The sequence below is a fragment of the Cimex lectularius genome, unplaced genomic scaffold (assembly GCF_000648675.2).
Source record: "Cimex lectularius strain Harlan isolate CLEC.00 unplaced genomic scaffold, Clec_2.1 scaffold2, whole genome shotgun sequence".
NCBI classification, from domain to species: domain Eukaryota; kingdom Metazoa; phylum Arthropoda; class Insecta; order Hemiptera; family Cimicidae; genus Cimex; species Cimex lectularius.
Genome location: NW_019394219.1, coordinates 252,459 through 396,637, shown reverse-complemented (window position 1 = coordinate 396,637; position 144,179 = coordinate 252,459). Strand labels below are relative to the sequence as shown.

The 144,179-nt window shown below is 34.1% G+C and overlaps 1 long non-coding RNA gene across 2 annotated transcripts; it reads left to right on the top strand.

The window, feature by feature from the left end:
- Positions 1-54,056: 54,056 nt before the first annotated feature.
- LOC106666948 lies at positions 54,057-143,261 on the top strand. 2 transcript variants are annotated; one of them, XR_001340496.2, is made up of 3 exons: positions 54,057-54,272; positions 99,166-99,196; positions 143,224-143,261. It is a non-coding gene; the product is annotated as an uncharacterized LOC106666948 (long non-coding RNA). The 2 variants fall into 2 exon arrangements; XR_002910932.1 differs by having other exon boundaries at positions 54,057-54,362.
- The last annotated feature ends 918 nt before the right edge of the window (positions 143,262-144,179 follow it).

Genomic DNA, 144,179 nt, shown 5'->3' with positions numbered 1-144,179 from the left:
AATTTGGAAGGCCAAATGTATGCCCATTTTAAATTATTAATTTTATTCCTGTTCTTTAATTAGAATTTCGAATTTTTTCTCAGTAATTTCCCATTGGCTTGTATGGCCAATAATACTAACTAATACTAACATAACAAAGCAAAACAGAATAACACTTCTTTTTTTTATCCTCTTTTATCTGCTATCTTTCCTTATTTAAAATGTGATTTTGGCCACTGAAGTTTATTACCACGCAATTTGTATTTTAGTTTATTTCGTTTGGTTCGAATCCACCGATGAGTACACCGTTATGAATCGTCATCACCCATACTAGCAGACCGTTTTTGTACATGATGGTTCTACTCACAGATTTTTGGTTTACAACGAATTTTTTTTTCTACCAACCTATTAAAAAAATTTAACTTTAAAAAAGCAACAATTGGACTCAGCGATCCCACCGAAAATAAATCATAAATCTTTAAATGAGAAGGTTTTGGTGTAGTTTTTGGGGTGCGCATACGAAACATACGAATTTCATATGTAGATCATCAGGAAATATTAGATCACTACATCAGTTCCAAGTTTGAAAATGCGTAATTTATTTATTCCTCTGAGCACAATATATTAAAAATAAGGACCCTTGGAAGTCAATGGACTTGATGTATATTGATGCATGCTAAAATGTATCTCCTGGCAAGAAGTACCATTTAAAGTGATTTACTGATCGATCTATGGCTTAATCTGACCGCGTCGTGCACGCACATTTTTTTTCTGTGTGTGATCAAAATTTAATGTTTCGGTGAGCGGTAATTCATTTTATCGCCACCTGGGGTCCAATAAACCGAGGCCGCCGTCGAGGATACATTCTCATGGGTGAATTTCCGAGAGGCCGTACCAAGGATGCGGCACAACGGTATGACTAGGAAATTAGGCCATTCATGGGGCAGGGGGTGTAAGATATTTATAATCAAGCTGGGCTTAGTTTTACGCCTTACTTAAACATTCACGCTGAAATGTATGCATGATGTGGCCGGGACTACCTTACTGTTCCCTCTAAGCCCAATTCGAAATTTCAGTAACTAAACACAAAAAAAGGACCCTGTTTTCACCGCTAAGCCGGCAACTTAAAAACTGGCAGTCTTTCACGCGAGATTTATACTGGCTTCTTTGGGAGACGGACGCGCTTTTAGACTGACGTTGGGTTATTTTGGTTTTTTATTAATGGCGCCGTAATTCCATGAGGTAATATTAGACCTTGCAATTATTTACATCGTTAACTTCCGCTCGTGCAGTTTCTTCACACTCGTAAGTCAACCGAAATCTGGACTCTATCCAAATATTCACTAATAAAAGCAATTTCAATGTCAGCCAAGTCAATGTCTGTATACATTTATTAAAATCAAATTGAAAGCACATTAAATGAGGAGTGTAGTCTACTAATATAGGATTTTCTACCATGGTACTTACTCATTATTTAAAGTATTTCATCAAAATTATAAGAGAATAAACGTTATGTTATTTTTCTCATTTCTCGGCGTGATGATCGAACCGCTGTGAAATATTGTTGCTTTGGCATTCGTTAAAACTTTTTTTAAGTAGTCCTCTAAATAGGTACAGTCTATAAATAAATACCATAAATACAATATACAATTATGGATAATTGATCCTGAGCCAACCGTATTTGTTTATGATACCAGTAAACAGCTATACAGGTTGTATCAACTTCTTTAGTTCATCCATTTAATTCGAAAACCTTACCTTTAGCAAAAAATGGTCTTACCTTAAACATAGTTGGTATTACAAACGGCATTGGCATAATTCATGTAAACCTTGGTTTGGCAAAGTTGGAAATTCCAGAACATATTCATTATTTTAGTTTACATATTAATTAGTTAAAATTCATTATTTTAGTTTAAGAGAGTTGTTTAATCAATTAGATTATTTAGAGGAATTTTATTACCATGTATCTAAAATTATATACTCTAATAATATTTTGTTAAATAGTAAAAATGTAGATTAGACATACTAAACATGTAATTGCAGAAAAGTTAGAAATAGGTTTTGTAAAAAAAAAAAAAAAGAATAATTCTAGAATAAAAAGAGGTTTATTTAATGGTGTAGGATCTATTTTAAAGATGTTAACTGGTAGTCTTGTTGCTTTCGACGGTGAAAGGTTAGAACATTTACGAAAATACCAAGAAAATATTAAGAACCAGATAGAATTACACTACTCATTTAATGTAAAAATTATAGACGAATTTAGTAAAACATTGTCAATTATAAATGAAAACTCTATCGAATTAAAAACTAAAATTTTAGCAATAAACCACAAGTTAAGTGATTTGTCGAGCTAGAAAAACTAAGCGATTCTATTATTCAATTACAACTTACATATCAAATGTTGCTGAATGGTGTACAAGATTTAGAAAACTCCATAATATTTTGTAAGCTACAAAAACTTCACCCCAGCATTATATGTTCTCAAGAATTGTTAACTGAAATTCAAGAAATCGCTAAATTTTATAATAATAGATTACCGTTTGAACCAAAATTAGAAAATATGTTAGAGTTTGAAGATTTATTAAAAGTTAATTGCGAAGTTCATTATGAACAAATAATATTTTTATTACGCCTGCCTTTGGCCACTAACAACGATTATTATCTTTTTCAAATTTCTATCGGTATCTAGGCAACATGAAACTAAATTCATAACTATTATACCAAATGTTAACTATTTTCTTAAACCCAAAATGTATATTCATAATATAGATATCATAAGTTTAAATAATAATTGTAAACAAACTAAATTGAAATATCTATGTTCATACAAATAATCAACCATAAGGACAACCTGTGCGACAAGGCCTTACTTCTTTCTGGTGATCTGATCGAACTGTACATACACAGAACTCGTCGTAACCGAAAATCACCTGACTTGGATACCTGAGCTCAAACAGTATTTGGCGGTATTTCGTACTGAAGAATCTATTAGTATAAGCCGGGAGGATGGGACTGTAGTAAAACGACCGAAAGGAGTATTTCTACTGAACATCAAGGGCAGTAAAGTGGTCTACAAGAACAGACGATTGTACCACTCTTCCAAAACTTCTGGTCATCCGACAATTATTAGTAACGTTAAGCTCGGATTAAGCAGGAATCAACAGCCAATATTCTCAATTAACATTAAAAAATTGGGATTAGAGGAGCTGAAACTCAACGATGTTTCGCCAATCATCAAGACTTCCTACATTTCAACGTCTATGAGCATATGGACCATGCCAGTCTACTGTTTATTGGTCATAGCCTCGGCTTATGGAATCTTCACATGGTATCGCACGCGGAGACAACTCTGGCCATTGCAACCTTACCAATCAGCCGCCCCCGGGAGCTTCATTTGGGGATGGAGGAGTTACGCCTGCACGAAACCACTAATTCAGCAACAAATGATTCTACCCCTATACAAATTCAGAGAATGTATTGTAAGCATAAAATGTAAACTGTATTGTAAGACCCCTCTTCGTAAGATCCACTGGGGACTCCGAACAGTATAGACACTTTAAAATAGAATCCTTGTGTAAAGTTATAGTTTATATTGAATATTTTTTAAACATCGAAACCATAACTTATATATATATATATACATATATGTTAATCTGCAGGATACATCTAAAGAAGTATATACACAGGGTGTATCAACTTCTATTGTCCACCCATTTAATTTGGAAACGATTAACTTTAGCAAAACATAGTCTTATACAAACCCCAAGTTTATTTTGGCTAAAAATCGCGTGGTGATAACAGATTTAACATAATTTTTTTCATCTAGCTGGGTATGACACTAACTTTCTTATTCTGAACGATAGTCACATATTTTTATTGTACAGTTCGATTCTAGAGCTTATTTTATGGCACTTTTACTGAGAGGAATTTTTATACGATCGACTATGCCTGAGTTATGCCCGACGAAAGAGACGCGTGAGGGTGGTATGCTTTTTGTAACAACAAGATGTCTCTCTCCGTTAATTTCGAAAACGATTAGCAAAAATGGTCTTATACAAACCTCAAGTTAATTTTTGCTAGGAATTGCGTGATGGTAACAGATTTAACATAACTTTCCTATCTGGGTGGGAAATGATACTTTGTAATTTTATTTATGTATCGTGATTAGTGACCGTTAATCGATAATTATTCAGAAATCGTGAGATGCGGTCTAGTGTGATGTAAGTTTCAGAAAAACATTTTCTTTATCGTGCCATCGTTTCGATCTTTATTGAGATCATCTTCAGGGCCTGGGATTTACAAACATTTTTTACATTTAACAAATACATGTAGGATGTGGAAAAAAGTGAATTTATACAATGCGAAATATATTTTTTTTATATTCAATCAAAGTGTTTCTACTCACTCAAAGTGTTTGTCTTCTGTCTTGGCACAATTACACAGAAGACAAACACATCGTCAGATTTGACCCCCTTGAATTATTTTCTTTTTGAGGCATTGAAGAATCGAGTGTATGCCGATCCATCTCCTGTATTGAAGACTAAAAAAATCCTTGTTTGTAAAAAAGAGGTTTTTTTTCAAAAATTGATATAAGGCAAGTATAAAAGCAACCATATTATCCGCACCCTATTCTGAGTCGATTCCTATCCTAAATTAATACTAATCGTTTAGCACAGTTGCAAAAAGCATACTCTCCTCATACTTCTTCCGTCAGGCATAACTCAGAAATGGTCAATTCTGTAAAAAAAAATTTTTCAGTAAAAATGGTATAAAATTAGCTCTAGAATCGAACTGTACAATAAAACTACGGGATTCTCATTTATAATAAGAAAGTTAGTGGCATTTCCCAGCTAGATGAGAAAGATATGTTAAATCTGTTACCACCACTCGATTCCTAGCCAAAACTAACTTGGGATTTGTATAAGACCATTTTTTGTTAAAGTTAACCGTTTCCGAATTCAATGGGTGGACGGTAGAAGTTGATTCACCCTGTATGTATAAATTCAACAACTGACCTAGCGCGTAAGTAAGCGCATAGTAATGCAAAATGGGAACTATTTTAAGTCCAATTATTATAATATATTTATATTGATTATTATTTATCAATAATATATCAGAGCCCTGAGGAAGGCATAATAAATGCCGAAAGCTTGGCAGTAGTGCAATAATTTGTTTTTCTTGGACCAGATCCCTGATCCCAAAATATCAATGTTATTGAATAATAAATATTTCAAAAAATCTCTTCTTGCAATGACTGTATGCATTCAGGAGTTAATGCTGCTATTTTTTATTATTTTTTATTAGACAATCTTTTCTAAGACTTCAGGTGATGCCAATTTGATTAGGTAAAGTCAAAATTTATTATAAAATTAAGGCAATTATACGTCTGAGTCGAAACAATTATTAATTTAACATGGTGTTTAGTCCAAATAATCACTTTGTATAAATCTGATTTTTTGTCTTTGAAGACTGTTTGGAGGATTTAGACGAAAAAAAAGACGCGGAGCTGTAACTGAATAAAGACCGTAAGCTTTTTTCAAGACGTATTCAATCCTTTTTATCATCCTTTGTTTTTTGTTTTTTTAACGTGATAACGAGAGCTCTGATGTATGGAATAAAAAAAACTAATAACCCTCACATGTACCAATAATTTTTACTAAAAATATTAAAATGAATGTAGGAGACATCACCCGATTAATTTTTTTTAACCTAGACTTATTTAATTTTTTTAGGAAATAGGTCATAAAACTCATACACAAAAAATCTTATACATAATTCACAATAATATACAAAATGAATAATTACGTTTAATTAAGTTTATGATATTAATTATAATCAACAATGAGATACATTTTAAAGTTATTTTATGTGAAGTTTTTTTAAGTAATCAAAAATATTACAAATATGCAAATTTATGCAATATTCTTCAAATATGCAAAATTATGCAGAATAAAATTTGAACTATTCTACCACGGAGGTATGATTCGGATAAATATCTGACTACCATGATCTTAAGTATTAACAAAAAGATGTGGTAATTGGATAATATTAGATGATCTTACGGGGTCCGAGACCATTGTCAGATTTTAGTGATTATTGATGACCTAGAAAATCCTGTTTGGCGCGGATTTGAGAAATTCTCACACGAACTATCTAGGAATTTAATTTCTAAAAATATTTTCTATGCGACATTTGAACAAATTATTTATTTACCAAGTGATTTATCGTTTTCCAAATTCGTGAAGCTTCCAGGTAAGTTAAAAAAGCCAGCAAGTCCTGGTGGAACAATGATCGTGAAATTTACCTAAATGAGAAAAAGAGTGCGCCTGTTAGGTTTAAAAATTATCCTTCATCGCAGAGCTATATGAAATATAAAAGTCTCGTCGCCAATCGGCAAAAAAAGTCACGTTGCACATTTGTGCTTCTCTAAACAACAATTCAGATTTATCAACAGTATGGTGAAAATTAATCGGTTACAAATATGTCGAACCCCAGTTCAAATATTGTTGTGAGCCCTCGGACTGAACAATTTATTCAAAATTGGTGTCTCCAGGGCCCAGCTGAAAGCTGGGAGCACTCAAATAATAAACAGTGTCCATTATTATCACGTGAATTTTGCATTGCGGAATTTAACAATGCCGTAGAAAATTCAAATAATGCCGCCCCTGGGGTCGATCCTATTCATTATTCGATGTTGTTCAACCTTTCAAAGTTACTGCTGTCCCTATTTAATAGAATTTAAATGGGGTGTAGTCCTATTCCACATGGAAGGCATCGCCAATAAAATTGATGCTAAACCAAATAAAGAGCCGAATATGTCATATCGTCCATCATGCATTCTAAAAACTTACCAAAGAATAATAAAACACCGTTTGGAGAGGTGGGTCGAGAGAAATAAATTACTTCCGGAATCTCAGTCGGGTTTTCGGAAGGGGATGTCGGTTCGGATGCCCAGGTAAATTTAATGTATGATATACACGATACTTTTTCAGACTAAATCCTTGATAGCCGCTATTGTGCGAGTAATGTCTACATAAATAAACATAAAGTGTTTAGAAATAAACGTTTAAGAAGATGTTTGAATTATTTGTCCGACACTCGAATAAAAGTTTTGGAGATAGAAAGTTGCCAACCTCCTCTACATACTCGGATTGAAAAGCATTGAACTTTGTTATAAAATTAATGTCAACAAATAGTACACTATATAACAATGTTTTTTAAAAATATAAAAATCTTGACAGAAGAATCCTTGCCAAAGGAAAAGCTTCCTCTCATAAAATTGATGGTTAATTTTAACTTTTTGTAAATAATGGTTCAACGCATAGATTTTTTAGAACTTTTAAATTTTTCTTAAAATCTGTGAGTAGAACCAACGATGACAACAAGTGAATCTAATACTCACTCCACCTTCATTACTTCGGTTAATTTTAATGTTAACTAAATAATAGTTAGCAATAAATTGTGTGTTATACCACTCCAGGACTATTCCAAATTTCTCTCAGTAGTTGTGAATTCAGTTTTTCTTAGGGACATCAACTCTTCAAGTCCAACTTCCTATTTTATTTTCCCTTACAGCTCAAAATCCAAAGGCTGAGTTGGATGCTCCTGGTTTGACCCTCAAAGAAATAAGAACGGGATGGGTAGACTTCCTTCAGAGTGCAGCATTTATCAGCTGAACTATTTAGCATTCTTAAAGCGGTTGAATATGTGTATGATAACGAAGGCAACAATGAAAACAAGGATAGGTCAAAATAGGTGAAAATCAAGGAAAAAGGTATTAGAGCTCAAAGTAGGGAAGCGTATTCATTGGCATCTTTAGCTCGGGAGATCTGGAAAACGCAAACTTTTCCATAGTTATTTCGATGTTAATGGTTTTTATCTGCAACTCCTTTATGTCCTTCGTAAACGTTTTAGTTAAGTAATATTTTTTATGTGGAAGGTAACCCCTCTTCTCCCCAGTTCATCCGTTGCGGGCTGGGTCTCTGGCTCCTCTATGAAGAAAAACAACTACATTGAAACAAATGCCAGAAAAATCATATTTGCATATAATTTATACTTATTAATATCGAAATATGAGTTCTTGAAACCAAGGTATGATTTTGGCTTTTCTAAATGTTAATTTAATTTTTTTGTATTTCAATTAACTTTCATCTTAAGAAAATGAACGTTGAAGTAGTTTTGTTAAACCCTATACAGTGTCCCTACAGGCCCGGCTGAATTTTTCTTGAACCAATGACACTATAAAAAAAGTGTTTAATATATATATTTTTTTTGCGTTATGATCTATGCATATTAGCCATGGTGACAATTCTTATATGTGTGTTCAAATGGGGGGGGGTTTATCATGAAAAAAGGGCCAGAGGCGACGGTGGGAATCGAACCCACGACCGCGGCGTGAGAGTCTCTCATGCTAACCACTCAGCTACCGCGGTCCTCAAATATTTTTTAGTCTAATTTAAATTTTTTTTTAAACCTTTTTTGTTAAAAAATTATACCTTGTACCTCATTCACGGGATCCAGCTTGTTTCTCGGTTGAATCATTAAATCGTAGTCTTGCTTATTTATTTAAATCAAATAAACAAGTTTTCCCCAAGAACTCTTATTTTCCTGCTTTGCTCCATTTTAAACTATCAAACAGAAGTGATGTAAATTTATTTACTGGAATAACAATTGATGACTTAATGGATATACAGGGTGACCTTTTTACTTGGCCCTGCAGAATGTCTCTTGAACCAATGATTCTGTCAAAAAAAAAAAAAAAAAAAAAAAAAAAAAAAAAAAAAAAAAAAAAAAAAAAAAAAAAAAAAAAAAAAAAAAAAACGAACACGATCCTACACATCCTAGCACATTTAAAAGGATTTTTACACGGTCAGTAATGGTACAATCAGATTTTAAATTGGTCAAAAAATGACACAGTTATAGCAAAAAATTTGAAGAAACGCATTTCGTTTGTTTTGTTGTTAATTCCACTCATTTGCTTCTTTACTAAAGTAAACATTAATTGCTTTTATTGTTTACATTCTGTTATTGTTCGTCAAACTCGCATTATGAGAAAAATCTTAATTCCTGGAAGTAAATACATTTTACAATAGTACCTATTCTTTACATTCAGTATTTCATTCGAAATGAACAGAAGAGCGCATTTTTCTATCAACAGCGAGTTGATATGTACGACTGCATTATTGATATTGGTGGTCGGGCAGTCGAGTTGTACTCCCAAAAATGTTCTGATCACCCCAGAGTAAACCACAAAACTTTTGTGCGGTGATTAGTGACAGTTAGTCGATGATTATTCAGAAATCGTCAAATGCGGTCTGGTGTGATGTAAGTTTCAGAAAAACATATTCTTTGTCGTGCCAACGTTTCGAGCTTTATTGGGATCGTCTTCAGGGCTCAAAGTGTTTGTTTTCTGCGTAATTGCGCCATTCTTGCGTTCACTCTCAACACGACACGCAAGAATGGCAATTACACAGAAGACAAACACTTTGAAACCTGAAGATGATCTCAATAAAGATCGAAACATTGGCACGATAAAGAAAATATTTTTCTGAAACCTACATCACGCCAGACCGCATCTCACGATTTCTGAATAATTATCAATTAACGGTCAGTAATCACCAGACACAAACCACAAAACGTTTATTTGTGTTGCTCGAAATATGAGGAGATACGGATCAGTTGATGTTCCATCACCAAAAACCGGCAGCGTAATTTCGACGAGGGGGTGACAAGTTTACTGTATGTTCGCAAAAATCCGAATTCCTCTCTCCCGAATGTTGAAAGGGTTTTAGGTTTCAAAAAATACAGTTAGTGATGTACTCCGGACTTACAATTTTAAGCTGTATTGCTTTCATCTTGTCCAGGGACTCTGTTTATGACGGCGTCTGACGTTCTTTGCACAAATGTCGATTTGGGAGGTTGACAAAAACTAAATGCGTGTTTGACAAACAATGACACAATATAAACCATAGGGGCAATTAATGGTTACTTTAGTGAAGGATCATATTAATGAAACAAACGAAATGCGTTTTTTTCAAACTTTTTGCCATAACTTTGTCATTTTTTTACCAATTTAAAATCTGATTGCACCATTGTATTCAGCGTAAAAATCCTTTAAAATGCTCTGCTAGGATATATAAGGGTAGGATATATAAATTTGGAAGTTGAACTGGGCCTGAAAAAAAATTGAAACTAGGCTAAAAAATACTAATCACGTATTTTTTTTTTTTTTTTTTTTTGACAGCATCATTGGTTCAAGAGAAATTCAGCGGGGCCCAGTAAAAAGGTCACCCTGTATATCCATTAAGTCATCAATTGTTATTCCTGTAAATAAATTTCCATCACTTCTGTTTGATAGTTTAAAATGGAGCAAAGCAGGAAAATGAGAGTTCTTGGACTTGTTTATTTGATTTAAATAAATAAGCAAGACTACGCTTTAATGATTCAACCGTGAAACAAGCTGGATCCCGTGAATGATTGCTTTTTTCTACACATACGTTATTCTTGAATTAGGATCTCAAATTGAAGAATCCACAATCCACTTCCTTTCCTCTGTGAAAAGCCAAGGAAGCTTAGAAAATTACAACGTGTTTTTACCTCAATTGAGCAAGATTTCAATGTAAATCGAACGAGAAAAAAAATATTTGAAAAGTACGTCTAATATATTCAGCTTCCATTCAGACAAATTACATTAAATGTTCCTAAAGAAGAAAATTTCAAATTTTCAATTGATTTCTGCAGAACTTTTTAAAATTATATCCTTTAGCTATTCCTTGTGGACAAAAATAGCTGAAAGACAATTTTGCTGTACTCAACATCATCTTTACTTAAAAGGTCTTTTAGATGTATTAATAGTCATTTCGTGACCTTTATCGTTGTTCTCATTGAAGCTGAAAATTAAAGTTTTTAAAAATAATTTACAATAATTATGAATGAATAAGATAATATCTTAAAACACCAGTCCTCAGAACAAAAAACGCACTCTGATGATTTTATTAGAATAGCAATTGGATTGTCAATTCATCAGATTTCGTGGTCCGATTGACCGAATAACATCTTTCAATTACTACCAATGTAATGTATTGGTTGAGAAAAAAATGAGATAAATGGTAAAACGGAGGGAAATTCGAAAGGTTGGGTTGAGATGGGAAGTTGGTGTGCGAGTAGATGGAAGTTAAGATAGCTCAAGTAGTAGAGCAGCCGAAGGTCCTGGGTTCGAATCCCGCTCGTGACACTGACTTTTTATCTCAACCAATACCTTACATAAAGATTAATTAACTAAAAATTGTATGAATTATGAAAATTCGATAAGGATGTCTGTAATCAACATTGATAAGAATTGAAACAGCAAGGATATTATAGTAACAAAAGTGCACTTCAACGCAGCAAGGTGAATCAGAAATAGGCATTTAAAGGCAACTAAATTCTATTAGTTTTTGTAGAGTAATCAAGCCAATTATTATTAGTTTTTAATGAAATAATTAGCTCTTGTATTTTGATTTTGGTAAGTTCTTCTTGAAATTGGGGTAATCACAAAGGGTATCTAAAAGTAGGCGTAATCTCCGCAAACACGGAGGCTTAAGTGGGCAGACGTAGCCGAACCTCTGACCAAAAGACCACCATGTCTTTTGCCTCAAGGCCGGACTTATGTTGGCAAGAGGGTCTTAGTCAACTCGAGGGCCATGCAAATCCCTCCTTTGGACGCTAACCGCAGGGTTAACAAAACGAAGTATCTTATCGCGAACAAGCCGCAGACCGCAGGCCAGATTTGCCATGGCGATCTTGAAAACGGCTCGATTACAACAACGGTTGATGGGTTTTGGTAAAGAGCAAATATTAAAGGATAGAGGAATTTCAAGTACTGAGTCGTAGTAAAGGTCACAAGTAAGTGTTTCGAATCAAGCTCACTCCAGCTGGATACATGATGTTCATCACGTCCTCAGATGCACTCCTAGTTTAAAAATGAAAGTAAAGTGATGTATACAAAAGACTGTATATACTTTATTAAATCGACATCATTTCATTCTTTGATTCAATCTGATTAATTATAAGCCCTTTGTTATGAAATACATAAATACAGAGAGTGAGAAGCAAATTTTTCTTTAGTTAGAAATTAATTTATCTTTAAGTAAGGTATTGGTTGAGATAAAAAAACTCAGTGTCAAGAACGGGATTCGAATCCACGACCTTCGGGTAAATACGCCGCTGCTCTACCACTTGAGCTATCGTGACTTCAAGACGTATTGAGCAGAAGGTCGTGGGTTCGAATCCCGTTCGTGACACTGACTTTTATCACAACCAAGACTTTAGAAAGGGAATTTTTTTATTCTTTTAACTTTTTTGTTTATTTCAATGATGACTTCGATCCACTCGGACACCAACTTCCCACCTCAACCCACCTTTTGAATTTTCCCTCCTTTTTGCCATTTTTCAAATGTCGTGTAATCTATTCGATTCTCGGCGAGCTGGCCACGGAGAGCTTTAGTGAAAATATACTTTATTTTGCTTATTAAATCCATTATGCTTCGTAGTCCGATTGACTAAATAAATTCATTTAATTAATTAATCTTCATGAAATTAATTAATCCCGCTCGTGACACTGACTTTTTACTCTCGACCAATACATTCCTTAAAGATTAATTAATTGAAATAATTTATTTGGTCAATCGGACCACGAAACCTAATGGATTTATTTAGAAAGTTTAGAATTATTTTGAAGTATTGAAATAACAAAAATACGATTTGATTCGTAGGTAAATGCTATGCATTTTTTATTAAACATACAAGTTTGTAAGTAGTACGTCCATCCCGGAGATAACACGGATCCAGCCATTTCTCCTAAAACTCATTTAGCTAGAAAAGCGATACCTACATCATTTTTCACTGTTTTAAATTACCCTCCAACTTTGATAATGTGTTATTAAAACAATCAGTCGTTGTCGAGTCAGCGGTTTAATGTTTTATTTTCCCATGTCGTCGACAAGCGCCTCCCCCGTGTTTGCACCCTGAAAACACGGGTGCTGATATTATGAAAATCAGGTCAGCGAAAGTATGATTTAACCGGGTGATTTACATTTGGCAGCCTTAATTGTTTCTTAAAATGTACGATTTATTATCGCCATATTTTTCAAAAAATACCATATAAAATATAAAACACTGATTTTATAGCATAACGTAAAGTTTTATCCATTTATATTTTAATTTTTTTGCCGAAAACAAACTCCAGTAAAGGTAACTTGTGAAGCAGAAGGTGAAAATAATTCACTAATAATTGAGCAACATTCTCCACTAAAGTTATTATGAAAATAATAAGTGCTTATCGGAAGGCCATTTTCTAAACTGGCCCTTAATTTACCAGTTGAGGTTGGTGCCCCGTTGAAAAGGTCAAACAACGTATGGCCGCGTTTGGTGGTGCTTTTAATACTTAATTTTCCCGGTTATGGTGTAATGAATAATAGTTCATTCATAATAGCATTAATTCAATTATTTCAAAATGATAAACCCCACTGTGTTTTATTAATGAGCAATTAAAATTAATTGAACGACTTACCATGCATACTATTAAAAGCAGAGACAAATATAATTTCCTTATTAATAAATTCACTAATTCCGTGGTCCGCTTGACCAATTAATATATTACAATTAATTAAGGTTTTTAATTGAGATAAAAAAGTCAATGGTACGAGCGGGATTCGAACCCACGATCTTCGACTAGATACGCCGCTGCTCTACCACTTGAGCTATCGTGACCTCGATCCACTCGGACACTAACTTCCCATCTCAACCCCACCTTTTCGAATTTTCCCTCATTTTTGCCATTTTTCCATTCCGTATTAATCTTGATATGTTCATAAATACTCCACTAAATTTAAATACAAAAACAAAATAATTTTGTAAACATCTTTGTTTACATAATTATTCAGAAATCGTGAGATGCGGTCTATGTGATGTAGGTTTCAGAAAAACATTTTCTTTATCGTGCGAACGTTTCGATCTTTATTGAGATCATCTTCAGGGCCTGGGATTTACAAACATTGTTTACATTTAACAAATACATTTAGGATGTGGAAAAGTGAATTTATACAATGCAAAATATATTTTTTATATTGAATCAAAGTATTTCTACTCACTCAAAGTGTTTGTCTTCTGTCTTGGAACAATTACACAGACGACTTTTAGTGAGTAGAAATACTTTGATTGAATATAAAAAATATATTTTTCATTGTATAAATTCACTTTTCCACATCTCACGATTTCTGAATAATTATCGATTAACGGTCACTAATCACCACACATATATATGATTGCAAAAAACCGAAACAAAAATATTACAGCAATGGCTACCCACCATTTTCAACACCAACACAATTTCGACTTTACCAATCGAAAAATGTTACACACAGAAGAAAAACGTAACTTTTTAGAAATGGTTTACATCAACAGAGATAAGCACAGCATCAATTACAGAACAGACACATGAAAACTCAATCGTAGCTACGCTAATATCATTAATGAAATTCAGTATCAATATAATCATCAAATCGCACAAAACAAATTAAAAAATCATCACATTCCACAAATCAAACATTTCTACATAGTCTAATTCTTCAACAATCAGGCTTTCCTTTCCTTAATTATCCCCGTCTATATAATCTTGAACGGATAATCAGGTTGAACCATCACCCATTTTTTCGTATTGTAGGCTTCTTTTACTTTAAAGAAGCTGACTCCTCAGATAAAAAATATTTTCTGATCCAACTTCCTTCCCCACCCCTTCAAAATCCAACGTATAAACATAAAACATCAATATTTCACTGGCACTCACACGACACCTATTTTTGATCCCATCCACCTCCCCGCCGTACCCATGGTAGACCCCATACCGGCACACACGACACCTAATAATGACATATCTACACAGAAAACAAAGACTTTGAGTGAATACGAATACTTTGATTCGTCGCTGAGTCTAAAATTTCTAGCATTTATAAATTCATTTTTTTCCACATCTTACATGTATTTTCTAAACGTTATACAGTGTTAATAGGGGACCGCGGTAGCCGAGTGGTTAGCATGAGAGACTCTCACGCCGCGGTCGTGGGTTCGATTCCCACCGTCGCCTCTGGCCCTTTTTTCCCGATAACCCCCAATTTGAAACACAAGAATTCGTACTATGGCTAATATGCAAGATCATAAGGCCAATAATAAAAAAAAAAATAAAAAAAAAAACAAAAAAACAGTGTTTATAAATCCTAGGCTCTGAAGATGATCTCAATAATGATTGAAACGCTGGCACAATAAAGAAAATGTTTTTCTAAAACCTAGTCAAACCAGACCGCATCTCACGATCTCCAAATAATCATTAACTAACATTCACTGATCACCACACACTTATTTCACAAAGTTAAGTGTTTTATTTTCATTCAATTTAAAATTGCGAGAGAGTTGCCATTAGTAGGAAGTTCTTTGCACGCTGGACCAGGACGAGTTGTACGTAAACCTGTAAGGCTGTGTCAACGTGACTGCCTTTTTGTACTCTTGGAAAGCCTTATTTTCCAAATTTATTATTATTTGATTACATTATTACTTTCTTCATTCTTTTAGTTTAATTAATATGTAGCAATCTGGACATTTGTGCAATCAAGGCCCGCAGCAGCGATTAATAACATTTAGTCTTGATATCATACCCCTGAGAACAAATTAACTTAAAAAAAAAATCTTCCAAAAAATCAGACAGAAGCACACATCGTCACAATAGTTGAAAAAGATGGTTCTACATTTTAATTATACACACTCCATCATGATCATTTTATAGTATTATAAGTTATTTAATTACATTTATTTTATTAATTGTATGTAAATGCGGTTGGAGTGAGTGAGAGTGGTTTGTATGAATGAGTGAAAGAGAGGGTTGATGGTCGATATTCCGCTGCATCAATTTAAGAGGGCTGAATTGACCCAGCAGGTGGAAAAATAAAATAAATAAATAACATATATGTCGTACGTATTGTTTGGTGGAATCGTTCTGTTGCTACAGTTGAAATTTCAATTACCTGGGGTTCAGAATTGTATGGAGTTTTCCCGGCAAAGTATTTATGTATTATTTATATATTTTAAATCTAGTATGTTTCAGTTTGATAGTAGCATTTTTTTAGTAATAGTGTGGTGATAATTGTTTTGTATATAAGGTTTATTTTCAACACTACATTAATAGTAAATTCACTAATTTCGTGGTCCGCTTGGCCAATTAATACGTTACAATTAATTAAGGTTTTTAGTTGAGATGAAAAAAAGTTAATGGCACGAGAGGGATTCGAACCCACGACCTTCGGCTAGATACGCCGCTGTTGTGTTGATAGGGGAGTTGATGTCCGAGTGGATCGAGGTCACGATAGCTCAGGTGGTAGAGCAGCGGCGTATCTAGCCGAAGGTCGTGGGTTCGAATCCCGCTCATGACATTAACTTTTTTTCATCTCAACTAAAAACCTTAATTAATTGTAAAGTGTTAATAGTAAATCCATTATATTTAGTAGCCTGTTGACCAAATTACTTATTTCAAATAATTAAAGTTTTTATGTAAGGTTTCGGTTGAAATGAAAAAGTTAGGCACTGGGATTCTTTGAGTCGAATCTTTGAATCTCCGGAGAGTCTCGGCTGCGTCCAGCCTGAGTCGTCCGGGCCGCCCCGACTCATCGTTGCGAAGAATCTGGTGTATTGCGGGCTAGCATTTTCGGACTCTTTTGAATACCATTCGATGTGGGATTCTTTAACTCAATGTTGCGCAACATTTGACAGTGCGGACTTGAATCGGAACAAGCGCTCTTGCTTCATTTGTTTAGTTGACGTTGTAGTAAATGTTTTCTTGAAGATTTTGATACTGTCTTGTATAAAGGTATGATGTGGAGTACCGAGTTGACTTTACAGTTAATTGAAGACATGCATTCCCATCGGTATTTATGGGATGTATCATTCATGGAATACAGAAATCGGGAATTGAAAAGCCGAACATTGAACGGTTTAACCTAAAAATTGAGTGTTTCCGTCGCCGAAATTGAAAAAATGCACACTTTAATTTAAAATGACAGTTTTTAATGCACTTCCGATTGGATGCACTACGTACAATGCAAAATAGAACAAGGGAAATTTCTGAGAGCTAGTTCCCCCGTCATTTTCGCAGGCACTGATGAATGTGAACTGAATCTTGGTCTGGACACGGTTCTTTGTCGCGGAGCAGAGTCGGGGCTGCCCCGCAACATGAATCGACACTAGGCTTTAGTGTCACGAACGGGATTCGAACCCACTCAGCCGAAAGTCGTGTGTTCGAATCCCGCTCGTGACACTAACTTTTTCATTTCAACCAAAACATTACATAAAGAAATTAATAGTAAAATTAGATTTATGTTGTTGGAGTAAGAATTGTTTTATAGACAATTTACTAGTACAACTTTTGAAGATGATTCTCGTGGTACAACGGTGATGAAAAGGCGGCGGGTTTCCAGGAGATCCTTCGGTTGTGTTTTGATCTTCTTTTGTAGTTTTTACTATTATATGGAGTATTTTCAGCCAAAGTACGTATGTATTACGTATTTTTTATATTTTTCAAAATTAATATGCTTAAGTTTGATAGTAGTATTTTCAGTCAGTTTATTTGGTAATAAAGTGGAGATAATTTTTTTGGAAGTGACATTTTTTTAGTATTTTACACCATTTATCATTAGTGAAATTGGATTTATTCTATTTTTTTTTTTTTTTTTTTGCTGGGGCTTCCGACATCTAGGTCATTTCAGCCCCCACTAAGTCTATATTCTATACACGTTCATACAAATCATACAAATAAATACATTCATACAATTAAATACATCCATACAGTACGCTCATTCCGTTTGGTCGGTGGAGTACTTGATATTCCTCCACCGACCTACACTTAACCTAAACTAGATTGGGGTCGATGGGGTACTTTTATAAATATTCCGCCATCGACCCCGAACACACACTCGCTTTTATCGTTCGAGGGGCGATGATGACGTTATATTCACCCTCACCCCTCGCCATTCACGCTAATAAATACATGCACAGAGACAAAACATATAGACACATAACACATAAGACATACTATATACAAGAACAGGGGACTCTGAAACTCGCTACCGTGCTCGAGGACTCTTCTTAAATCCGGCGGCATGCCTACACGCTCTCTGTATGGAGCCAAGGCACGACACACCTCTATCATGTGGGACACATCGAGCAACCTTTCTCTGCATAAAGGGCACCTGCGCGGGCTTTGGATTTATTCTATTGAAGTAGGAATTGTTTTATATAAAAGTTTCTAGTACAGACACAGTTGTGAAGGTGATTCTCGTGATAATAACGGTGATGAAAAGGCGGCGGGATTTTAGGAGATCCTTTGGTTTTTTCTTTTTTTTTCGCACTTTTCCTTCTTTAATCCTCCTCTGAATCGCCCCCTTCGACTTATTGTCGGTAATAGAACGGTGAATCTTCTTTTTCACTTTCGAAGGTATGATTTTTTTTTACGTTTTACAGATTTTCCAGACTCCATGGCCTATTGTTAAAAATAGAATACCGCTTTCCAGTAAGGGTACATCAATTTTATCACTTCCCTCATTTGAAAAATCCCTTCGTTGAAAAGTCTTCCGATAACTCAAAGGTGGTTCCTTTTAACTTTTGGATTATTTTAACAATTGAATTTTACATCGGAAAGTTAGAAACCTTATCAATATCGTTGCTTTTCTCTCTGCTCACTTGATTTAAATACATTTAAATAGTACTTCAATTTCTTTCTCCAAATTCCGTACATTTTAATTTGATTTGCGTACACTTCTTTTGGATTTATAATTTGATTTGAATCAACAATGTAAGGCTATATTTTCATTTTCACCCATTGACTTCATTTCAGTAATTAATTTATCTAAATTCTATTTTTTAGTATCAACAATATCTTTTAAATTTGGTATTTTGTCTGTCATTTTTGCTGATTTTTTTTTTCACGAACAAAAAAGACAAAGGCGGAAACTTTTCTTTGTAGACCAGCTAAGTTTGCAAATCGTCTGCATAAAATTCTCATTCCCTTCTACAGTTTACAGTTCAACGTTCACTGTTTACAGTACTTCATTGCTTTCACTAAGGTTATTATTCTCCTTTTCAATTCCTCTATTTAGGGGTGAAGTCTGGGCTCGGTATGATGGTAGTGGTACGTATGGTACAGGATTGTGGGGGTGTGGACTTTTTCATAAGGTTCAAAATTGTAAATGGTGGCTATCTACATTCTCTTACAACGCTCGAAAAAATAACCGCACTGATCTTCCTGGGTGGCTGTTCGGGTGCTGCACTCCGTCCTATTGTTGTTGTAGAAAGTTTAGGCCAATAAAAAAAACCATATTCTCTGGCTATTCATAAAAAAGGATATAAAGAAATACACTTTTTTCGCGCATAAATCACATCAAACACTGCAAGCGCACAGGTGCGGGTGCCCGGTATGTACTATCACTCCCTTGCAATATTGCAATTCTGTCGACGGATTGGTATCCAAGCAAGAATTGTTTTCTTCGTAATCTTTTGTAAATAGTAATAAGAAACATTATTAATTTTATGATTATTACTAGTAATAGTGAAATGTAAATCTTATTGTACCAATGGGTTTATAAGAATGTAACATTTATTTATTGTATAATATTATTGTAAAATTAATGGTTGGTCTAATAAGACCAGTTTTAATAAATAAATTTAATTAAAAAAAAAAAAAATTACTAGTACGACTAATTGGGAAAAAGTTGACATAGAATGTGTATTCTTTACTAAAAGAATTGAATACACTGACAGCCAAAAAATTCCGCCCACTTGTACTATAATTTCATTTGTATATATTTTTATATATTAATCAAAGTTTCACGTTTTTTAACGTTTAATAATTCAGTCTTGCCTAAAAAAGTTTAAAAAAATATAAATTGCAAAGGAACACGAAAAATAAAATAAAAATTTAAAAAAAGAAGGACACATAAAATTTATTTTAATTTTGTTTTAGATTTTTAATAAACATTTCAATATCGCGTATTGCCTTAATTGCATTTCCAAGACGCCTCGGCATACTTTCCACCAGTCTAGAAATGTTTCTTTGCTGGAGGTTAGCCCAATCTTTACGAAGAGACCTTTCAAGATCGTGGAGGGTATCAGGAAGTGATGGACGTGCTCTTATTCATCTTTTGAGGTTATCCCATAAATGTTGGATGGTGTTCAAGTCTTCAGAACGTGATTGCCACGCTTAGACCCTGATGTTATGCTGTTGAAAGTTTGTACTATGCGAGCGACATGTGGAAGGGCATTATCGTGCATTAGAATAGGATTGTCGCTGATTTCAGCGAGGATAGTCAACATATGATGGTCCAAAATTGCATCCACATAGCGTGTGGCCATCAAAGACCTTTCACGAACATCGACCATCTTTACGACTCTCCATCGAAATTCTCGCCTAGACCAACACGGCACTACTTTGAAAAGGTTGGCTCTGAGAAAAATTACAAGCTTCGTTTCATTTCGCCTGCTCCACACCCTTTCACGGCCATCTGGAGATCTTAGAGCAAATCTACACTCTTCTGTAAAACGTACAGCTGACCAATGGCTGTCCAAACACCAATGGCTGTGTTCTCGAGCAAATAGGAGACGTGTCTGCTTTCTGGTCAATTCTAGTCCTTTTACGGGGCGAAAAGCCATCAGTCCATACTGTCTTAATCTTCTTCGAGCAGTGCGTTCAGAAATTTGGACACCTCGAACTTACAGAAGCTGATGAATCGCATGAACGGTACGCACGTAATGTGCCGGTGTCGCAAAAATCTCAAAGTCAAAAAACGGTCTCCTGTGGTTCTGTTGCCCTAGGCCGACCAGATCGGGCGTTCTAAGGTAGGACCCAGTTTTTCGAAAACACCCAACGGCGTCTCGCTGAGTTTCGTAGAGAACTCCGACGGCAATAGCCTCATACCTGATGGTACATCCATCATCACTAAGTGCCACACCACGCGCAACATCTTCAGCAATAGGGGCATTTTTAAGTTTAAAAATTGAAATTAAGAAAACAAAGATGAAAACTAACAGTTTATTGCTTCATAATTCAAATGAGATTGAATAAACATTTTAAATTCCGTAAAAAGTAAACAATAAAAAATCCTTTATCCTTGTTTTGGATTAAGGATTAAGTGCGTTTACCTCCAATTGATATTCTCATTTTAAAACATAGCGTAAACAAATATTTATTGGTAAAAAGAATGAAACAAAGTAAGGGCAGAATTTTCTTTTATCGAGAAATGAAACAAAAATCAGTTGGGTAGAATGATTTGTCTGTCACTGTAGGATTAGTAGTAACAAGTTGTTTTCCGTCTATAGATGTGTTTGTAAATATGCTTTTTACCACTACCGTTTAAAATTCAATTGAGGGAATTTCATTTGTTGCACGATGTCAAATATTTCTTTTTGATCGAGTTTACGAGTTTTGAGCACGTTCACGGAATGTAGTTTCCTACAGGTCGATGCAACGGGGACAACCGAGTTAGGGCTCAGAGTTTGTATGTAAAACAGGTCTGTTAACAGACACCGGCCGAAACGGATGTGTTTCTTAAATGAGTTTACACTGAGAAACTCTCAACCGGCCCCGACACTGGGCCAGATCCAAAATGACAAACCCATTGAAATGGTTTCTACTCGAAATTAATTCGTAATCTGTATAACCGAATTAGGTCAACTGCTTACAAGAAAAGGGAAATTTAATTATGTTTGCACTGCGTCCGATGTGAGCGGCTCCTTTACCAGCCACGATCGACTGCGTACGCTAAGTGGGCCGACACTTATGTCATCATCAGTTCCTTTCAATCATCAGTTTACACAGCCAACACGATCGTCTCTCACGTCATTAACCGTGTCCAATGAACTAGAGTTATTATTTAATTATAATGACATATTTGCCAGAGTTATAAGTAATAATTGTTCTGATGAACTAGATTATCGACCTGCTGGAAAAATGAAGTTTTTTCGGAGTATCTACGGAAGAGGTCAAACACAGAGAAAACTTCCTTTCGGTTTTCGCCGAGCTTTCGACAGTTTTATACTGTCATCTTCAGGGCCTGTTTTATTATCATATAAAGAAAACAATTAAAACATGAAAAAAACAACAAAATTCACAAAAATTGAATATCTTACTTTAACCTTAATGGGGAATTAAACGACAAGGTGTTTTTGGCACAGAATGTTTTTTGGGGCTCAGCATCTAAACATGAAGAAACAAACAAGAACAAAGAAAGGAAGATTTTACTGGTTTTTTAGACTTATATGAGGTAACCTTTCTCGACCACGTTTTTAATTCTTATTCTAATTTTAGTTGTAATATTTAATTATTAATTTATTCAATTTAAATAATGTTTAGATGCTGAGCCCCAAAAAACATTCTGTGCCAAAAACACCTTGTCGTTTAATTCCCCATTAAGGTTAAAGAAAGATATTCAATTTTTGTATTTTTTTTTTCATGTTTTAATTGTTTTTTTAGATGATAATAAAACAGGCCCTGAAGATGACAGTATAAAACTGTCGAAAGCTCGGCGAAAACCGAAAGGAAGTTTTCTCTGTGTTTGACCTCTTCCGTAGATCCTCCGAAAAGAATTTAATAATTGTTCTATTCTTTCTTAATTATTATTCGAATCGAAATTGTTTTACTTATTGTTTTATTCTACGTTTCATTGTTATCGAATGTAACGTTCATAAACTGTATTTAAAATAAGAAGTCAAACCAGAATATTGTTTTAAAATTTTATACATAATTAAAAATCTTATAATAATAGAAAAACATTAATAATAAAATGGTGCAATTCCTTGGCTCCAAAGAAAGAGCGCGCTGGATGCCCTTTGGTTTGAGAGTTGTACTTGAGCACGGCAGCGAGTATTAGGGTCCCCTATTCCGATTTTTAGAGGAAACGGGATTGTTCTACTGTACATAGTAATAATAGTTGTGTATACCTAGTTTGCGTTGAGAGTGAATGTATTTATGAGTGTGAATTTGTAATGAAAGAGGTCAATGGCGGAATGTCGAGATGTCGTGTGGGCACTCTCAACATGACAGACAATAATGACACATCTATACAGAAAACAAGCACTTTGAGCCATGAAGATGATCTCATTAAAGATCGAAACGTTGGCACGATAAAGAAAATGTTTTTCTGAACCTACATCACACCAGACCGCATCTCACGATCTCTAAATAATAATGTAAAGGTTGTGTTGAAAGTTAATATATTTATGAGCGTGAATTTGATGTAAGAGGGTCGATGGCGGAATATCTAGATCCCCATCGACCCTCACTTAAGCCGGGACTTACCTGATGCAACGCTACCCGATGCTACCCGACGCAAATCCAAAGTCCAAAGTTTTCCATAAGACCCCGTATTATCCCCGTGCACATCTGCCCGATGCTACGCAACGCTACCCTACTCTACGCTCTGCGGTCCCCACTGCCCAGATTTTCGTCGGGTCGCATCGAGTACAGTCGAAGGCAAAAGAACCGAACACTCATACTACTCATTCAAACTACATGTATTATTGTCGTTATATTAATTACAACATACTTATTTTAATATAAACAAAATTAGCCGAGATCAAAAATTCATTAATTTTTATTTTTAAAAAATTAATTTTAATCGTTTGGTATAAAATTGATCAAAACACCGGAATACCGTTTTTTGATATATGAATTTAACTAACAATTTATTACACGGTTTTGCTCATAAAATTTAACTAAAAATTTATTTCATGGTTTTGCTCATACAATTACACCATTTTGGTCGAGTAGCGTCAGAACAGGGCACTCATATTTTTTGTAGTTTTTTTTCAAACTATGTAATTTTGTCGTTATATTAATTACGACATGTAAACCAAATTAAACGAGATCAAAAATTCATACGTTTTTACAAAAATTATTTAATTATGATGGTTAGGAAGAAAATTTATGATACACCGGAATAACTTAAACAATTAAGTTTAAAAAACAATTTATGATATGGTTGTGCTGAAAAAATTTAACTAACAATTTATTACATGGTTTTGCTCAAAATAATGCATTAAAAACAAAAGAGGCGTTGCGATTGTGATAATGATTTGTGATACGCGTGCGCCTGACGTCGCATAGATGTGCACACCCTATTAAAACGTGGCAAGTCGTCGGGTATCATCGGGCATCATCGCATAGCATTGCATCGAGTGTGTTCCCGCTTTAGGTTAGTAGTAACACCCATGTGTAAATGGTGTTGGAGGAATATCGAGTAGTCCATCACCCTAATTGAATGAATGGTAAATCGGAGTGAACGCAGTTAAGAATGTACGTGAGTACGAACGGTTTTCGAACTGCATGCGTTGAATTGACCTAGCTGTTGATAGCACCTGGAGAGCAACATCCGTGGTTGGACGGATAAGACTGACGTCTGCCGCGGACTGCCAACATCGGGTTGGGTGATTCTCGAGTCTGCCGGCAGTTAACCGTAAATAGCAAATGCTGGAATTCCAGTGTCCTACGAGAAGCCAATAGGCTCAACTCGGCACATGTCTGTAAACATGTACGTACATGTCGGATTTGAGCCTATGTACAAAACAAACACAAAAAAATAAGAAAACAAAGATAAAACTAAACAGTTTATTGCTTCAGAATTCAAATGAGACTGAATAAACATTTTAAATTCTGTAAAAAGTAAACAATAAAAAATCCTTTATCCTTGTTTTGGATTATGGATTATATCTGTTAATTTCTAATAGATATTCCCATTTTAAAACATAGCATAAAAAATTATTGGTAAAAAGAGTGGGACAAATTAAGGGCAGAATTTTCTTTGACCGAAAAATAAAAATCAATTGGGTGGGATTTTTTCCCTGTCAGTGTGAATTCAAATCCAAAATCCATTAATAATAAACAAATACTGTACTAAAACCAATTTGCACAAACGCAACATCAACAACAACAACTAAAAATAGTGACAAATCCAACCTTTCGTGAACGTATTTACAAAAATGAATACCCTTTTCTTCCTTATATTTCGACCTCAACAGTTAATCTTATGATTCTTCCTTCTTGAAGGTGGGATAACAGGTCATCTCTAAAAACCAGTTTTTATCCACAACGTTTCGGATTTATTTTAATCCTTCCTCAGGTAAGTTAACGCAATGGTTAAAAAAGTGGTCGTCAGTCATTAATATTTTATAACAGTTTATTTTAAAAAAGAGCCAGTGTGGTACTTATTCAGACTAGAAACAAACGTTTTAATATTTTGAACCTGACGTTGTGGATAAAAACTGGTTGTGGTTTTTAGAGATGACCTATTATCCCACCTTCAAGAAGGAAGAATCATAAGAATACCCTTTTCTTTATATTTATTTTCTACTTAACACATTTACCATGGTGGTGTAAGAAAATAACGTTATTATAAAGTAATAGTAGTATGTTAGCATGCATTTTTATATTATTAAATTAAGATTGTTTTATTTTAGGCTATAAAAAAGCCTGTTGATAAATTGAATATGTCCTTTTATTACTTAATCATTAATTATATATGTATGATTTGATATATAGATATGTATAAGTGCAACTAAAAGTCTTAAAAGTTGTTATTAAAAAAATTCCATAAGTCACTAGGAAAAAAAGGATCTTAAGAAGACTCAGCGCATATTTGCAGAACACATGCGGAATGCCGGGCAAGCTTGTTCCTTTATTATTCAAATTAGAAAGAACAATGCCCGATTCTAGCATTCTAAAGGGAATGTTATTTGCTGCTGCTCAGCATAAGTCAGGGGCCCGCAGAGACAGGGAAGATTCATAAGCTGGAGGAAATATTCTGTCATCCATCAAGTGATATAGGAACAATACGTAAATGCGATGTTTTAAGGGTTTGAGCCAGAGAAAAGAGTTGCTTTATACCCGTTTTCAAACTCGGCACATAAATCAATTGTTCCCTCAGAGAATAAAGAATTTTTATGAAGAAATAGTGGTACTACTACTGATAAACTGACATATTGTAAATATGCACAAAAGACGTTATATATATTCGGCGTGAACTTTTTTTAAAAACAATAATTCAGTTCTATGCTTGACTGTCATTTGATTTTATATTCCTCCTACTACAGAGAAACAGATCAAACAGAGTATAATTTTTCACATATATATTATTCCATATTTAGAACATAATTAACCTGAATTAATTATGATGAACTTGAATTTATCGACCTGAAGCAATTAATGTTACGAGTTGGATCTTCAGGAGGTCAAGTGTCGGTCAAAATAGTAACTGTCAAGTACGACTTGAGGATCAGGTAGTATGTAGGTACTCGGTAAGACACCCTTCAGCTTTCACAGGAGATCCGGGTGCCAAACCAAAGTCTTAAGGTCAAAGGTGTCAAGGAACAAACCCGGTTCGCACTGCCTGTGCTCAAGGGAGGATTAATGACGTCCACAACGCGATGACATTGGTGGATTGTAGAGAATAGAGACCTAAATCCAAACTGTGACTTGGAATAGTTTCTTGGGATTTAATGATAGTGTATAGGCGTTTTAATGGGAGTTTCTCGAGAATTTCGCTCATTACAGGAAGGAGAAAGATAGGGTGGTAGGATGAAGAAAGAATGACAGGTTTGGTTGGTTTATGGAAAAGAATCATAGAGGAAAATTTCCAAATTATAAGAAAAATATGTTGGACGCAGGAGGAAATTAAATATGTAAGGAAAATGAGGGCTTCTCTTGGTGACACGTAATAAAAAAAACTTTTTTAAATAACCAAACAATTACTGAAATCTGCGTGTATTTACAGAAATTTCTGAATATAAAACAGTTGTAGTTACAACAAAAAATAATACAATTAAATCTAAGTTTTCTGATTCACAAATCTTTTAAAACAAGTTATTTTTCCTGAAAAGATTTTCTTCTTAAAAAATTGTCTTCCTCGTTATATATGTATATATATATATATATATATATATATATATACAACGAGGAAGACAATTTTTTAAGAAGAAAATCTTAAAAAGAAAAGAAAAAAAATATATATAAGAAAAAAAATATATACAGGGTGACTGGCGATTGAACCCTTACCATTTTACGAGGGTGCAAAGTTTGGAACGAAATGACCACCAGCAGTTTTTTTTTCAGCAATTTTCCTCATCTACATCAATTACCTTCGTAATTTAAATCACCAACGTGAGGATGTTGCCAGATGATAACCTAAACCAAACTAATACAATCGAACTATAAAGAATTGACATGAAACTCAGAAGCCAGACTGATTTCCTGCAAAAGTGAGCCCGCCCCCATTTATCAACACAAGTTTTAAAAAAAATGCAAAATTTTTGGGCCTTCCAGAAGCGCAATACAAAAAATTGGGAATACCGATGGAAGCGAATGGAATGGGAAACTTTTAAGGGAATTTGCAAAGCTCCAGGAGTTTTTAGTTACTAACAGTTACCAATCCAACATGTTAAAAAAAATCATAATTTCAACATTTTTGTTTTTTCTGAATTTTTCGTGCAGAACTTTTCAATGAATTTTGCAATGTAAATAAGTTTTCCTCCAGAAAATTTTACGTTCTTTCGGGTGCCACAAACGAGATTTAGTGGACCTAACTCGAAAAATAAAAAAAACCCTCAAATTACTTCTTGACCGTTGAAATTTGGTCAGGCAATTATCGCAAGTCAGTCACCCTGTATGTATGTGTATANTAATATGTTTTCTCATTAAGACAAAAGTTGAAATTTCAAGGGTCCCGATACAGTTTTTGATTGTCTAATCTACGTTTCTCGACTTGATCATCAAAGACCTGTTTCCATTGGAAATCTGGTTAAGGCAAAACTGGTTTCCAAAAAAGAGTTGTGATTCCAAGGAAGCTGAAGGCGTCCATCTCAATTTATTTTTACTCTTTCTTTGTTTCCAGTCTTTTCAAAGCTTTGTGACACAATATGAATATTTAAACAATTCCGACGCTTTATATTTCCCTGTACGTAAGCATTGATTTATACGTGCGTTTTTATACGACTAGCGTTCAAAGGATGATGATCGTGCAACTAGAATAGAATGCTCCGGATCTGAACAAAGTAAAGTTGATTTTGTGATTCCGTTTCGCATCAAAAAATAAACGTCTGTAGAGTAGAAATTGGGAAATAAATAATTAAGAACAATATAAAAAAAATAACAAGATTTATGCGATGTTTTAAATTAAAAAATAATTACAAGGGGCGTCGGTGGCTCATCCTCACTATAAGGTAAAAGCTAAAATCTAGCGGCCTTGCATTCGAACCCGACATACTTACAAATGGGTTTAAAACAACGAAACCCCAGAGGTTGATATGACATTTGCTATAGTGAACACCGTCAAAAAAATAACATACATAAATAAACACAAATAAAACAATTATAAAGTGAACCATTAAAATATATTTCTTGATTTTATTTGAAAACGCGACAAATCTTGTAAAATCCTAAAGCCGGGAACACACTTACCCGATGCAACGCTATGCGACGCTACCCGACGCAAATCCAAAGTCCAATTTTCCATAAAATTGTATTACCCCCGTGCACATCTGCTCGATGCTACGCAACGCTACCCTACTCTACGCTCTGCGATCCCCACTGTCCAGATTTTCGTCGGGACGCATCGAGTACAGTCGAAGACAAAAGAACTGGACACTCATTTTTTTATTCAAACTACATGTATTATTGCCGTTATATTAATTACAACATTCCTATTTTAAATAATTTTTAAATTAAAGAGATCAAAAAATCATATGTTTTTACCACAATTATTTAATTATGAAGGTTAGGAAGAAAATTTATGAAACACCGGAATAACTTTATTTAAAATCATTAGATTTCTTCTGTGTAGTTACGCCATTCTTGCGTGTCGTGTTGAGAGTGCCAGTGAAATGTTTTTGATGTTTTTCAAAAATCTCACTGGCACTCTCAACACGGCACGCAAGAATGGCGTAACTACACAGAAGACAAACACTTTGAGCCCTGAAGATGATCTCAATAAAGATCGAAAATAATGCATTAAGAACAAAAGAGGCGTTGTGACTGTGATACTTATTTGTGATACATGCTGTGTGACTGTACGTGCGCTTGACGTCGCATAAATGTGCACACCCTACTAAAACCTGACAAGGCGTCGGGTAGCGTCGCATAGCGTTGCATCGGTTAACTTTGTTCCCCGCTTTAAATTTGTAGGTTGAGAAATTCGAATAAACAATGTTTTAATATCCCACAGGAATTACAGTAACTTTTATGAAACAATGATAGGAATCGCTGTGATAATACAGTTATGCTATTTTACACGAACTGGCATGTTAAAGTAATAATTTTATAAAGGAATTTTGATATTATTAATTTTATATTGGTTTATTATGGAAATTATAACGCATTATAGCTGGAGCTCTGGGTTTTTGGATCTCCCTATCAGATTTTTTTCCAACAGTTCCGCATTGCTCAACGCTCCATTATTTTTTATGAATAAACAAATGTTTCTCCGTCCGGTGATTGTTGCCAAGACGGAAATAACCCGTCGAATACACTGACGGGGCCCGGACATCAGACGTGAGCCGTTCTGCTGAATTTAATGGCTTGTTGGTTTACTTGTTTCAGGGAAGAGCCGGTGATGAAATTGGTCGTTGCAACGATCAAAATGGAAAGGAACGATTTTAAATTGAATTTTCTGAACATGAGTTAAAATTATAAAATAAATAATTCGCTTTCAGTAAATATTTCAAAGAATGGAAGACGCCAGCAATGAGAGATGGGCTGCAAGTACCTCGTTTTTGGTACCTCAGACCATTTCTCAACTTCAGTATCGCGGTGGTACCGGAGCACGCAAAAAATGTCACGGAACATTCCTGAGAGAATTTCCTGTCGAGACATGTCCAACATTGTCACTATATGTATACTCGTCTTTATGCAAGGATCCTTTTGAACTTAGGAATTCATAGGACGGCGCAAATTGGAGCGCGCCTTAGACATGCATAACAGAAGTAAATAAGCGACCAGTGAAAATCAACCTGAAAGTATCGATTCTTCTTAAGTATTAATATTTGTAACATTTAAATTTATAATAGAGGAAGAAGTTTATCGTTAAAACTATAATACTTGAAGTTAAATGTAGAACAAACATCAATTCAGAAGCTTCTAGACTTAAAACTGTCCATAATAAACAACTTAATAGAATTAGAAAAATATAGAAAACCCACAGAAAACACTATGATACCAGCGGATTCTTCTCACCCATGGTCCCAAAAGGCTACTGGTTTCATTTGATTCATAGACCGTTTGTTAAAACTTACATTAACACCGCTAACTATAAAAAAAGTTAGAAACTAATAAAACCTTAGAAAAAACAATGGATATCTAGAAATATTTATCCTTAGGTTGCTACTTAAAAGATTAAAAAAATTAACTTTAAAAGAAGCAACAATAGGACTCACCCACCCTACTGTAAATGAATCATTAGGTTTCCGTTGTTTGCCATACATTGGTGAACTATCAGAAAAAGTTAGGAAACTTCTTAAACAAGAAGTTTTTAAAATAGCTTTTAGAAATACGTGTTCACTTAGAAACATCCCCTCAAAACCTAAAGTCAAGTTGGACAACTTGGCAAAAAGCGGGGTTTACCAACTTAATTGTAATGATTGCGACATTAAATATATAGGACAAAGCGGTAGAGAAATAAAAACGAGAATTAAAGAACACTTACCTAAATCGAACAAATTTTTCGAAATTTAAGGACCATCTAAAAGAAGCAAAATACTATTTCAATTTAAATTTAAATACAAAATTGTTTAACAGCATAGTTTCAACAAAGGGGGAGAACTAGATTGGTTTGAGAAATTTGAAATTTAAAAAAATATACAATTGAACATGGGGATAAATGCATTAAAATATAATAGATTTTGATCTACTTCGTATTTTAAATATGTACATAAATAGTATTAAACGTCCAAATAATCAAAATAATTTATTTAATTAATTAAAAACAAGCTTCTTATTGGGACGTCGCGTTGGCGGGGGATCGGCGGGTTCACTTTTGCAATTCATGTCAAGAGACGTGGTTGTAGAACTCCTTCAACCTGATGATGAGTTAAAAGCTCGAAATCCGGATCGTTGCAAAACAACTTACTGTGAGTAGGAAGTATCTTTTAAGAAGGATTCAGAATTTTTTCTTTTGTAACCAGAACGGTTTGTCTGATTTCCTCGATACGCGAAGATATTCATCTCACTGGTCCCGGTCTGAAGCCGTACACTATTTTTGCTTTGTAGCTCGTTAAGTCAAGTTGGTGGCTGGAGGCGCTGTCGAAATACTAACTACCTGCTGAATTATGCCGAACTTATTACAACTTGCCACAACACTTTGTCCACAACTCCTTGTCGGGGGATTTGAGAGGAATCGATCCGCATCGACAGAGTTATTCAACTAGATTGGCTTATTGCTTGTGCATAACAAACGACTCTGCAAATGGCTGCGCTTTATCTCGCTCCCTGTTCGACGTGTGGGAAATTTTGACAAAAACCTTTTGATTTAAATTATAAAACAAATACATTTGTAACAATACCAATTGGCTATTTGTCTATTGCCAGAAAATTTATATTATTGCTTCCCCGTGTGTTTGTATATCGTTACCAAATTTAAACAAAACATTGTGATAAATGGATAGCTTTTATTAACAAAATTAATTAATTTCAAACGTGTTGTTCATAATCAGCATAGCAGCAAAATAATACGAAGCATAAACGAAATTAAAATATTATAACAACGTTCTTTCCTGGAAATTAAAAAAATATATTTGTTTTCTTTTCAACATGCAATGCATATCTTTGTATTATTGTATTGTGTATTGCAGTAAGGTAAACGAAAGGTCGACATTGTGAAAATGATTGTGTTAATTTATCAGATAAAATTATTTCGTAATCCATCTCCCCTGACTCTATCGCTCTGAGCACCGGCGAAGAGTGGTTAAAAACAGCAAATCGTTGCATCGTTTTGCAAGGCAGGAGGTTTGAATATGAAATGTGATTAGTAAACAAACATCAAACCAAATGACTTTTGAATTTAAAATGAATGACAAATGCATTTTTTCTCACACTTTTTGCCATAACTTTGTCATTTTTCGACCAATTTCAAATCCAATTGCACCATTGCTTGCAGCGTAAACTATTCTTTAAGATGATGTGTCAGGATGTATAGTGTCGTATTTAAAATGTTGAAGTTGAATCGGGCCTGAGGTACCCTGTATAATTTTTCTCCAAAAAGTAAACATTTGAAACCTGACTGGAAAATAATAAACCACTATTTTTTATATTTTTATAGCGTCATTGATTCAAGAGAAATTCAGCTGGGCCATCAAAAAAGGACACTTCAAAGGGGGACGTACAGCTGTTCAGAGGAGATGTAATTTAGAATTTAAGCGATGAAAACCAAAAACTCTTAAAAGGTTAGAGACATATTTTAATATTGAATTTTCGATTATTATTCCTTATTAATTTATTCTGGCTAAATCGTATTATCAGTATTTAAAAAATCAATTGTATTTGTAGAGAATTATTTATAGTTGTTTGTTGAATTGTTTTATTGTAATTAAATTTAATTGTATGAAAAGTTTATTAATTTTAAAAAGAAAATTCTTTATGGGATCCGGGATATNCGGTCTGGTGTGATGTAGGTTTCAGAAAAACATTTTCTTTATCGTGCCAACGTTTCGATCTTTATTGAGATCATCTTCAGGGCCTGGGATTTACAAACATTGATTACATATAACAATTACATTTTGGACGTGGAAAAGTGAATTTATACAATGCAAAATATATTTTTTATGTATATTCAATCAAAGTATTTCAACTCACTCAAAGTGTTTGTCTTGTGTTGAAATATTAAATTTTCTTTTTAAAATTAATAAAATTCCCTTTAATTGAAAAATTTACTCTTTACAATCGGTATATAGTTGATTAGTGGTATGTATATATAGTAAAGCTTTTGTTACAAGTTTTTACAGAAAGTGACAATAGGTACACTTTTATTTTTAAATTAGAGAACTTCGAATTTTTAAGAAGCTGTTCTACAAAATGAATTGCAAAAAAACTGTACAATTTTCTTTATACTTAAACTTAAAATTAAACCCATCAAATTTTTGGTTGTATTATTTTTAAAACAATTTGTTATGTTCAACAATATTGACTGCAATAAACGGCCTTCAGTAAAAACAAGATGGAATAAAATCGTGCGTTATGTTCCTTTTAAATTGTTTTTTTTTCTGTAAATTTATTTAAATGGTGCAGCGCCATGAGTGAAAAAATGAATCAAAACGACATGAAAGACCACACAGTATCTAAGATAATTTTCATGGAATTATCCTTCATAGTATGATTAATGTATAACACCATGATGTGTACAGTTGGAGGAAAGCAAAATTTTCAAAATTCACGGATGACAGCACGTGACTCTCAATATAATTCATTTCAAATTTCAAATTGCAGAGGCTATGTTCACAGGAAACAAGGACAACATTGATTTTCCGGTGGTATTGTTTTATTAGGGAATTTACAACGTACGTAATATCTAAAATATGAAATAATCAGCCAGGTCTATAATAATAATAATAATAATAATAATAATAAAAGCCTGTATTAGAAGAGAAATACACAATTAAAATACATTCTCAATTATAACATAATTTGACCGACATACTCGTCAGAAAGTTTGTCTTGCAGAAAAATTAATAAACGACACAAGTAAAATTAACTCAATATTACAAATTCGTACAAATGTACATAAAACCTGAGTGATTTATGTAAATACTATTTTATGACACAAAAGAAGTATGATCTAGTGTGAATTTAAAAAATCTACAATTATGTAAAAGGATCAACATAAATAATTTCGTTTTAAAAATAGAATTCTCTAATCAGATTACACCTATAATTCCAGGCTTCTTTACAATATTTCCCTAAACCGTCAAAATCTTTTCCGTTCAAAAAGTCACCAAATTTTTGAATCGTTAATATAACCCTTTTAAAATAGAATAAAAGATATTCTAGTAGTCTAAAACGATCATGATACAATGATACATTAATATTGAACAAATTGTTAAACAATCATCGAGTTGATATTTATTAAAAAAATTTAACTTCCCTCTAACTTTTATCAGGCAGCTTAGAAAGCCCTTATTACATTTTAATTTTATTGGCGGATTAATGCTATTTAGCTGTTTATAAGGAGGATGACGGGCACTATTTCTTGCCCTTTTCGACAACTCATTATTTATTACAGTTTTATAGTCGTTTATTAGATTTGCTATCAACGTTTTGTTTCTTAAATTCTCATTTACAATTTACTTTTTCACAGAGACTTTTAATGTTATTATACCAGAATATGTCACGATTGATTATTTGATTGGTTAGAATATTTGGGTATCTGTTGGCGTCCAGGTTTAAACATTTATTTATGTAAGTTAAATTTAGTTTTAATGTGCATAAAAATTCAGGCACAAGGTCAAAATCTACATAGATAATCTGATGTGTTACTCGTAAATTAATGGAAATCTTTACAAAGTGTCTAAATATTATTTCAATGTTTTCAAACTTGCGGTAGCCCTATAACTGTGCAGCATAATAAAGTATTGCCCGCTAACCACTACAGAAAATTCTAAGCTTAGGAGGGAAAGAGATTTTAGAATTTAATTTGAAAAGCATGTAATGCGAATTTAACATTTTGTTTTATCTTCTTGAAATGCAGCTCGAATGATAATTATGATGTTAATGTAATGCCCAAGTATTTGTAACTATTAACTGTCTGGATGGCTACTTTTTTATAATACCACTTTCCTCTCCTAGCAAGCCTTCTTCCATTTCTGAAGATAACAATTTTCGATTTCTCCATTTTAACCTACAGATTTCATGTATCACAGTAGAAGCTTAACGCGGAGATCATTTTTTGTCGTGCCACCTTATCAGATGCAAGAAAGACAATATAATCCGCGTATGCAAGCATTTTTATTGTATTACCCCTACATTGATCCCACCTGCATAATCATACAGGTCATTAATAAAGCAAGGAAAAAGCAGTGGGCTTAATAAGCAGCCTTACATTACCCCCACTCGTATTAAAGGATTCTGACAACCCGTCGTGACAGCAAACATAAGCTGAGGTTCCGGTATACAAACTCCTTATAAAATTGACCATCTTAGATGATATGGCTAACATATATAATTTATACAAAATCGAATAATGGTCAGCAAGTTACATTGTTCACGTTTGCGACGGTTCCCAACAACAGAGGTCATATAAACCCTCAGGGTACCGGTGTTTTTGAAAAAAAAAATCCCATTTGTAAGTATGACGGGTTTGAACGCAGCGGTCCTGCATTCGAACCCGGGACCTTTACCTTACAGTAATGAGCGCCTTGTCAACGACTAAACTGTTTCGGCCACCGACGCCCCCCTAAAATTGTATCGATATTCAAAGTCTATAAAACATGTTTTATAAACTAATTTTTTATTGTTTCTTTTCGAAGCCTGTTTGCTAATTAACCGCTCAAAATTTTGTGTATATATCAATGATGATATTGTGTGGTGTTTAGTGACCGTTAGCCAATGATTATTTGGAGATCGTGAGTTTCGGTCTGGTGTGACGTAGGTTTTAGAAAAACATTTTCTTTATGGTGCTAACGTTTCGATCTTTATTGAGATCATCTTCAGAGCTCAAAGTGTTTGTTTTCCGTGTAGATGTGTCCATCGACGCCCCCTAAAAACTTTATTTCTATATTTCCCTTTCCGTAGTTATCGTCCTTTACAATTTACTCTTTTCCAATATTGAATAACCCCGATTCAAATACAATCCAGAAAGTCATTATTCTCGGCTTCCTTTGAGTTAAATAAAACCGCCTATGTTCAAAAAAAAGTTCCCACCCTGTCACAATTATATAAAAACAGTAGAATACAAAAATTTCACATTTCACACAACACCAATATGACACCACAAGAATAGCACCACACTTTATGTGATTATGAAATACTTCGTTCAAAGTTTACATTTACAACTGTATTGTATTTTTTCCAAACCAATTCATCCCGGATCTGAAGATGACCCGAATAAAAGTCGAAACGCAGCAAATCAACGCCGTGTTTTCTAAACTACCTCATTACTGAACGCTCCTCACGAATACAACCAATTAAAGTATTATTAATACATTAAGTATAACGTAACAGGATTAATTATATCCGCGTTTAATATGACAAATTTTGTCAATTAATCCAGATCAATCAAAGTAATTTTGTATCAAAATATTTACATTTTTGTTAAATGATGATGTTTACGGTTTTTCAATTTTGATTCAAAATACTTGCGTACTAAATATGGTTTTTTTTTTCTGTAATTCTTTCCCATATGGCCTACCAGTACTAACTAACAGCGACTACAAAGTTCAGTTGAAATATTTTTGCAATTTTAAGCCAAGTGTAAACTGTAAAAATATATACTTTCGATTATATTTATGTAAATTATTCATGTAATTTCAGAAGTTTTTAAGTCCCATAGGAAATAATAACATCCGTAATAAACATCGGGGGTTTATCATCGTGAGCTAGCGTGCGTTAATTTTACTTTTCGGGTAAAACAGGGGTAAATATAATTTTTCCGATCCAATGATGACACGGTGGATGAAGAGCCCACACCTTTGACGGCAATTTACATGACAAAGCAAATGGCGTTGCTGTGAGGAGAAGAATCTCTGAGTATTGTCGTCGCCGGGCTTACATCAGTCTAAGTGCACCTTATTTATAACCCGGCCGTTTATGTCACGGTAGCTTGAATGCTAGGAAGCAGGTTATTTATCTTTTCGCCAACGAGAAGAGGGAAATCTTTTTTTATCCTCCTTCAAACAAATGATGGAATTTTGTTGTCAGTGGTTTGAACCGATAATTCTCGGATCTTTTTTTCCTCACCATTAGTCTTCGGGAAGTGGGCTCCCTATTGGATTGATTCTTCGTGTCCATTGACCCACTGTGTTCATAGGTTGCTCCTTCCATCATAGGGTCATATTCTTAGCATTGCTAATGTTCTTCTCATTTGTCTATTAAATAAAAATGGAGTATAAATTTTTTTTTCTTCTCTTGAACAACTGCAACGGAATTATAATAGTGAAACAGGGGGCGTCGGTGGCCGCAAGGTTTAGTCTTTGACACGGCGCTCATCACTGTACGGTAAAGGTCCCGGGTTCGAATCCAGCGGCCCTGCATTCGAACCCGACATACTTACAAATGGGCTTTTTTTCAAAAACACCGGCACCCTGAGGGTTTATATAACCTCTGCTGTTGCGAACCCTCGTAAAAAAAAATATAGTGAAACAATTAAGGGTATGAGCTAAAACAATCTGGGTGTCATGTGGGAGAACTCACACGAATTCCTGATACACTAAACTCTAAAGGTACTAATTTTTTTTTTTAAATTTCATTTATTTGATACTATACTACAAGTGATGTATTAAGGAAATATGTTCGTATATGTTGAATAATCATTTGAGGCTCTTGTAGGAGAAGTTTCCCAGTGGTAACAATCCTTCACACTGATATCTTGTTCAGTCTTCACACAATGAGAAGGTCTCGGGGCCACTTTCGCTTCAATCGTCTTGGAGGAGTTTCAGGTAGGGTTGGAAGTGATAAATTTCGTACGAATAGATTACTGTGTGTGTTCAGTGATTGATGAAATTTTTTATATCGGGTTTTGACAAGTTCATGTACAAACGGGATGTGTAGGTCTTTATGGATAGTGTAATTTGAAACGTAAAAAGGAGCATTTATAATTTGACGGAGAATTTTACATTGGATTGATTGGAGACGCTGGGAATTGGAATCCTTGGTTGAGCCCCAAACATCACAACCGTACGCCCAGAGAGGTCTAATCATTGTCTTGTAAATTAAAAGTTTATTTTCAAGACAATTAATTGTTTTTAGTTGAGATGAAAAAAAGTTAATGGCACGAGTGGGATTCGAACCCACGACCTTCGGCTAGATACGCCGCTGCTCTACCACTTGAGCTATCTTGACCTCGATCCACTCGGACATCAACTCCCCATCTCAATTCCACCTTATGAGTTTTCCCTCCTTTTGCCATTTTTTTCATCTCAACTAAAAACCTTAATTAATTGTCATGTATTAATTGGTCAAGCGGACCACGAAAGAAGTGAAGTGAATTTATTTTCAAGGTCTAATTTTGATCGTGAGTCGAGTAGACTTTTTAACAATTTATAAAGTCGGTTTCTTTGCAGTCTTTTCAGTCTTGTTTGGGGATTCCAAGTCATTCGTTTATCCATGAAAAGTTCAAGATAACGCACAAGGTCAGTGGTAGGCAATGGAATTCCATTTATCCTCACAGCAGGACAGATATTTTTATGTAAGGTAAAATTGATCTGTGTGCTTTATGTTAGGTTTACCTTTATTCTCCACTTTGTGAACCATAGTGTTAATTCATTCAGGTGGTGTTGCAAGTGTTGAGTGTTGAGGGGTCCGAATTGCGTGTAAGAATCGCTGTATCATCAGCGAATGTGTGCGTCGAAATGTTAACATGTTTAGGAATATCTGCAGTGTATATGGAAAATAGAAAAGGGCCAAGTATGCTTCCCTGAGGAACACCCGCCCTTATGCGTATATAAGGTGAGAATTCAGTTCCCTGACGGACTCGACAAAATCGATTCGTCAGATAAGATCTCAGTATAAGATAGTACGTATGAGGATGTTCCTCAGTTTCCAAAACAAGCCCGAGTGCCAGACTCAATCGAAGGCCTGTTCTAAATCAAGAAGACACCCAAGCAATGCTGTTTTTGCTCGAGGGAAGAGGCTATATTGTCAGCAACACGATGTAATTGTTGAGTTGTCGAGTGAAATGTGCGGAACCCAAACTGATGATCTGGAATAATATTAGAATTTTCAATTATTGGCAGTAATCGTCGGAGAAGTAGTTTTTCTAGTATTTTGGCAAGGATAGAAAGGAGACTATGGGTCGATAGGAATTTGGAAGATCAGAAGGTTTATTTGGCTTATGAATCATTTTAATTATAGATAACTTCCATTGCAATGGAAAATATGTGGTCCTGAGTACAGCGTTGTATAGGTATATTAAGTGTAGGAAACCTCTGTGGGGCAAATTTTGTAATATTTGTTTTGTAATTAGGTCATAACCTGGAACCTTTCGTGCAGGTAGTTGTTTAATGGTGTGTCGTATGTCTGATGGAGTAAATGCTTTAGGAGGATAAGAGAGTTGCAAACGGACATTCAAATCGTGTTCAATGTTAAGCCGATGGTCATGATCAAGTATGTCATGGTGTGCAGTAAAAATTGTGGAAAGATGCTCTGAAAACAATTTAGCAATGTCGGAATTGGATTTTTCCCAAGCGTTGTTATTACGTATAGGAGGCGTGTGGTCCTTATATCGCAGGATCTTACGGGTACAGTACCACAAAGACTTGTCTGTTTTGGAAAGCGAAGTAGTATATTGTTTGTACATTTCAGCCCTAAGTTTGGCCAGTTCTTGTTTCAGCTTTCTCGCGAGTTGGTTCATCCGTCGATGATCACTCGGATATCTGTTACGCTGCCAGATTCCCCTGGCCCTTCGCTTTTCAATTAGAAGTAGGCAAATGTGTGGAGGTAATAACAACTGTTGATTATTTCGAGGTGGTGGTAGGTTGACACCCATGGTACTAAAATCAATATAAAAAACTATGGATAATTCGTTTTTGGTTTATGTGTGAAAAGAGAGAATTATAAACTCGCTGTTTCATCTTCCTGAAATAATTATTCGGAAATCATGAGATCAACCAGACATCACATTCCTGAAATACTTTGGATAAAAAATCAAATATTTACTAAAAAGTTTATTTATGAAACAGTATTTACCGCTTTTTATGAAGTTATGAAATTGTATTTGATGAAATTGTTAGATTTCGTTTTGAGGTCATTAGCGTAATAAACCTTTATTTACGTTGTTTTTGATCGACTAGATCCACTGGTGCTTTGGTTTAATGAAAGCTTTCAGCATTTCGTTAGCTCCCCAGGTTAGTTTATTTATTATTTTGTTAATTATAATTTTTATTTGTTAGTGTCACAATTCTTTCCTCTTCCTTCAAATCACCCTGTCTCTAAGATTAACTAGTGTCGTATTTAGTTGTAAACACATATACAAATTATTCTCTACGTGTCCTATTCGTCGCTTTCGATAAGAAGTTAATCACCGGATTGCTGGGAAAGTTTTGAAAACCGGGAAACTTCTCATGGGAGGTTGTACGCTAGAAGTTAGAGATGTTTCCTGCGTTATCTCGTTAGCGTACAAACCGAGAGGCGAAGTTAAACATCGTAATATTGTCTCGGCTTATGTCTAGCTTGACTTATCAGTGGAATTGTTTGAAAAACGAAAAATCTTAAAGCCTTAAATTTCACCGAGATTGGTTAAATGTAATTTGCTATAGAAAACGTAGGAATAGTGACAGTAATGTTTAGCATTTGCATAATTTTCCTAAGCTGGAGATACTAAAGTTATCAAGTAGAAAATTTGTACTTTGTAACTCATATTTAATATGACCCTCTAGAACTAATAAAACTTAATTTTGATCCGATAATCATGTGTCCAATGTATGTCTCAGATATATTAAAGATGGAGAAATGCCGAAACGCGTCTGACATACCAACCTAGTACAAATACACATCGACCGTGATCGGTACGGATAAAATTACAGGTTCATCATCCCGCAGACAACAGGACCCTTTCACACTTTCTTACACTTTCACCAAGTACGTTCTTCTTTAATATATATCCTGAGAGAACTCAAAAGAAAAGACCCAAGTTTCAGACTCCCTCCAACAAAATTACCGTATCAATATAATGATATCTGTGTTGTGGCCAAATACGTTGTTTTTTTGTCGATAACCTGAGAGAACTCAAAAGAAAAGATAAGAGTTCTAGACCCGCTCCAACAAAATTACCGTATCAATATAATGATATCTCTATTGTGGCCAAGTACGTTCTTTTTTTAGTCCATAACCTGAAAGAGCTCAAAAGAAAAGATAAAAGTTCCAGACCCCCTAAAAAAAAAAAAAATTAGCCTACCAATGTAATAATATCTATATTGTGGCCAAGTACGTTCTTTTTTTAGTCCATAACCTGAAAGAGTTCAAAAGAAAAGATAAAAGTTCCAGACCCTCTCCAAAAAAATTAGCCTATCAATGTAATGATATCTATATTGTGGCCACGTACGTTCTTTTTTTAGTCCATAACCTGAAAGAGCTCAAAAGAAAAGATAAAAGTTCCAGGCCCTCTCCAAAAAAATTAGCCCATCAATGTAATGATATCTATATTGTGGCCACGTACGTTCTTTTTTTGGTCCATAACCTGAAAGAGCTCAAAAGAAAAGATAAAAGTTCCAGACTCTCTCCAAAAAAATTAGCCTATCAATATAATGATATCTATATTGTGACCACTACGTTCTTTTTTTAGTCCATAACCTGAAATAACTAAAAAAAAGATAAAAGTCCTCCACCCCCGTGACCAATAAAAGTCAGCCTAACAAATCCCACCTTAAGATGAAGCAGAGATATGAGGATGAAAAAAAACCGGTTGACGTATAAGTAAAGAATATAGCAGCTTGCAGGAACTCGGCCTGGAAAGAAAATCCCCAAAAATAATAGTTGCCTACTTAGTAGCATTCACCTATCGCAGAAGATTAGAAACGACAGCTATAGTCATGGATGCAACTCGGCTTCCTGACTTTAAATGTCGTCAAATCCAACTCGATAAAGGTTTGACTTATTCGAAAATGGGATCTGATTAAACGACTTTCAGGCGAATTTCTTGACAAGAGTTGTTCGCTTTCACTCTTTAAACAAAGGCTGAAATACCTGTTACTTTTCCTGATAAGTGTCAACTACTTGGGGTCTGTTTAATTGACTAACAATTAAAAAACCTTAAAGTCCACCATAAACGAACTGTACGGATTATCACGAATGCGCCTTGGCGGCATATCAGGAACTCTGCAGTTTACCGTCATCTAATCATAACTACGTCGCCCGAGGTGTCGAAAGAAGCGTACGTGAACCATGCATAACTGAGCACCCGAACGAAATATTCACTGATTTTGTCCAGTCGCTGCCATCGACACGTGAACTTAGAAGATACTTTTACAAAATGCTCTATCTTTTTTTTATTGTTTGGAAATTTACTGGAAACGGCTAAACATGCATGTTCGCCATACCGACATGATCTTTAGGAGAGCGTGTCCTTTTTTGGTTAAAAATATCTTGGGTTAAATTTATTTTCCAAGTCCCTAATGGATCTCCACCCTGTCGCGAGATGGTACAGCATTCCGGTTCTTCTTTGGAATATCAGATATTAGAACTGATTAATGGCTGTGGGAGAAATAAATCTCGCCTCTTCCTTTACAACGAACACGAAATAAAATGGATTCAGATATTTGTCCCTTTCCAATGCGGCCCAATCTGTCACCACCTTCTTAATTAACAGTTTAATTCCAAAAGGGGATTTTTTATCTTAGTAATTTTTCTTGGCATCCCAGACCTTACGGTATTCCAATTTATTTTTCTGTCTATCAAACCGAAAGAAACCGAAATTACATAATTGGATGTGCTGGTTTTTTTAAATTTTTTTATTTTGCACTATGAAATATAATGTTATTGTTTTGGCTTTTAGTGAGTTGTTCATTTTGCTACTCAAACAAAATATTGGTTTAATATTATTAATTATTATTATCAATAATATTATAAAGCAACGTGGTAAAATGTATTTTGACAACTTCATTTTGAACAATTTTGTTCTTATATTACTACAAAAATTGTTGTTATCTCCGAAGGGTTGATATCTTTGTTTCAATAAAATCATTTCTGCATCGAGCTAAAATAAAAACACGGAAGGGATAATTGAAACTGCTTTATTACATGTAAAATGTGTAACACAAGGGGAAACCTTGTCCTCCCTTTTATTTACGCCAATATTACCAAAGAGGAATTTTTGAATGAAGAAACAAAGTTTTTTCAATGCAATTGACCGAACATTGAACAAAAGGTACAAACAAACAAGGTTTTTATTTTAGCGTTTTGTTCAGAATTAAAAGTTCTTTCAACCGTGATGAACTAAAACAAAAAATTACTAAAATGCACTATTTTATCATAATTGATTAACTAATAGTTGTAGGTGACAGTATGTGAAATAAAATATAAAATATATGTATTTATTTTTAACAAAGATGCAAGTAAAAAAATGTATATAAAATATTTAGTTATGCATTTATTATAAGAGATTTATAATTTACGCATATTAGTTGAATAATGTGTAAAAAAAGAGGAATATAATAAATTAGTAAAATAGAAAATAAACCATTAATTTTCAAATTTTTACCTTTATTATTTTTATCAAAGATTATTTTTCTAGTACTAAAAAAAATCTATAAAATAAAAAGGAATTATGCAAGTGTAATTACGTTATATATTTAAAACATGTGAAAAGAAATAAAATAAAATTGAAAACTATTCTTCGAAATGATTTGAAATAACGTATATTTTTCATATTTGTGAATAAAAAAGTATTTAAAGTGCTAAAAATTTCTATAAAATAAAAATGTACTATGGAAGCGTAATTACGTTATACATTTAAAAAATGTGAAAAGAAATAAAATAAAATTGAAAACTATTCTTCGAAATGATTTGAAATAACGTATATTTTTAAATATTTGTGAACAAAAAAGTATCTTTGAAGTGCTAAAAAAATTCGATAAAATAAAAAGGTATTTTATACATTTAAAAAATGTGAAAAGAAATAAAATAAAATTGAAAACTATTCTTCGAAATGATTTGAAATAACGTATATTTTTAAATATTTGTGAACAAAAAAGTATCTTTGAAGTGCTAAAAAAATTCCATGAAATAAAATAACCGCATCTCACGATTTCTGAATAATTATCGATTAATCACTGCACATAAAATAAATACACACGTAAAATAAATAACACTAATCACTACACATAAAATAAAAAGGTATTATGCAAGTGTATTTGTTACATATTTTAAAAATGTGAAAAAGGAATGAAATAAAAATTCAAAACTTTAATCTTGGACATTATTTGAAATAACGTATATTTTTAAATTTTTTTAATAAAAAAGTATTAAATTTTTTTAATCAAAAAGTATCTTTGAAGTGCTAAAAAATTCTATAAAATAAAAAGGAATTATGCAAGTGTAATTACGTTATATATTTAAAAAATGTGAAAAGAAATCAAATAAAATTGAAAAGTTTATTCTTCGTAATGATTTGAAATAACGTTTATTTTTCAATATTTGTGAACAAAAAAGTATCTTTGAAGTGCTAAAAAATTCGATAAAATAAAAAGGTGACTTAAATGCAAGTGTATTTAAGTTACGTATTTAAAAAATGTGAAAAAGAAATGAAATAAAAATTCAAAACTTTAATCTTGGAAATTATTTGAATTAACGTATATTTTTAAATGTTTGTGAATAAAAATGTAACTTTCTAGTGCAAGAAATCTATAAAATAAAAAACAATTATGCAAATTTAATTATGTTATATACTTAAAAAATTAAAAAATGTGAAAAGAAATAAAATAAAATTGAAAACTTAAATCTCAAAATGATTTGAAATAAAGTACATTTTTAAATTGTTGAACGTAAAATAACGCCGTCCTTGGGTTTAACTTTTGGCATTTTATGTATAAATATATCTTGTTCGTAACAATCTGACGCGTTATTTCTAGTTTCAAAATGTAAAAAGATTATGGAACAGTCCAGTAGCAGAGGTGTCGAGTTGCGAGCTTCCAGAAAAATTTAACCGAATAGTAGTACATATTCGTTTCAGCCCACGCGGGATGATGGTCGAGGTTTTCTAGAAATTTTTTATTCATCTTCAAATCTTCTGAAACCCCTCTTATGCTCATATTTTGTCCTTTTCCCGTACGGAAACGAATAATTGATGAGTCCGACGAGAGAGTCGTTGTACTCATAATCTTTATAAACCGGTTCTGACAGTCTGGTTGACATGTTTTACGACTGGAGAAACAAATCGCGAACGACTTAATATCGGGAGCCGTGCCAAGTCTTTGTCACCTGTGCCAATCATCATTTCACTAAACATTAAATTACGAACAAGAAAATTGTGTGATTTATCTTATAATTGATGTAATTACGGATGGCTGAACGTTGCTTCATATCGTCACAATACCTATACTTTTCTACGGTGAGAAAAAACAAAGAGCAAGATAAAGAATTAAACATGGAAGATGGAGGACTGAAACAAGAAAAAATCATAGAAAAAGACATATCTTCGTATACAGTTCATAGAGTTGGTGTGTATGTATGTTTTCCCTTCAGAAGTATTCCTACTAAAGAAGTGTGTTAGTTCTCGCTGTTCGTTTTGAGGGCCCCTTCCCGAAGAACTAGGCTTTACCAGTGTCATCTGTTCGAATTCGATTAATCGAAGCCAACCTGCTCACCTGTGGTTTTCAGTTGGTAAAACTGCATGGCCGCCCTGGCTATTGGAACCGTTTTCGCTTGTAATTTTTCTTCTGTTTTCACCATCTTTATTTTTTGGCCTCTTCCACCTTACCCGTTTTACCCTGTGTTGTGCGGACAACCGTGGTATCTCCGAACCCCTTTATCTCACAGCTTATAATTGTCCTCTTTCCTTTTGATTTAATACTTATACAGTCCGCTACATATATTTAATAATCCTCCGAGCAAGGAGTTTTATTTATTGTCGTCATAATTAATATTTGAGCCTCGTCGGTAGGGTTCGAACCTTGCGTACTGTCCGAAAGTCTACGAGCCGTGATTTGCCACATCGTCTCGCCATATTTTTTTTTTCTGTGTGTTCAATTTCAAGTTCGACTAGTTAATAAAATTTTTAAGTCTTATTCAGTTTGGGAACTTCCTATCTTAAAGGTTATTCCATTTATAAATCTTATTATTTCATCATTTAGCGAATTCATTGAATTTAACTGATTTTTTAACATTATTTTCATTAGCTTTTGCACTGACAATGAAATTATTAAAGGTTTTGTTATCATTGCTATCGATATTCCAAGTTATGCCCTTAATTAAGCTGCCAATCCCATTAAAAAGGCCCCTTTTATTTCTATTCGTTGTATAGGCAAGTAAATGATTAATTTTATCTTCTATGATTATTTTAGTCTGGTTGAGAAAAGTAAAATTGGGTATCGTTTAATCTTTGATTGAATTATTTCGTTGATAGGATCGTAGAGACGGCGACGTTGACTGTTTAATATTTCCAATTCTGTGATTAAGTTTTGTAGGTCTAAATAATGAGTTAATGTGTGAGTTATTTCTAGCTTCGCTTTTCATAAGTTAATTGGTAATATTCCTGGGTTGTTGGTTACGTCTCTTATGTTAGTGTCTGAGGCAACTCTGCCGAAGATCGTGACGGTCCTGGAACATTAGGTTAGTTATAATTAATTTTCCGTGGGCGTTTAAATTTTAATGTTTTCATATTTAAAAGATCAACTTAATAAACTCCTTCAATTGACTTAAGATGTATAAACAGCACTGATAGATAGTGAATATGTCATTAGCAAAATTAAATTTTAAATGCCTTGTTCAAAAGATGCCGGAATCGCATCGAGCAACTTACAACATTGCAAATGACAATTTGCCACTTTATTTTTGCTCGTTTGGACAAGATTGAAGAGGATTGCAAATCTTTTGATCGAATCCCGGGTGAAATTTTGAATGTGAATGAGTATGGCGAAGAAAACCAAAGGATTGATACAATTAAGTAACACTAAGTATATTTTTATATATATTTTTCTTGGCCAAAGCTTTCGCAGCTCAACATTCTCAGAAGGGGAAGCATAATCCTGAAGTTCAAACTCTTACATGTCTGATGAACCTAAACTTACCAAAATTAATATGTATTTTCTGGATATTTTCAAGAGTGGTCGAACTTTTTCTCATTCAATTCACCAGTTTTTGTGGTCTGCTTGACAAATTAATATCTTTCAATTAATTAAGGCTTTTAGCTGAGATAAAAAAATCAATGTCACGAGCGAGATTCGAACCCACGACTTTTCTCTAGATACGCCGCTACTCTACCACCTTTGAAAAATGGCAAAAAGGAGGGAAAATTCAAAAGTTGGAGTTGAGATGGGAATTTAGTGTCCGAGTGGATCGAAGTCACGATAGCTCGAGTGGGAGAGCAGGTGCGTATCTAGCCGAAGATCGTGGGTTCGAATCCCGCTCGTGACATTGATTTTTTTATCTCAGCTTAATAAAAGACTTTTTCTCATTGTTTATTTTGTGATAGACGAGAATAAAACCTAGTTGGTTTCGGGAAGCTTCACCATCTTTCTCTGGCGCCTACCTTTGAAATTGATAGAAACAATACATTTGTCGAAAGAAAATGATAAATGTTTGGTGTTTTGTGACCGTTAGTTAATGATTATTTGGAGGTCATGAGATTCGGTCTGGTGTGACGTTCAAAAGCTATAAAGCAATTCACACACTTTTTTTTCCAAAATTAAAGATCCCACACTAGTAACAAATAAGACTGACGTAATTTACAAAATCAATTGTAGAAACTGTCTGGACGCTTACATCGGAATTACATCCCAATATCTGGATTAGAGAGTAAAACAACATATCTATGATTGCAAAAGACCCAAACGAAATCCTACAGAAACAAGCTACCCACGACGTAGGATTCGACTTCAACAATGCAAAAATATTACATACAGAAGAAAACATAAACAACATAAACAAACATAAACGTAACTTTTATAAATGGTTTACATCAACAGAGATAAACACGGCATCAATTATACATTACAGCATGTTACAGAACAGACACATGTAAACTCAGCTACGCTAATATCATTAATCACATTCAATATCGATAACATATATCATCATCACATCACACAAAACATATAAAACAATCATTACATTCCACACATCAAACATTTCAACATAGTCTAATTCTTCAACAATTTGGCTTTCCATTCCCTAATCATCCCCGACTATATAATCCTGAAGGAATAATCAGGCCGAACCATTACCCACGTTTTTACCCATTGTCGGCTCCTTTCACCTCAAAGAATCCGACTCTTCATATAAAAATGTTTTTCTATCCCTACTTCCTTCCCCACTCCTTCAAAATCCAACTTACATAAACATAAAACATCAATATCTCACTGGCACTCCCAACACGACAGACGAGGATGATACATCTACCCAGAATACAAAGACATGAGTGTGTACAAATACTTTGATCGAATCAAAAATGTCTAGCATTGTATAAATTGTTTTTTTATTTTCACATCCTACATGTATTTGTAAAATTTAAACAATGTTTATAAATCCCAGGCCCTGAAGATGATTTCAATAAAGGTCGAAACGTTGGCACGATAAAGAAAACGTCACACCAGACCTCCAAATAATCATGAAAATTATAAAATTACTTAAGGCGTTGGTGGAGCGTTACCAAAACCAGCGAATGCTTGCAAAGTTTTACCTTGATAAACTAACGGCATTCCGTTCGTCACCATCCAAAAGCATAGAAGGTTTGGAAGTTTGACTGATGTTTTGATATTTTTCAAATATCGGTTAGCCCACTAATGTTTCTGCACTTAACGTTTTGAATATTCCTGACTTAGCTGATTTTTTCTTCTTCATACTCGGTTACAGTTCTTAGACCCAGCAAAAAATTGTTTGAACCACAGAACGTTCATCATTTCCAACCATTAAATTATTTTTACAGATTTTGTTCATACGAAGAAAAAGAGAAAATATTTTCAAGCTTACGAAAATATTTTATCTCCCGCCTTGATCCGACACGAGGAGCAGTGGCTGGCTAAAATACACCATACGCTTTGGCGAAAGGAAATATGTAAATTTAACCTGATCTGGCTCTACCTTGACCATCTGAATCCGGCGTGATGAGGATCTTGATGCGCACTCACGTTACCTTTCTCGCAAATATTGCTTGGCTAGATATTCACGGAAGTAAAATGATGCAAATAACGAGGTAGACATTGGGAAGGAAACAAAACAAGTTGTTATGGGATGAAAGCTATTTCAGAATCAATAACGAATAGTGTTTCTTGTAAGAAGAAAAACGGTTATTTATATGTCGAAAGCCTTCGGAAGCAAACACGAACTGTTTCATGTACGAGGTAAACTGAAAAGGATACTCATAAATTGGAAGCATTATGAAACAAAAACAAATAGTGCTTCATGTACAGAGGGGAAACAGTATTTATAGATTGGAAACATTCGGAAGCAAAAACGCAAAATGTTTCATGTACGAGGTGAACGGGTAGCTAGTACTTAAAGGTTGGAAGCAAAAACGAATATTGCTTCATGTAGGATGTAAAACGGGTTCTTGTAGGTTGGAAGCAAAAACAAATAGTGCGTCATAGAAATGATGAATGATGGAGTGAGTGCGGTGTTCAATCCTTTTTTAAAAAAAATAGTTCCTACTCACAGTAAGTTGTTTTCCAAGAATCCGGATTTCGAGCTCTTAGCTCATCATCAGTTTGAAGGATTTTTAAAGTAATTTCTACTTCTTGTAGAAATCCTTCAACCTGATGATGAGCTAAGTGCTCTAAATCCGGATCGTCGGAAAACAACTTACTGAGAGTAGGAACTATCTTTTTTTAATGAATAGTGCTTCATGTAGGATTTAAAACGGGTCCTTATAGGTTGGAAGCAAAAACAAATAGAGCTTCATAGAAATGATGAATGATGGAGTGAGTGCGGTGTTCAATCCTTTTTTAGAAAGTATAGAAGTAGAAACTACTTTAAAAAATCCTTCAATCTGATGATGAGCCAAAGACTCTAAATCCGGATCGTTGGTAAAGAACTTACTGTGAGTAGGATCTATCTTTCTTTAAAAAAAAAGAAAAGAAAAAGAATAGTGCTTCATGTAGAATGTAAAACTGGTCCTTATAGGTTGGAAGCATTGGGAAGCAAAAACAAATATAGCTTCATGTCCGAGGTGAGCAGGTTACTAGTTCTGATAGGTTGAAGCAAAAACGAATATTGTTTCATGTAGGATGTAAAACGGGTCCTTATAGGTTGGAAGCAAAAATCAACAGTGCTTCATGCACAGCGGCAAAACGGTGGTTATACACTGGAAGCATTCGGAAGCAAAAACATATAGTGTTTCATGTCTCAGGTGAACAAGTTACTAGTACTTATAGGTTGGAAGCAAAAACGAAGTGTTACATGTATGGAGGCAAAACGGGTAATGATAGGTTGGAATTATTTCCAGCAAAAACGACTAGTGTTTTATGAGCGAGGTAAACATTAACGGGAAATTATATGTTGGAAGAATTCGGAAGCAAAAACGAATAGTGCTTCACGTACAAGGTAAACGGGTAACCGGTTCTTACAGGTTGGAAGCATTCGGAAGCAAAAACGACTAGTGCTTCATGTACAAGGTAAACGGGTAACCGATACTTACAGGTTGGAAGCATTCGGAAGTAAAAACGCAGTGTTACTTATACGGAGGTAAAACGGGTACTTATACGTTGGAAGCATTCCGAAGCAAAAACGAATAGTGCTTCATGTACAAGGTAAACGGGTAACCGGTACATACAGGTTGGAAGCATTTGGAAGTAAAAACGCAGTGTTACATATACCGAGGTAAAACGGGTACTTATACGTTGGAAGCATTCGGGGGAAAAAACCGAATAGTTTCATGTATGAGGCAAAACGGTTACTTATAGGTTGGAAGCATTCGAAAACAACATGAACCGTGTTTCATGTACGGAGGAAAAACTGGTTCTAAAAACGGCGAGAACGAAAATACAGAGTGAGGCTGAGAAGGGCGCAAATACGATTTTAAGGCACAACGGTCATCAAAAAAGACTTCGCGCGTAAACGGTGCGAACAGCCTCAATTGAATTACATTGTCTATGGCGGGACTTGAACCCAGAATGCGAACACACTAACTACTCGACCACTGTGGTGTCCTAAAAACATAAAAGGTAGTGTTCCAAAATCTTTCTAATCTCATTTAATTAGTTTCACCAAATACGTAAATTTTTAAATTTCCTAATTAAATCTTCATTCGAATGTACTTTAATTTATCTCTCATTATTCTATTTGAACAAGCCAAGAATACTTTCTACCTTTGAAGTATTTGATGATGGGGAATGTGGCCAAATAGTTCTTTTTTGTTTTTGTTTGACATTCCTCGATTTCACGATCAATATATTCATGATCAAAAATAAAAAAGAGCCATTGAGTATATTTATTTATAACCAATATATACAACGTTTTGGTTTTATTAATTTGATACGGATAATCTCTTCACTCATTTATCTAGAAATGTTTTTCTCCTTTTTTAAATGTTTGAAGGCAATTACATGCGTTGTTGCGTGGCCAACGAGGATTGGCGGGTAATGATGAGGATGACAATTCGCGGATTAAGGGGTTTGAGTGAATCGGGTAGGGGATAGGGAAAGGGATGAAAGCGGCGGCCACAGTGCCTTCCGCACCTCGACCTGAGTAGTTCTATTGTGCTCCTCTGGTTTTTACAACTGTGTTGATCAACCTCCAAAGCCCTGCCAGCGGGTCCTTAAAGTAGAATCTTCCTTGCGGCTTTACCTCTCCTATTTGCAAAAATCTGGACCTGCTTAGACTTTCACAAAAGCATAAAATGTGTTCTGCGGTCTCTTCTTTTTCCTGGCAGTATCTGAACATTGTTTCTTCTGTCCGTACTCCTATCCGGTACATGTTCTTCCTTAGGCGGCAGTGCCGGCCACAAGGCTTCTGCACTCAACCTGTGTAGATATATTGTACTCCCCGGTTTTTATAACTCACTAAACAGCATCAGTTTGCAAATCAACTTCCATACCCGTGCCAGCGGTTCCTTAGTGTAGAAGCTTGTGATTTTTCCAGTCCTAGTTGCAAGAACCTGCACCCACATAGACCTTCACAGAAACATAAAATCTGTTCCGCGGTATCTTCCTTTTCCTGGCTGTATCTCCAGAGTGTTTCTTCTGTCTGTACTCCGATCCGGTGCTGTGCTTCCTCAAGTGGCGGTGCCCTGTCAGAAGTCCAACTAGAATACTGGTCCAGTTGCGGTTGCCTTCCAGTTATTCCTTTGTAAGTTTTGTGGATGGTCGTTCCATCAACCTCTTCGTGTGCCTCATGGCGCCCTCTTTAGCAAACATGTCAACTTTTCAATACCTTTATGACCCGACTGCCCAGAGACCCATGCCGGGTCAGGTCATTAGTGTTGCTGACTTCCGCCAGTTTGTTAGTGCTATTGTTTGTTAATGCAAGTTTGGATTGCTTGTGAAGTCTTTTACCAATGTAGATGCAGATGTAGATGTAATAGTCGGGGTGTAATATACTGCGCCCTTTAAGAGCTATTGTATACCCCGTTCTCTGCCTAAATCGGTGAGTCATATTTCATCAAGAAACTTGAATTATAGACCCGGTTTCAATGGTTGAATCTCTTCTATGGTCAAATTGTACATCCCAAAGCACTTCCTCCTTCGGTCATGTGTAGCACCGCAGATTGCTAGTAAATGTGTTGGTGTCTCCTTTGCCTGTTTGCAGAATCTGCATGTGCCTTCTTGGATTATTCCAATATTCTTTGAGTGTTCTCTTAGCTTGCAGTGTCCTGTTAAGAATCCTTTTAGGATTCGCAGTTTATTCCTGCTTCCTTTGACACATTCTGTAATTTTTTTCTTCCGAAATTTGTAGGAGATTCTTACCTTGCAAGGGTGTCCGTTCTCTCTTTGCCTTCTACTCCTGTGTCCTGGTGCCCCAGCAGAGGCTGACCTTGTTCTGCCACCATCTTTGCACTAATGATATTTCAGCTTAGTGCTTTGATGCCTGATTGCCTATCTGACATGTTCTTACAAAGGATGAATGATGGAGTGAGTGCGGTGTTCGATCCTTTTTAAAAAGATAGTTCCTACTCACAGTTGTTTTACAACGATCCGGATTTCCAGCTCTTAGCTCATCATCAGGTTGAAGGATTTCTACAACCACGTTTCTCGACATGAATTGTAAAAGTCAATCCACTGATACCCCCGCCAACCGGGACGTGGTTGTAGAAATCCTTCAATCTGATGATGAGCTAAAGGCTCGAAATCCGGATCGATGCAAAACATCTTAATGTAGGAACTATCTTTTTAAAAAGTATATTCTTGGTTTTGTACCTTTATTCAGGTTGAATTGGGCTTTTACCAATACAGCAGTGGTCTGAATAATTTTTTTTGTTACGAATTAAAACAATATATTTAGATTTTTATTTTCATTAAACATGATTCTCCATTGGCAGAGTTAAGTTTCGAGTGTGTGTAAGTGATTTTGTAAAATACATGAAGTTGTAATCGGATGTATATCGGAGGTAAGTATTGATGTGTCATCGGCAATGGTAAAAATGTTAGGGTGAGTGAATAGATCAGCCGTGTAAATTGTGAGGAAAAGGAGTCACAATAAATATACAAAAATCGTCAATCGAGGATCTTTGCAAGACTACTAAATGCTTAAAATTATGAATGCTCCGTTGTAATAGATTAACACTGGTTATTTCATTAAAAAAATTTATATACCCTACCCTGAACTTTTTGTCTCGTTTATTAATTTTATTGGTCATTGTCTTAATAGAATTAGCTTCTTTTTAAAATGTAAAATTATACAATATACCTGTTATTATCAAAAACGATACAAAAATTATTACTTAGTTTACTTTATTTCTAGAATTATGGGACATTGTATTTACTGTACTGTTACGAACTACGTCGAAACGATCACGAATGAAAAATTTAAAATATTGCCTCTTAGTGTGTCATCTCGACGAGACAGCCGGCAAATTTGTATGCAGGTGTAGGTCGATCCGCTCGTGGGTCCGTCCATCTTCGCTCTTTTCATTGTCCACTCTTGTCAAAATTTGAAACGATGGTCTGCCGAGTGGAGGGGCGCGATTGTGGCGCCTCGCCCCCGCCTCGCCACGCCGCCCCAGTCGCTCTCCGGCCGCCGATACAAACGACGACACTCCGCGCTCTGACAGTACGCTCGTCAATTTGAAGAAATTTTCTTAAAAACGAAAACAATTAAAATAACAAAAAATAAATATTCGCCGCAGTCTGTGTCCTGTGCCGGTGTTACAACACGCACCACTGCTTTCTATTCTTCTAAAAAAAGAAGAATATTCTTAAAAAAGAAGAAGATTCATAACTGTGTGCTGTTGATTGTAAGTTTGTAACAAGTTTTAATATTATGGGTGGCATTTAAAATGAAGAACGCAAGGAGATCGCTTATAAGATCAATGGGCTGTATAAAGGTAACTGTAAAGAATAATTATTAAAAGAAACAAATTATGAAGGAAAACATACACAAAATACCTAAACTGCTACAGCTAATACAGTTTGTAAAACCGAAAACTATCTTAAGATTATTGTTAGGACTTTTTTTAATACCTATCAAAACAAACAAAGAACTATATTTTACAACAAACTCAGATTGAGAAAATGCGCCAATTGAGTTGTACTATTCTTTTTTTAAAGGAAACCAAAAACCAATCATAATCACGAAGCTTACTTCTTTTATTTTTGATTACTGTAATATACAATTAATAACTAAATAATATAGAATTTAGTAATATGAGAAGAATTTATTCTGCCACCAAAAAGTAAGATAATTGAATAAATGTGCGTAAATTAAAACCACGAAAAATCCCTTTCTATAATAAATCGTTTTAAAATGTCTTTTTTTTGTACTATTGCACATTTTATGACACAATTTTAAAACTCACTCGGATTACAGACATTATTTATAAATATTTGTTATTTCATCTCCCCCTCTTTTTGGAAATTATACCATTTGTTACAAGATTAATAATTCCAACCTATATTCGATTTCCTGGAAATTTATCTATATTTTCTTAAATTAAATACTAATGTTTTTCTACGTTATTATTAAACAAAAATCATCGCATGTTTTTTAGTAGATTCTAGAAAAATCTTAAACCCATAATTGTAAGTTGTATGTTTAAATTATCTAAAAAGTGTAATTTATGAAACAAGAGATTTTAGACTTAAACAATATTGATTTAAACCAAGATTATTCAAACATTAGACAATACAACTAATTAATAGCACAAAAAAGTCAGAAAAATTAAAAAAAAATGGGTGTCTTCTTTTTGATATCTGTCAATATTAAAACCTTATTTCAAATTTAGAAAATTATTCACAGAATAAATAACTTAAAAAGTTTGAAAATTTTAGAGACATTTACAACTGAAATTTAAAGAAAATTGCAGTTATGGGAAATATTGTGTATTCGGTTTTCCCTAATGAGTGAGCTTTTTCCGCGTCAGCTTGTTAGCGTTGAATCCTTGATCACACCAGGATGCTGCTGTATCTGTGAATGTCGGTTTTAGTATTTTCAGTTTAGAGGTGAAATAATGGGTTCTCCGTCAGACTCAGTCATTACTGTGTTTTTTCAGATTTTCGATCAAGTAAAGGCTAAAATATCTGGTATTTCCGTTTTTATTCTATCCAATAATGGCAAATGATGTGGGAATATAGTTCTGTTTTCACTAAACGATTTTATGACAAATTAAGTATTCGTTTTGTCTTAAGTTTCGTCGAATTTACTTTTATGCTAAACTTTTATTAAATTTAAATATGTTTTATCGAAGGATCACTAGTTGATTTGTCAAATAAGTAGGTAGTTTGTTAGTTTTTTTTTAACATCGTCCATTCTAAAATTTACAGGAAAACTACCAATGCACATCAATTTATCCATTTATAAAAAATATCATCACAGATTCGTAATATTGTTTTTTTTTTCTAAAATAGGCTGTTTTTATGATTTTTTAACTTACGATAATGAAACTATACAATTTCCTTATAAATTAATAGTTTATTTTATCTAAATAGTATGTTTATAATAATGGATTTTATATTTATATTTTTAAAAAACCGTTCTGCAAGGTTTTAACGTCCGCCTGACCGAACTCTCGGGTCACGAGCGCCCAGAAATTCGGGTGGAGCTCGGTGCGTCCTGAACCAGTCAATTTGACCAATTTGATACAGCTTGCCGTACAATTGATTCCAGATTCGGGTTTTCCACCCTCGCCTGACCATTTTCCTATTTCTGTCAATTTTAAAATATTTACTGCACCCCTCCTACAAATTAGATATGTAGAAATTAAATTAGAGATTGGACTTTTGTTGTTATGCAATTATTACTATTAAAGTTATTAATTTAAATTAAGCGAAAAATAATCATGTTTTCACGTTTTTTGATCAGTTTCATCATAGTGGAGCTAGGAAAGAACATGAACTGAAACCGTATTATGCTGTCTGACGTTCGGTTTGCGATAAACCTAAAAAAGAGATAAGAAAACACATATTCCGGACGTAATTAATAAGTTAATCAGAAATTTGTTTAAAACGGAAAATCCTGTCACCGGAAGGCATCGCCCGTTTGTCCGATTCGGCTTCCCATCCTCCCGTCAAAATACAACTTGCAAAATTAGCTTACGCCCTCTTACCGAAGGGCTAATCCGTCAGTTAGAATAGGTATGCGGGTTCGTTAAATCGAGCATTAAAATCCAGGCAGCCCGGCTTTCATCATCAAAGAATGCTTTGATCAGCTTATTCGCGTTTTCCCCCCACGATTTTGAGCTCGAGATGAAGTCTTACGGCAAAACCGTCTCCACCCGGCATTATCTCTCTCGACTCTTTTACACATCCGACTTTCTCAAAGGAAGTATTTTTACCAAGAGGAAAAAGGAAAAAGACTATTTTGGTATTAAGAGCACTTTGAGCCGCTAATGAGTACAATTAGGCGTTTTCCAGTATCGTTTATACCAAAAGTAATGATATACTATGTTATGATGATTAATTATCTACAGAACTGAATATATACACAAATATATACACTTTTTCTCATTTGTAGATATTTACAATCGTACAATTCTAACACCCGGTAGAAAATAAAAACTGTACAATTTCTGGTTTTATTTTATTTTAAATCCATTAGATTTCGTGGTCCGATTGACGAAATAACTTCTTTCAATTAATTAATCTTTACGTAAAGTATTGGTTGAAAAGAAAAAGTCAGCGTCACGAGGGGGATTCGAACCCACGACCTTCGGCTACATAGGCCGCGGTTCTACCACTTGAGTTATCGCGACTTACCGCTCCCGACACTTACTTTTTCATTTCAACTAGTACCTTACATCAAGATTTATTTTAAATAATCAATAAATTTTACACTTTTCCTTTCTCTATGCATTTATTTCTTTTTATTTAACGGTTTGATGAGATTTTGCCTGTGAACAGTAATCAAGCCTTTTTTCATGTAGTCACGTTTGCCATATGAAATGTATGTCTAGAAAATATAATTTTAGGGTCGTACGACGAAATGGTGTTCATATACACCTTTTCTTTCTTTATATTTTCCATGTCACTTCTTATGCACAAGCATTTTTTTAAAGTTGTGTAAGCATTAACATTAACAACATAAATTTTCAATGTACATACCCTTATTACATAATGAAATAAATTTCAAAAAGTAAAGATTATTTTAGTTCATGAGTTGATGTATTATCCATATTTAAAATATTCTAGAACAAGCACTTTTATCAAATGTCATATTTTTTTCAAAATTTAAGTAAGTTTTTATTGTAAATAAAGGCAGAAATGCAATCAAACGTTCTCATAGGTAAAATTATAATAAATACAGGGTGTCCAAGTTGACGTGATACAACCGGTTTTCTCTTTACATTTTATTATTTCCTAAAAAGTTGTTGGTTGAGATAAAAGTAAGGCTAAATATGCCGCTTCCCATCTCAAAAAATTGCAAAAAAGAGGGAAAATTCGAAAGGTTGTGTTGATATGGGAAGTTGGTGTCCGAGTGGATGGAAGTCACGGTAGCTCAAGTAGTAGAGCAGGGGCGTATTAAGCCGAAGGTCGTGGGTTCGAATCCCGCTCATGACAGTGACTTTTTTATCTTAATCAACACCTTACATAAAGTTTAATTAATTGAAAAATGTTATTTGGTCATCGGACCACGAAATGTAATGAATAAAATGCAAACTTATATTTTATCTACGAATGTATATTTATTTTTCATATTAAAAAATTTATCACCTCTTTACAAATAGACCGATTTTCATGAAACAATACGTTGGAGTTACTTCGTTGAAGAACTCCAGTAGTTTTTCTCTTAATTAAAATTGAAATATTTCTGGTAGTAACATCAATGTCTTTCAATCAAAGAATAGGGCCCTAGAATTAATTATAGTGTTCATGAAGACCTTTGCCAATAAAAATAAAAAGATTGGTATTCTCATTTAAAATTTCGAAGTTGTGTCGCTATAATACATAGCGACTATTCTATTACAATGTAGACTCTTTTATAGTTAATCAACACAGAGGATACGCACTGAAGAGGAAAGAAAAGAGGCCGACGAGGTTTTTTTAAAGTAAATACTTGCAATCGTTATAATTTTTATATTTTGTTAAATATTAGATATTTTTAAAGAAAAATAATATATAGTTAAATAAAAATTAAACTGTGTAAACAAATTTACTAAAAATGCTACTTTAGAAATGAAGAAAATATTCAATTCAATGCGGAGTATGTCCTTCTCTTGAGTTGATCACCGCTTGCATTCGACGTGGTAACAATTTCATGAGGTCTAGAATGTAGGAGTTTTTTTCGTTTTATTTTAAAATTTACAACTGTAGAATTAACTCCAACAAGCAAATATCATTTTGAAAAAAAATAATTGACTAGTATTGGCATGAGCGAAGAGGTCACTCAGTAATGATACTTCGATGCAAAAGGGCAAGGCTTTGGAATATTTTCATACTCATCCAACAAGGCCGTTCTTAATTCCTGTAAATACTCTGGAGTCACTGGGTGACTTTTTATCCTCTTTGACAACTTTTTCCATAGGTGCTCGATAGGGTTCAAGTCCGGACTAGGTGGTGGACACTCCAAGCATTGCATTGAAGCGTTCCAAGTAGTCACGAAGAATCCTAGCTGTGGAGCTTTGCATTGTCATTGATGAAAGAAAAACCTTAGCCAATTTTTGGCATCTAAGGAACAACTTCTTATAACACGTCTTCAATGTATCGCGCTTTTGTCGGAGAACCTTGATAAAGATTGTTTTTATCTGTGGAATATTTTCTTACTCCTCCAACAGCGCCATTCTTAATTCCTGCAAATTCTCTGGAGTGGGGGCGACTTTTACCCCCTTTGATAACTCGTCCCAAAGGTGTTCGATGGGATTTAAGTCGGGACTGCAAGATGCCGCTCCAAACAATGAATTGAAGTTAGTTCCATGTATTCACCAACGATCCTAGCTGTGTCTTGCTTTGTCATGCATAAAAATAAAACCGTCGCCAATAATGACATAAAAGGAAGAACTTCATCAATATATGATGCAGCTGTTAGGGAACCCTCGATAACTTTGTGATTGAGTGACCTTCCATAGAAAGGCCTGCTCAAAGCATAAAACCACCATAGCTTCACCGGAGTGACAATGTTACGGGGATATATCGTTCGCCCATTTTCTCCAAATCATCTCTCGGCCGCCAGAACACCTCAAAAAGTACCTTGACTCATCCGAAAACAAGATTTTTAGCCCAATGATGGTTACTCAGACCAATTGATGTGATTTCTTGCGACCCTTAACCGAGCTGTTCTGTGCCTTGTCAGAGGTTGTAGACCAGACCAAGTGACATTAAAACTTCTAACTTGTTGAAGTCGTTGCTTGATCTCAAAAGCGTTAGAATGTCGATTTCGGAGTACATTCGAAACAATACAACGCTCATCTCTATGAGATGTGACAGGAGGGCGAGCTGATCCATGCTTTTTTGAGTAACTTCGAGTATCTTGGTAACGATACCCCTTTGGATAGCTCTTCTGGGAATTCTAGCCGAATTGCATCCCTTAAAACCATCTCTCAAACAAATTTGAAACTCAAAATTGGTACACTCAAAAAAAAAAAAAAAAAAAATGAAACCACTGGAATGGTAGAAAGAAGCTTTACAGAAAACCACCAGAGAAGAGCTGGACTATTAACATATTTTTTCAATTTATTCACATTATCCAATTGTAAACACTAGCGGGAAATTTTATCTCTGTTTTATTTATATCTTTTAAAACGAACCACATATTGTAGTAATATAATCAATGGAGGATTATCTAAGGGATATTTATTAGTATTATCTAATTTGTATAATTATAAATTCGTTTTAATTTAAAACATCTTTTTGTTTAGTTTTCTGTGACACCACCACCTGGTTTTATTTGCTATTGGAATGAGTTCATTAATTTCGAGTTTCCTCTTGAAATTAAGAGGCATTTAGGAACCGGCTTCGCTTATTTTTTTATAAGCCAAAAACTCGACAGTGGTATAACAGTTTTTAAATTTAACCAAGGAAATGTAATAACTGGAAATAATTGAATTATAATAAGACCGATTCAAGTCAGAAAAACATTTGTGACATCTAAAGCCACAGTCAGAGAGGAGGACGTACAGAACTCAGGAACATAAATCTTTCTGTTCACCTGTCACGGCCTCGGTAATTGCAAGCATCACAACCAGAGACCATTTGATTTAGACATCTCAAAGAAATGCTTTCCTTTTCGTAATAAACCGTGTAAACCCTATAATGTTACAAGGAAAATTAACTGATATAAGACAAGGGAAAGCACAACAGACATTTTCAATTTATACGACGTTGGTAATCATTTGATGATATGATGATGATAAAATCACTTTTAATTGTATAATTATATCAATATATGTGTAATAACTTACATATTTCAAATCGAGGAAACAAAATAAACGCGTTTTTCAATAATCCGATTATATATTGTTGAAACATTTTGGAAATTAATAATTGTAGACCGATTTCTTTCACTTTGCCATTTCCGAAGGTGTTTGAAAAATGTACTAAGACAAGATTACTTGACTTTTTTCGTTAATTATAATATTATAGTAACCAATATGTCTTCTTTCCAGGTAAATCAATGAGTTGGCTTTGTTTGATATCATGAATCATATTATAAATAAGACACTTTGAGCCCTGAAGATGATCTCAATAAAGATCGAAACGTTGGCACGATAAAGAAAATGTTTTTCTGAAAGTACGTCTCACCAGACCGCATCTCACGATCTTCAAGTAATTTTTTGTTTTTTATTTCCCATCCACCTCCCCGCCGTACCTAAGGGAGACCCCATACCGGCGGACCGCGGCCACTAAACTAATTCAAATGGGATGCAAGTTTAGGGTATCTTATTGTGCTTAACGTCTTCCTTCGAACTTGCCCTGAAAGACCCAAGGAAAAAGAGAGCCTTCAAATAATTATAAATAAGCTTGATAGAAATAGTTATATTTTCTGGGTCTTTTTAGAGATTAGTTGCCTCAGTCTTGAGTTGTTATTGCAAAAGATGTCCGATGTGGGTATTTTTGGTTTATGGAATTTTCGTTTGGCAAGGAACAACGGACTTTTATCTTAAACCACTGATGATATCCCAAAATACAGGCAGAAAAATCATTCTAAAGAAAAATCGCAGATATTTATAGTCAGAAGGTTACCAATTTAATTCAGCTGTTTTTTTAAATTTTCTTACATTGTTTTAAACATAAAATCCTACCTTTGAAATCACCTTCAAAATAAATTACCAGACGAAATCCTATTTTTAAAGTTTCTTTACTTAGAGTTAATACCTCGATTTTTTATATTTCATTTAAGTATGCCCAAAGATTTTTGTACAATCAATTATAAATTACCAATGCATTGTAATTTTCCCAATTTGCTGAAATTTAAAAACTTACTTTCTTAAAAGGTTGTTTGGTAATTTTTTGTTTTAGAAATACATCTAAAAACGTACACCAGTTTTTTATTTAATTTTTGTATTATATTGTGTTAGAAGATTTTAATTTTTTTTTATTTCTTGCAATTTATTTTTTGAGACTTTGAAAAACCCCTGATGTCAAGTACAAGTTATTCTTAATTACTTATTACGGCCAACTATGTCGTACATATTTCTAGAAATGATATCGACTGTTCCTTAACGAAATGTATACTTTGAATTCATGCAAGAGCAACGAAATTTTTCCAAAAAACGAGCTTCGACCTATAATTTTGACTATTTTGAACCTATACCACGGGCCCGTCTTCCATTTGCATTTGCGCCCAGGATGATCATTCTATTATCGAAATGCCCTGTATTAATGTAAAAACTGATTCTCTCTGGGAAAATAGTAATCTCTTTTATGGTTGAACCATTATTAAAATACTATTCATGTATCCTTTCATGTCATTAAAACTAAATTCTGCCTGTTGAGCGTTCAAATAATTAGTTATAAAAATCTTTTCAAATATTCATATGCCTGATACAACAATATTCGGTATCTCTCGAATCACGCTTTGATTCTAAATAATTACTTAATTTACCAAATGAAATGGCGTATTTCGATCAAAACAATTATTCCTGTATACAATAACAGTAATTATTGATAACTAACATCTTAACAATATATCGTATATATCTTTTCCGTTTAGCCATGTCTTCATTTGCCATGAAATTACTTTTAAACAGAAAAAACTATTTCAATTAATTAATCTTTAATGTAAGGTTGTTATATGAAAAAGTTAGTGACTGGAGCGGGATTCGAACCCACGACCTTCGGCTAAATACACCTCTGCTCTACCACTTGAGTTATCGTGACTTCGATCCTCTCGGACACCAACTCTCCATCTCAACCTACATCCGTTCGAATTTTCCATCTTTTTGCCATTTTTCGAACGTCGTTTGTCGCCGAGAATCGAACCCTGATTACACAACATTTGAAAAATAGGGAAATTCGAAAGGTTATAGGCTTATTATTTGGAAATCGTGAGATGCGGTCTGATGTGGCGTAGGTTTCAGAAAAACATTTTCTTTATCATGCCAACGTTTCGATCTTGTTTGACATCATATTCAGGGGGCCTGGGATTTACAAACATAGTTTAAATTTAGCAAATACGTGTAGGATGTGGAAAAAAGTGAATTTATACAATGCAAAAAAAAATATATTCAATCAAAGTATTTCTACTCACTCAAAGGTTTATTTCCTGCGTAATTGTGCCATTCTTGCGTGTCGTGTTGAGAGTGCCAATGAGATATTGCTGTTTTATGTTTATTGTTGTAGGTTGAGATGGGGAGTATGGTGCCCGAGTGGATCGAAGTCTCGTTAGCACAAGTGTTACAATAGATTAGCGGCGTATGTAGCCGAAGGCCATGGGTTCGAATCCCGCTCGTGTAACTTATTTTTTCATTTCATCCAACACCTTTCTTAAAAATATTAAGTAATTGAAAGAAGTAATTTTGTCAATTGACCACTAAATATAATGGAATTAACTATTTTGATGTTTTGGTACATTTCATTGTAAAATCCAGGTTCTGAAAATAGACCTAGGAGTTCTTTTGAATATATAGGGTGCTTGGTTTATTTGTTTTTATGGTTATGAGATTATCTGTAAATATCACAAATCTCGACCAACAATTTGCACTTTGTTGTACTACCACACGTCATAATTACGTGTAATCATTCTTGATTATTTTTATGCATTCACCATAGTTTTATGTAGTAGAAATGTTAAGGTGTATATAACATTAATCTCTGACAAAGGGGAGCCAAAGAGAGAAGATAAATGTTCAACAAAACTGGTCATCAGTGGCTTCATAATGTAGTTTTTTTGGGGTAAAATATAATAAACCCTTTTTTATTTCTAGGAAATGGTACAGTTGGTTAATGTTACTGGAATTTTTTAAGGAAATCGATAATCGATAGACATTGCCTGCGTAATATAATATAAAAATCCGTTAAAATAACAGTAACGATTCTACATCGGCCCAGGCTGGATTTTTCCTTTCAATTAGTTTGAACATGATAAAAAAAGAAACTTGAGTCATTTTATAACAAAATAGATGTCTTTAATGACTTCTCTAAGATATTTATAAATATTTCAAAATATATTTATATAATAAAATAATAATTAGATGAAGTTCCAAGCTGTGAATGATTGTATGATCATTAGGCATCTTACTATTTATTACATAAATAATTATAGTTTTTTTTTTAGTTTTAGGGTCTGCAAAATATATCGGTCAACGTCAGCCCTTTCCTCTTTAAATTTGCATATCTTTTCCTATTTTTCTAGTGGTTTAAACCTACTAATTTTTTTAACGATATTTTATAGTACAACTGTATCCAATTCTCTTTCCTTGGTCCTATTGTTAGCCTCTCTCTACCTCAGGGCCTTGTTAATTGTGGATAAAAGAATATAATTAATAAACCCAAATATACAGAAACAAAATAAAAAACATGATAGTGTGGCCTTTCATACTAGCCCAAAGTATCCGATATTCTTTGAGGTAATTGGGGATATGCCCCCATCCATTCACGCTAATAAATTACATTCAACCACCAGTCTTCGTTCACACTACTAAAGAGTACTCATTATTCTTCTGGGTAGTTAAGCTAAAAAATTATATTCACACATTCATTCTAACTACGCAAGAGCAATCGATGGTCCTCGGGCTAATCGGTGATAATAGTAATAATAAATCTTTATTTGCAAGAATGTACATTGCATATTTATAACAAAAAATAATATTTTGGTGCATTCCTGCCTGCTTCAAAAAGCAAAGCTTGTTCTAGACAGCAGGAGTTTTTGGAGATCATCAGAGAAATAAACATAATATATCTTTACAAAATGAAAAACAAACATAATACAAAATAACCTTGTAGCATAAAAAAAAGCCAACCAAATTAAATCTTAGTTTTAAAATATCTTAACTACAATTTAAAATTTTTGAAATTATACATTTTTTGCCTTCTTTGTAATTTTCGAAATTTTGAATGAAAACCCTCTCTTTCTAAAAAAAAAAAACGAAGTGTCATATTTAATGAAAAATTATAATATTGTGTAGGTTTTACATTGTAAAAATATGAGTTAGCCAATGAATTGTGTCTTTGGTTATATTCACTGATGTAACTAGTTACAAGATTATTTTTATATATACAAACATGAACATTTAAGAAAGATTTCGCATAGATTTATTACTTTGAATTCTCGGTTTACGTAAAATAATTTTAAGAAGTGAGTTTATAGTTACATCCCGAGTCTTAGTGTAGCATTTATTAGCACCTCCCAAGGAAGTAATACCATAGGCTATTATAGATTGCGCAAGAGAAAGATATATTGCCCCTAAGAGTACAATTTTCATAAAGTTGCGTAAAATTTTTTCTCAGAAGGGAAACCAAAGAATCAATATGTAAATTGAATCTCAAATTCGAGTCCAATGTTACGCCAAGGCATTTAACAGTGTAAGCAAAAGGGATAGGCAAGCGAGAACACTCATCGTTATCATCACAAGTATGAAAAGCAAATTTTAACTTATTAGTATTTTGTGTGGTAATTAGTGACCGTTAATTATTTAGAAATCGTGAGATGCGGTCTGGTGTGATAGGTTTCAGAAAAACATTTTCTTTATCGTGCCTACGTTTCGATCTTTATTGAGATCATCTTCAGGGCCTTGTGTTGTCTGCATTTCAGCAAAAAAGTTCTCTGGTTGATAGCCGATGCAAGTTTCTTCTCTTTGTTGGCGATGTTCTTCAGAATACTTTTAGCTGCGTGTCCATATGTACTTGAAATTTGTTCTTTTTTGCTGAAATGCAGACAACACTAGGCCCTGAAGATGATCTCAATAAAGATCGAAACGTTGGCACGATAAAGAAAACGTTTTTCTGAAACCTATCACACCAGACCGCATCTCACGATTTCTGAATAATTATTAGTATTTCTTTTCTTTTTCAATGAAAAGTGTAATACGTTACATTTTTTCGTGTTAAAAGGATAAAGTTTGAGTTTAACCAAAAATTAGTCATTTTCATATTATTATATATAATTTTAGTTAAATTAATTAAATTATCACCTGAGAAAATGATACACGTATGATCTGCATAACTAAATATTTTTCCAGAGAATTTAATTTTCAAAAAATCATTAATATATAAAAAAAAAAAAAAATTCGGCCTAAGACTGTACCTTGTGGTACTCCAGATTCAACGCGTATAGAAGAACTATAAACTTTTCCAATCTATGACTTGAGTTCTGCCCGATAAATATGATTGAAGGAGTTTGAGGGGATTATTAGAGATACCAATACTCTGAAGTTTTTTAGCATCAACTTATGATCAACAGAGTCGAAAGCCTTTTTTAGTGTCCAGAAACAATCCGATAACAAAATTATCTTTATTAATTTCTTGGAAAATCAAATTAGTAATATTAAACAAAGCCTAGGCTAAACCTCCACATTCACGCTAATAAATTACACATACATAGATTAATACCCCAGTGTACTCGATATTATTGTTATAATAAATATCTTCTATTCATGGTTTGCACAAAACCCCTTAGAACCTGATTAACCTTAATATAATGTATGTATGAAAATGATTGTTATAATACGTTGTTTTGGAATAAGTAACCTTTTAAAGATGTAGCAAGATGAAAAATATTTTTCTTTATTTCCTAGGCAACAGCCAGAAATATTGTGTACGAAAAAAATATTATAGCATTACGGAATGAGACCGGGTCGAGTTGTTTGTTTAAACATATGCAAATATCGAAACTCTGCGTATCCAAATGATACGAAATATTTAAATACAACCTAAACGAAGCGTCTTTGGGACGGAGGAATTAATTGCGGTATTTCTGATTTTGATCTGAAACGTACAATTTATGAGGTATATCGTGCTGTAAATTTCGGACATTTGTTTTTCGGATTGGCACAGGAAAAAAAAAATTAGGTGTTGGCCTGATGAGCCGATACCTAATTCCGTTAATCGACGGCCCTATTAATATAAATGGTAAACATAGGCTATCTTAAATAAATATACAGTTAATTAAATTGACATATCACAAAAAAAAAAAGAAAACAACCAAATCGGGCTGTTAATTAAAAGCAAAGGCGTGCATAAAAAACGTGGTGTTTGGAGGCCTGATCTCAGCATCATTAACCTTGAACTAAATTTAAAATGAAATAAATATTAACTCTGTTTTGTGAGATGAAAATCTTTATTATTTTGTCTTTTTGTTAGGCCTTTATGAATCTAATCAGTAATAATTTGTAGAGTGTCGATAGCATTAAGCGTTACAATTTGAATTTATTTGGTTTGATGACGGTGTCAAGTTATTAAGTTGTAGTTTTTATTTTAAATCAGAAAATAAGTACTAAAGCAACGAATTAGAGCGAGAAACTGTTCAAGAGTTTAGAAAGAAAAACAACTTTATTATTCCAGATATCTTCATGAACCAAAATGTTTCAGGTAAATTTCTAGTTACCGAGAACTAGTATCTTTGTATATTAATCCTGTTGAAACTTACCTTTGAGGCATCCAACGTCGTCAGAATTTCAATTTCTGACGTTCTCAGATCCTTGGTTTTAGACGGTTATGCAAACTTACATTTGTGTAAGTACACAACGGTGGAAGGTTAGGTATGTTAGTTTAATTGATTGAAGTTAGTTTAATTAATTGAAAATTATATCCCCTATGAGATGGTGGATTATAATGCGTAGAGGATTGGAAATTCGTCCTTTATGTTCTCAAAATATCACATATGCACTAAGAGGAAAAGACCACACTTAATATTTTTAATTGTCTCTTGGGCAATCATCCATTGATTATCTTACAACAATATTTGGTACATTTTAATGAGTATAAATAAAACAGATAAAATTTCCCACTTTTGTTTAAAATTGTATTTTGTAAATAATCTTTGAAGATGTGGCCAGGGTGGTTAACATTTCCAGAACGACTGTCCGAAGGGTATCCTGGAGGTTACTCAAAAAGGCATGGATCAGGATACGATCACTCAGAGAGATGATCGTTTTATTGTTTGGAATGTACTCTGTGATTAAATTCAAGATTAAAAAAATCCATAGGACTATTTATTATTTATTTATATTTACTATTTTTGGCATTACAAATATGGTATTACGAAACCCCCATGTTTTCTGGTGTGAGGTTTTTATTTAAATTCACTAGTTTTCCTGGTCCGCTTGACCAATTGATATCTTTCAATTAATTAAGGTTTTTAGTTGAGATAAAAAAGTCAATGTTACGAGCGGGATTCGAACCCACGGCTAGATACGCCACTACTCTACCACTTGAGCTATCGTGACTTCGATCCTCTCGGACACTAACTTCCCATCTCGACCCCACTTTTTTTTATCTCAACTAAAAACCCTAATTAATTGAAAGATCTTAATTGGTCAAGCGGACCACGAAAAATAGCGAATTTAAATAAAAACCTCACACCATATTTAAAACACACCAATTTAAAATTTCAATAGGTTAATAGAAAATTTATTATTTCTCTTTATGTATCGATGACTTTTGAATTGTATAATGTATAGTTTTGTTTTTTGATTAAAGCAAACCGTAATCATAACATCATCATATAAACCAATGAAGCCTTTGACTATCGAGGCAGCTGATTGACAGACAGGTCTCCATTAGTAAGTACGCGTGCCTTTAAGTTGGTTGAATTCCATAATTCAAATGATGATTCATTTTGAAATATTTCTGGCAAACAACGTGATATCAAATCCAAAAATTGAACTCGGACAGGTAGAATTTGAAGTCGGATCGATTATTTTGAAGAGAGCCCTTCTTTTTTTCATTGGAAGAAAAAAAAGTTTTTCTTTTAGATTTCGCTAATTTATTATTAGTATCATTTTTGTGTTTTCGGTTTTTTTCAAGAACTTAATATTATAACTTGACAAAATTCACATGGACAGTTAGCATTAGCTTTATTGTCACGAGCGAGATTCGAACCCACGACCAAGTTCAATTGGTAGAGCAGCGGCATATTTAGCCCAAGGTCGTGGGTTCGAATCCCGCTAGTGACACAAGCTTTTTCATTTCAACCAATACTGTACATAAAGATTAATTAATTGAAAGAAGTTATTTGGTCAATTAAACCACAAAATGTAATGGACTTTTTCAAACCATTTAGAAAAAATCTTCAAAGAACGCATTAGTTTTTACATACAAGATACTGAATCAACTAAAACGTTACAGCATTGAGGTTTTTGTAGACGAAACGTCTCGGTCCTTTCCACACATTTCCATTCAAAATGGATATTTTTTTTACTTAAAAAAAGTCCCTCAAATAAAAGGAACCCTAGCATAATTCAAATCTGGCACGCAGAGTTAATTGGTGTTCGACAGACGAGTCGTCGGTTTTCCACGCTGTCCTTGACATTCGGCCGGGCTTCGAACCCTGTGTCGCGTAGTGGTCCATATAAAATATAAAAGTAACAAAAAAAAACCAAGAGAAGTTAAGAATATATTAATCCTCTGGAACCATCCAAACAAGTTTATGCCCGAAGGCAGTAAATTCAAATGGTAAAAAGTGGATTTTACCGACTTTGGGGGCAAGAACTGGGACTATACTTACCTGGATAAAAATAAGAAGAGTGAAAAAAGACCCTTCCAACCATGAACTCTATTCGAGGATAAGCGGGCCCGGAGATAATAAGTGTTTATTATCTAGTCTACTATTGTGCAATATTATAACAAAAAAGCTTTATTATTTTTTTGGTGTTACATTGTTGTTCATGGTTTGAGGAATAACATATCTTCTTATTTGTTTAATGAAAACTTTACGTTGAAAAATAAGAAATAAGAAGTCATTGAATGGTTTTTCTAAATCCCATTAAATAAAAAAATCAAATAATAACAATAATACATAATAAAAAATAATTAACTAAAGACAGTTGCTGCGTATAATTCAATAGTGATGATTAAATTTATTGACAGTTGTTGGTTGCTGATGATGCCAACCAAAATATAAAAGATAGATTAGATAGAGATTCAATTTATTAGCCAAATCATATAGAAAATGTAAATTCTTCCAGGTTTTTGGTCGATACAGCTTTAATAGGTTCTGCAAATGCTCGTTTTGTATCTTGAAAAAATTTCTTAGCAAACTTAGGCTCATGGTTTATTGGCTATACATGGCAGTAATAAGACCCAAAATAACCTATGGATCATTAATCTGGTGGACCAAAGCTCAACAAAAAGCAGCTACTCAAACATTAGGCAGCTTACAAAGTCTAGCAAACCTATGTATCACAGGGGCAATGAGAACAACTCCTACAAGTGCACTAGAAACTCTGCTAAACCTACATTCACTGGAAATATTCATAAAAGAAGAGGCTAAGAAAAGTTCATTTAGATACCAAAAACAAATTGGATAGGAACTAAACAATTCAGGCATACAACTATAATTAACAAAATCAGATACCCATTTTTGAAATGGGGACTGACTATATGATCCCGGAAACATTCTTCACAACATCCTACAAAGTCTCAACTGACTATAAAGGAGAGGTAGAACACAGGAGAGCATCAGACAAAATGATATGGAATACAGATGGCTCCAAAACAAACGTATCCTTATCACCATACCATAACGTACCATAGGCACATGGTTTCAAAATTCATAACCCCCTCCCCCTGTAATGATACCCGTTCTTACACATTCGGGGTATTCACGATCTTTGTGTTAACCCTGTTAACTCTGTTAGGTCCTGCGAGAAAAATGATGACGTAGACTTTGTACAATTCTATTGGTTTAGGTATTTTTCTTTTTCTTTTCGCTTCTTTAATTAATACAATTATGTGATTCATAAAAAACTGTGTTAGCAATCGGTTAATGTCATTTTAACTAAAGGGTTGCAAATTGAACAACTTTCAACAAAAATGACAGAACTCAAGAAATTACATATACACATTACGGGTCACGATCTTTGTGTTAACCCTGTTAACTCTGTTAAGTCCTGTTAGATCGGGAAAAATGATGACGTAGACTTGTAAGAATCGGCTGGTTAACATTGCCCGATCTAACAGGCCAGGGCCAATGTTAGATGTTAGGTCGAAAATGTAGTCACTTTGCTATCCGTTAGGGCGTAGGTAACCAACATGGCACCAATTTAACAGCTGTTTTTTTGTTTACCCGTATTTTTATTCTTAAATACACATTAATTAATTCAGACCATTACATTTATTTTGTTAATTTCTGACCGTTATACTCTCATTCATAATAGATACATTCTCTATCCTATAACGTTGTTAGATGTTAGTATACAGGTTTGGTATGTCGGCAAAGAATTGAAGCGTGTCATTTGTTAGTACTTTTCGAGTGCATAGATCGCATTTTGAATGAAAGAGTTGATTAATTTTCCTTTTTTGTTATTTTCTGGCATCTTACAATTTAACACAAAACAAAGGACTGTTATAGCTTTATTTTTGGTTCTACCAATTGCCTCGCGCAGCATTGCGGAAAAATTAACGTTTAACATGCTAAGAAAAGAAGGGGGCGTTTACGATCTTACTGGACATTTCTCTATTCGTGTTAACACGAGTTAACATCTTACAAACATCGTGAATACCCCTATTATATTATATCTGTAAACGATTTGACAATTTTTATAATAAAAATACTTTTCGTTTACCGTAGTATAGTGCAAACGTATACATATATACAGCAGTAGCAAAAGTTGATGTAGAATGAAAATTATATAAACATAATCTATATTTGCCTTATCGTCCTGCGCTGTTTGTAAGTCGAGGTCTTCAAACATAGATAACAAGAGCATGCAGTTTGATTTTTATTTGCACCTTTTTTAACTCAGTTACCGTTCTAATTTTATCTTTTTAAACCCTTTGACCCATTTGTCACTAGTAATTGTAATTAGAAAGGAGTGCATCTGCACTACCTAAACGTTGACCAAGGCCGTGCATTCGAATGCACTGGTCTCTGTCACGGAATGCTTTTTAAAAGTTAGGTACAAATAATAATCACAATCACATCAAGATTGACAGTTTCATGAATTTATTATTGTTACGCTTCTACAAGGCACGTCTATTATAACACAACTACAACATGAATAGGATTGGTCAAATCCGTTTCTTTATTATATTGGTTCTAATATATAAAAAAAATAACATTTAAAATAATTTTAAAAAAGTCTCGTTTTTTACCCCAAAAAATGTTTAACGATTAATGTTTATAGTTAAACAAATTAATGTTTTTTTTTCAGTAAGATATATTCAAATTATGTTGTTCACCCGATGATCAGAATTCTTTGATAGATAAAGAGCATACAAAAAAGTAGAAAAATATAAATAAATTAATCGGTTGTCTCAAATAAATTTAATTTTTAAACAAGATTTATTTTAATAAATTAATTCTTCTTAAGGTCAAATGAGGCTTGTTGAAGGATAACTGAGTCATCTTAATCCACCTCTTCTTGTTGTGTACATTTTCTATGGGCTCTTTTCGAAGGCTGCGTTGTATCAAATAAATTATTTAAATACTAATGATTTACGTTAATTTTCAAGGGGTTATTAATAACCGGTGTTGGGTAATTTTATACCATAGCAACCGGTTTGGATGAGCAAATGTTTACCTGGATGATGTTGAAATAATTAGATAAGAACAAAAATATGATAATCTATTATCCATTATAGTAAAGTAAAGAGATCAGGGATGAAGCCATGCAGGTGAAAGAACCAACCTGTTTTTCTGCTGACAAGCTTTCGGCTGTAATTAAAGCCTTCTTCACGACTTTGAAAAACTATTTAAAAACTTTAAATAAGTTAGGACATGTTGTCCTAATAAAAGGGGGAGTTATCCGGCCTAGTCCTGAAGAAGACATCAAATACGGCCGAAAGCTTGACAGCAGAAAAACAAGTTGGTTCTTTCACCTGCTTGGCTTCATCCCTGATCTCTTTACTTTCCTATTCATCATGAAGGGCGATATTATACTCAACGATATTTTCTATTATATTTCATGTTCTCAAAAAGTGTTTTCACAGAAGAATGTCAGGCTTATGATTTGTCTTGGGTACCCCTTGGGAATACAATATGATTAAAACCCTTGGCAATCCATAACATTCTATTCCATGGCATATTTCGCATCTTACGTTTTAACAAAGTGGGCAAAGTTTTATTAAAACTAGTTAGACAAATATTTACAGCATCAGGAAAAATATCAAATGGAATCCATTATATTTAGTGGTCTATTGACCAAAATATTTCTTTCTATCAATTAATCGTTTTTATATAAGGTTTTGGCTGAAATGAAAAAGTCGGTGCCACGAGCGGGATTCGAACCTACGATCTTCGGCCAAATCCGCTGCCGCTCTACCACTTGAGCTATCGCGACTCCGATCCACTCGGACACCAACTCGCCATCTCAACCTACAATCTATCGAATTTTCCCTCTTTTTGCCATTTTTCAAATGTTGTGTAATCAGGATTCGATTATCAGCGACATATGACGTGGCTACGAGGAGCTATACTTCGTTTTACTTATTAAATCCATTATATTTACTGGTCTATTGACCAATTGACAATTTCACCCAAAACCCTACATAAAAAGATTAATTAATTGAAAGAAGTAATTTGGTCAATACAGTACTAAATATAATGAATTTAATAAATAAAACGAAGTATAACTTCATTAACAGCGCCCCGTGGCTACTTCATATGTCGCCGAGAATCGAATCCTGATTACATGAGATTTGAAAAATGGCAAAAATGGAGGGAAAATTCGAGATGTCAGGTTGAGACGGGGAGTTGGTGTCCGAGTGGATCTAAGTCACGATAGCTCAAGTGGTTACAGCAGCGGCGGATTTATCAGAAGGTCGTGGGTTCGAATCCCGCTCGTGGCACTGACTTTTTCATTTCAACCAAAACCTTACATAAATAGATTAATCAAATGTAATCTTGTATTCTTTTATTATGCTGATTTTTACTCGTTCTTTCAAATTCAAAATAACATAAGGTCAATACTTTGATTTAATCAAAAAATAAATTAAAAATATCAACCTTTTGTACTCCTTTTTTTGAAGTGTAAACGAATTTGTTTCTGTCAAATTAATGTGTTTTAGTTGATTTTAACTGAACAAAAATCAATTATTCAAAGTGATTTATAATTTTTTATGTAAAGCGTGGTCGATGTGAAAAGATTAGTGCCATTAGCGATACCTAATCCTACAGGTTCATGCATTTTTATCGAATAGTTTTCCTTTATATTTTCTGCAATAACAGGGAGTTTGATAGATACTGTTTTAAATTATTAATAATAAAAATTAAAAATAAATGTAACAATTTTTATTGCGAAACATTGTACTTGTTTAAAATTATAATTTGCGTGTGATTCTGTGTTAGCATATGTGATGGGTCAGTTTTGTCTAAAATATTATGTATGTCAACATCTCCATTGATACATTCGAAGATACAATATACTTATGCCGTATTAAATTTATTTAGTAGTTTATCACCTTGAGATAATAATAAAACGGAATAATAATAATACTCCTGTTGTCTCGCTGCCCTTGACATTTGCTTCATTGAAATCGGACGATTCCATTCCATAAATAACGGTCATCCAGCTAGGTTGTTTTTTCTATTATAGTCGTATAGGTTTCTCGGGTAGAAAATGTACATGAAAATCTATTGATTTTATATCTTTTTAATCAATCTCACCCTATTAAGGACGGCATTAAATTTTTTCACCTAAACTGTGAATGCGACCACAATGTTCAAATAGTACAAACCACATAAAAAAGAAGACTTAGAAATTACTTGACTGAAAGCCAGAAGGGAATGCTGGAGAGAGAGCTAATTAGATTACATTGTGAGTGTTAGGTTACCCACGAAGACCTCTACGCTTCTTAACCCAGTGAAATTCGACACTATCCTAGGCGTTAACCCAAAGCATTGCAATAAACATTTTATTTAATAGTTGAAAAGGTTTTTGTGGCTGCCCTGCATACTAATTCAGATCTGAGTATTTGCCGAATTAATCCATTTTTATGTTTTCTTTAAGTTCTTCGTTTTGATTTGTTATTGTTATTGAGTTGTTATTCATTGTTTATCATTTTTATTCATAATGTTGTTATTTATATATTTTGCACACGTTTAATTAGACTTTACAAATATATCGATAGGTTTTTTCAGAGGATCTTCGGAAGAGGTCAAAACAGAGAAAACTTCCTTACGGTTTTCGCCGAGCTTTCGACAGTTTTATACTGTCATCTTCAGGGCCTTTNTCAGAGTAATTTCGCTTTTTATCGATTTTGAAAGATATCACGTCCTGGCGTCGGAAAATCGTGATATCTTTTAATCTAAACATTTCTCTTAAAATCTATAAGCACTGTTGAAATCCCCGTTAATTTTTCAATAAGAGTTTTATTTCAGCCAGAACTACAAAAAGAGTGGAAAATTGTGTAAATCGTTTTTTCTCCTAGTTAACATAAAATCCGCCACTAGGGCGATGTTCTACTTTCCCTCCTTTGCTTAGAAATCCTGTATTCATTTAGGAGACCTGCAAAGACCGAAATGGATCCCAACCTATCAGTTTGTAGATTGCAAGTATTTGGGGTGACACTGATATAAATTCTTGTATCTAGCAGGTCGATAATCTAGTTCATCGTTAAATATATCGATAGTCAGATTATTGCAGGGGGGGACGCAAGATAGGTCATATACGCTAATTATACGCTTGTCTCATAAAATTATTTCTTGGATAATCGTACATTAAACAACAATCGTATCTGCATCAAGCCAACAATTTGTTAAATCAATGTTTTCCCTGCAACAAGATTATGGAGACTGTGCAAAATATCTAGCAAAAACACGCAAACACATGTTAACAATGTGGAATTATTGAGTACCCAGAACGCATAATTATGCACTGGAAATTAATACGTCAGAACACATATTTTTCGTTAAAACAATAGACTCAACATTCAATTACAATAGCATATTCATGAATACAAAAAACTATATATAATGATTATTTGCGATCTTGAGATGCGGTCTGGTGTGACGAAGGTTTAGAAAAACATTTTCTTTATCGTGCCATCATCTTCAGGGCCTGGGATTTATAACCATTGTTTGAATTATACAAATAAATGTAGGATGTGAAAAAAGTTAATTTATACAATGCTGGAAAATTTTAGATTCAATCAATATATTTGTATTCACGCAAAGTGTTTGTTTTCCGTGTAAATGTGTCATTCTTGTCGTTCGAGTTGAGAGTGCCAGTGAGGTATTACTGTTTTATGTTTATATACGTTGGGTTTGGAAAGAGTGGGAAAGGAAGTAGGGACTGAAAGACATTGTTATATTAGGAGTCGGCTTCTTCGAGGTGAAAAGAGCCGACAATGGGAAAAAATGGTTAATGGTTCGGACTGATTATCCTTTCAGGACGGGGATAATTAGGGAAAAGAAAGCCAAATTGTTGAAGAATTAGACTATGTAGAAATGTTTGATATGTGGAATGTAATGATTGTTTTATATCTTATATTATATGATTATTCGGAGATCGTGGGATGCAGTCTGATGTGACGTAGGTTTTAGAAAAACATTTTTTTTTTATTGTGCCAACGTTTCGATCTTTATTGAGATCATCTTCAGGGCTCAAAGTGTTTGTTTTCTGCGTAATTGTGTCATTGGGGGCGTCCATGGTCTCCCAGGCCTTACAGAGTGTAGACGGCATGACACACATGCGCACGCTCGGATAAGGTTTCTGACTTCATGAAATGTTACTTGAACTAGTTATATTATACAGGTCAAATCCAAATCGGTTGGGAAAAGAAGGATCGGGATTCTGCGGGGCTGAGACGTTTCTGGTTCTGGAGGTTTTTGGTCCTAAACTCAGCTCCTCGATGAATATGGGGCCAATCAGGTCAGCAGTGAAAGAAAAAAAAAGATAATTTAACAAGTGTTTAAAAAGAAACGTTAAACATGCATGTATGTTGTTTGTTTTCCCATTTAAACATTTATTTTGTGTTATACAACAATCAGTTTATAGGAATAGTTTTAATTAATTAATCCTTTAAAGTAAGGTTTTGGTTGAAATAAAAAAATTAGTGCCATGAGCGGGATTCGAACCCACGCCCTTCGGATAAATACGCCGCTGCTCTACCACTTGCACTATTGTGACAGTAGTCTCAAGTGGTAGAGCAGCGGCGCATTTAGTCGATGATCGTGGGTTCGAATCCCGCTCGTGGCACTAACTTTTTCATTTCAACAAAAACTTACATTAAAGTATTAATTAATTGAAAGAAGTAATTCGGTCAATAGACTTCTAAATATAATAGATTTAATAGTTTTAATATTTGTTGGTATACTATGCAATGACAGGTCGTATGTTTTCTGGCATAAAAAACTTGGAAAAAATAACAAACTGTATAGCGTTTTTCAGGATATATACTTTGCAATATTGTGGTTATGCATTTTTTTTAATTAAAAAGATAAAACATAAATTTTAACACTTATCAAAGAAACTGCCCTACTTTTGTCGTGATAATCTAAAAAAAATGTATTCTATTCCCAGACAATGATCCAGAATTGTTTAGAACTATATTTAGACACGAAAATAAACTGACCTGCTTGTTATTTACTGTACGATTCTTGTGGAAATAGGGTAAATTTTTAGGTGTGAGCCCCACGTGGCTGCAAAAGTTTTCCTTTTTTCCTCGACAGAAAATACCCAAAACAAATAAGGACGGTTTAATGACAAAAAAACACCGCTTTGAACGTAAAAGGGTCGGAATATTTAACCCCAATTTGTTTCTTTTGCCCCTCCGATTAGTCTCGGCGTAAATACCCACAGCGGGGAGTCGTCAGACTCGCTTGGCCGCTTACGGGTGACACACACCGCTACACATCCTACACCTGATCATCTCTATGTTACGTAACAACTATTCATTTATCTACATCTACATAAAAAGAAATACAAGTTGTATTGCCTCTGGTTATCCTAATAGCAATCAAAAGTTGTATTGAAAAAATTCAAAAAAGCAGTATTGAAAATGTATCACAAGTTTAAGTTTACCCTACCTAGCAGTACAGCATACATAAGTATATGTAATTTGTAAGCTCACATGGCCTCCTAAATTGATGAATTAATATTCGTTTGTTTTGGAAGTTTTGAACATGTTGGATTTTGTACAATTCTATTGGTTTAGGTTTGGATTTATTTTTATTTTTCTTTTCGCTTCTTTAATTAATACAATTATGTGATTCATAAAAAACTGTGTTAGCAATCGGTTAACGTCATTTTAACTAAAGGGTTGCAAATTGAACAACTTTCAACAAAAATGACAGAACTTACATTACAGACAGAAACTACATATACACATTACGGGTCACGATCTTTGTGTTAACCCTGTTAACTCTGTTAAGTCCTGTTAGATCGGGAAAAATGATGACGTAGACTTGTAAGAATCGGCTAGTTAACATTGCTCGATCTAACAGGCCAGAGCCAATGTTAAATGTTAGGTCGAAAATGTAGTCACATTGCTATCCGTTAGGGCGTAGGTAACCAACATGGCAGCTACGAATGTAACAGCTGTTTTTTGTTTACACGTAGTTTTATTCTTTAATACGCATTACTTTAATCAGACCAATACATTTCTTTTGTTAATTTCTGACCTGTCCTTATACTCTCATTGATAATAGATACATCCCTTATCCTATAAAGTTGTAGGCTGTTAGACAGCCAGCTAAATCCCAGAGAGGATGTGTTAGGCCTAAAATAGTGGACGGAACAGCAAAAGTAGAAACTTTAAAATTATTTCGACGAAGAACTGTAAATTGGTAGAGCTAATTTGCCTACGCTGTCATTATCAGACAGGTACAGTTGTAAAAGGTAATTTTACTTTATATACAGTGAATGTTCGTATATGTGCTAAAGATAAGGACAAAAACTACTAAACTGATTTCGATGAAACGCTCACACTGTGTTTTTACTTGTGCTGTGAGAATTTAGAGAATATAAAATAGGCATATAAATAATGGAGGTCATCATTTACAAAAGAAGAGAGATTTCAGGAATTTGTGGCGTCCATTTTCACATATATTTTCTCAGCTGTCAGCTGTCCAGTCGGGTCGAGTCGGGCCTTCGGTCCCGGTATGATACAGGTTTCCCGCGTCTTTCAAATTCCAATTAGATAGACGCAGAAACTACGCTTACATTCTCTAGTCGGAACAATTACTAAATCGGTTATAGCGGTAAAACCAGTGGTACATAATTTGCTGTAGTTTATAGGATACATTCTGACTTTTTTACGCTATTGTAGAATTGCATTTAGCTGTTGTTTAAAATACCACCTAAACGTCAAATATTGTTCGTAGTGTAATAGGCCAGGCCTGGCCTCATCCGCGATCTACCTTTTGGAAAGAAAAAAAATATATTTAAACTGAGAACGCTGATCAATCACCAAAGAAAATATTCCTTCTAAATTGCAAGCATAGGATGTGGTAATACATTTTCAATTAAATTGGCTTTTGTAGTAATGATAAACAAATCACAATGTCAACCATTCCTATTGTGTGGATTGAATTTAGAGACACCATGATTTTCTCATGGATAAATATACTTTGCATGATGCAGGACGGGGGATTTGTTGTTTGTTTATATGCCAAATGTGATAAATTGCTTACTCACCAAAAATTAATATAATGTAATACAAAACAAAAATAATATTGCGTATATAAATATCTAATACGATGGCTAAATACAATCATTGACTAAAGATGATATGATGGATCGACCTGGCTGTGGAACAACTTAGAAAACAGGATCTTCGGTGAGGTCACAAAGAAACGACAATTCTTTACGGTTTTACCGAGCTTTCGTCGATTATATCGTCATCATCAGAGACTATTTATTACAGGAAAATATCACAGAACATATTGTATAATTTAAAAAACAAATTTAAAAACAATTATATTTTTCTTTCTTTAACCCGATGAGTATTGAAATATATCTTGAGAAAAAGAAACTGCATTTATAATAAGATTACTTAAAATTAGGTAAAGCTCAATATTTAAACATTAACAGTATGGAATTAATTAAAAATAATAAAAACATAATGACATAATATAAAAGTGTAAAAAACAACGTAGTCGTAAAGGTTACCTCGGTTAAAATATACATATAAGTACATTCCTCTTTTTTTAATTTTTTTCAGGTACATTTGAATATCACAGTTAACATTAATTAGGCTGTTTTTTTAATTTGTACTATATATAGATAAATTAAGGTGCTAACTTCTAGTTTTAAATATGTTATTTACATATAGTAAAATTTAAAAAAAAGCTTAATTAATCTTAAATGTGATATTCAAATGTACCTGAAAAAAGTAATATAAAAAAAGAGGCATGTACTTATAAGTATATTTTAACCAAGGACACCTATACGACCACGTTGTTTTTTAAAATTTTATATTATGTTGTTTTTATTGTTTTAATTAATTCCATATTGTTAATGTTTAGATATTGAGTTTCATCTAATTTTAAATAATCTTATTATACATGCAGTTTCTTTTTCTCAAGATATATTTCAACACTCATCGAGTTAAAGTAAGAAAAATATAATTGTTTTTAATTTTGTTTTTTAAATTATACAGTACGTTCTAACTGCGATATTTTCCTACTCCATGATGATGACGATATAATTGTCGAAAGCTCGGCAAAAACTTACAGAATTGTCATTCTATTGTCAGAACCTCAGCGAAGATCTTTTTTTCCAAATTGACAATCATTGATATCAAACATTCATTTACACAATTTAATGATTCGCTTGTTATAAAAAATGCAGTAGATAAAAATTATGAGAAAAAGAAAAATACAGCTATGGAACAAAAGAAGTTCGTTAAAACACCTGAGAGAAACCCATGCCCGATATGTGAGAAACTGGGTTTAAAAATCGTTATCATTCAATACAAGTTTGTCGTAATAAAACAATACAATCTATCTGAAAATTAATTTAAATAGACGAAAAAAAGATGACATATTAAAAATTGATATAAAAAAGTTTGTGAAAAAATAATAATCCGCGCGGAAAAATCAACACCATACTCACTAATTAATATGAAAGTAATTNTGCGGCCTCCTGTCTTTCACACTAATAAATACGTTCAAACTGTATTTACAAGTTCCACTCACACACTAACCTATCCTAATCTAACTTGTTTGACGGGCCTGTGGAGTACTCGATATTCCTCGACAGCGACGTCCTTTCACGCATCACCTCTCACGCTAATAGATACATTCATTCTGGACAAGCCACTACACTTCGGAAGTATAGTACCAACGAAATGCCAGTGACCCGACCCTCACATCATACTACAAATATATAACATATCTATACTACTTTGGTGGGCCTGTGGGTACTTGTTATTCCGACACAGCCACACCCATGCATACTTCGACATTCACGCAAATAGATACATTCATACTAATAGGAGGGATATACCACGTGTGGTGGGTTATATATAGCTATATACATTGATTAATTTTAGGTAATCAATGACCTTCCGTTTATAATCACTGTTGTGCTTAAGTACTTTTGTTATATGTGTAATTGTTGATAAACATAAATTAGTTAAATCTGTATAATATAATGGCTTTATCTTTTCATTAATAAATGACAAATTAACTAATTATAATCAAAATTACGTAATCACACAATTGTTTTAAAATTTAAAAGCAGTATGGTTTTTTGTCAAAACCGAGATATTCTGAGTTTAAAAATAGTGAAATAAAAGTGAATTTAGAATCATGATTCGTTACTGGGTACAAGCCGGGAACACACTTCCCCGATGCAACGCTATGCGACGCTACCCGATGCTACCCGACGCCTTGTCGGGTTTTGGTTGGGTGTGCACATCTAACCGAGGCAAGCACACGTCGCGTACAGTCCACAGCGTTTATCACAATAATCACTATCACAATCGCAACACATATTTTGTTCTTAATGCACTATTTTGAGCAAAACCATGTAATAAATTGTTAGTTAAAGTTAGTTGTTTTAAATAAAGTTATTCCGTTGTTTTGATAAATTTTCTGCCTAACCATCTTAATTAAATTATTTTCATAAAAACGCATGAATTTTTGATCTCATATAATTTGGTTTATATTAAAATAAGAATGTTGCAATTAATATATCGACAAAATTACATGTTAGTTTTGAAATAAACTACAAAAAATATGAGTGTCCTGTCCTGACGCTCCTCGAGGAAAATAGTGTAATTGTATGAGCAAAACCATGAAATAAATTGTTAGTTAAATTTTATGAGCAACACCGTGTAATAAATTGTTACTTAAATTCGTTATATCAAAAAATTGTATTCCGGTGTTTTGATTAATTTCTTAAATTCACTATTTTTCCGCTTGACCAGTTAAAAAACCTTAATTAATTGAATAGTTTTGATTAATTTTCTACCAAAACATTAAAATTATTTTTTTTAAATAGAAACTAATGAATGTTTGATCTCGGTTAATTTGATTTATGTTAAAATAAGTATGTTGTAAAATATAACGATAATAATGCGTGCAGTTTGAATAAAAGTATGAGTGTCCGATTCTTTTTTTTCCGCGACTGTACTCGATGCGACCCGACGAAAATCTGGACAATGCGGATCGCAGAGCGTAGAATAGGGTAGCGTAGCACATCATCGGGCAGATGTGCACGGAGGTAATACAGTCTTATTGAAAATTGGACTTTAGATTTGCGTCGGGTAGCATCGGGTAAGTGTTCCCAGGTTCACCCTCCTTTATTCTCTAGCCCTATCCCCTACAAACTACCATTTTTATGACACCTGGACAACGTATTATAACATAAAACATTTATGGATCAAAAGTTAAAACATAATCAAAACATAAAATTATTCGACCCAAATATAAGTTTGTATTGTGAATAAATATGTATAATGATTTTACTTCTATTCATGTTTATTGTATAAATCATATAATATACTGTACTATACTAACATTCTCTGAAAAGCAGATGATGGCAGGCGATGATTAATTTTAGGGTTTGTTTCATACTCGCAGAAAATCGTCTGTAGGCTCTTCCTATATTTAGCAAAAAAAACTTGTTAATTATTTAAGATAACATATTTTCGGCTGATTAATTTGGTTTCAAATTATACCGTCTTCAAAAGATTTGTTAGGAAATTCTATTGAGTTGAGTGATCAAAACTCGTGTTTTGTTCACGGGAAAGCCTAATGAACATCCATTAACTCCTTTCTAAAAGCGGAAGATCATACCGTACGTTTGGTTCCGCCGAGATCTTAGATTAAAAGTATATTTAATTAAAATTAATAATAACTGTAGTATCATTTTGAACAGTTTTTTCAAAGCAAATTAAATTTTTACAAATAAGCTTACATGTTTTACCAATAAAGTATTACATTAGTGTCAATGTAATTTTATATAAATTTTTAAATGATAATGAAACAAAACGACTTCTGGATATTTTTGCGGTTATTTCATCTAGCAATCAAGTTTAAAAAATACAACATATATTTAAAATAACAATCAAATAAAACTTTAGTTTTCTCGTTTGCCATTTTGTTTTTCCTTACTTTCCTGTTCAATTAATGAAATGTTCTGATAGTTTTTGTTCATAAATAAATGATAAGTGAGCAACGTCGGCCAGCTTACTACCGACAAAAGGGCCGAATTAGAAACTGTGCAGAACAAAGGGGCAAAGTCTCTTCAAATATTAACAAATCCTGGCTATGAAATTGGGCTCAAATAGAGTTAATTAGCTTAATTATTTCATTCGAATGTCAGGTTGTAACTCATTACGAAACTTGAGTTTAATACACGGTGCAAACTACGACTAAAATAATCTTACAAGATGGACGCTTGTATAAATAAAGCAATGTGTCAATAATATATTTATAAAACATTTCTTTGCCATCGCATTACCCTTGGGTTAATTTTTTTCAAAAAGATGAAACGAATAGTACCGATAGACGTTTATAAACAGTCTTTTTCGTAGTACCCTCGCACAGAAAGAACGTTGAAAACGTATACAAAAACATAACAAAAGCAGGAAATTTTGGCAAGAATTAAGCAAGAAGATGACGTTGTTCTAAAACCGTTGCACTATTTCAAACTTGTTTGTTTACTATTTTCCATTCTGTATTTACCGGGCATTCAATAATTCAGCAATTGGCTTTTTCCTTTCTGCAAAAGTTTCTTTATAACAATCATTAACATAATTGATCGTTACTCCAACTAATAATTCTCTTCAATCAAAACGTCAAACTTGGACAAAAAATGTTAGGATTAAGATGTGAGTGATAATTTTGTAAACCACTCCGAAGAACAACGTTAAACGTAGGCGGACAGTGTAGGATCGCTTAGTAACTAATAAGAAACTGGAAACATAATATGCCTTATAAGCAACTAGTGTTGCCAACTTCATCATCCGTGACATCGTTGACTGTGGTCTGATCGTCTCTCTCGAAGCCGATTGTTGGGGGGAAGGGCAGATCTTAATTGACCCTGCAAACTTCCGTACCCGTTTCAAGAGGTGCAATTAAATTTTGTTGTGTTTTTTTTTCTCTTTTAAAAAAGGTGGCAACTATGTATTATACTAGGTTATATTATAAGAGGTTTTGGGAAAAAGAAAGAGGAGATTGACAAACCTTTAAGGTAAAAATTGAATATTTACAATTTATTTACACTAGGCAAAAAATTAAAAGAAATTTCTTTAATTATATAAAATAATTCATAATCAAACCTACTGGCCAGGGTTTTAAAAAACAAAAGACAAAAAAAACAACTAAAAGGTACTTGGTGGGATGACTCCTCGCTTCTCCCAGCAATCGAAATAAGCGGTGTTGAGATGGAGGTTATTGCTGGGTTCCACTTCGATGAAGGTGCCTGTAGAGCCGGATGACGAAACAGTTGACGTAGTCCGTAAGGTCGGTGATTTGACGACAAGGTGTTGAACAAAATCGATGGTGAAGGTCCAAAGAAAATCGATATTAGGTTCGATAATCGATTCGGCAAACGGTGCGTCTTGTGCTACCCCCGTGCAAAAGCCGAAGATACCGGTGTTATCGCTTGCCAAAATAAAAACAATAGGGCCCTCAGCGATTTAAACAGGGCCTCCCGAGGCGAACCTTGATGAGCTGAAAACAACAAAAAATGAAGCTTCTTGGGCGTCAACATCGATAATATAGCTAATTGTTCCTATCCATCCAAAGCAGTAGTGCATTATCTTGGTTTGGTAAAGATGTCTTGTGACATTTCATTGGTCGATAAGTAAGTACCTGTATTAACAGAATGAATCATCATTGACTGTCTGTAAAATGATGGTTAGCAGCAATTCTTCTTTCTAGTATTCTAACGTTCATTACTGGTTAGCTCCAATGCACCATGACAAAAACATCTGGTTGGCACCATTTCTTGAGAATGTCCTAGTCCCGATAAAAATTAAATTAAAAATATTGCGTCTTTCGATGATTCTTCCATTCTCGCGTACTTCATCTCAAATCGCGGCAACTGTTTTCTGTTTCTTGGCTTCCCAACTCACAGGTTGGTGAAAAGGAATCCAATGTTATTACTCACCATTATATTTACTGGTCTGATTGACCAAATTACTTCTTTCAATTAATCTTTTTGTGTAGGGTTTTGGTTGAAATGAAAAAGTTAGTCGTGTCAGGACGGGATTCGAACCCACGACCTTCGGCTCTAACCACTTCACGTCACGATAGCTCAAGTGGTTACATGAGCGGTGTATTGAGCCGAAGGTCGTGGGTTCGAATCCTCTCGTGACACTAACTTTTTCTTTTCTACCAAAACCCTACACATGGAACAGATACATAACCAACTCGGGATTTCTTCAGTAAGCTCGTTTTGTTTCCCTGACTTTCTCCTCAAGCATTTTATGGGTTTCTTTTTGACTTTTGTTTCACCAATGCTTGTTTTCTAAAAACGCTATATATACAGGGTGTATCAACTTCTATAGTCCACCCATTTTATTCGGAAACGAATATTTTTAGCAAAAGCGATCTTATATAAACACCAAGTTAATTTCGGCTAGAAATCGCGTGATGGTAATAGATCGAACATAACTTTCTCATCTAGCTGGGAAATGAACCTTTGTTATTTTAAATGAGAATCCCATATTTTTGTTGTACAATTTGATTCTAGAGCTTATGTTATGCCACTTTCACTGAAAGAAAATTTTTGATAGGATCGACCATTACTGAGTTATGCCCGACGGAAGACGTATGAGGGGGTAGGCTTTTTGCAATAAAATTAACAAAAAATTAACTTGGGGTTTGTATAAGACCACTTTTTTAAAGTTAATCGTTTTCGGCCATCTTGTTGTAACAGAAAGCGTACCCCCTCACCCGTTTTGCGTCGGGCATAACTCAGAAATGGTTGGTTGATCCTATCAAAATTTTCCTGTTAGTGTAATAATGGCTTAAATAAGATTTAGAAGCAAATTGTGCAATAAAAACATTTCATTTTCATTTAAAATAACAACGTTAGTGTCATTTCCCAGCTAGACGAGGAAGTTATATCAGAACTGTTACCACCGCGCGATTCCTAGCGGAAATTAAATTGAGGTTTTATAAAACCACTATCTGCCAATCGTTTCCTAATTAAATGGTTGACAATAGAAGTTGATACACCCTGTATATATCGACCATCATTTCAGCCAATTGTTCCCAACTAGAAAATACTGCAAGTATTTATAAGTTATTTGACGTCATCCATTCATGCAAGCGTCTTTTTTTGTGAAGAATTCTGCAGATTATATGACATCGTTGTAAAGCCACATAATGGCTCTGCCTTTTCATTAAGAAATATCAAATTAATTAATTAAAATCAAAATTACGTAATCACACAATTGTTTTAAAAATTATAAGCAGTATGGTTTTTTGTCAAAGCCGAGATATTCTGAGTTTAAAAATAGTGAAATAAAAGTCAATCTAGATCTAATAGTAGTGAAAAATAACAATTTCAATCATGATTCGTTACTGGATACAAGCCGGGAACACACTTACCCGCTGCAACGCTATGCGACGCTACCCGATGCTACCCAACGCCTTGCCATGTTTTGTTAGGGTGTGTACGTCTATGCGACGTCAAGCGCACGTCACACCGCATGCATCACATTAATCACTATCACAATCGCAACGCCTCTTTTGTTCTTAATGCACTATTTTGAGCAAAACCTTGTAAACTAAAATTGATAGTTAAATTTTATGAGCACAACCATGTTATAAACTTAATTGTTTTAAATAAAGTTATTCCGGTGTTTCGATAAATTTTCAGCCTAACCATCATAATTAAACAATTTTTTAAACCTTATGAATTTTTGATCACGTTTAATTTGGTTTACATTAAAATAGGAATGTTGTAATGTAAACCAAATTAAACGAGATCAAAAATTCATAAGATTTATAAAAATTATTTAATTATGATGGTTAGGGAGAAAATTTATCAAAACACCGGAATAACTTTACTATTCTGTTCTTAATGCTCTATTTTGAGCAAAACTTTGTAAACTAAAATTGTTAGTTAAATTTTTATGAGCACAACAATATTATAAACTTAATTGTTTTAAATAAAGTTATTCCGTTGTTTTGATAAAGTTTCTGCCTAACCATCATAATTAAATAATGTTTATAAAACCTTATGAATTTTTGATCACGTTTAATTTGGTTTACATTAAAATAGGAATGTTGTAATTAATATAACGACAAAAATTACATATACTTAGTTTCAAATAAAATACAAAAAATTTGAGTGTAAATTGTAAAATGGTTTAATTTTATGAGCAAAGCATGAAATAAATTGTTAGTCAAATTTTATGAGCAAAACCGGGTAATAAATTGTTAATTAAATTCATTATATCTACATATGGTATTTCGGTGTTTTGATCAATTTTCTACTAAACAATTTTTTAAAATTTAAATAAAAACTAATGAATTTTTGAACTCGGTTAATTTGGTATATATTAAAATAAGTAGTTATAATTAATATAACGGCAATAATGCATGTAGTTTGAATAAAAGTGTGTCCGGTTCTTTTGTCTTCGACTGTACTAGATGCGACCCGACGAAAATCTGGATAGTGCGGATCGCAGAGCGTAGAGTAGGGTAGCGTAGCATATCATCGGGCAGACGTGCACGGGGTTAATATAATCTTATGGAAAATTGGACTTTGGATTTGCATCGGGTAGCGTCGCATGGCGTTGCATCGGGTAAGTGTGTTCCCGGCTTAAACACGGTAAAGGCACGTGTTTCGTCATTACTGCATTTGTTTACAGTGTAGGTGTCGCTATCGCCTAGTGTTTTGGATTTAACCCAATCTTAATATCTCCAACCTTCAATTTGATATTTACAAAATAATGAATACCGTTAAGGTTAAGATTATCTCGATAAATTTCACCTGTTTCCCGTAATTGTTATGAGTCCTAATGGACCCAAGTGACAACTTGGCACGGTCACCTCCATAAAGACATTGGCGATTCCGTCCTCCGGTTGTAAAGTGTCAGCAAGAGCGTGTGGGCCGGTGTCAGTGTATATCATGATGTCCATAAGGCCGTGACAGCACACTAATTCCCCGGAATAATTTCTGAAGGTTAAAGAATGACAATTTATTGCGTGACACGAACTCAGCACGAAATCGCTTTGTGGTTTAAGGATAATTGCTTAATTGAATCCGAACGGGAGATAAGGCGATATTGACAATATTGATTGAATTCATATTTACACGTTATAAAAAAGCAAATCGGTCTTAGTTGGTTTGAAACCTGATAATCTCGGTTTTCAATCTGTTGTGTTTTACATGTACGCTTAATTTTTCAAACAAAACTTTAGAAAATAGCATTTATTAGGTTTCGTGGTCCGCTTGACCAAATATATTCTTTACGGGATTGGAACCCACGACCTTCGGCTAAATACGCCGCTGCTCTACCACTTGAGCTGTCGTGACTTCGATCCACTCGGACACTAGCCGAAGGCCGTGGGTTCGAATCCCTCTTGTGACACTGAATTTTTTATCTCAACCAAAACCTTAATTAACTATTTTTGTTCTTATAGTCTAGTTTCGTCTAATGTAAATATATTATCACTCCTTGGCACGCCTATCACTGTGGTTTAATCAAAACGTCATATTTTGATTAAATGTTTGTTATATATTGGCTATTATGGTTTTCTATTATCCTGTATACCAGGATTTATGTTTATATCTCAATACAAATTGTGCTGGGGTTGGAAAGATTTTCGATAAAAATGATTTCAAGTCTACTCCAAGACGAGAATAGGTTGGCCAATGATGTTAAATTTAGAACAGGCAACTGTCTATTAGTTCTTTATGTATGTAAAGCTATGACCTGAATTTCATTGAATTTCTGAGAAGGAAAAAAAACTTCTTTCGAAAAACTAAAATCGACAATTCTTTAAGAGTCGAATATTGTTTGTTCATACTCCCATTCGGTATGATGTTTGCAGTTTTTCACCGTCATTCTCAAAATATAAACTTGTTCAAATTCTGCGGCAATAAAGGCAAACATGTAGCCGTGGTTAATGGCGTAAATTTCCCCCGGCGCAAATATCAACAGGAGAAAAAGCCGGCTACACGCGCTAGCTGTTGATACAACATCGACAGCACTGTGTGCTTTGGAGCGATTGAGACTTTGCTACGTTGTCGAGGCAACTCGGCTGGCAAAACAAAGCTCGAACTTTGATAATTATACCGTCGCCCGGTATTTGGTTACACTCTGTATCCGCATCGTGTGACAACACAACGAAAGAGACTTTGGCCATTTATGGTTAGTTGTATTTTATCTATTATCGAATATTACGCTAATCTCTAATTGAATAAGTGCAATTTGTTAAACTTTATCTAATTGTGCCACTGCTTAAAATGGTTTTCATATAATCCTTATTAGTACATAGTTTTTACGCTTCTTTTCATTTGTTGACTTTTTATATTTCTTGAATTTCTTTTTAGGAACACAACCCAACCATCAATCTAATTTTCTTTTTATTGATATCGATTTCGGGGCCATCAGCCTCCCCTCACCAGTCTACAAAATAAAAAAATGAATATTTTTTATTAACTATTTATATAACATTAATTNTATATATATATACATTATGATATTCTAATAATTCTTACGATAACATTTATTTACATTTTTCTACTTTTGTACATAGTTAAAATATTGTTATATTGTTTACACGTTATCATCTTCCGTATTTATGTAAATATTTTCCAACTCTATTAGATGATTATCGATTTTTTTTCTTTTTCTAGGATTTTACCATCACCAAAATTTATATTATGTACAGGTTTTGTTATTTGTTGACTCAAAACAGTTTTTTCACTTTTATTTTTTATATTTATTTTGTGTTGCTTCAATCTTTTATATCAAAATTGTGTAGTTTTTCATTATAATAATTTAACTTAATAATTATAACAATTTAAAGGTTTTTAATAACATTAATGTTATATATATATACAATATATTTCGTGGTGTAATTAACGAAATAACTTCATTCAATTAATTAATTTTTATGTAAGGTATTGGCTAAAATGGATAAGTTGGTGTCACGAGCGGGATTCGAACCCACGACCTTCGGCTAAATACGCCTCTGCTCTACCAATTGAACTTGGAACTTGAGCTATTGTTACACGACATTTGCAAAAGTGCAAAGAGGAGAGAAAATTCAAAAGGTGGGTTGAGATGGGAAATTAGTGCCCGAGTGGATCGAAGTCACGATAGCTCAAGTGGTAGAGCAGCGGCGTATTTAGCCGAAGGTCGTGGGTTCGAATCCCGCTCGTGACACTTTTTAATTTTTCCAACACCTTACGTAAAGATTTATTGTATAAATAGTTTGTGTAAAATATTCCCATTATTTTTTGTTACGTATCCTGATGAGGGGATGTTGATGCCCCGAAATCGATATCAATAAAAAAATCAAAATGAGTTTGATAGATCTAGTTCCTGAAGAAAACCAAGAAATTATTAATAGATTTTATTTTAAACTTTAAGATGAATTAAATTGAAATCAATTTTCCTGTAGATAAGAGTTTCATTAATCAAGGGTTCAATAGCAGTCAATACACATCTTATAAACACGTTTTCTTTTTACATTATATTTTTGTAATCATTTACTGTTCACACTGAGTGGAGTATTATTCAAAGATAAAAATGGCCATCCTTTTCTAGTAAATACTTGGAATCGTTATAATTTTAAGTATTGTTGTTTACTGGATATGGACGTTTTTAAAAATAAATGTAAAAAATTCACTATTTTTCGTGGTCCGCTTGACCAATTAATATCATTTAATTAATTAAGGTTTTTAGTTGAGATAAAAAAATCAGTGTCACGAGCGGGATTCGAACCCACGACCTTCGGCTAAATACGCCGCTGCCCTACCACTTGAGCTATCGTGACTTCGATCCACTCGGGCACTAACTTCCCATTTCAACCCCATCTTTTGAATGTTCCCTCTTTTTTGCCATTTTTCTTGTGTCGTGTAATCTATTTGATTTTCGGCGACAATCATCATCGACAGGGATTTCTACCTCTTGTGATGATCACCGCTTGCTTGATTGATTCGACGTGGCATCGATTTTATGAGGTTTTGAATGTTGGGATGTGGAATATTTTAATATTCCTCCAACAGCGCCATTCTTAATTCCTGCAAATTCTCCCAATTTTTCCAAATTTTACCATTTTTGATAACTCGACCCAAACACCTTTCGGATAGGGTTTAAGTCGGGACAACATGATTGCCACAACAAATATTGAATTGATGCCTGTTCCAAGTAGTCACCAACAATCCTAGCTGTCTGGAACGTTGCATGTCATGCATAAAAATAAAACCGTCGGCAATTAAAAGACATATAAAGAAAAGTTCATTAATGTTAAGCACGACGGGCACATACGCTTGACTTCTTCCATCTTTCAAAAATGAATCTGTACCACTTAAACCCATCACTCAGTCATATTTGAAACTTAAACTGAAAATAGGTAAAAAAGTTAAACCATCAGAACGTTAGAAAGAAGCCATTAGGTTTCTTAGTCCGATTGACCAAATAAATTATTTCAATTCATAAATCTTTAGGTAAGGTATTGGTTGACATTAAAAAGTCAATGTCATGAGCGGGATTCGAACCGACGACCTTCGGCTAAATACGCCGCTGCTCTACCACTTGAGCTATCCTGACTTCGATCCACTCGGACATCAACTTCTCATCTTAACTCACCTTTTGAATTTTCCCTCCTTTTTGCCATTTTTATCTCAACCAATACCTTACTTAAAGATTAATTAATTGAAATAATTTATTTGATCAATCAGACCACAAAACTTAATGGATTTAATAAGCAAAATGAAGTATATCTTCACTAATGCTCTCCGTGGCCATTTCATTTGTCGCCGAGAATCAAATAGATTACACGACATTCGAAAAATGGCAAAAAGGAAGGAAAATTCAAAAGGTTGGGCTGAGATGGGAAGTTGTTGCCCGAGAAGATGGAAGTCACGATAGCTCAAAAGGTAGAGCAGCGGTGTATTTAGCCGAAGGTCGGGGGTTCGAATCCCGCTCGTGACACTAACTTTTTCATTTCAACCAATAACCTACATAAAGAATAGTTACAAAGAAGCTTTATATAAGCACCTACAAAGAAGTGATAAGATTTATTTACAAAATCCAATTGTTTAATTTATCTCTAATCCTTTAAAATGGATCAAATGTTGTTGTAAATAAGGAGGATTGTCTAAACCCTAAGGGGTTTTTAAAAATATTAAGGTTGGCCACTATTTCTTCTCTCTCAGCGAAGAAAACATTGGTATATTATAATTTTCCAAAGTACATACATTCAAAGCAGAAACAAGGTAAAGATATTAAATTTATGAAATATGAGTGATATTCTGCTATATTTCTTTTATTTTCCTTCTCTCTTTTTCATTACATCTTCTTCTTATCATTTTTCTAAATGATTCTCTTCCACAATCAAAATAGTTTAATCTATAACTTAAAACTGAAAGGGTTGGTGTTTTGATTGTGATACCTCAACTTGTACATGTTCCAGGCCAATTGCGACCACTTTTGTCTCGTCAGCAACAAAATAACGAGAACTTCCGTTGTCATGGAGGTAACCGATTTATCTCTTTTCCCTCGTAACTTTATTTTATAGTTCGAGTTAAGAACATTATGTGATGAAATTGAAAGTTACTTGCCCGAGAAGGGTCCACTACAAAAGTTTTCCATCCATTCCCACCAAATTCCCTAGATAGATTAATCGCTAACGCTACTAAGTTATTAATTATATGCTTTATTCGCTATCATATTATACATATAAAATATTTCATAAATATTACAATTTAGCTTAAGTTATCTGAGATGTATGTATAAATGTAGTTTTTTCATAGAGAAAGAAGACCCGTTGTATATAGGGTGTCCTTTTTAGATGACCCCGCTGAATTTCTCTTGAACCAATGACACTATCGAAAAATAAGAATACCTGTCTAATATTTTTTAGTCTTGTTTCAAATGTTTGCGGTTTTATTGGAGAAAAATTATACAGGGTACCTCAAGCCCAGTTCACATCAAAAAAATATATAAATACGACCCTACACATCCTGGCACATCATTTTAAAGGATTTTTTACGCTGAAAACAACTGCGCAATCGGATTTTAAATTGGTCAAAATGTTTAAAAAAATGCATTTCGTTTGTTTAGTTGTTAATGCCAATAATTTGCTTCTCCACTAAAGTGAACATTAATTGGCTTTATTGTTTACATTCTGTCATTCTGTCATTGTTTGTCAAACTCGCATTACGAGAGCAAATCTTAATTCCTGGAAGTAAATACATTTTATATTCAGTACTCTATTCAAAATGAATCGAAGAGCACATTTTTCCGATCAAAAGCGAGTTGATATCAACGACTGCCTTTTATATTAGTGATCGTTCATCTTCAAAATTTCAAATACGACACATCATTTTAAAGGATTTTGTACGCGAAAAACAATAGTACAATTGGATTTTTAATTGGTCAAAAAACGACAAAGTAATGTCCAAAAGAAACCGGTAGCGAAATTAAGACGAGGAGGTGAATCCTTTACGGTAGTTCGGGAAAATACGAATTCCTCTCTCGGAAATGTTGTAAGGGTTTTAGATTTTTCAAAAAATTAAATCCTTGTGGTACTCCGGATTTACAATTTTAAGCCGTATCGCTCTCATCTTGTTCAGGGACTTCGGGACTTCGATTATGAAGGCGTTTAACGTTCCTTGCACAAATGTCGATTTGGGAAGCTGAAAAAAAACGTTCTTCCATACATCCTATGGTCTGATGAATCCAGCTTCACCTCTAATGACATTTGTGGTTTACTCTGGGGCGATCAGGAAATTTCTGGAAGTACAACTGGACTGCATGTGCTCTTAGGTTCATTTTGAAGGGAATACTGAATGTAACGAATTAGTTAGTATAAAATTTATTTACTCCCAGAAATTAAGATTTGCTGCGAGTTTGACAAACAATGACAGAATATAAACAATAAAGGCAATCAATGTTTATTTTAGTGGAGAAGCAAATTATTGGAATAAACCACCAAACAAACCACAACAATACCTTTTTTCAAACTTTTTGACCAATTTAAAATCCGATTGCACCATTGTTTTCAGCGTAAATCCTTTAAAATGAAGTGTCAGGATGTAAAGGGTCGTATTTGAAATGCTGAAATTGGACTGGGCCAGAGATATGGTGTATAATTTTTCTCCAAAAAAGTTAAAAATTTGAAAATAGACAAACATGTTTTTTTTATTTTTATTTTTATTTTTTTTGATAGCGTCATTGGTTCAAGAGAAATTCAACCGTGCCATCTAAAAAAGGACAACCGTATACTGTGTAGGAACTATTTTTATAATAACGTAATATTCTTAATTTATCTTAAAGTTACAAGACTTTTAGAAATTCAAGCTAAACATAACAAAATTGTTTATATTTCCACCTGAGCGAACTTATTTTCTTGATTCGCGTAAATGACGATTTGTAAATGGCTGATGGGGACGATTTCGTTGATGGTTGAAGATAGCCTTTCCTTGGATGAATCACGATAGCATCAACGTTGCCACGCCCTGTACTTTTCACGACTCTTATCGCAGCTTTCCAATTATTGCACAGCCCATTGAGGGACTATCATCAATTTCACGAGCCATTTGGTGGATTTATCTTGATTTTATAACGAAAGGTTAACGACAAGCAATAATAGTTTAAACAATTATAAAAAACAAACAAAAGTTTTGATATTCATACGTCTGCCTATAAACTTTAAACTATAAATTCTTTACTACATTATGATATACGCAGAGTTTTTACGTCAGAGTCGGTTTCAATCGATTATTTAATTATTGAGAATTGTTTAAACCAAGAAAAGTTCTGGCAGAAATAGTTTTTTTTGTTAATTTATTTGTTTCCTATACGTACATGATTCATATATTACACAGCACACCACTAGCACTAATGCCAGTACTGCACCGGTAGAACACATGCTTTGAGGAGCCAGCCATTGTTGGCACTCAGTGTGTGTGATTAGGGGTCAAGGAGATCCCGAGGCCTTAGTCAGTTGAGGCGACGTGGTGGGTTGTCAGGATGGGAATGAGTGGAGAGGGCTCGAGCAGTATGTTTAGGATGGTTCGAATGGTTGGTGTGGAAGGTTTAGAATCTGGACCGGAGTAGTTTGTTGACAAAAGATATGTTGAGGGTCTTTAAGTTAAGTTTAGTGAGGTTAGTGACATAATAAGTCGCTTTGACAATTTCTGTAAGAACTTTTGATTAGACGGACTGGATGCGCTGGATATTGGAAGGCTTGGCATACCCCAGAGTTCCACTTCGTATGTCCATATTGGTCTCAGTAAAGTCTTGTACAGTGTTAGTTTTGTCTTAATTGTCAAAGTCGATTTTGGTCTTAGAAGTCTTCGTGGTAGACCAAGTCTTGTATTAAGTTTTTCTTAAAGTCTTGTGTGGGGATTCCACGTCGGTCTGCTGTCGATATATAGTTCCAGGTATGTAACTTGAGTGGAAACTGGTATCTCTTTGTTGTTGATGTACTATGAAGGGCAACACTGCTTTTTCATCGTAAAAATTCACTAAGTGCATTTTTCTTCGTTCAGTCTTGTCTTCCATTTTTTAAACCAGTCTTCGATAAGCTCAAGGTGTTCCTGGATGTTGGAGGTAGCTTGGACAGGATTCGAATTAAAGGATAGGATTGCGGTGTCGTCTGCGTAGGTGGTGATAATAGTGTCAGGATATATCGGTAGGTCAGCAGCATAAATGATATGTAGGATAGGACCAAGGATACAACCTTGCGGTACACCTGCCTTTATCTATTTGACTTCCGAGAATTCATTGCCGCACCTCACTCTGAAACAGCGATCAGTTACGTAGGATTTCAATAAAAGGTAATAATAGCTTTGTCGTAATTGTCAAAGTCGATTTCGGTCTTAGAAGTCTTCGTAGTAGTCCACGTCTTGTATTAAGTACCTGTTTTTTAAGTCTTGTCTTGGGATTCCATGTCAGTCTGCTGCCGAGTTTCTCTTTGTTGTTGATGTACAAAATGCTAATAATAAAAATAATATATAGAATATTTTTGGTTATCTTCTTGGGTTTGTTGATTCCGATCGTCTGAACTGCCTACCGTGCTGGTTAGGCTATCAGAACGTCATCTTCAGTGGCGGTTTGTTATTATAATTTCTTTTCCGAATTCTTTATTTACAAACTACTTATGAACTGCGTGAGTAAACTGATCAGATGGTCAGAAAAGACAAAACTACAAATTCATTCACTCTGCAGATCCGAAATGCAAATCTCAATTAATTTTCGCTTATAATCCGTTTTGAGAAAGAAAAGATCAGAAAGTATCAATTTATAAAACTATATTAGCACCAATGAAATCAAAATATCGACATAAAAATTACGAAATTAATTGGATTGGACAATTAATATAATTAATAAGTGGAAAAAACGGTGAGTCGAAATGATAAGTTTGTGGCATGGGCGATCGAAGTCACACACAGCAGCTCAAGTGGTAGAACAGCGGCGTATCCAGCCGAAAGTCGTGGGTTCGAATCCTGCTTGTGACACAAATTTTTTATTTCGAAAGAAATGTGCATAATTAATTGAGTGAAGTTAATGTTATGTTCCGAACAGCTGTGCACTAGAACTTTTTTATTGTTATTTTATTATAGATTATCAGGATTCATAGTTGTACTTTTTTTAAGGGGGTGGCTACAGAATAGATTTTTAATTTGCTATTTAATTATAGTACTAGCAAAGTATTTTTTTCTTCGAAATATTTTTTTCTCTGCCCTCTAGCTTCTGTTTGAATTGATTTTCCAGAGATTTTCTACATTCATAGATGCCTTTCTGGGTAAAACGCACATTTATGTGAATTAAAAAGTTAAATAAATGCCGTTTGGGGAATACGGTCACATTTAGTCGAATATGAATTCGCTTGGGAATAAAAAGCCGTTTCATCGTAAAAACTGTTTTGACAGTTAAACAAAAACGGGACGTTGTTTCAGATACAGAACGGATGAACTGTTTGTATCGTAAAAGTCGCTTATTTATAATAAAAGCTTGCCTGGCTCCACACACCTGGCTTATAAATACATCACCCTATTGTTCGCCACTTCTCGCTCTCTCTTTCTCACTCTCTCTCTCTCGCTCAGTACATATTAAAATCATGCTAATAACCCAGTTTATGTTATATTTACCTTATCTAGCTGAAGATCATTGAATGACAAAGCAGAATTGTAAGTTCTAAGTTCTGTATGCTACATATGTTTCCCTTTATCTCTGTCATTAATCCTCGAATCGGCAAAGAAACCTCCCTTGCCAAGAGCACTGTCGATAGGTGGCCCTCGAAGAATCTGACTCGTAAAAGAAGGGTCATTCTCATCCGGTTAAGGGTAAGCCATGCGACTTAGACACTTTTGAGCCAAAGCCCGCGTATGTATCCGGCATGTGGAGAAAGGTTGCTCGGTATGTCCTACTTAATTGAACGGTGCAATTCCTTGGCTCGAGGTAGAATGCACGTACGAATGCCACCTGATATGAGAATTGTGGTTGAGCACGAGCTCAACGTGCATTTGGGTCCCCGATCTGATTCTTGGAGGAAACAGTGTTATGTGCCCTAACGTATGTTCAGAGTGAATGTATTTATTAGCGTGAATGTGTAGTGTGAGTGGGCAGAACGCGAAATATTGACTTTCCATTGACCCCAAATTAGGTTAGTTATATGATAGGTATAGAGAGTACTGGAAGAATATCGAGTATTCCACCACCTTAAGTGACTGAATCGTATGAAAATAGGAAAGAATTTTTGCTTTAGAGACGGATGGGGGCTGCCTAGCTGCTGACAGCCACTTGAGCCCAAGCAACATCGGATTAGAGGGGATCTCACCCTGGATTGCCAACACCCGAGGTGGGTGATTCTCGAGGCCTATCGGTAATTTATTGTAAATTACCAAAATTGGACATGGCAGTTTAGTGTGAGAACTGATAGGCTCAACTCTCTTCACCCGTGCCTGTATGTGCAAACGTGTGCAGATTTGAACTTATATAAATCAGTATTCCACGAAAACATTCATTTTTTCATTATTACTCAAATAGTTTAGAGTTTAATAGGAATTGAATTGGCCGATTTTTATCTTGGTGGAGGTAACAAACTTCTTGACTCGTCCAAGCCCAAGTTATTATCTAGGGTCGGAGGTTGTTTCTTTTTCACACTTTCTAATCTCGTATTTCAGAAAACTTTTAAGAGTTCGGTAGAAAGGCCCGATGAGGAAAGCCAATGCGTCCCTTCGACGATAAAGCTTCTCCGTTTTACTCCTGTACCCTCATGTCCGGGAGCCCATTTGAGAAACCTTATTGTGCCTAGCCGGGAGTTTCAGGGAGTTTAAGCTTGTTAGTTTCGAGTTCAACGTAAAGGCTAGCAAACCCTCAGACCTAACAGACTCCAGATGTTCCTTTGCTCAGAACTTATTGCAGGCGTTTCCACTTGGATACACAAAGGGGTGAATTGGCTGCAAAATATTTTCCATTACATCACTATGATAAATTGTTCAATATTTTAATTTTTTTTAGATTTGGAAAGATAATAGAGTAATATATTTATGGTTTCTTTTCCAGGGCACTAGCAGTTTGCTGGAAGCAGCTTGAAGTAAGTACTGATATGCTTATACATCACAATACTAATTGATAGTTTATCATCCATTTAGACGATATTTATTCTTTAGTTCTTAAAAAATATTCAACGGTTAGTTATTTATAATTGCTGATAATATATTCAATGATCTAAAAATAATATCTATATACTTTTTCAACATCGATTTCTTCCCTCAAGTATGGAGACTATTAGAATTTCTATCTACCCTAAAATAACTAATATTGCTAATAATTTATTGCAGTAATGTCATTATATTTGACACTCAGTTGCCTGGTTATGTGAACGACGTCAAATTATTGGACAGCCTGTTATTTTTACTTTGCTCTACTGCTTGCTTGGTTTGATCATTTCGTAGTCCGTTTCTAGCTTGATATCGTGGGGAAATTTGCATTCATCGTTTGAAAATTTCGTAGGTTTTGTTGATGGCTAAGGTATAACCCGAGTCCTGAAGCCATAAGATCACACAAATCGCTTCGCTTTCAATGGTAAATGATCATTCCTAACCATTAGATTATCCGGATCTTCATTTTGTTTCGTCCAATTAAATCTACTTCGGTGTGACACAATGTCCGTTGACTAATGCCAACAGTTGCGAAGAGATGCACCGTTTTTGGATGAAAATATGAATCAATGTTTAATTAGGGAATACCTTCCAACAAGTATTTAACAATTTGGCGAGTATGGACAATGGTTCTTTTTTGGTCTGTTATGATTTCTTGAGTCAATTCTACCAGCCGGAGTATTTTTGGCTATAAACGCTTCTTCAGTAAATGGGATGATTCGGTCTACCCGATCTAGTGCTGTTTATTGTACCGGAGCCTTCTATGATTTCATTATGCTATTTACATTCGTTGTATAATTTGACGTTCGCTCTTGCTGGCACGACCACAAAGCAGGACGGAATTACACATCTAAGGCTTTGGACACCTCCTGGCTGAGAAGATACTTCCTTTCGTCGAGCATAGAGAACAAAACATTTTTCGGAGCTTGATGTTGAACTCTTTCTCAATCTTTCATCCTGGGTTTTCTATCTCAGGTGTGTTTAACGTTATATTAATCTTTCAACAAAGTGCAAATGGATGGTCAAGATTTTTGATATTTATAGATAACCTCATGACCATAAAACAAATTCGATCGAATTTTCCCACTCGGCCATTTTCAAAGATATGGAGAATTGGTGTCCGAGGATAGAAGTCACGGTAGCTCAAGTGGTAGAGCAGCGGCGTATTTAGCCGAAAGTCATGGGTTCGAATCCCGCTTATGACACTGACTTTTTTATCTCAACCAAGACCTTACATAAAAAGAATAATTAATTTAAAGAAGTAACTTGGTCAATTATCATTACAAACGTAAATGGATTATACTAAGCTTCGATTAAACTTTGAAATTCAAAATTTCAAATAGTAGAAGAGGGTAGAAATGTGTTTTGATTAATCAACGAAACAGGTGAACTTGTTCTATCAAGCCATGATGATTTCAGTATCATTATTTATCCATTGCATAACTGACAACAGTCCTTTTTTTTTAAATTGTATTTCTTAAACATACAAAACACCGGCAGTTGATCTCAACTCGTAAAATAGTTGATATCGTATACCAAATGGTTTGTAACATACATAAAATTCCTGCCAACGGGAAAACATCAGTTTACCGGGTTTTCCTATCCGAAAGACTGCGTAATAAGGACCATAAAGCTATACCCCTTTACCAGGACAACCTTAAGAACCAACACCGGTAAAAATTATTTTGCAACATTATGCTAACCTTGTTTGGAATCGTGACTTGAATGTAAATCGGGTTTTAAAAAGCGGCGGTGTTAGTTTTTTAAATAATTTTTTTATGGTACAGGAACGAATTCCCTTCTGCTCATACTCAGCTCGTCAATTGTCCCATATATCCATTTTTGCTAAAAGCACCCACAAGTTTAGTTTTTGTTCTAGATTCTATATAATTGTTGTACAAACAAACCAAATAACTATGCATTCAAAAGAATTATATTTTCAAAACACATCTGTGATACGTTAATGTTGTCGGTGAGCTTTTCACCGGTTATATTTCTTACATATATACACACAAGATAATATACAGTACCTATTTATAATTTAGCATGTTAACATAAATATTAAGGTAATGAATTATTCTAAATTTGATTTCACTTTTTAAATTGCTTTGATTGCACAAAAATGAATAGGGATGTTGCCAATTTTGTAGTGTCCTCTAGCATTTTTATTTTATTTTAATTATAAAATGCATTATAATTTATTAGAAATTATTATGTGTTTTACTGTAGGAAAATTTAATTATGGGATTTTGAAGAACAACAAAATAAAAGATTTTAATTCCATAATTTTGTCGATTGGACACGATAATTGTTTAAACTGCTCTGTTAGCTAAAACCTCTGTGCACCGATTAAGCATACTATTAATAAGTAATTATTCAGAAATCGTGAGATGCGGTCTGGTGTGACGTAGGTTTTAGAAAAATATTTTCTTTATCTTTCCAACGTTTCGATCTTTATTGAGATCATCTTCAGGGCCTGGGATTTATAAACGTTGTTTAATTTAAATACATGTAAGACGTGAAAACAAGTGAATTTATACAATGTTAGAAATTCCCTTTTTTCACATTCTACATGTATTGAAACATGTGGTTTTAGTGACGCTAGTTAATGATTATTCGGAAATCGTGAGATGCGGTCTGGTGTGACGTAGGTTTTAGAAAAACATTTTCTTTATCTTTCCAACGTTTCGATTTTTATTGAGATCATCTTCAGGGCCTGGGATTTATAAACGTGTCTGTCTTGAGAGTGCCCATGCACTGCACACACACACACACACACACACACACACACACACACACACACACACACACACACACTCAACACGGCAGACAAGAATGACACATCTACACGGAAAACAAACACTTTGAGCCCTGAAGATGATCTCAGTAATGATCGAAACGTTGGCACGATAAAGAAAATGTTTTTCTAAAATCTATGTCACACCAGCCGGCATCGCACGATCTCCAAATAATGAGTAATCTTCATGTTTGCTATTGTTAAGTAAATCCATTATTAAAAATGATTAACATTTTATTGTTTTTGGTTTGTATTTTCTATTTTGCTTTATCCAAACTAAGAAGAATATATACATNATGAACCAAAATAGAAATTAATAGAAATTACAAATATCTCTATTCATTTTTATGCAGTTTAATCCCATCGCTTGGTGCTTAATTGTATCGCAAGGTGTACAATTATTAAGACAAAGCTTTGATACATTTAATTGCATTTTTAACTTCTTTCCTTGCTCTAAAAATTGTTTGAAAGATAATCTTTTTGACATTTGCGGTTGTCTATAAAAAAATAAGGTTACTGTATAGCATTATATATAATTCTATCGCATAAATTGCTCACGCGGCTACATCATTGATTGTACTCGTTACATTGTGACATAACTCAATGTAAAAGCAATAAAGCTGTAAGGCATTTTTCCAACGACACCACAAAGTCGTATTTCTCGGGTGGAGTTAAGAAACAATTGGACCCGGCTTGTACATGTGGCGTGAGTGTAAACCGACTGAAAAGACGCAAGGCGTAAAGGGCTGCAAATTCAGTTTGTTCGAGCTGCTGCAAGTGCTGCGACCGCAATTTATGCTCCCAATTACTTGCCACCCTCTTAAATTATGGCCCTTGTCGCTCGTTTTACACAGCTTCTCCTCGTTAACCTTTTTTTTTTAGAAAATAAAAACGCTCAATTTAAAGCTAACGGACATTTATTCTAGTCAACATTATCAAAAAATGTAATAAACATTAACCACTAACCACTTATAGCTTATCTCGATATTTTTCAGCCTTTAATATCATATTTTACTTTTGAAACATCAGGGATAAGCGAGTACACACTTACCCGGCTACGAAAAATAAATACATAATTAAAAATAAAAACAATAAATAATAATAATATTAATAATAATAATTAAGTAAAATTAGAAAATATTTAAAAAAATAATCGGACACCAGACGTATTTTGTTCTTTGTTTCTTGCTCCCTGGTCAACGGAGGCCGGGCCTAGAATAGAAAGGGCCATATTTACTAGGCTACGCATAGGACATACTAGGCATACACAGCCTAGTGTGACCTATGCCCGCACTTGCTGTCAGGAAAGAGAGCGCCGCTGTCCATTAGGTACCGAAAGATTAAGCATCGAGCGTATTTTACAATGCAGAAAACTCGAAGGCTGCGGGATGAACGACTGCGTCCCTGCTAACCTATGCGTGGCCTTACGGCAGTGGGAACGGATCGTTGATTAAGTGCCTCAGGGCTATAAGAGTTGTTCAATGTATGTAGTATGTGTTTATGTGTTGCGTGTGCTTGTGTATGTGTTGGTGTGAATGTAAATTATTAGCGTGAAAGGGGTATTATCCCCAACCCCGAGGAATATCGAGCACTCTGGGGTGAGAGTGTGTTTCTGTAAAGTGAAAGTAATTTATTAGCACGAATGGACGGTTTAAACTCGCCCCGAGGAGTATCGATTACTTTTCGAAAGTGAATGTGGCCAGACTTGTCTTTTTTGAGAGGAGACAGGATGTCGGCTTCGTCGGAATATCCAGTACCACGACGCCGGACGTGCGCTCCGGCTTTTTCGCCGGGAGCCAAGGTGTTTTTTCTGGTTTTAATAAAATATATATAATTATGAAAGTTTGAAAGAAAATTCAGCAAAACACCAGAAAATAATTTAGTGAATGAGTCAAATTTAGCAAACTATTTTTCTCTAATCTTATAAGAGGACAAAATAGAATTTCCAAGTTCTTACTATCTTCTTATCTAACAGGGATGCCTAATGAGCTCATTAATTTTTTTTATGAATTACCTAATTTTTTGGAAGGGGTAGTACGAGTTGTTATGGGGTGGCAAGAAAATAATGACTTTTTTTACAGTAAATATATTTATTTTTTTATACCTGGCATGTTTTTAATAATTCGGAGATGTATTGTCCTTTCTTTATTACTTCTATCTATTAATTATTCTTTTTATGTAAGGTCTTGTTTGAAATAAAAAAGGTAGTGTCACGAGCGGGATTCGAACCCACGACCTTCGGCTAATTACACCGCTACTCTACCACTTGAGCTATGGCGATTCGATCCTCTCATTTACCAACTCTCCATCTCAACCTACAACCGTTCGAATTTTCCCTCTTTTTGCCATTTTCAACCTCACATAGAAACCTCATCTTACATAGAAAGACTAATTAATGGAAAGAAGTAGCTTGGTCAATTAGGCCACTAAACACAATGGACTTTATAATTCTTCTTGCCATTTTTCAGGTAGCATATCTATTCCTTTCTCATAAAAACTCCCATGTTTATAGTTCAGAAACCTTTGAAGACATTCACAATTTTCAATGTTTTGGCCATTTAAAATTTTTGTATAGACCAAAATAAATAGTAATCACAAGGTGATATGAGAGGAAAGTGTGATAAAATGTCCAAGTTCAAATTAGTTAATAATTGTTTGATGACCTCTAAAAAACGTAAAAGGATTAATATTACTAAGTAAAAGAAGTAAAAGATCACTTCACTAAACAGCTCCCGGTGGCCAATTCATAATTCGCTGAGAACCCAATCCTGATTATACGACAGTTGAAAATGGCAAAAAGATGGACAATTCGAACGGTTGCAGGTTGAGATGGAAAGTTTGTGTCCAAGGGGATTGAAGTCACGATAACTCAAGTAGTAGAGTCGCGGCGTATTTAGCTGAAGGTCGTGGGTTCGAATCCCACACGTGACACTGACTTTTTTATCTCAACCAACCCTTACCAAGGAATTACATATTATGTTGTTTTCAAAAGATAGGCTTTTTTAATTACTCTCGGATACCAACTCTCCATCTCAACGTACAACTTTTCGAATTTTCACTCTTTTTTCTATTTTTCTATTGTCGTGTGAACAGGATTCGATTCTCAGCGACTTATGAAGTGGCCACGGGGAGCTGAAGTGATACTTCTTTTACCTATTAAATCCATTATGTTTAATGGCCAATTGACTAAATTATTTTTTTCAATTAATTATTCTTTTTATGTAAGGTCTTGGTTGAGATGAAAAAGTTAATGTCACGAGAGAGATTCGAACCGAGCCAAAGATCGTGGGCTTTTTCATCTCAACCAAGACCTTACACAAAAAAAAGCTAATTAATTGAAAGAAGTAATTTGATCAATTAGGCCACTGAATATAATGTACTTTATAATTACTTGTTGCCATCTTTCAGGTAGCATATCTATTCCTCTCTCCTAAAAATTCCCATGTTTTTTTCCTGAAACCTTTGAACACATTCACAATTTTCAATGTTTTGGCCGTTTAAAAATTTTTGTCCAGACCGAAATAAATAGTAGTCACAAGGTAAAATGAGCAGGAAGTGTGATAAAATTTCCAATTTCAGATTAGTTAATAACTGTTTGGCCCTAAAAATAACATGGAAGCGGGGCATTTTCATGGAGAAAGACTGCACATTTCTGTTTGCTAGTGCAGGCCGTTTTTACTTTATTTTGAGGTCTAAACGGGTTACCAGTACCATTCACTATTAACCGTTTGCCCCTATGTTTTTCTATATGATCCATGTTTCATCAACTATAAAGAAATGGGTGTAAGAGTGGTGACACAAGAGTGAAGAGCAAATTGAAATGCGATCCGCCAAAATCTTTTCGCTGGGTTCATATGGGATCCATGTAGCGTACTTTTTAACAAACAAACAATTCTTGCACGTGGTTTTGCAACGGTTGTCCAAATATTTTTTCATATCTTCAAGTTCTCGGGTCAACAAAAGGTATTCTACTCTATCCTATATCTCAGAACGTCGTCGTCAACCTCAGAAGGACTGCGCGCATCATCTTCAAGAGTAAAATTTCTTTCTCTAAGCCGAACATACACCATCGTTGGACTTTACGAACAAGCGTCACCACAAATCACTGCGCACGAATTTTCAGTTGCAACAGTTGCGTTATGCCCTTTCTGGAATTCATAAAGTAAATGTCTTAAATGCGTTTAATCCAAAGACACGATTACTTTAAATGTTTAAATTATGGGACACAACTAAAGAAGTTGAAAACAGAAACTGAGGAGAAATAAGGCATTTTAATTCAGAGTTTAACGTATTTGTAAACAAAAATAATATAGACAAAAATGTAAATATTGAATTAATTAATTCAATAGGTAATTGAAAACTATATTACTTTCTTTTTAAACCAATATAATACTTAGTAAGCTGAAGACATTGTTATGATGTGAGAAAACCCCCATCAACACCCCTCTTAAGAACTACTGTGTGTAAAGGGGGTTTGAAAGTTAACGGGAATAAGTCTGGAATTTTGATTGTTAAAAAAGGTGGTAGGCTGTCGTCAAGGGAAAAATGGGAGCTGAGGTGATTGAAGTGGTAAATTCATTCATGTACTTGGGTGTCATTCTGCCCCCTCGACTCTCCTTTAATACTCACATTCAAGAGAGAGTGTCCAGCGTTAAAATGGCACTTAGGTCGAGTCTGGTCAGTCACAATTTATTACCCCTTTTTCGCAAGTTTAATCTTTTTTGTGCTGTCTCTAGATCAATCGAAGATTTGACGGTTTGCTCGGTATGATAAGTTAGAGCAATTAATGCGGGTTTTTATATCAAAAGTTATTCTCACTGCCATTACCCCAAACTATATGCTTTATCTAAAGACCGATGTGGACCTCCGAAAGGCCTCTGAACGATCAAACATACAAATTAGTCCAGTACTCATATTAAGAGGCGAGTAAAAGTTCTCGATGATCACACTACAACGTTCACAATTTTGAATCATCTCTATTCATTTCAATTTTCAAGCGTATCAAATCCATTAAAATTCTCTGTCAACGCGTGATTTCGACTGCCGTACCACAATATAATTTTACGTATTCAAAGTATACGTTTGGGAATAAGAGGTTCAATAACATGTTTCGGGCACATCTGTTGCCAATGGCTTATAAGTTTAACATATTACATTCGGACAAGCATATCAGAAATAAGACAGAGAGAGATCAGCCGTGACACTACATGAGGTCAAGAGAAATTTTTTTATTATTGATAATACATTGTTATCAACTATTTGGAGATCGTGAGGTGCAGTCTGGTGTGACGTAGGTTTTAGAAAAACATTTTCTTGAAAGAAATTGCTAGTCAGAACAAAAAAAAAAAATAATTGGACCTTTAGTCAGTAGTTCAGTATTGTTTTAGTTTACTATAAATTGTTGTTTCAATGTCAAATATAAATATTATGTGTTAATGTTAATGTGTATTCTACTTTTTCATTCAGGTTTCACAGTTATAACTTCAAAGTTGAAAAAAACCCGTAAAAAATCTAGGAACAAAATTGATAATTGCTTACTACAATTAAATTATAATCGAAAAATCTCCAGTTAAACTACAGAATTTGAACCTATAAAAATACACTTTATAAATATAAAATCATTTTTTAATGCACAACGGTCGAACTGTGGTAACATCAGTCAAAAGAGAAAACCAACTTTTGGTATAGAAATGTGTGGTGATTAGTGACCGTTAATCGATATTTATTTAGAATCGTGAGATGCGGTCTGGTGTGATGTAGGTTTCAGAAAAACATTTTCTTTATCGTGCCAACGTTTCGATCTTTATTGAGATCATCTTCAGGNACAGCATCAATTACAGAACAGATACATGTAAACTCAGTCGCAGCTACGCCAATATCATTAATCAAATTTAATACAGATAACATACCTATATCATCACATTACATTCCATGAAATATTTTTCACATAGTCTAATTTCCCAATAATTCAGCTTTCCTTTTCCTATTATCCCTTTCTATATAATCCTGAAAGGATAATCTAGCCGAACCATTACCAACACAATTTTTTCCTTTTACCTCAAAGAAGCCGACGCCTTATAGAAAAATGTCTTTTCTATATCGATATCCTTCCCCACCACTTTAAAATCCAAAGTATATAAACACAAAATAGCAAAATCTCACTGGCACTCTCGACACGACACCCAAGACTGGCACAATTACACAGAGGAAAAACACTTTGAGTGAGTAGAAATACTTTGATTGAATATATAAAATATATTTTGCATTGTATAAATTCACTTTTCCAAATCCAAAATATAATTGTAATATGTAAACAATGTTTGTAAATCCCAGGACCTGAAGATGATCTCAATAAAGATCGAAACGTTACCACGATAAAGAAAATGTTATTCTGAAACCTACATCACAGACCGCATCTCACGATTTCTAAATAAATTTTGGTATAGAGTGTATAAAGTATTTTGTGGGTTCTTAAATGGCTTGTGCTTCACGTCTGCCCACAAATTATAGTTTAATGGGAAAAAGGAATATAATAAAAATTCGGAACATATAAAAATTTACCTTTCTTATAAAAAATAAAATAAGAAACTGTTCGGAACTAAAATGAAAAGATTGAAAGCACAGAAAAAATGAACATAATTGTTTCTCTTAGCATAAATGAAATATATAAAGCGTTAAAATATATTTTAATTTATTTCATTAAACAAATTTAAATATCTAGGGTTCTAACCTTCGTAGAGATCATTAGACAGGTGAAAAAATAAGACTAAATGCTGGGTTCACCGAGCCTTCGGCACCTTATAGTGCCTACATCGGGGCCTATTTTATTACAAATTCAAATAAATACACAGTAACATACAATTAACAATCAATGTAATAAAATGATATACATACTTTCCCAAGGAATAAGAAAACGATTAACATGGAAAACTATTGTACAATCGTTTTGGGTTTAAGGTTATGGAACACAACTAAAAATTTAAAACTAAAACTAGCTGTAATTTTAGTTTTAAATATATTCTCTGTGATCATCAAAAGTACCTGTAAGTAATTACTACTCAGAACAAAAAAAAAAAAAAGAAGAAGGGGTATTAGTGAACTGGATTTTTTGCGAGGTATTGTTTTATTTTACTATAAATTATTGGGTTCATTGTCAAATATAAATATTGTATGTAAACAATTACTTATAATTATAATTATGTAAATGCCTTTTTTTACCGTCAAAATGTATTATGCTGGCCATGTGCTCTATAACCTTAAACCCAAAACTCTTGTACAATAGTTTTTCATGTTTATCATTTTCTTCATCCTTGGGAAAGTATGTGTATCATTTTATTATATTAATTGTTATCTGTATGTTACTATGTATTTATTTGTATGTAATAAAATAGGCCCTGATGATGACACTATAAGATGCCGAAAGCTCGGTGAACCCAGCATTTAGTCTTTTATCGCCCGTCTAATGACCTCCACGAAGATTGAAACCCTACATAGATTATCTGCAGGTCGATCAACGAACATCATGTTTTTAGATTACTTAAATCTGAATTAGATTAAATAGACGATTCAAGAAAATCTCTTTCACGAATTTTGATTATTTTTAGAATTACAAAGGGAGAGAAAGTTTTCATTTTCCACAATCGTAAAACAAATTTTATATGTAAACCTATTAATCGTAAATAACTGACTAACTAATAAAAAATTGTGTAGTACCGTAACATAAAACGAACAAATTACCTACTTCGAATATCTAATTGTGCTTGTTAACAGAATCCAGAATAGTTGATCCACTTTAACTAAGCTCCAGACTTCAGCCAATTTTGGTGCCTCACTCCGTATTGATGCTAGCAATTAATTAGCACGAATGTTGGGTGTGTTAAAAAATATTTATGTATAAAACGTTATTTTACATAATTATTTCAAGGTAATGGATTATATAATATAATATAACAAATTCATGATAATATTGAAAACAAAAACAAAGAAAAGGTATAATATAAACAAGGCCTTCACGTGATCAAAACCATTTTCTGAGCAACCTGGTTTCAACATGGTCGAGTGTTTTATCAAAACGTTAATTGAACACAAGTTCTTAATTGAGTTTAACTACTTAAAAATTTCTTTAGTGTTGAATTAACGTTTGTTTTCCTTCCATGACGCTCTATTGAAAATATTTTCTGAAACATCCTTCTAATTAAATAGCGGCTTTATCAAATACACGCTAATGTAAACTTAATCACTTCAGCTCTAGATTTCGTAGAATATTGTTTAGCGTGCTGGAAAGCTCATTGACACCATTATCGATCAATAAGTGTTTAATTGAGATGATTACAAACAAAAGATAATAAAAATTAATGCTTTTTATGGATAATAATTCAACGATGACCTAAATTTTGCAACAAAGGAATTAAAACTAAGAAAATTTCATTGCATCAAATAAAAAAAAATCTTTTTATGTAAGATTTTGGTTGAAATGATCGTCACGATAGCTCAATTGGTAGAGCAGCTGCGTCTTTAGCCGAAGGTCGTGGGTTCGAATCCCGCTCGTAGCACTAGCTTTTTCATTTCAACCAAAACCTTACATAAAAAGATTAATTAATTGAAAGAAGTAATTCCGTCAATAGACCACTACATATAATGGATTTAATTTTTTTCAAAGTGCTTGTACTGTAAATAAAACACAGGATGTTTTTAGTTGGAATTTGAGTATTGATTATTATCAAGATTTCCACAAAAACAAAAAAATGACAACATAATAACCATAAAGCGTCTGTGTACTCTTTGTTTGTACTTTAATACTTTGATCCTTAATTTAATAGGAAATGGTGTTCTTTATACTTCTAAGCAAACGTGACTCAAAGACGGATAATGGAAAGGAAACTAAATTTTAGCGTGTTTGTTCTATGTTAAAATAGGAAAATGTTTTTCCCGGCTACCTTCGGTCCATATCCTACATGACTTGGAATATCCAAACCAGGAAAAAAGACAACGTTAAGCATTTCTATCATTATCATTATTTTCACTAATTTTGTGGTCCGCTTGACCAATTAATATATTACAATTAATTAAGGTTTTTTTTTTAGTTGAGATAAAAAGGTCAATGGCACGAGCGGGATTCGAACCCACGATATTCGGCTAGGTACGCCGCTGCTCTACCCCTTGAGCTATCCTGACATCGATCCACTCGGACACTGGGGGAAGTTAGTGTCCGAGTGGATCGAGGTCACGATAGCTCAAGTGGTAGAGCAGCGGTGTATCTAGCCGAAGATCGTGGGTTCGAATCCCGCTCGTGCCATTGACTTTTTTATCTCGACTAAAAACAACCTTAATTAATTGTAATTATCATTATTATTCAACTTATTCTAAGTATATTTAGTCATAGGATTTGAATTTGATAGTATATTTGAAGTTGGTAATAATCTATTGTTAACAAAAGTTTTGCTAAAGAGCTACTGTTAGATCTTGACGTCATGTAGTCACGGCTGATCTCTTACTGTCTTATTTCTGATAGGCATGTCCGAAAAAAATATCTTAAACTTATAAGCCATTGGCTACAGATCTGCCCGAAGAATAACATGTTATTGAACCTGTTATGCGACCATTATTTCCAAACGCATACTTTGAATAAGTAAAATTATATTGTGGTACGGCATTTGGTTAATAGTGCGGTATTATCAAAAAAGAAAATTTACAGCAGTCGAATTCACGCGTTGTCAGAGAATTGGAATGGATTTGATACGCTTGAAAACCGGATTGAGCAGAGGTGATTCAAAAGTGACCATTGCCTCATAATTATTCTAAAATTGTGAAAAGTTGTAGTGTAGTCATCGAGAAGAAGATTTTACTTATCTCTTAATATCAGATTAAGATGGATATTTATTAATCCCTAATTTACATGTTTGATCGGTCAGACGCTTTTTGGAACTTGTCCAGAACTAGCCGCTGAAATTGCATAAGATTAACCAAAGATATATGTATAGAGCTTATTCTGCTTTGCTAGTCGCAACAAGACATACATTAATTTTTTGTACTCATGATGAACAATGAGTTCGTATCGGAAGGGTATTTCGTTAATAGACCCGAGACTATAACGTCATCCGAGCAATGGCTAACTTTCTTTAGGAGGAAACTTCTCCAACTCTTGTACCTTCTGATAATTAAGTAGCTGTCCTCTGTATGATATTTATAATCGTGGATTGAATTATATGCACGAATTAACTTATTCCCTAATCAATTGTGTGTTTTTCTGTAAGCCGTTCTGGATAATCGTGATCATCATTTTTCGGTTGGACATTAACTTTAAGTATCTTAGGCATCGAGTGAATAAGCGACCGGATTTCTTTCTTATGAAACAGAATCGGATCCTTCAAGCTCTTCAACGCTTGCTGGAGGCATTGATAGAGTTCCACTCCGCCACTTTATCATGACCCATAAATGTTCTATGGCATTCATGTCAGGAGAATATGCTGGCCAAATCTTATGGTAATCAATACATAATATTGGCTTTCCGGCTCTCCAAGAAATGGATGTCAACTCAAGCTATTCGCAGTCGAACATTATCGAGCATTGTTATCCCCGTAAATGGAGCGAAAGCAACCACAGCTTCCAGAAGAACTTCCTCAATGTACTTTAGAGTCAAAGATACATTTACGATAATCAATTCGTTAGGGCATGGCCATTGATTCTACCCAACCATAATTTACCGTCTTTCAAAAGGCTATGACTCATGTGTGGTCATCTGATTGGCACAAACCATACCGGCTCTCATCTATGAAGGGAACGCCGTCGTCCCTTGTTCAAGTATCTAAGCGAGATGCAGATTGCGTATAGTGCCTTTCTACTCGATACCTAATCAGTAGTAGAGAACCTGGTACGGGATGTTTAAGACTAGCCTATTCTCACGAAGACTTCTGATGACTGATTTAGAGCTCACCTTTAAATTACGGACCGTTTGGAGTTGACTACTTTTGAGAAGTCGTTAAATGGCGGTTCCGTAGAGTGGTAATAACAATAAAACGATCGGCTCTAGACGTCGTACATTGCGGTCGATCACTACCTTCCCTTCGATCGAGACCTCCGGTGGCCCTAAACCTTACACTCCATAAAGATAAATAAGATGTTGTTGTGTTCAAGTTTTAAGTCAGATATTAATTGTTATACCTAGTATATTATGAAAAATAAACATATAAATTCAAGTATCGGCTTTTTTTGGCTTTGAATATATGCATTGCAATAAAAATTGTTTGTTTTAGGAATTCAGTTATATTTTATATCTGAGCGCGTTTGCCTCTATCGATTTCATCCAACCCCTTTTACATGCATGAAAACATATGCCCACTTTTCAGCCATCACTCCCATTGTGTTAAATCAGCTTTTGTTCGTATACAACCTTTGAAATAGGATTTTTCCCTATATTTCTTTCTTGGTGTCTCTTTCTTTTGCCAAGTCTACCCATATGAAAGAACAAGTGGTACTATATTTCTTCAATTATTATATTCACTATTCTAATGAATTTGTGTGGTGTTTAGTGACCGTTAGTCAATGATTATTCGGAGATCGTGAGATGCGGTCTGGTGTTTCGTGGGTTTTAGAAACATATTTTCTTTATCGTGCCATCGTTTTGATCTTTATTGAGATCATCTTCAGGTCCTGTGATGTATAAACCTTGTTTAAATTTTACAAATACATGTAGGAGGTGGGAAAAAATGAATTTATACAATGCTAGAAAATTTTAGATTAAACAAATGAATTTATACAATGCTAGAAAATTTTAGATAAAAAAATGAATTTATACAATGCTAGAAAATTTTTGATTAAACCGATGAATTTATACAATGCTAGAAAATTTTAGATTAAAAAAATGAATTTATACAATGCTAGAACATTTTAGATTAAAAAATGAATTTATTCAATGCCAGAACATTTTAGATTTAAAAAATGAATTTATACAATTCTAGAAAATTTTAGATTCAATCAAGTATTTGTACTCACACAAAGTGTTTGTTTTCATGTGTCATTCTTGTGTGTCATGTTGGGAGTGCCAATGAGATATTGATGTTTTATGTTTATATACGTTGGATTTTGAAGGAATGGGGAAGGAAATCGGGATAGAAAGAATTTTTTTTAATGTAAGAAGTCGGCTTCTTTAAGGAGAAAGGAGCCGACCATGGGAAAAACGTGGGTAATGGTTCGGCCTGATTATCTTTACAAGATTATATAGGCGGGGATATTTGGCAAAAGCGTAAGCTAATATCATTAATCAAATTCAATATCGATAACATACATATATCATCATCACATCACACAAAACATATAATACAAAGTATAAAACAATCATCACATTCGACACATCAAACATTTTTACATAGCCTAATTCTTCAACAATTTGGCTTTCCTTTCCCTAATTATCTCCGTCTATATAATCCTGAAACGATAATCAGGCCAAACCATTCCCCATTTTTCCTATTGTCGCCTCTGTCAGCTACTTTCACCTCAAAGAAGCCTACTCCTTTCACCTCAAAGAAGCCTACTCCTTATATAAAACTTGTCTTTCTATCCCGACTTCCTTCCCCACTCTTTCCAAACCCAACGTATATAAACAGAAAACAGTAATACCTCACTGGCACTCTCAACACGAAAGACAAGAATGACACATTTACATGGAAAACAAACACTTTGAGTGATGAATACAAATATATTGATTGAATCTAAAATTTTCTAGCATTGTATAAATTAATTTTTTTATCTAAAATTTTCTAGCATTGTATAAATTCATTTTTTAATCAACAATTTTCTAACATTGTATAAATTCATTTTTTTATTCAAAAATTTTCTAGCATTGTATAAATTCATTTTTTTAATCTTAAAGTTTCTAGGGTTCTATAAATTCATTTCTTTTATCAAAAAATTTCCAGCATTGCATAAATTCATTTTTTAATCTAAAATTTTCTAGCACTGTATAAATTCATTTTTTTAATCAAAATTTTTTTAGCATTGTATAAATTCATTTTTTTTTATCAAAAATTTTCTAGCATTGTATAAATTCATCGGTTTAATCAAAAATTTTCTAGCATTGTATAAATTCATTTTTTTTAATCTAAAATTTTCTAGCATGTGTAAATTCATTTTTCCCACATCCTACATGTATTCGTAAAATTTGAACAATGTTTATACATCCCAGGCCCTGAAGATGATCTCAATAAGGATCGAAACGTTGGCGTGATAAAGGAAATGTTTTTCTAAAACCTACGTCACACCAGACCGCATCTTACAATGTCAGAATAATTCGAATAAACTATTATTTTTTTATTAAAAATATATATTTTATATAATTTTTTTGCTGCACATTTTATTTTCTCTGTTCACACATTATTTTTAACATGGACTCATTAATGAAAGATATATACTGTGGCTACACACATCAAATGATGAAGATTGGGTTTCTTTTCAGGGACTAGACAACCATCAAACTCATGAGCAAAAATGAGTTCGAATTAATCAGTATCTCATCTCAGAATCATCTGAATTTCTGTCACATGCGATGACGTTCAATTAACTGATATAAAAATATCAGGCCCAAACAACTCCCCTCTAGCGAAATGTAGAATCGCTTTTGGCAAGAAACCGTCGCAATAAGCAGACCAAGCTTATCGGAAACAACCAACCTCTAGTTAATCGCCTCTCAAAGCAAAATAAAGTTGCTACTTCTTTTATAAAGTAGTAGGAATTTAGAAAGAATTTTCAGTGTCAGTTGGTTTTATTCCTCTGCCTTTTGAAGGTTTGCGTATTCTTGGCGTAAAATCCGAACAAATCAATTTATGAAAGAATTTTCCTCAGCTACGGCCGATAAGAACCACTACAGAGCGATGCTATTTATCAAAGCGATATTGACGTTAATAGGCCTTTTTGGGCCGATAGCCCCAGTTATCCTCTTGCCCGGTTCCCCAGTCCTGCGAGATTATCCAGGTTTTCAGAACGGGGGTGAATTTCCGTTCGTTCTGTTTTGACCCGACGCCGTGAATAGATGCGAATATTTGCATCGCCGGCCCTTTTTCTTCCTCTAGCCCCTTTTCTCCAGCCTGTCAATATCTCGGCCGGCTCATATATGAGAGAATGGGAAAGAAAAAGGCATTCCTTAATGCCAGCTAAAACTTCTCCTTCAATCCGAATTCCTCCTAGCCGGTAGGCTAAAAGGAAGAAAATCAACCTTTCAGACCAATGTACAGAACAAAACTCGACTTTAAGAATTGGGTTTATTTCCAAATCTCCTTTTTCGATAAAGACTGAATAGCTCGAATTCACTATAATGAAAAAATATTTAAACTTAAAATGAAGACTTGTTCTTTGAAAAGTCACTACACTGTAACGAAACTTTCCAGAGATTGGTGAATATCACAAAAACTGCTTCATTTAGGAAGCTTACGAATGGTTTACCAGGCAGGGTGGTTACATGTTTTGTAGAGTATGATAGATCAAACCTCCAAAAAATGATTAGGAACAACCTTTCACGTGAATTAATTTCTGTAGTAAAACCGAGGCGTCGTAAACTATGGTCTGTTTGTGCCAGTCACAGAAGTGACTAGCTGTTTAGTTGAAAGTTCTCTCTATTTAGATGTTAGCATATTCATGAATCGAGACGCATCGCTGACTGGGTTCAAGTCTACATTTGGTCTCGAAGAGAGAAATTTTAGAAAAAGAACTGTTACCGTTTCCATAACATCAAATTGCTCAAGAAATGCATTTTTTAATTCTTGCCATGATAACTCCAGATGGGCGATTTGCATGCAGGCTGTAGCTTCTCCTTTCAATGCCCGGCTCTGTATCAAAAGGAGTGACCTTCCGCTAAGCAACACTCAACTTTTCACCACACAAAAGTGTTACTCCATGCTTTTAGCTGGGAACACACTTACCCGATGAAACGCTACGCGACGCTACCCGTTGCTTCCCGACGCAAATCCAAAGTCCATTTTCGATAAGATTGTATTACCCCCGTGCACATCTGCCTGATGCTATGCAACGCTACCCTATGATACGCTCTGCGATCCCCACTGTCCAGATTTTCGTCTGGTAACATCTAGTACAGTCGAAGACAAAAGAACGGACACTCATATTTTTATTCAAACTACATGTATTATTGCCGTTATATTAATTACAACATACTTATTTTAACATGAACCAAACTAACCGAGGTCAAAATTCATTAATTTTTATTTTAAAAAAATTTAATGGTATGGGAGAAAATTGATCAAAACACCGTAGTAGCATTTTTTGATATAATGAATTTAACTAACAATTTATTACACGGTTTTACTCATACAATTGCACCATTTTCGTCAAGTAGCGTCAGAACAGGACAGCCATATTTTTTGTAGTTTACTCCAAACTGTGCATATGTAATTTTGTCGTAATATTAATTTCAACATTCTTATATTAATATAATCCAAATTAAACTAGATCAAAAATTCATGAGTTTTTATAAAAATGATTTAATGATGATGGTTAGGTAGAAAATTGATCAAAACACAGGAATAACATTATTTAAAACAATTAAATTTAACTAACAATTTATTAAATGGTTGTGCTCATAAAATTTAACTAACAATTTATTACACGGTTGTGCTCATACAATTGCACCATTTTCATCAAGTAGCGTCAGAACAGGACACCCATATTTTCTGTAGTTAATTTCAAACTGTGCATATGTAATTTTGTCGTAATATTAATTTCAACATTCTTATATTGATATAATCCAAATTAAACGAGATCAAAAATTCATGAGTTTTTATAAAAATGATTTAATTATGATGGTTAGGTAGAAAATTGATCAAAACAACGGAATAACATTATTTAAAAAAATTAAATTTAACTAACAATTTATTACATTGTTTTACTCATAAAATTTAACTAACAATTTATTACATGGTTGGACTCATAAAATTTAACTGACAAATTTACATGGTTTTGCTCAAAATAATGCATTACCAACAAAAGAGGCGTTGCGATTGTGATACTTAGTTGTGATACACGCTGTGTGACTGTACGTGGCGTGCGGTTTACGACGGATAGATGTGCACACCCTACCAAAACGTGGAAAGGCAACGTTTAGCATCGGGTAGCGTCGCATGGCGTAGCATTGGGTGAGATATTGGGTTGGTGTCCTTGAGGTTCGGGTTGAATTGAGGCAAATTTAAAAATTCATCTGCTATCGTCATCTTCTGCATCAATGGCTGCAATTGTTCATTTTTCGATGCAAATCTCTCACCTACCGACATTTCTTCTCGGGCCATGCGGGTCGGTCTAGCGATGGCGTCTTTGTCTGGACGACTCGGGAAATCAGCCGTCACTTGCTGTCGACTACTTGGCCCATTCTCCACCATCGAATCCCACGTCTGATAGGGAAGATAAAAAGACTTTATCTCTCGAAGAAGACTCGAATTGGGAAACACGAAAAGACAGTTTATGTTTTATTTGAAAAGTTTTCTCTTCCACCAAGACGTACGAAAAAAGAATGAATGTCGATTTCGGCAAGTTCTGGGGTTCGATTCCGCTGCGACGTATACAGGGTGTTCTAGATGGCAATGAACAAATGACGCTATTAAATACACAACACATACGTAATAAATATTTTTGAGACTAATTTCAAATTTTTACCTTTTTTGGAGAAAAATTATACAGGGTACGTCATGCCCAGTTTAACCTCAAACTTTCACATGCCCGACCTTATACATCCTGACACTTCATATAAAGGGTTTTTTACACTGAAAACAATGGTGAAATCGGATTTTCAATTGGTCGAAAAATTTGAGTTAAGGCAAAGAATGTAGAATGTAATTGGGTTTGATATTTATTAATGACATTTCATATTCATTATGCATGTGCATAATATTCTTGACCTTTTCTACATTAGCGACTTTCTGTTCATCCAAGCCCCAGATTGATTTTCTTCCATTAGGCAACCCAATCTTCGCGCGCACCGTCCTGTGAACTATACTCCGCAGTTACGAGTACAACAGATGAATGAGGTGCGCCATAGCCCTACTAACTGTTACTAGGATATGGAATGTGTGTATTGGACAGTTTGCTCTTATTGAAACGTATGTTTGATAATTAACCACGTTGACATCACGGACGTGTTGATTACTCAAATATTATTTCACAATCCACGTTCACTCCTGTTTTTGTACAAAACTTTGTTAGCTGAAAAAGCAAAAGAAGTACTTTTACCATTTCTGGTTGTTTGTTTAGCGAAGCATTTTTTTGTTGTTCTGCCAGTGTTTCGACCGTTCCGCCATCTTGAAAAGACAACTGGTTAGCATGAATGTTTTACTTTCTCATAAATTTAATTTATTTTTCTTTTGAATGAATTTGTACTAAAAGCGGCTATAAACTTGGTTCGTGTTATTTATTTTTCCCTGTTGTTTTAAAGCTCGGCACGATGAAGGGTCAAAATATAATCCAAGACAACACGCAGTAAGCAATTAGAGGTAAAAGGGCGGGTATTTTCCATCCTTTTCAAGTAGCAACCCCACCAGGAACATTGCCTAATGAAATAAAGATTTTCCTCTTTTTTTCAGCATAAAAAGGATTCGCTATCTTTTATCTCTCCACAAGCCATTTCGACTGCCTTTCCAGTTATAAATGAGTTCTCTTTTTCTGCTTGCTTGATGGAAACTTGTGATGGACAAAATTTTAACATTCAATTCAACAAACGGACAAGTATAAGAGACGGAATTTAAAAAAAATGTTATTTATTACTTCAAAAATATATTCCCATTCCAGAATGTCTTTCAAAGATTCACAGACTGTTTCAAAGATATTTTTTCGAATTATATACACATCATTTATTTTAAATAACCAATCAAAAGAAACGTTGCAATATTTATTAGAGGTTTAAATTAATTTCTTAGGTAGACAAAATGTCAATTTTTCCAGTCTACAACTTTCAGTTTTTAAAAATTCCTTAAAATTCATTCTCTGTAATATTAATATATTTGGTTAATGTAAATGGTAAATAAATATTTTTATAGGGATGGAAGTTATACCCTTATATACAACAAGGATTATGATACTTTTTTCATTTACTTTAGTGGCTATAAAAAATGAAATGAAATTTAAATTAATTAATCTTTATGTAAGTTATTGATTGAAATGAAAAAGTTAGTGTCACAAGCGGGATTCGAACCGACGACCTTCGGCTAAATAGGCCGCTGCTCTACCACTTGAGCTATCGTGACTTCGATCCACTCGGATACTTTTTCATTTTAACCAATACCTTACATAAAGATTAATTAATTAAAAGAAGTTATTTGGTAAATCGGACCTCGAAATATAATGGATTAAATAAGTAAAACGAAGGTCTTGGGTTCGAATCCCGCTCGTGACACTAACTTTTTCATTTCAACCAACACCTTACATAACGATTAATTAATTGAAAGAAGTTATATGGTCAATCGGACCACGAAGTGTAATGGATTAAATTTAAAAACTAGCCATGTGTTCAAATAATTAAAAAATTATCTTCACAATTATAAATTTAATTTGTTGCACATGAAAGGCAATGATAATATAACGCCGGAATCTAGAAAAAAACTTTGATTGAATATAAAATTTTCTAGTATTGTATAAATTGATTTTTTCACATCCGATATGTCTTTGTAAAATTGAAACAATGTTTATAAATCCCAGGACCTGAAGATGATCTCAATAAAGATCGAAACGTTGGCACGATAAGGAAAATGTTTTTCTGAAACCTACATCACACCAGACCGCATCTTACGATTTCTGAATAATTATCGATTAACGGTCACTAATCACAATACATAAATAAAATTACAAAGTTAGTGACATTTCTCACCCAGATGAGAAATTTATGTTAAATCTGTTACCATCACGCGATTCCCCCAAAGAAGCCGACTTCTTAATAAAAAAAAATTCTTTCTATCCCGATTTCCTTCCCCACTCCAACACAATCCAACGTATATACACATAAAACATCATCTCATTGGCACTCCCAACATGACACACAAGAATGACACATGAAAACAAACACTTTGAGTGAGTACAAATACTGGATTGAATCTAAAATTTTCTAGCATTGTATAAATTCATTTTTTTAATCTAAAATTTTCTAGCATTGTATAAATTCATTTTTTTAATGTAAAATTTTCGAGCATTATATAAATTTATTTTTTTAAATCTAGAATTATCTAGCATTGTATAACTTCATTTGAAGATGAATAAAGATCAAAACGATGGCACGATAAAGAAAATGTTTTTCTAAAACCTACGTCACACTAGACCGCATCTCACGATCTTTGAATAATCATTAACTAACGGTCACTAAACACCGAACACTAGAAAAAAAAATCATTAAAATATATAAAAATGGCCATTGAAGTCGCAAACTATTTGAAACATAGTGGATATGATAGAGAAATATACAAATTCTGTTATTTTTTTTACTTCAAAAACAGTGACGTATTTTTGTTAATTTCTGAGTACAATATTTTGAGATATATGAACGCTTTACATGGTTTCACAACTTTCGGCAGATTAATTGTTTGTAGCCAGTTTTAAAGGTTTTATTCCAACTATTTTGGAATTCTTGTAAAACATCGTTTCTATTTAATCACTCACATTTAGAAGCCCCTTCAACTCCATTATATCAAACTCAAGACGTACTCTACCGTCTTCATCGTTCCCTTTTGCTCCGCTGTGGAAAACGTCCAACAAAGGCCAAAGTTCAACTCAAGTGCCTCCACTCATACCTTTTCAGGCTTCTGGTCAGAACCTCTTTTTTCGCATTCTGATTTCCATTTTTTTATATGTTTCGAGTGTTCTGTTACACGAAAGGACCCTTTTTTATTATTCAGAAAGCTTTTGTGTTTTTATTTCATTCTACTCGGACGTCGCGGAATAGACTACTGGAGAAAATCTTCACTATAACAATCACTATTGTCGAACGCTCTTCTTCACTACTACAAAATATTGATTAAACTTGTTAACGAGTTCGGTTTGACGCTCATATGAAGGTCTTTTTCCCGCGTGACCGCAGACAATTTATAAAGACGTCATCCATTTAAAAGATTTTGCGTTTGGCCTTAATAACTTTGGCCTTAATTGTGTTTTGTGTAGCCGATAATTTGCCTTGAAAATCGATGTCAGCTTTCGACCAATGCTAGAAAACCTGGTTTTTCTTTCAATTTCAACAATTTGGCTGAAAAGTACTTTTAATGCTATTTTCGATTAAGACAAGTTGCAAAATTGTGTTACACAAAACACTCGAAATTCTCAAGAGAAAGCAAGAGATATGGCTGAGAAATAATAATTGATAGGCGTGGCGATTACTTATTAATTTACACATTTGATATTTATCAGATCATCATGATAGTATCATTCGTACAGTAAGCGCTAATAAATATTTAAATCAGAAGAAACGTACACTAGTCCATTCCAATATAATCTTGTGTGATATAGTACAGTCAACGTTAAACATCCCATTAATCGATCGAGATGTGCCAATTAATGAGAATGTGATTTCTATATTTAAGCATGAATCACTTGTTCATTGACAGACTCGATTATTCTGGCCGGAAGAAATGATTGAAAATGTTAAATAAATTCTACTGCGTATATAAGTAGGGATAGGCATAAAAGAGGCGGCCACAAAGCCTACTGCACCTCGACCTAAATAGATCTATTGTGCTTCCCTGTTATTTAAAACTCACCGGCCAGTTTCAGGCTATTAATCATCCTCCATAGCTTGACCAACCGGTACTTAGCGTAGGATCTTGCTTGAGGTTTTTCTTGTCCTAGTTGCAAGAACGTGCACCTACATAAACCTTCTCAGAAACATAAGATGTGTTCTGCGGTCTCCTCCTCTTCCTGGCAGTATCTACACAGTGTTTCTTCTGTCTGTATTCCTATTCTGCCTTCTTAGGTGGCAGGTCGACCCACAGGGACACCTTCTTTCTGGGCCCAAGCAAAGTCCGACCATCAACTCTGGCGTCTGGCGGTAATAAATGATGCAGGCAATTTCTCCCCTTACCTTCCTTTACCCTTTCTTTCCTAATTTTCCTTTCTCTTCCTTACCCCCCTCTGCTTTGGCAGATGCTTCCTGGGTTACTGAACCCGCACCCCTCAGGCAATGAGTGCATCAGTAGGGGGTTCGTAAGAAATCCCGGGTGGGCGATCAGTCCCACCTTAAAAATAATACTGAACCACTGGAGTAGAGTATCCAAGCGGTTCTGCTAATTGAGGTTGGATTCGTGGTGGTCGGTTTGCACCTTGGCTGGAGGGTACCGGCCAACTGGAGCCGGAGATAAAGTGCCTTCTCTATCTCTCCGGAGGTGGTGGAAGGCAGGGCTGAAAGGCTGTGCCAGAAACCACAAGACCGCCTTTTTCAAGGTACATGTGCTCGTTTTAGGGCACTTCTGAACTTGGTTAGCATTGCACCACCTCGCTAGTCAAGGAATGTGTCAAGTCCATGCATGTAAAATCGTCCTGGGGTCCTCTTTGAGAACACTGGGCGTCTGAGAAGTCCTCTCTAGGTCCGGGCGTTATAAGTCCGGGCGTTAAAGATTCTCATGGGTCTCAACACTCATGAGTAAAGATGGGAACATCTGCCCTGTCAGGAGTCCAACCAGAATCCTGGTTGCTTGCAGTAATTTCTTTCTAAGTCTTGCGGATGCCCTTCTATGAATCTCTTCGCAGCCTCATGCCTGGTGCATTGTTCCATCAGATTTTGTACTCATTAAGGCTTTGGTTGTAATTTTGACATTGATTTTTGGTTGTATCCAATTTTTGTGGAAAGATGCTAGGCCACAGTAGGGTTCAGGATATAGAGAGTCCGTGTTGGCTCCCTCTTTGGCCATGATGTCAACCTTTGCCCCGAGCCATGCCAGGGTCAGGTCATTGGTGTCACTGACATCCGTCAGGGCCTCCATGCAGTTCCAAGGAGCTCGCATGAGGCTAAGGCCCTAAGTGCTGTCTGACTGTCAGAGAAAATGGTTATATTCCGGGGGACTCTTGAAAATGTATTCCAAGCCTTTTTATTTCTCTGGCTATTAAGGGAAGATGTTGGCAGTTTTGTTTTTTGGTTACCAAAGCGGATCTAACCTCTGATTTGTTCTTTACGCCCTCTTCAACTTTGTTACACAATATCCGAGGATCGGAGATCTCCAGACGTTCTCAAGTTACAACGCTTTCGGTTACAACGGCTAAGATTATCCTTTTCTTTGAAAGCAATTTGAATTCTATCCCGTTTCCATTACAAAGTCTTGGCAAAGAAGCTGTTCGTTTCTCGTATCAAAGCGAAGTCTTGTTTAATGAGAGACTTTAAAGCCATTTATACACTCTCATCCGTCAGGGAAATACCACAAACAAGTTCAAACATCTAAAATGAATTTGTCCTTTGCAACGTTAACACTGGTTATTACTCTGCTTATTATTTTTCTTACGTTTTTCTATAAACTACGCCAAAACTATCTGGAGTCATTCTCGCGAACTTGTGAACAGTCAGACTCTTAGGTCGTTTCCAAGGCAACCGAGTTTATCCACAAATCCGCAACTAGTTTCCAATTCGATTTCAACATGAACCTGCAAGTTATAGTTAAATGCCCGAGGTGTCAAAACAGTGTAATTATTAAGTAAATCGTGATGTTAAACTAAATATTGACGAATGATTAATTTGAACCATTCAATCTTGTTTTGGACAAACAACGTTTACCAATATTGAAATTACATTCGTCGTTTGTGTTTTCATCAAAGTTCTTATTAAAAAAAGTATCTGCTATTTGAGAACCCAGTACGAATGTTCATTTTCACCTTCAAGTTAAAACCTTGATGTCCGAGTGGATCGAGCTCAAGTGGTAGAGCAGCGGCGTATCAAGCCGAAGATCGTGGGTTCGAATCCCGATCGTGCCATTGACTTTTTTATCTCAACTAAAAACCTTAATTAATTGTAATATATAAATTGGTCAAGCGGACCACGTAATTAGTGAATTTAAATATTAAAACCTGACGTTAAACCCAATTAAAACGCATCTAAGGAGATTTTTCATTTTGCACAATTAATTTTTAATATATTAAACCCTGCTTTATGTTTATGTTAACATTTTTGTCAGGGACTCAGGAGAAGAGCATAGGCAGGCCCATTAATCAGTAAAATATACGAACAACTGAAAACGATCGACGCCAATGGGAAAACGGTCCTCCTGGCACGGGTTCCCGAGAACGAACAAGCAGATAAGTTAGGCCACGACGAGACCACACGACCTCACCCACCCTGTACGTCCAGCGGGTTAAAAAGAACTATTTATCATTCTATACAACTGAATGGAGAATCCGCTGGAACGAAAGAAACACATCTAAATTATGTAAATGCAAAAAAAATCGGTCCCTGGTCTGCGTAGGCTGGGTGAAAAGGTCATACCAAGATCACATACGAGCACTTTCTAACGGGGGTGAGATCACTTAGGTACTCTTTCAGAAGAACTATGGGCCGACAAACAGCTGACGTCAACGCCGGCCCTCTGCGTTTTTCCTTCTTTTTCTAGTCTTTCACGCGTTATTAGTTTTAAACTGCCATTTGCGCATCTCGATCTAGTTATTGACTCTTTGATTTTATGTATACTACTTTGATATCCTAAAATGCAAGCCTCTATCGTAGTATAGCCTCTAGTATTTATTTATAATAAAAGGCTAAACCTACACAAACAATATATAAAAAATACGAAAGACCACAAAGATTTAAGTCAACATATAACCAATACAGAACATGATATAAATTTTGAGGTTGTAAAACTACTAGAGAGAGAAAAATAATAATGTAAAATTATCAGATTGGAAAACAGTTACGTTAATATAGATTAATGGCTAACTGAGGAACTTGAGAGAAAAGGACTTGTGAGAGAAAAGGAATTGTGATTCTCTCTAGGTTGCGAATAGGTCATATCAGGCTAATCCATAATAGGCTTTTAATAGGCAACAACCTTCCAACTTGTCCTCGATGTATACGAAGTGGAGTACGTATCATTCTGACAATAAAGCATATTTTAGTCGACTGTCCAACTTTGCAACCTTTTAGGCAAAGGCTCAACCTTTCGAGTGATTTACAGGAGTTACTGGGTCCCCAGTGTTTCTTTCGAAGAACACTTTTCAGTTTTCTCAAATTTATTGGAATTTATAATGAGATTTAGGCCTTTTCCCAAATTGTTATACCATTCAACGTTTGCCTGTTAATGTTTGAATGAAAGTTGTGCGTGCAAGATTTCTTTTTTTTCAGAAATTTTTGAGGCTGCCCGAGCGGAAAAATGAAATGGAAGAAAATACAAATTGCTGGGTAATAAACTGCAATGCCCAAAATCGCATTTTAAATAAGAAAGCTAGCTCCCCTAGATAGATAAACATGTTTAGTTTTTTATTATTGTTATGTAGAATTAGTTTATTTATGATATTTGAAAGGAAGAATAAAATGATAAGGACGAACCTATACTCATGCTGAGACTGTTGCTAGTCTGACTCCATTATTATTATTAGCCATACAAGCCTATGGGAAATGTTTAAATTTAGGAACAAAAATTCAGAATTCTAATTTTAAAAAAATGTAAAAATTTGCAACTAGACTAAAAAATATTAAACACCTTTTTTTTTATAACGTCATTGGATCAAGTAAAATTCAGCTGTGCCATCTAAAGAGGACACCATATATACTATCTTCCGATTCCCGTTGCGAACCACATTCCACATACGATACCTTGGGCTGTATGTCGACAAACGATTTACAATCCTCATCAACTCTAATATAAAACTTCAATGGCACGAGCGGGATTCGAACCCACGATCTTCGGCTAGATACGCCGCTGCTCCACCACTTGAGCTATCGTGACCTCGGTCCACTCGGGCAGCAACTCCCCATCTCAATCTACATCCTAACATTAAGAAAATTCCAACCAGGATCATACATCAAACAGCATTGACCCAAACGGTCAAGTCTAAGAATGATAGTACAAAATTTATGTTTCTGTTAAAAGTGATTCTACCGTTTAAAAAAATTAATGATCCTTTTAAAAAGATAGTTACGCCCTTAAAAATTTTAATAATAAAACCCTTAAAAAAATAATAATAATAACATAAACATAAATGTAAATAAATCAATACGGATTTCGAGCTTTTCGCTCATATTAAGTTGTTTTCCAACGATACGGATTTCGAGCTTTTCGCTCATCATCAGGTTGAGAAGTTTTACTACCACGTCTCTCGACATGAATTACTTCATGTCTCATTCTTTTGATGATGATGAGCTAAAAGCTCGAAATCCGGATCGTTGTAATACAACTTACTGTGAGTAGGTAATATCTTTTTAAAAGGATTGAACACCGCATTCACTCCACCATTCATCATTTCTAAAAATTAATAAATTAATTATTCTTCGCATTTAAATAATCAAACATCCCAGCGTTAAAAAAAAATTGGATGGCAATAGGATAAATTAGTTTACGAGTGAATGTTTGGAGTCAGAGTTTTATAGCACTCAGAAGGGATATAGCTAAACTAAGATAGAAGGTTTGGGATGTTAGGGCGTGAAATGACCTTAGCCGTTAAAACGCCCTTAAAAATTTTAATAATAAAACCCTTAAAAAAAAATAATAATAATAATAATAACATAAACATAAATGTAAATAAAAATAGTCTATAACAAGTAGGGAACCTACTATGTTTATGCGTGTCATAATATGTCATGGTGTTTATGCGTCAGCAAGGTATGTGCTCGGAAGAATAAATTGATTAATAATAAATTAAATATTAACATTTCAATAATAAAACGTATACTAATTTGTAATTTTAGAGAGTTTATCTTGTCTGTAACCGTGTGTAATTTGGTCAAAATCGAAGTTATGGTTACTTGTATGCTTATGTTTTGATAATGCAGTGCCTGGCCTTTCAACAACATTGTAATCATAACGATGTCACTTAATGCGAGATACTGCGAAGTTTGGTCATAATAAACAGTGGGATATTTAGTACACAGTACATTTTATTACATCGTTATATATTTATTATATCTGTAATCTTATTTGACTTAGTACCATAGAACGTAGAACATATATATAAAGAAATATAACGAAGAAAGTTTCAAACTAAGGACATAATCAATTATCCCGTATTGTTGTAATGAAAAGATAATAAGAGGCTGGTGCAAAATAATGCAAGTATTGAAAACACAGTAAAAACTATTTTTAATTTGTATAAAATAATAAAAATTTATACGAAATATTTTTCATCACAATCTATACATACATCTATGCCAAAGTGTAATAAACGCTTTAATTCCGCTTACATAAAATTCTTTATTTCCACTCACGATAAAGTCTTGGAAGGCATTTTCGGATTCACCGCGGTCTCTATAAAAAAGTTATCAAAATACCTAAAAATGTGGAAGTCTGTAGGCGAAAGGGGGTGAATATGGAGGGGGCGATAAGGTTCCATATCCTAAGTTCTTAAGTTTCCACAGGGTTGGCATTGCGACATGTGGCCTGGCGTTATCTTGAAGAAGAATCGGCTCCTTACGGTTTTCCACTGCTGAACAAAGAAGTTGCAGTTTCCCGTGCATTTTTCAATTTGTTGTCAATATCTCTCTATTGTGATGGTTTCATCATAATTCAACAAATTATCGTGAACAACCCCAGCAGTACGCCACCAGTCACGATAACCTTTTTTGGCCGCAGATTTGGTTTCGGGAAGTGTTTTGGTGCAATTGAAGAGACGGGCAAATTCCAAAGCGTCTATTTCTTTACGCTTCGTTAGTTCGTGCGGTACCCATTTGTCGAGCTTCGTTACTTTACAAATTTGCTCCAGATACGGAACAACGGTTGAGTGGTCAAAACTAAGCTCGTCCGCAATTTCCCGTGTTGTCTTACGTGAATTTTCGTCAAACGACGTTTATGTGTTGGTAGTCGTCCACAACGGCCTGACACCTTCCCTGTCTTCGAGATCGAAATCTCCAAGACGAAACCATCGCTGCACCCTGTATTCGCTTATGCTTCCCTCCCACAAACTGTATGTTACGAGCGGTTTAGGCCGCACTTCGCCCACGTTTAAATTCGTACAAATAAATTTGACGGAAGTCTAGTTTGGTCATATTTAATTACGGAGGTACTCACTGCAATAAAAAAATCCCCATAGCTTCATTATTTGGAGATCATGCGATGCAGTTTGTGTGATGTAGGTTTAGAAAAACATTTGGTTTATTGTGCCAAGGTTTCAAATTTTATTGAGATCATCTTCAGGTCCTAGGATGTATAAATCTTGTTTAAATTTTACAAATACACGTAGGAAGTGGGAAAAATGAATTTTTACAATACTAGAACATTTTAAATAAAAAAAAAAGAATTTATAGAATGCTAGAAAATAAAAAAAAATGAATTTATACAATATTAGAAAATTTTAGATTCAATCAAGTATTTGTACTCACTCAAAGTGTAGATGTGTCACGGTTGTGTTGACACTCCCAAAACGACACACAAACGTGCCACATATACACAGAAAACACACTTTATTATTTGTAGTAGTGTGTCCTAACCATAATTTAGGAAACTTTTGAATTTTTGTTTATTTTTTTATTGTTTGACCTTAATCATGTTACAGTATGAGTAGTTAGTACCTATTAAGTATCGCGATTAATTTGGATATTGCATTCAAAAAATTATATTAAGTAAAAACTATTATGAATATTCTTACTCACTATGAACCGGATTTCAAATTTAACCAAATCTGCAAGCCATAAATATTACAAATAACTTCACTAATTTCGTGGTCCGCTTGACCAATTAATCATTACAATTAATTAAGGTTTTTAGATGAAATGAAAAAGTTAATGGCACGAGCGGGATTCGAACCCACGATCTTCGACTAGATACGCCGCTGCTCTACCACTTGAGCTATCGTGACTTCGATCCACTGGGATATCAACTTCTTATCTCAACCCCACCTTATGAGTTTTCCCTCCTTTTTGCCATTTTTCAAATGTCGTGTAATCGGATTGGATTCTCGACGACAATTGAAATGGCGACGGAGAGCTTTAGTGAAGTGTACTTCATTTTAATCATTCGGCGTATCTAGCCGAAGATCGTGGGTTCGAATCCCGCTCGTGCCATTAACTTTTTTTCATCTCAACTAAAAACCTTAATTAATTGGAATTACAAATAACTATTTGGTATAGCCATGGGTAGCAATCTAGGCCCGATAGTTGCAGACATAATTATGGCACATCTATTAAACACAGATATACCACAACTTCTTTTCACATTACCCTTCCTCGCTAAATACGTAGATGATATATTAACAGCAGTTCCCACAGACCAAATTCAAACTAGATTATATACATTTAATAGCTTTCATACCTGCCTACAATTCACACAAGAAATCAAAACAACAAAACAATACCATTTTAGATACACTCGTAATAAAACAACCAGATGGCACATTAATCACACATTGATATCAAAAACCAAGAAGATCGCTACCTCAACTTTACATAAGACCTCTCCATACAATAATAAACATGGCCAAAGGGCTCCTTCACAGAATGATAACCCTAAACCATGAATCTTTTCACCACAAGAACATAAAGATATTCAAACATATCCTACATAACAACCACTACCCTAAACAAATAATCAACAGAATAATCAAGAACTATAACCAACACTAACACCATCCACTATTACTAATAGTACTACATCACATCTATCAAATAGAGACAAACCAACATACATATCCATGCCATTCATTCACGGCATATCACATAAATTAAACACGTTTGTCTCTTCTGATAACTTTAAAATAGCTTTCAAGAACTATGAAAAAATGCACAGACTTTTTTCCCAAAATTAAATATCCCACATCAGTAACAAATAAATCTGATGTGATTTCCAAAATCAATCGTTTAAATTGTCCGGCAAGTTATATCCCAATATCTGGATAAGAGAGTAAAGTAACATATTTATGACCGCAAAAAAGCCAAACAAAATCCTACAGGACTAGCTACCCACCATTTTGAACGCTAACACAATTTCGACTTCAACAATCTAAATGTATTACACACAGAACAAAACAAACACAAACGTAACTTTTTAGAAATGGTTTATATCAACAGAGATAAACACAGCATCAATTACAGAATAGACACTTGTAAACTCAGTCGCAGCTACGCAAATATCGATAATCAAATTCAATATCGATAACATACATATATCATCATATCACACAATACATATAACATATAAAACCATTATTCAGAAATCGTGAGATGCCATCTGGTGTGATGTACGTTTCAGAAAAACATTTTCTTTATCGTGCCAACGTTTCGATCTTTATTGAGATCATATTCAGGGCCTGGGATTTACAGACATTGTTTACATTTAACAACACATGTAGGATGTGGAAAAAGTGAATTTATACAATGAAAAATATATTTTTTATATTCAATCAAAGAATTTCTACTCACTCAGTGTTTGTCTTCTGTGTAATTGTACCATTCTGGTGTGTCGTGTCGAGAGTGCCAGCGAAATATTGATGTTTTATGTTTATGTATGTTGGATGGATGGAATATATCATCTACGTATTTAGTGAAGAAGGGTAATGTGAAAGGAAGTTGTGGTATGACTGTATTTAATAGATGTGTCATGATTATGTCTGCAAGTACTTACTAAAACCAAGAAACACAAATCGCTACCTCAAGATTACCTCATTATTGTTTGACGTGTTGAGAGTTCCAGTGAGATACTAGTCGTTTATATTAATTATTCAATCGTGAGATGCGGTTCACGATTTCTGAATAATTATCGATTAACGGTCACTAAAAACCACACACGTTTATATTAATATTGATTTAAAGTTTTTGTCTTTTGTTCAACGATTCAAAGCAATGCTAAACCACAAACACTAAAGCGATTTTCTTGTGACTCTTATAAAGTACCTAAATGACTTTTTTTTAACAAAAGGTTTTGCCAGGCTGCAGATCGGGAAACTTTCCCGAAGTGGATAGTTAATTGAAAATTCCAAGGCGAAGAAAACGTCGATGAAAAACCTTAAAAGGCAATAGAATTACTTTCAAGTCTGAACTGGATTGTTTTTGTTTTTTCTTCTTTTTAATTCCAGCATTGACGGGGCCGTCTTTAATAAATGAATCCCAAGTTAATACACGTCAAGAACTCATAAAACCGTCGAAGAGGGATGAACGCCGTCATCATCCGAGGTACAGAGTTTAAGAGAATCCTTGGGCATGGGATACAGTTTTAATAGTTGGAATCTTCCCCTAGCAAAGACCTTTTTCCCCCTTCGCCACCTGAGGCAGAAACTTTTCATTTTAGATCCTCTTAGCACTTAAAAACCCACCCTTCCCTACAGATATAGGAGGAAGCCGGGAAATTCGCCTTGAGAAGTAATTTGTAGACTTGTAGACCTGATACGAAATGGTAACCTTAAATCATGTTAAACAGTTCACGGTTTTCTTTTTCTAGTGATCGAGTACAATTTTAAATTTTCCTTCGAATATTAACAAATTAAACGAGTTAAAGCAGATGAAGCGAATTCCATGACATAACACGTAAAACTACACTTCCTTTCCCTCGGTATTGGACTTCTATATGATATTGCACTTTTCCTGGCCTAATAAATAAATAATTTAAATACCGATGGTACTAATAAATAAGTATAAAACTTTAAAATGATCAACATTTTAGGCAATTCTTTGGTAACACGTTTTGAAAGAACAAAAAGATGGGAGCATAAATAATAGCAACTTATATGCGATCGACCAGCCAAGGATCAGCTCTATAATAGTCTAGTGGATAAGATAGTGGTAATTTTTTTCCATTTAGTCAATATATTTCGTCTTCTTCAGAGATTACAGAGGACGATCTTAATTCATTTTACATTTGTATGGACATATTACTGATTATTGACAGCTTACAAGTACGTAGTCAAAATTTAAAAACATAGCCAAAGCTAAAAACTCTAATATTTGGTATTGTATAAAATGTACTAAATATGCCACTGTTTATTATGGTCAAACCAAGCAGTATTTCGTATTAAGCAACATCAGTATGACAACAATGATGTTGAAAGGCCATGAACTTCATTATCAAAACAGAAGCATAGTGGTAAACATAACTTCGAATTTGGCAAAGTTGTAATTATGAATTACGGAGCATAACACAGATCGTAGGGTATTAATGAAATGGTGTACATTCATCAAAATAATACGTCTTTTAATGTAAAATCATTGTTTCTTTATTTTAAAAGTTCTTTTTTTCCTTCACGAAACTGAGGCAAGATTTTGAACTTTTGATTATGTTGTATACCTAGCAATACTGTTAATATGTCATTGTCTAAGATTCTTTTATTTTCGTTAGATGTTGAAAATCAAGGATATAAATATATATATTCTGTACATTATTTTTTTGGAAAGAGGTTAATCGTAAAAATTCTCGGTACAAAGTTCTATTATATTATATTCCAAAAATATTATTAATTATAATTATACCGAGGGTGTTTGTTTTTAACTTTTTTATAAACATTAATTATTATTTGTAATGCAATATTTTTTAATATCAAGTTCATGAACTGTTTACAACAACAGGCAAGTTAGCCGGAAATTCCTATTGTGAAACAGGGCAAGATCTGCTTTTTGAAATTTTAACAAAATAGTAAATCTTAGCACATCGTATGTTCCAACACAGCCTTTTTTTTATTAAATAAAAATATATAAATATTTTTCACTTTATCTCTTTATTTTTTACTTATGTGTAAGTTTCCTTATTGGAGTGGGGCTTGTCTGGTTCCAAAATCCCATTATAAATTACATTTAGATCATTCAGGTCCGTTTTTAGATTACAAGACTTATCTTGATGAATGTACATAATATCTTTTAATACTCTATGTCTTATGTTCTGTAGTCATAATCTGAACATTGTCAATATCGTAGTATGATTACTACTATGTTTATGTTTTATAATGCAATTCCTGGCCTTTCAACATCAATGCAGTCCTACTGTTGTGCCTAATACGAGATACTGTTTGATGCTTGCATAATAAACAGTGGGACATTTAGTAAATTTTATACAATAAAAAACATCATAGTTTTAGATTTAGCTATAAATGTATTAAATTTTGACTACGTGCCTGTAAGTTGTCAAGAATCTGTGATGTGTCTATATAAATGTAAAATTAATTAAGTTTGTTCTCTGTAGATTCTGAAGAAGAAATATATCGTCGAAGCTCGACATTGGTACAAAAGCACTATTTGGTTTTCTGACCACGATCCACGAGACTAATATAAATAATTTCGAAAGAAAGATTTTGAAAGAAAAAAGATAAAGCAATATTGGGGAATTTAGTCTTTTATGTAAAAGTGAATTTTCCTCCATTGACATCGAGAGATAACAGTATCCAAGTAAATATGGAATTAATATAGGATCAGTCCTCGACTTGTAATACAAGTATTTTCCATATCTTGCAAATTTTTATAGAATGTTTGGTGATTAGTGATCGTTAGTCGTGAGATGGAGTCTGTCAAAAAATATTTTCTTTACCGTGCCAACGTTTCGATCTTTATTGAGATCATCTTCAGGGCTCAAAGTGTTTTTCTAAAACCTACACCACACCAGACCGCATCTCACGATTGCTGAATAATTATTTTTATAGAACCTTGGTTTTGAGGAGTTAACGTCATTTGCGCACGTAAAAAGCATTAAAAACGAAAAATAATTAATAATGTAGTAGTCAATAAAGATTTTTTTTTAGTTCATTAAACAAAATTTACCTTCAAAACATTAATTAAAACAAAAAATTCAAAATTTACATTTACCTAAATAGCCTAAAGTTTATTAATTTATGCTTGATTGTTATTTCTGATGGCGATATAACTGCACTTTTTATATATTGTATTATTTCACTTTCAACCAACAGATCAGCGTGTGTTTTTTATTTACTAAACCAATATAGTGGAGTTATAAACCTGCAGTGATGTATATTTTTTGGCTCGATTATATTTCCTTAATTAAATTTCGTTTTTGGTTGTATAACCATATTTAATCATGTGCATAAATACACTCAAAGACAAAAACCCGACACTGGTATTTTTTTCTCAAACTGTATGTATTTTTACCGTTATATTAATTTCAGCGTACTTATTTTAATGTAAACTAAATGAAACGGGATCAGAACTTCATGACTTTTAATAAAAAAATATTTAATTAGGAAGGTTCGAAAAAACATTTACCAAAACATCGGAAAATCATTTAGTGATAGATAGAAATTGAAAATAACATAAATTGTATAATCTTGATGTAAGGTATTGGTTGAAATGAAAAAGTTAGTGTCACGAGGGGGATTCGAACTCACGGCCTTCGGCTAAATACGCCACTCAGCTCCGAGTGGATCGAGTCACGATAGCTCAATTTGTAGCGCAGCGGCTTATTTAGCCGAAGGTCGTGGGTTCGAATCCCGCTCGTGACACTGACTTTTTTATCTCAACCAATACCTTACATAAAGATTAATTAATAGAAAGAAGTTATTTGGTCAATCGGACTAAGAAATATAATGAATTTAATAAATTATATATTTATCTACATAGACTTCTTTCCAGAAAGCTTTACCTTTGACTTTGTTCCAAACATGTGGAACTGCCTTAAACGCGGCTTTCTATTGTGGCTGAGGTAACGTTAAACCTCTGTGAAGCAGCTAAATTAAAATGCATTTGAAAAAAGCTTATTTTTCTTGATTAAACACATGTAATTGATATGAAATATCTCAACCATACCCTTGCTGTAATTGAGAATAAAAAAAAAAATAAATTATTTTAATATTCTGTACAGTTCTTTATGAAAAGTTTTGGTTGAGATAAAAAAGCCGGTGTCACGAGCAGGATTCGAACCCACGACTTTCGGCTAAATACGCCGCTGCTCTACCACTTGAGCTATCGTGACTTCGATCCACTCGGACTCCAACTTCCCACCTCAACCTACCTCTCGAGTTTTCTCTCCTTTTTGCCATTTTTCAATTTAAAAGGTTGACTGAGATGGGAAGTTGATGTGCTCAAGTGGTAAAGCAGCGTATTTAGCCGAAGGTCGTGGGTTCGAATACCGATCTTGACACTAACTTTTTCATTTCATCTAATACCTTACATAAAGATTGATTGATTGAAAGAAGTTATTTGGTCAATCGGTCCACGAAATATAATGGATTTTGATAAACTATATATTTAACTATAAATTTATGTGATGCTTCTTTGAAAAAAAAATGTAGTAAAAATCAATCACTGAGAATTCTGTTTTAGTGTTTTGTGAAATCCAATGTGCGCTAGTTTTCGAAAAGAAGGTCTGGCACATATTATCGTCACCACTGGATAACAGGCACTAACAAGAGTTCAATTTGCTCTGGTTTGCGCCCTGTGATTTATTCTCTGTGCTTTGTTGTGGTCATTTTCTTTTCGGTAGCTTGGCTTACTGGCTAGGATTTTGAAGAGCAAATCTAATACGAGGTTGTTTTATGTGTTCTGGCGAAACAACGGGCTTTCACAAAGCCGGCTCTGCCCGGTATAAACTTAAGACCCTTCCGGATCGAGATATATATCTATATTTAATGTAGGTCGAGTGGCACGCGATACTCTTATTTTTCTCATGTTTGCTTACTTTCATGAAATAAAATACCGTTTCTTTTAGTCGGCTCAGGCATCATGACAGCGAGAACACACGGCACCAATTTAGTTGTCCTCTTCAACTTGTTCTTTACAACTAGTCAAATTCACATATTTTCACTATATACAATCAAAAATACTATTATTTATAGAAATGTATGGTCTTTAGTGACCGTTTGTCAATGATTATTCGGAGGTCGTGAGATGGGGTCTGGTGTGACGTAGGTTTTTAAAAAAAACATTTTCTTTATCGCGCCAACGTTTCGATCTCTATTGAGATCATCTTCAGGGCTCAAAGCGTTTGTTTTCCGTGTAGATGTGTCATTCTTGTCTGTTGAGACGTGAGAGTGTTTGTTTGTTTGTGTGTGTATAGGGGATGGGCACTCGCAACACGATAGACAAGAATGACACATCTACATTTTTTAAAGGCACAGAAGACCTAAAAACGTGCCAATCGAGATAAAACTCTACACATCGTTTGTTGGCCCAACGCAATACTTTCTCCTCCTTCAAAGGAAAAAACTGAAAAAAATGACTTCATTTAAAAGTTTCAATACTTTAATTTTAAAAGGAACATATTGGGCACTCTCAACAAGACACAAAAGAATGACACATCTAAACAAACACTTTGAGCCCTGAAGATGAGCACAATAAAGATCGAAACGTTGGCACGATAAAGAAAATGTTTTTCTAAAACGTACGTCACACAGGAACCCATCTCACGATCTCCGAATAATCATTATTTACTGAATCTATGTATACTTACAAGCGTCAAGAACAAAAAAGTTATATAATGTAACTTTTTCCTTCGTTGTATTAACAAGAAATATAGGATTACTGGAATAGCCACGATGTATTTTTTAAACCTTGTTGGCTTAAAATTTACGTTAGGAATTTAATATAATCTCTGAATCGCCCTTTTACGTTATTATGATGTCCGGTCGAACAGAAGGCAATTTCCGAATGCGCGCCGGATGTTTTCCTCTCAGCGACATTCTTTAAAAAAATTACTTGATCGAATTAACATTATCCGGTTTAGCTGTTGTTTTTGGCCGAAATTGGCTATTTTTCATCCGGGCAGCTTAAAAAAATAAATGTATTTTTGGTAATTCGATAAGGGAGACAATTCCAATAGCCAATTTCCAATATAATTACAATACACTGATTCCAAATAGATTGGAGATTTTGCGTTCATGGATAACAAGGGCGAATCCAGGTTGGTCATCGGGGGGGGGGGTAAAATTTCGATTTTGTAAAGGCACAGAAGAGCTAAAAACTGTACACATCGTGTTTTGGCCTAACGCAATACTTTCTCCTCCTTCAAAGGAAAACACTGAAAAAAATAACTTGATTTAAATGTTTCAATACTTTAATTTCAAAAAGGAACATATTGGGCACTCTCAACAAGACCCAGAATAATGACACATCTAACCACACATGTTGAGCCCTGAAGAAGAGCTCAATAAAGATCGAAACGTTGGCACGATAAAGAAAATGTTTTTCTAAACCCAACGTCACCACATCTCACGATCTACGAATAATTATTTCCAAAATGTTTTTCCGTCATAGTCCGCAATGTAAATATTTTTAGCCACCAACATTAACGAATATAGAAAATTAATCACCAACGTAGAGGTTATCACATCGAGAGATTGAATAAAAAGATTAGTGGCAGAAATGAGAAAAGCACCAGAAGGACATGTCTAATCACGAAAATATCATGTTCTGCAATGTAATTGTTGGGCCCTCAACATAAAGGAACAAAAAAAACCATCACTGCAGTAAGGAGTGAGAGGTAGATTTCTTTCTTTTGGGGAATCAATCCAGCGATGCGAAAACTTTGCTACTTTAAAAATTATAGTATAATTTGAAATATTATTATTTATTTTATACAAAACATCATAAACATATTGCAATAGTATAAAAAATTAATCAATTGTTTTTGTTTCTTATTAACAGGTAGGTTTAAATTAAATTAGATTCGGGCCATTTTTTCCCCTAGACCACTGAAAATAATGAAAATAAAATAATGGTTTACTAGTTAACTACCAAATTTGAAATTTTATTTAAGCTATTTAATTAATTATTTTCTAGCGTTACCTCATAATTACTTTTTGGTAAGAATAGGAGATTTAAGGAAAAATACTTGTGATGGCCACGGCATATTTATTAATAATACTCACAATTTTAAGGACTTTTGCTTTATACCCTGCTTTCTCTGTTAACTTAAAAGAAATCTTGGCATATTTGTAAAAAAAAATTAAGAAACGCCTATGGTTTCATTTTATTATAAAAAAGAAATTAATTTGATATTTGAAACGAAAGAAATTAGCTTTGAAAGCACCGTATTTAAGAAAAATCCTAGTTAAAAATGGGATTTTTCAAATTATGATACCATTTTAAAATACTGCTTTGATTTGATGCTTGGATTTGAGCCAAACCGAGCATTAACGTTACAGGAATAATCCAGCTTAAAATCGGTACCAAAATGTTAAAATCCAATAATGAGGGGCGTAGCTAGGAGAGAGTGGAGTTAAACAAACCGAGCTGGTTGTTGTGCGGGAGAAAACGCAAAAATGGCCAAAATTTTGATTGAATTTTTTACTTTAATCGCCTAGATAACTCTGCGATCCCCAGGGGATTTAGCTGAAAAAGAATCCCAGCCGTCCTTACAGGATTCTTTACCACCCTGCCAAATTTCATTGCAATGCGATCAAAAATGCGGTCGCAATCTTCAGTCTGAAAAAAATCTACCTAAAATTAAACATCAACTTACAAGTTTGTTGATATCAAATCGAGTGATCGAAGTATCGAACCTGGAGAAAACAAAGCCAAAGCGTGACAAGTTAAAAGGAAACTGATTTAATTTAGGGAAGGTTTATCAGAGGTAACAGATCAAGGTTTTATAATTCTGAAATTATAAAAGCCTAATCGTTTAATTATATCTAAACTACTACATATTACATATAAAACACATAACATCTTCATTAAATTCACTAATTTCGTGGTCCGCTTGACCAATTAATACATTACCATTAATTAAGGTTTTAGTTGAGATGAAAAAAAGTTTTAGTAGTAACTAGTTACTACTTGAGCTATCGTGAAAAATGGCAAAAAGGAGGGAAAACTCATAAGGTGGGGTTGAGATAGGAAGTTGATGTCCGAGTGGATCGAGGTCACGATAGCTCAAGTGGTAGAGCAGCGGCGTATCTAGCCGAAGATCGTGGGTTCGAGTCCCGCTCGTGCCATTAACTTTTTTCATCTCAACTAAAAACCTTAATTAATTGTAATAACATCTTAAGTTGGCTCCACTGATGGATAATCACAGCATTTCTTTTTCTAAGTGAAAACCGTCAAGATAGTTTTGTTAAAAAGAATATATAGTTTATCACAGATCAATACTTCCCAATTATTAGGCAAATGCAAATGGTGAGTCTAGGGTGTACTTATGACGATATCTGCGTATCATTCTGACATAATTGTTAAATTAAACGATTTAAATAGTCTGAGAGTTGCATGTGATGTTTTTACGTAGTTACAGACGTAAAATCCCAAGTAGCATCTTGAGTCTCAGTGAGAAAAGTTATTTATTCAATCGTTTAAACCTCGAAACTCGTAATGTTTCCAGTCGATTTCATTAAGGGAATTGGAATGTTGGCTAAAAGAGGTAAAACTCAAACAGAAAGGAGAGTGATTGAAGTTGTTTACTCGTATTGCTATTTTCTAAATAATTTATATAAATGTTTCATACTCATCTATGTACTAGGCAGTAATGCGTATATCGTTTATTTCAACCATAAATTATAAAATAAGCCATCCTCTCTTGACCAATCTAAATTCGCAAAAAGTTATGTTTTACCAATGGAGCTGTGTGAATCACAATGAAAAAAGAGGGATCGTGCCCACCACATACAGAATAAGCCGTACGTGGTTGACACGAACTTAGAGGATACAGCTCAGGGGGGCAAGGATGCGCGTATGCTTAATTCTGGGCTCCGATGCTAGTCCCAGATTTGGCAGGGATCTAGATGTTTCCAGGCTCATGTACATCGTCTTAGATTAGTTGTGCAGGGAGGAAAGAAGGAAATATGTTAGCTAATCAATTGACACTACTACTCATTAACAGTTAAGCATTTGTAGTGAATTGTTTCAATTCAAATTTTTCAACTATTAACTATTTAGAACTTATATTGGATTGAAGACTAACTTCGAATCCATGCACACGATTAAAAAAACAGACACTCAACAAATGATTTAAAATGCTTTATTACCTACTCAACGACAATCAAAACTACCATTAAAATCAAAACATTCTACATACTTACTCAGACCTATTTGGATATACGGGTGCCAAGTTTATAGATCGGCCAAATATTCTAATATTCAAAGATTACAAAGTTTTCAATCCAAAATTTTAAAACTAATTGTTTCCCCCCCCCGTTTACGCAAACTATAACACACTTCTCAGAGATCTTCATATGCCAATGGTTTTTCAATCATCAAAACATATTACAGATGTTTTCATAGTAAATTACAAAATCCCACTAACACACAAATACGACTACTTCATTACCCTTAGCAATACCCCTTTTTAAGTTATTAATATCATTTATTAATCCCGATAGGCTGCCAATGGGTAGCTTTATCTATAAAGCCCGTAATGCCATAAACATAAATTTTCCAATCTGCTGGTTGTATTTAATAGTAGGTACAAATAAAGGAAGTAAAAAAAATCATTTATTGATTTTTTTTATTTTTGACTCCGCACAAATTAAATCCAGGCTTACATTATTTATAATATTTACATTTACAAAATAATTTTTGTGATAACTTATAAATAGTTCTACCGAAAAAAAAAAAAAAATCCGTCTGTAGATGATTTTGTGATAAATGGTATTTGAAAAATGAAATCTCATATTGCTTCTACTAATGTCAATAATACGAAGATATTTATTATTAAGATTGATTGTGCAATAAAAGAGACAAATTATAACCGTATTTATTTGATGTTCCAGTGGTAATTTTTATAAAAGGCGATCATTTTGACCAAAAACCTTACGACTTGACGACTAACCAAATATTTCTGACTCTTGTGATGTTATATTCATATAGTTTTGTCTTGGCCGATAATCCACGTTTAATTAGGTTATTGAATTTTCGTCGCAATTTTGTCCCCGCGTTGATATATGTTGACTGAATCGGCATGATCAACCTCCTCTTTCCTAGCACTATTGTTTTTTATTTATTTTTTTACGAGGGTTACACGGGGTGTCCCAGTTCCTTCTGACGAAACTCAGGGAATCGATTCAACTCTTCGTTTGGAGCTAAAAATACCAGGAGAAAATTTTTGGAAAGTTTTCTATTTTGAAGATATTCGTCAATTTAGGTTTTTTCAACTATTCACTACCTTACCACGTAAAAACGCTTTTGAAAAAACCATTTGAAAAAACGCTAAATTTGCTGTAAGATACTTCTATTTGCAATTATCTGAATGACATAAAATGTTAGCCAATATCAGTTGGAACATGTCAAAATTACAAAATAAATAATAAATTTTATTTTACAAAGCGAGTTCTAATTGATTTATTTCTAATCCCCCCTTCTAATTTACCTTAGCTCACGTTTTCGAACATTCAATTGTTATTTTTCAACTCTACTAGAACATTATTTAAAAATCTGGATATATCAACGTAAAGCATATAGATGAAGAAGTTTTTGTAAAATTTGACAAGTGGTAGGCATTTTTTTTGTAACCTCAGTAGATCGTGCAATTATGACCAAAATTTTAAATTTTGTAATTTTGACCTGTTCCAACTGATATTGGCTAACATTTTACGTCATTCAGATTATTGCAAATAGAATTATCTTACAGCAAATTTAGCGTTCTTTCAAATGGTGTAATTGGATTTGTTGTAGTCTCAACATTTTGGGAGTTGTAAGCTTTTTTTTTTGTGGTAAGGTAGTGAAAAGTTGAAAAAACCTAAATTGACGAATATCTTCAAAATAGAGAACTTTCCGAAAATTTTCTCCTGGGCATTTTTTTTGCTTCAAACGAAGAGTAGAATCGATTCCCTGAGTTTCGTCAGAAGGAATTGGGACACCCTGTATAAACCCTCAGGGTGCCGACGTTTTTGAAAAAAAAGCCCAATAGTAAGTATGTCGGGTTCGAATGCAGGGCCGCTGGATTCGAACCCGGGACCTTTACCTTACAGTGATGAGCGCCGTGTCAACGCCTAAACCGTTGCGGCCACCGACACCCTCCTAGGACTATTGTTCAATTGACTTCTGTCGCCATCGAGTTTATATGTTCTGTACAATCAAATATTAAAGTTGGATGTTTCGACAGGGAAATTCGCATCCGACAATTCTTATAAAACTCTGACAACACGATAAACAAAACAATGCAGTTTTCAGTTTTCAGCATTTATTATTTGTTGTCATAATTAATTTAATTTTTGTTTCAGGTCTAAACCGGCTTGGATTCGGGGATTTTAATTTAGGTATGTTCCAATCTTTTTTCTGTAAATTTTAGTGAATCATATTTGATTAATAGTTTACAATACTCTTGAGAATATCCTTTACAATATATCTATGTATTGTGTATTTAATACTTAATATATGTATAATGCTATATGTATAAACGAAATAAAACAAGGTTCTAAAATAATATTATTTTATGCCTACAAAATGATAAAAGGCACGAGCAGTACAATACATACGACTCGGTATTTTACGTCCTGTGTATTATAGTTGTCTATAAATAACAAATTTTATATTAGTAGTTTTAAATGTATTACGAATTAAAGAGTTATTCCGGAATTGAAATTTTTTGTGCTCAAGTGACACATAGGTAAAATATTTAAATCCAAAGCATAGAAAACTGTCAAAGAAGACATTTTTCCATGCACAGTTAACTAAATTAAAACAACCTCAGAATTAACGACATCCATTTGGTAAAACATGGGTCTCGTCCTATGTATGTATTAAAAAAGTGCAAAACTCGTTTTTTGTTCCGAAGGAAGAAAATAGGTTCTAAAGAGACCAGCGTAAATTCGTCAAAAATATACGCGTGTAAAAAAATTATCCACCTCACGTTCTCTACTTTTAAAGGACGGAAACTAAATATTCTCACAATTCGGGCACGTACAGATGAAAAAAATCTCTACCGGATCAAATGCACAAAAGGACCAGAGCCGAACGCTAATATCTCAAAGGACGTCGATAAATTCTAAATCCAGATTCCATCAAGCCATTAACACCATTCAACACAAAATGAAAATCGTATGCTGGAAATATGACTGGAATAGACGTACCAAAAAACAAGTTGCTAAAATGAATCTACAGACCATACTTCAAAAGGCAAGCTTAACGTAGCAGATGATATTGTTATCCGTTTTATCCAACTTTCTCTTTTTGTATT